The sequence below is a fragment of the Ylistrum balloti genome, unplaced genomic scaffold (assembly GCF_031769215.1).
Source record: "Ylistrum balloti isolate Yb309-2 unplaced genomic scaffold, AGI_CSIRO_Ybal_v1 Utg370332, whole genome shotgun sequence".
NCBI classification, from domain to species: Eukaryota; Metazoa; Mollusca; class Bivalvia; order Pectinida; family Pectinidae; genus Ylistrum; species Ylistrum balloti.
The window spans coordinates 1,004,980-1,149,158 of record NW_026782241.1 but is presented as its reverse complement, the minus strand read 5'-3'; the positions used below and the strand labels follow the sequence as shown (position 1 = coordinate 1,149,158).

The 144,179-nt window shown below is 33.9% G+C and overlaps 7 protein-coding genes and 1 pseudogene across 8 annotated transcripts; 5 read left to right on the top strand and 3 right to left on the bottom strand.

Annotated features, from left to right (window-relative positions):
- Positions 1-3,228: 3,228 nt before the first annotated feature.
- LOC132553489 (phosphoinositide 3-kinase regulatory subunit 4-like) lies at positions 3,229-34,116 on the bottom strand. 2 transcript variants are annotated; one of them, XM_060217736.1, is made up of 34 exons: positions 34,091-34,116; positions 33,275-33,412; positions 32,289-32,413; positions 29,591-29,646; positions 29,082-29,231; positions 27,991-28,092; positions 26,947-27,140; positions 26,162-26,288; positions 25,299-25,471; positions 24,473-24,593; positions 23,932-24,027; positions 23,414-23,508; positions 23,002-23,041; positions 22,402-22,484; positions 21,331-21,412; positions 19,418-19,565; positions 18,585-18,631; positions 18,089-18,190; positions 17,802-17,936; positions 17,150-17,287; positions 16,669-16,836; positions 16,198-16,254; positions 15,532-15,575; positions 15,013-15,165; positions 14,642-14,684; positions 13,760-14,003; positions 13,274-13,463; positions 12,565-12,695; positions 9,129-9,213; positions 8,434-8,525; positions 7,989-8,093; positions 6,957-7,240; positions 5,385-5,557; positions 3,229-5,215 (listed from the first exon to the last, which is right to left on the bottom strand). In XM_060217736.1, exons 2-34 carry the CDS (start codon positions 33,364-33,366, stop codon positions 5,014-5,016), a joined length of 4,077 nt encoding a protein of 1,358 aa, XP_060073719.1. In that variant the 5' UTR covers positions 33,367-33,412; positions 34,091-34,116; the 3' UTR covers positions 3,229-5,013. The 2 variants fall into 2 exon arrangements, with proteins under 2 accessions (XP_060073719.1, XP_060073720.1); XM_060217737.1 differs by lacking the exons at positions 33,275-33,412; positions 34,091-34,116 and adding an exon at positions 32,788-33,211.
- Positions 34,117-43,360: 9,244 nt separating this feature from the next.
- Positions 43,361-72,684, bottom strand: LOC132553488 (activated CDC42 kinase 1-like). The gene is made up of 13 exons (XM_060217735.1): positions 72,584-72,684; positions 62,112-62,241; positions 59,767-59,967; positions 51,687-51,839; positions 50,951-51,136; positions 50,265-50,356; positions 49,726-49,852; positions 49,241-49,387; positions 48,935-49,029; positions 48,196-48,290; positions 47,644-47,740; positions 46,616-46,704; positions 43,361-46,079 (listed from the first exon to the last, which is right to left on the bottom strand). Exons 1-13 carry the CDS (start codon positions 72,682-72,684, stop codon positions 44,011-44,013), a joined length of 3,582 nt encoding a protein of 1,193 aa, XP_060073718.1. The 3' UTR covers positions 43,361-44,010.
- A 15,280-nt stretch (positions 72,685-87,964) lies between these two features.
- LOC132553515 (uncharacterized) lies at positions 87,965-92,389 on the top strand. The gene is made up of 3 exons (XM_060217764.1): positions 87,965-88,017; positions 89,785-90,080; positions 91,722-92,389. Exons 1-3 carry the CDS (start codon positions 87,965-87,967, stop codon positions 92,387-92,389), a joined length of 1,017 nt encoding a protein of 338 aa, XP_060073747.1.
- Positions 92,390-98,171: 5,782 nt separating this feature from the next.
- On the bottom strand, positions 98,172-107,010 carry LOC132553556 (uncharacterized). Its single transcript, XM_060217812.1, has 3 exons — positions 106,985-107,010; positions 99,223-99,518; positions 98,172-98,827 (listed from the first exon to the last, which is right to left on the bottom strand). Exons 1-3 carry the CDS (start codon positions 107,008-107,010, stop codon positions 98,172-98,174), a joined length of 978 nt encoding a protein of 325 aa, XP_060073795.1.
- On the top strand, positions 102,433-103,924 carry LOC132553555 (uncharacterized). Its single transcript, XM_060217811.1, has 3 exons — positions 102,433-102,481; positions 102,653-103,009; positions 103,257-103,924. The coding sequence occupies exons 1-3, from the start codon at positions 102,433-102,435 to the stop codon at positions 103,922-103,924; spliced, it is 1,074 nt and encodes a 357-aa protein (XP_060073794.1).
- A 3,284-nt stretch (positions 107,011-110,294) lies between the features above and the next one.
- LOC132553514 (uncharacterized) lies at positions 110,295-112,337 on the top strand. The gene is made up of 3 exons (XM_060217763.1): positions 110,295-110,344; positions 111,127-111,422; positions 111,670-112,337. The coding sequence occupies exons 1-3, from the start codon at positions 110,295-110,297 to the stop codon at positions 112,335-112,337; spliced, it is 1,014 nt and encodes a 337-aa protein (XP_060073746.1).
- Positions 112,338-118,564: 6,227 nt separating this feature from the next.
- On the top strand, positions 118,565-120,607 carry LOC132553513 (uncharacterized). Its single transcript, XM_060217762.1, has 3 exons — positions 118,565-118,614; positions 119,397-119,692; positions 119,940-120,607. Exons 1-3 carry the CDS (start codon positions 118,565-118,567, stop codon positions 120,605-120,607), a joined length of 1,014 nt encoding a protein of 337 aa, XP_060073745.1.
- Positions 120,608-126,887: 6,280 nt separating this feature from the next.
- Positions 126,888-128,608, top strand: LOC132553512 (uncharacterized; annotated as a pseudogene).
- The last annotated feature ends 15,571 nt before the right edge of the window (positions 128,609-144,179 follow it).

Genomic DNA, 144,179 nt, shown 5'->3' with positions numbered 1-144,179 from the left:
AGAAATTATTAAATAAATGTTGTTATTTATTAAATAAATGTAATTTTTTCAATAAATGTTGCCATTTTCAAATGAATTCAAACATGGCATGCAGGTGGTTACAGCAAACCTTGAGGCTAAATTCTACCCGCAGTGTCTAAAGCCTGCGATCTTGGAAACCGTGCTTTATTATTAAAGATAAATTAAGTGATGGTAAAAATTAGAACATTTTGTGTTAGAGATATTAAAGAGACATACATATTCTAATTATAAATGCATTACACTCGTTGACGAAGAACTGTGTGATAAATTTATCAACAAGTGAGCGAGGAATGAATTCCTGTATATATCTATGGGAGAATCGGAATACACACTGTCCTTGTAAGATATGACACTGCTGGTAACATGATAAATTCCAGACTTCTGGGCTATCAGTAATGAATGTAAACGTTTGGCGGGATTCGCTAAATGCCAAAGTTATTGACCTCCATTCAGCAAATTACAGGTGGTATAAGATTTCTCGTTTCATTGGTCGATTGGAAATTTACTTTAACCTCTTCTCAACTTTATTTTCTTTCGTTTGATTTAAATTATATAAACGGATAAAGTGAAGAGAACAGTACTACATCTTATTCTTAGCTCAGTTAAAAATATACACAATAATACCATGAACTTGGGAAAACGTATTTCCAAAAGGATGTATTATTGTGTCAATAATCTTTACATGGCTGTTACTTTCTTGTGAGGCGTTTCTTGAAATTCTAAACAGTAAATTTTAGCTAGTGTGTTTTCTTCTTCTTTCTCTCTTATTGATGTAAAATTGTAGTTGGTGTGGGTATGGATTTAAATAATCAGCTAATAGCTTTCTGTTGATTCGGAGCGATACTTTAATACGAAGAAACTAAAATAATTTATCTTGCCGCCGATATAGAAGTCAAGAAAAAAAATTATAAAGAAAAAAAAAACTGGAGAGAAATTAAAACTATTAATTGTTTTGTTATTCAATATTACGCTCGATACAATGAAAAAAAATCACTATCTTCCCAACATTTCAACTATAAGAGACAGTGTAAAGATTGGAACGCCATGTTCTACATCCTTATATAGACAAAAGAAATATATGATTATAATGTTTTATCTGTTTTCTAGTACATGATGTATCATGTTAACCTCAACTTTAAAGTTATCGACACGAAGAGAAATATGTTCATGTTCAGTTTATGTATGTCTTGTTTTATTTGAAGGGAAGTTGGGCGACATTTCTCGTCTACCTCTGTATTTTTTTAATTAAACATATTTTATTGCAAAAATTATTACAACAGGATTAGGTACAAGTTATTACAACTTATGAAACACCCTTTCCCCAATATATAACAAAATATAGTTAGACAACGCAATAGCCATATGGCAACAAATACACTAACTGCATATTTTCGGAGAGAGAGAGAGAGAGAGAGAGAGAGAGAGAGAGAGAGAGAGAGAGAGAGAGAGAGAGAGAGAGAGAGAGAGAGAGAGAGAGAGAGAGAGAGAGAGAGAGAGAGAGAGAGAGAGAGAGAGAGAGAGAGAGAGAGAGAGAGAGAGAGAGAGAGAGAGAGAGAGAGAGAGAGAGAGGAGAATTGAGGGGGTAGTTTAGGCGGATGACGTCAAGTGAACCTATTACTAGATTTAATAAACATTCAAAAAATTTTTCGAGTTTGTTTCAAAAGAAAGATCATTATTACCATACAATATCAAATCTAAATCACAATGTATGGGTAAATTTAAATCATCTAAATGTTGAAAAAGAACATTTCTTTGTAAATTATAATGACAGCACAAAAGAAAAAATTATAAGAATTTTCACACAGATGTCCACAAGAACAACTGGGGGTATCCACAAGGTTTATCCTGAATAAATCATAATTTAAAGAACTGCATTGGTGTCTAAGTTTCGTTAGTGTGATATTTAATTTACGGTCACCTATCCCAAAATGAGAAGGTGGAGACATGTGATCGATAGGTTTTAGAGACTTTTTAAAAACACTTAATGAGGATGACGACATGATTGAGTTATCCAGATTATTCCAACAATGCATAGTAGACGGCAAGAAAGAAGAATTAGTTGTAGAAAGACGGAAAAAGGGAATTCTATAATCATTACTATTTCTACCTCTGTAAGTTCCTTTCTTGAGTTTCAATGCCATATGTCAATTTCAGTAAAGTTGTGGACAACAAAGTTTTCCAAAACATTTTCTTATATGCAGTTAGTTTTCAATAATCTTTCTTTGATTATTATCATTCTTTGTATATTTTTGTTTAAAGATGAATTAAAAAAATAAAAACACCAGTCAGCATTTCGAGATCCTAAAGACCAATTTGCATGTAAAGTACGTGCCTGTGTATGCATCTTGACTGCAAACACCATTTTTTCCTGCTTATGAAAATATCTAGATTTGCTAGGTATCCCAGAAACGCGACCCAAACAGTACCTAGCCTTTCTGAAGACTAAATACTAACTATATATTCTTATATATTTACTGGTATATCTAAAGGATACATAAATTACTCGATTGCGATGGACTGCCGAATCTAAGTAGACTCCAAATGATATTAAAGCAATGTTTTATTGCTGGCTAGTTTGTCGACCAAGCAAAACTTGTTGTGATACTCCGTAAGTGGAATTAATTGATTAATTAATTAACGGATTTCTAAGAACAACAATGATCTTAATTAATCTTAAAATTCGCTCCTGAAATGTCTATTTTATAATATCTGGTTTTCCGCAATACGTGATTTTTCCCCATTCTGTCATTATATATAAGTTATCTTTTCAAAGAAATGTGGTGGGTGGACGAATCACGTGGTTTAGAGTACAATGGAACATTCTTTTATATATGGTTGGGAACTACGTACACTGGAGTGTACTTTGTGGAGAGTCTAGAGTCAGGACAAACTGAACATAAAGGTTATAGAGTAAGTAGTTCTCCAGTGGTACCAAAAAGAAATTGTGACATTGATGATAATAGGACTAAAGAGGTATGATTTAAACCCTTGGGGTCAGCCAGTGTCGGTATATGCAGATCTTCAAAACTGTCATCCTATACTTATAATTTTTTACCAAATTATTTAAAATGAAAAAAAAATGTTCCTGTATAAACTATAGTGAACTTTGCCCCCTCCCAACGGAGAAATACGAGACCCTGGGGTCATGAAATTAATATTCAAAAGCAAAATTAAAAAAGAAGAGACACGTAATACTATTTCTGTAGTAATACTTTATTTAGTCATGCAATGCACTATCATTTTCATCATTCAGTTTCTGAATACCAACAAATATATCTTATAATTAAAATCACAATATCATTACTTCATCATACATTCAGGTTTTTTTTAGACAAGTTCATCACTCCAACACTTTCAAAGAAGCATTCTTCCTCACTAAATGTGTAGCACATTCTGATACTTTTGTCTGAAGCTTTGAATCACAATAAAGCACCTTAAGGACAATGCTATACACTACTCTCACACGAATTAACCATTACACTATCATTACGTGGCACATTGACATTGGAGCAACAACAATGGACCAATGATGACTACCTTGACAGAATCTGGGGAACACTACGAGTTATGCTGTACACCAGTCTGTTCCAGACACCTGGCCCAGCTCTTGTACACCAGTCTGTTCCAGCCACCCGGCCCAGCTCTGACAATGTACAGGATGGTCAAGGCAAAAGACTTGCCAGAGGTGGGTATTACCTTGGTAACAGATTTTTTCACTGCTTTGCAGGTGAGATAGGTAATCTCAGACCAATCAGAAAAATGATTACCTTAGCAAATACAAGCTTTCCTGATTGTTTGTAACTTAATAATCTTTTCCAATGGGTTCAGATCTATTTTACCAACATGGGGGTGAATGGTTATTTTTCTCTAACCCTGCCAGTCTTCTTAGGCATGTGATTTTGTTGTCCAAATACTTCCCATTGTAAATGTGATGTCATATTATGATAGATATGAAAGAGGAATCTCCCCGTCTCAACCTTATGAGATAAAGAAATCTCACCCGTAAAAACATGGACATACCTGTCCTGGATAAGAGGACAAGGCTACCTCTCTCAAGTATGTAGACTACTGATGTGTATTGGTGAGATAAGACATTAAACAGGTAAACCAAACAAACATCACATGACATTTTTAATGACTTTTATCACTGTTCAATGTCTTTAATGACATTTCCAATCCTTTTAATTGTTAAATGTAAATGTCAGATTTAAACAAGAGTGTGATCATGAAGAAATTTGCTTTGAAGATATAAGTATGATGTCGTAATGATCAATATAGCTTTGGTATTTCTAGTCTAACCCCTGTGAGATGGAATTCATGAAATCATGAATGTTCAAACAAAACTATTCAAAATAACATCATCATTCATGAAGGCAAATATTTGGTCTTTTTTAACTTATAACATGATATTAAGCATTTCTTTTTTTTTTAAGTTTTATGATCAAATTATCATGACATCTGTTCAAAAAACAAAAAAATAAAACTATGACTAATATTAGACAGTGAATGACATTCTTAATATTCAAATCCCGGCTTGAGACTTGGACCAGGTTTCTAAATCCCCACATGAGTTATACTCACAACTGTCATATCAACAGTTAAAAATCACACTCAGACACAAAAACGAACATGTGAATCATCAATGAGCACTTCATGTTAATCCATTTTCTCCTAACCACAAGGATAAGTACGTACTGAAAGGAGGTTCAAATTCTAATCATTGTATAACGCAGTGAACTTATTTTCTATTGCACAAAACCTTCAGGCCTTATCCACGAACAGAACAAACTTATAGCACTTTTGAAAAGCATCATTATCTGGTGAAATCATTTAATTTTTTTTGGGATCCAGCACTTGTTCAACATTTTAGACTTTGAGGAGTACAATTGTTATAATACAAGGCTTGTTCACCTTGATGACTTGTTAGTAACATAATGACGACCACTGATTATCCTCATTTCCGGATTTTGACATGTTACAGCCATTGTTTCTTTACTTCCACACTTTCACTACACCATCACGTGATGCTGTGATGACAAGACATTGTGATGTCTGACACAGATTTATGTCACTGATGATGTCATGATGGCCTTGAGAGGGAGCTTCCGGGCCACGCCGAGGAATGTCATCGTTGCTCACCTGCTTCTTGGTGTAGGTTTCCTGTATGACCTCAGTGCCGTCTATCAACCTTGACCTAGAATAACAAACGGAATAAAAAAAATATTACTGCACTGACTACTAAACACGTCACACCTGTTGGTCACTATGTCATATTTCAGTAGTGTAATCCTAATAAGGAAACATCACTACATCAACAACATTTCCTTATAAGGAAGCTAGCATAAAGCTAAGCATATATTTACCTGTAGCTGGCCCCAGTGTGCTGGCTATCATTTGCTGCTGATGCTAGTATGAATGAGTTGGCTGGGTATGTGATGTCCCAGAAGCGCGCTCTCATGTCTGAACCTCCAGTCAGCATGAATACATTGTTGTCTGTCACAGCCATGTGCATACCGTAGATAGAATGGCTACTAGTCTGTTGAAACAATTAAATTTCAAAATGTTAGGATGCACATTGAAAATAGAATGACTATTGGTCTGTTGAAACAATTAGATTTCAAATGTTAGGATATCACACAAGTTTAATAAGATATGTGATTATGAAACATGCCCAAATACTGTGTATTTTCAAATTTGAAGCTCGGTAGAACGAAAAATTTGTAATGAATTTTATAAATCACTTATCAAATAGAAACAAATTTAAGGTCCTTTTTCTAACATGATTGATTTTTCAAGCAAACATCATTGATAACTGACAGTTTTTCCATATTGAACAGAAAGGCACATCAGTTCCATATCTATGGTCAGAATGATTTTATACCTCCATTTGATTTTGTCATTCACTTTCTGACTTCAAAACCCATTGAAATGTAGCTTTTCTGAGTAATGTGGTAAAAAGTATGTTGTTTTCATTTCCAATGAGATTTTGTGAAACTTGTCTTGATTGTGAATTTTGAATTTATGTTTGACATGTCTTGCAAAAATAAAAATTTCTGAGACTTATTTCATGAATTCTCAAATGAAATATAAACTCAATTAAGATTCTCGATGATGTTACAGTAGTACCAATGTCTTGAGATTTCAAAACATTTATCCTTTGAGTCTGAAAGTTTTAGTAAATAACTACACATAGGGGACACATTTGGTGAGAGCATGCAAAGAAATGTTAAATATACACTGTCCTTTGCAAACTTACTTCTCTTTATGTGTGTCATGTGAATATACATGAAAGTATCTTAATTGGAAAGTAATGCATTTCTACAGTTTTGCTTGTTAATAGGTTTTATTGTACACATTGTCTATAAAAACAAGTTATGTTAATGACTGTTTCAACATGGGTATCATCCAAAGTTATAATTTTCCGACATTTATTGCGAAGAATTTGAACTCGCAATTGAAGTGAAAATAAATCCCACATAAATTATGCATAATTTATCGTCGTAGTTTTAGTTCTACAGGATTTAGTTGTGAAAACTCTGATCTTTTTCAGTCATGGTTTTTATTGTCAGGATGTACATATAAAGTTTCAGTTTAAAACTTATCTTCATAATGTTATGCATAATGTTACATGAAGGATAGAAAGATGTAAAAAGCTATGAGAGTTACTGCAGCTGTACATGGTTCTGTGAGTGCCCAGTTATATAGTTAAGTGTTCAGTTTTGAGAAAGGAATATAGATCCTATATATAGAGTCCTGAGTTATATATAGTTAAGTGTAAAATTCTAAGAAAGGTCCTATACAGAGTCCTGAATTATAAAACTAAGTGTTAAGTTCTGAGAATGTACATTGATCTATTATAGGTTTATTGTTGCTAAACTGGTTAAATTTTGGGAAAGGTACTTGTACACAAATCTGCTAAAAGTACACAGTTATACCTGGTTCTGAGAAAGAGGAGGGGCCGTACTGGCCCACAAAGCTTTCTGTCGGGCGCCGGTCTCAACATCCCACATAGACACCTCGTTGTTACCCTGAGTGGCTGATATGATCCAGGATTGTTCCTTTGGATGGACAATGAGTTTGCGGACGCGGGCCCCAGTAGGGTGAGTGATGGAAGTTATGGGAAGCTGAAACCTGAGATCCCAACAAACATGTGTACCGCTACTGGTCCCTACAGCCAACCAGCATTGAGAGTGGTGTACCGCAAACGATGAAATCAAACCTGCAATAAAACAGAATATTATCAATATTGCAAAATACTCCATCACAGACAGCAAAATATGTAGTGTTTATCATGCTGCAATAGGATATTCAAACAAAGTACTGATACATTATTATATAGAAATATTTCAATATCATCATATAGTTTGTTTGTTTGTTTGTTTCCTAGGTTTATCAACCTGTGAACAGTCAGGATCATTTTGAGATGGAGTCTTATTATACAGTTTAACTCTGGTAGAGTACTCCTTATTCAAAATTAAGTTATATTAAAACATTTCAAGATAACCTCAAAATCTAAATTAATCATAACGAGCAAATCCTTCTTGTACTTATGATGACATTAATGACATCTATTTTACATCACATCAGGAGGCACGTCTCCATATCTTACAGGCAGTTTTTAAAAGATCTGTTGTAAACTGAGCAAATGCATGGATGAACGTACTGAACCCAATATAAATTATCACCCTCCCCAAACTTTGTTGTAGGAGTAGGAAAATAAATTCACCAAAACCATATCAGAACCTGCATTTCATTCCTCAACAACATACCAAACTACAGTTCTATATCTGTATCTGTTAGAAGGACATGTGAAGGCAGAGGAAACAATGACAGAATGACGGCAAAGGGTAAAACAACAGCCCTAATCATGACTCTGCAGGGAGCATGAAATGTGTTTAACTTTTCCTGTCTTAGATCCAAAGCAACACTATTAAGAGTTCTTAACATACATTTGTAGTCTGACAAACCTGTTTTTGGATCATTCTTCAGTCGCCACACCTCCTCATTACAACGGAGGTCCAATCCTACCAGGTAGCCATTCACAGTGGCATAAGCTAACACAGACTGTGCACCTGGAAAATAAAGTACAATTTTAAAACAAACAGAAAACTTTCATATAAATAACTTTTCTTTAACTAGGATTGTTATTGATGAGCATCTTTAGGATTTTCTCTCCTTACAAAATTTTAAATAGCTACCTTATTCAAAGTTCATAATTATTAATCAGATCATATATCAAATATCAAATTAATGTGTAAAATGAAAGCAGACAGTTTTGCCTTTGGTTGGTTGTTGGTATCTTTTTCATCCACATGAGTCTTTCAAAGCATTGTTCTATTGGTGAACGAGATTTTGTACCCTTAATATCTTGCTCTATCTGTAATATACAGGAGGGTATAAAGTCAAACTGACCAGTATCAAAGTGAGTGATGTCCACCACTTGTCCGTAATCCTCCTTGCTGACCGGTATGTCACTGATCATATTTGCTTTTCCAGTCTCAATTCTACAATATATGTTATCCAACACATGAACATATAATACAGAATGTAGTACACACAGTACACAAGTATTATAATCCAAGGGACATGACTCTTCTATAAAAGTGGCTTTCAAAATTTCAAACAAAAAATGCACAATTTACTGAATTACGGGCTAGTAAGCCTTGATATTGACATCACTTTTGATCAATTTTTAATTACTGCAAGTGTCTCCTAGGAAGTAAAATTTAGCATCCGAGATGAATCCTAGAAGAACGAAACACGATAATTTTTGATCTAATTATCTAATATATCTTACCATTACGTAGATATCTTGCATCATAATTATTTGAACATGCATGAACCAGCCAAGGCTTTTTTCCACTAATTTGAAATGGGCCTTTTTTTGGCTTATTTTGAAAAAAAACTGGTAAATTGAGTAGGGAATTTTTAGCAGTAAATTGCAAATGTTGGTAATTTGGTTTAAATATGATACATTTTCAACTGGAAGTGAGGCAGATTATTGGTCCAAAAAGAATTAGATCTGACTGTTACTAAGTCAGTTATCAGACGTAGACTTGGTGTCTTTTTTTTTGTCGGATCAATATATATGATGAGGAATTTCTTACCTATAGATGTATATAGTCCCATTGTCCGAGGCAGATGCGAGTGACAAGGAGCCCTCACAGAACACCAAACTCTTAATGTGACCACCTAATACAACAAAAAAGGGAAATAACTTGAAAAGATTAATTAAATCTTATATCTTTTTCCTCCTACATCTTAATAATACCAAACATAGAAGGACAGCTTAATTCTATATACATAAACAATGTGAAGGCTGTATCTTACATTTCTAATACAGCTTTAGCAAAATAAGAGGAATATTGTATACCGGTATGCACATATTTTATCGGTAATCATATTTTACTGCTTTTTGCGCTGCAAAATCCTGCAGTTAAATATGATTGCATTAACTGGAGTTCCTGTACTTCCTATAAAGCAATAATTGTGGATGGGTTAAACTACCAATTCTTCATAACACTAAATAATGTTATTTTATGAAATACGCATCTACATTAGAATAATGTTAAAATTTAACGTTAGAACTTAATGTTAACTGATGTTGAAAATAATAATGTTATATTAACATTGAAATGATGTTAAAATAACGTTTTGCAACATTATAAAATATTGGTTGTGTAACTCATTATTGCACTAACCTGGAAAAAATGACATTCCATTAAAATTTTATTGCAATGAAATTAGTACATTTATGTTATATTTTTCATGGTATAGTGAAATCTGTATGTTTACTACCACTTTTATTGAAATAGAAAACACTGAGTGCGATTTTCTTTTGAATAACATTCCCAGCTACACTGTTGAGAGTATACAAGTTTATACTTTGTTAACAATATTTACCTTGTTTGTTGAGAGTATACAAGTTTATACTTTGTTTACAATATCTACCTTGTTTGTTGAGAGTATACAAGTTTATACTTTGTTTACAATATACTTTGTTTACCTTGTTTGTTGAGAGTATACAAGTTTATACTTTGTGTACAATATTGACCTTGTTTGTTGAGAGTATACAAGTTTATACTTTGTTTACAATATTTACTTTGTTTGTTGAGAGTATACAAGTTTATACTTTGTTTACAATATCTACCTTGTGTGTTGAGAGTATACAAGTTTATACTTTGTTTACAATATTGACCTTGTTTGTTGAGAGTATACAAGTTTATACTTTGTGTACAATATTTACCTTGTCTGTTGAGAGTATACAAGTTTACACTATGTGTACAATATTTACCTTGTTTGTTGAGAGTATACAAGTTTATACTTTGTTTACAATATCTTCTTGTTTGTTGAGAGTATACAAGTTTATACTTTGTGTACAATATCTTCTTGTTTGTTGAGAGTATACAAGTTTATACTTTGTTTACAATATCTACCTTGTTTGTTGAGAGTATACAAGTTTATACTTTGTTTACAATATCTACCTTGTTTGTTGAGAGTATACAAGTTTATACTTTGTTTACAATATCTACCTTGTTTGTTGAGAGTATACAAGTTTATACTTTGTGTACAATATTTACCTTGTTTGTTGAGAGTATACAAGTTTATACTTTGTTTACAATATCTTCTTGTTTGTTGAGAGTATACAATATCTACCTTGTTTGTTGATACTTTGTTTACAATATCTACTTGTTGTTGAGAGTATACAAGTTTATACTTTGTGTACAATATCTACCTTGTTTGTTGAGAGTATACAAGTTTATACTTTGTGTACAATATTTACCTTGTTTGTTGAGAGTATACAAGTTTATACTTTGTGTACAATATTTACCTTGTTTGTTGAGAGTATACAAGTTTATACTTTGTTTACAATATCTACCTTGTTTGTTGAGAGTATACAAGTTTATACTTTGTGTACAATATTTACCTTGTTTGTTGAGAGTATACAATTTACTTGTTTGTTTACAATATACTTTGTTTACAATATCTTGTTTGTTGAGAGTATACAAGTTTATACTTTGTGTACAATATCTTGTTTGTTGAGAGTATACAAGTTTATACTTTGTTTACAATATCTACCTTGTTTGTTGAGAGTATACAAGTTTATACTTTGTGTATCTTACCTTGTTTGTTGAGAGTATACAAGTTTATACTTTGTGTACTTTTGTTGAGAGTACAATATTTTGTGTTGTTTGTTGAGAGTATACAAGTTTATACTTTGTGTACAATATCTTCTTGTTTGTTGAGAGTATACAAGTTTATACTTTGTTTACAATATTGACCTTGTTTGTTGAGAGTATACAAGTTTATACTTTGTGTTGACAATATACTTTGTGTACCTTGTGTGTTGAGAGTATACAAGTTTATACTTTGTTTACAATATTTACCTTGTGTGTTGAGAGTATACAAGTTTATACTTTGTTTACAATATTGACCTTGTTTGTTGAGAGTATACAAGTTTATACTTTGTGTACAATATCTACCTTGTGTGTTGAGAGTATACAAGTTTATACTTTGTTTACAATATTTACCTTGTGTGTTGAGAGTATACAAGTTTATACTTTGTTTACAATATTTACTTGTTTGTTGAGAGTATACAAGTATACTTTGTTTATACTTTGTTTACTTATACTTGTGTACAATATTTACCTTGTTTGTTGAGAGTATACCTTGTTTGTTGAGAGTATACAAGTTTATACTTTGTTTACAATATTTACCTTGTGTGTTGAGAGTATACAAGTTTATACTTTGTGTACAATATTTACCTTGTTTGTTGAGAGTATACAAGTTTATACTTTGTGTACAATATCTTCTTGTTTGTTATAGTATACAAGTTTATACTTTGTGTACAATATTTACCTTGTTTGTTGAGAGTATACAAGTTTATACTTTGTGTACAATATCTTTGTTTGTTGAGAGTATACAAGTTTATACAGAGTATACAAGTTTATACTTTGTTTACAATATCTACCTTGTTTGTTGAGAGTATACAAGTTTATACTTTGTGTACAATATCTTCTTGTTTGTTGAGAGTATACAAGTTTATACTTTGTTTACAATATCTACCTTGTTTGTTGAGAGTATACAAGTTTATACTTTGTTTACAATATCTACCTTGTTTGTTGAGAGTATACAAGTTTATACTTTGTTTACAATATCTACCTTGTTTGTTGAGAGTATACAAGTTTATACTTTGTGTAGAGTTTACAATATTCTTACAAGTTTATACTTTGTTTACAATATTTACCTTGTTTGTTGAGAGTATATAAGTTTATACTTTGTTTACAATATTACCTTGTTTGTTGAGAGTTTATACTTTGTTTAAGTTTATACTTTGTTTACAATATCTACCTTGTGTGTTGAGAGTATACAAGTTTATACTTTGTTTACAATATTGACCTTGTTTGTTGAGAGTATACAAGTTTATACTTTGTTTACAATATCTACCTTGTTTGTTGAGAGTATACAAGTTTATACTTTGTTTACAATATCTACCTTGTTTGTTGAGAGTATACAAGTTTATACTTTGTTAACAATATTTACCTTGTTTGTTAAGCGTTTGTTTAGATCTGTTTGCCACACTTTTGCCCTCCAGTTTCTCACATTCCCAGATCTTAACGTTGCCATCATTTGATCCGGTCGCAAAATATAGGTGATCATGTGACACTTGGATTCTGGCAACATAAGACATGTTCAAATTAAAATGTTATATATGAAATGCCTCTTATATAATAGATAATGCTAAAATCTATCCTTAATCATCTGACTTTATGAAGTGGTTGAGGGTACACTTTTTATCATATATGAAGAAAAAGAGATCCAACGTCCAAGAGGTAAGGCTGGTAAGTCCGGTATCACTCCCTGAGGGAATACAGAGTCCGGTACCGACTTTTTATCATAGTAAGCAAGGAACAATATAATTCTCTAATCAGACATGAAAAGGTTAGGTTGGCGACTGACTAACCACAAGTGTTTTGACGACTCATATCAAAGATACCTCCAACATACTTCCCACATGCTGTATAAGATTGATTAATATAAGCTGTAACCAAATTGTAAAATGTTTTGAACTTCGGTAGCTCATTTTAGATTTAATGTCTAGAAGCTTAATTAGTGAATTCAAAGACATTTATATCTAGATCTTTGCCAAGCTTACAGACATGGCTAGAGAAAAAAACCCAGAGCTTTTTACAGCCTACACAAATCCAATGAATTCCTACCAAAACCGTATGAATACAAAGCTTATAGTGACCTGTTTATTGCTGCTCTGTGTTCATGCATATGAGCGACTAGAAGACCCTTGGGTTTCCAATTACTGGGTGGGGGTCGACTCTCCCAGGCGATGTTCTCCAGCAGGTCTTTTGTAAGTACATCTGCGGAGTACTGGTCCCGTCGCTTGTGGACCAAATTGCGTAGGTCCAATTTACATGGATGGTATCTTGCTGTAAAAGAGAAAAATGATCACATGTTTCATTTTGTTATCATTAGCAAGTTAAATGTCTTAGTTTGATATACTCTGTCTCCAGCATATTTTCTCAATCTGACAGAAATCGCATCAAAACAAATGGTTCAATTTAAAAATGACAAGCACCTTTTATCATTATTCAAATCTATTGCCCTTCAATTCATTTCTCTTCTCTTTCTAAATTGTGTTTTTTAATCAATTCAAACTTTAAGTTTAAAATTTGGCCAAACAAAAACTTTTATTTCGTGTTTGCCAAACAATTCTAGGACTTACTGTATGAGCTTTTCTCTGGGTTTTGTGACACATTCGATTTGGATGAGTCTGAGAGAATCACCTGTCCTGGTGACATCGTAACAAAACTGCCTGAAGAGGATGAAGACGATTGGCTGATACCACTTGCTGTGAGTACAGAACGCTTGTCTGGGGTCTCTGACTTCACTGATGATTTCAATTTAGGAGATGATCCTAGTGATGTTGCAGAATCATTTGATCCAAACATGCTTTTCCATTCAGCATTCTGAAAGTGTTTTTGAAGTTGAAATGAAAAGATAAAAAATCATTAGTTTGCTTGTTCAATTACCCATATGTAAAGGGTTTTTTTGGTAAAAGTTTTTGTGCAACATTCGGAAAAAATGCTTTTATTGATAATAAATAATCATAATTTTATGTCTACGAGTCTAACTTTATTTTTAAGGCAGGATTTTATTTTTTTTCCAAGAAGAACAAACATTTTATTGACAAATCCTGTCATCACAGTCCATGTAACACAGTTGTTATTAATTATATTCAAACATTCAAATAAGTATATGTATACATTCTCTTTGTTTTCCCAATCATTTTTTTCTCTCCCACACAGTTTAATTAAATCTTCTACCCTATGTTGTCACTTAATCTAATTATGCCAGGGTTATCTCCATTCATAACACAAATTATAACATGATGTCACTATTTAGAATTGTTTAAGTTTTATAAACAGGTTCTTTACTATGTATATCAATACAAACAGCCACTGAACCCAGTCAAATGCATCTTTCCTACTTAATAAGGTCCTTATTGTAAAATGTTTTTGTTAATATGATAAAGAATTATGGTTCGACCATGCTGCACACTTAAATTCGACATCCAAACAAACAAAAGGAATCAAAGGTAACTCACCATTGAGACAGATGGTTCCACTGGTGGAATTTTTTTCTTCCTTCTACAAAATTCCAAAAAGATCAATTTCAATTAAATGCATATAACCACATTTACGACATTTAATATTAAATTTAATACATGGTAATTTTTTAAACTGAAGTCTATAAACAATAAAAACAGCTTTTATGGACTACATCTTTTGATTCAATAATTATCAATTGTTTTATGCATTAATCCTTGAAATAAAAGTCTGGAAATAAATTGTCCATCAATTCAAAAACATGAATAGCATCATTGAACATAAACAAACACAGTCACACAGTTGGAGAAATAAAAGTCGAAATTCCAACAGAAAAGTGTGAAAAGTATCTATGATTATCTAAATATACCTTGGTGGTGTTGCAGGATTATCTCCCTTGTTTTCCTTAGGTTTCAGTAAATCGGCATGTCTGCGGGTGATACTCCGCCCCATACCCACTATAGATAACATTCCTGATTTGTAGGTGTCATTAGACTCGCTGGAGCTGTTGTTTTCTGATGATCTGATGGTGAAATAAGTAAGAAATATATAATGGGTACATGTTCCTTTTGTATTTTCTTTGATATATATGTTCAAATCATCAATCTTTTATATAGCTGGTGACTACGTCACTGAACAACATGCAAAAGGCCTGCCACATGCATTAGGGTAAACAGTCTTTCCCAAGGACTAAAACCTCACAGACCGATCTTTCTTAGCTTCCTGAGAAGCACCAACCATAAAAGGTAAAGAGCATCAAGCATGCACCGCAGCTCTTCACCTGAGGTTTTTCAGGTTACCAAATCAGTTATTGTATCCCATTTTCCTTTAGCACCGTACCACAATGTTAAAACTTTACACATTACTATGTGATTTCCTGTACACTTACCCAGCTCTGGCTCTGTGTAGCTTCAAGATGTACTCCTTCATAGCCTGAAAATGAACACATATCATTAAACAGAATCTTAATTAGGAACATGTTACAATATCCTAAATGATAAATTTAACTTTCTTTCCCTTTTTTCAAATAAATTAAATGTACATATCTTTGCTGTAATACTTAAGCACTTTTCCTGCTTACAATATATATCAATCAATTCCATGGTTATACATAAGTTATAATTTTCACATCTTTTTTTTTTTTTTTTTTTTTAAATCTTATTTTAATTTTTTTTTTACTTTTTACATTTAAATGATATTATTTTTGTAGAATACATCTGATATTTATTCATGGCACACTTTGGCGATGATTGCTTAGATCTATAAAGTAAATATACTACATATAAGTGGCAAAGAAAATATCTTATTTACTGTGACAAAATTCTAAATTTCAATATAGTGCATTTCAGATAGACTTCATGTGAGATTTTTAAAATCTTGCTTCTAATGAAAATAAATTGTAAGTAAAATACAGATGTGAGAGAAAAATGTTCACCAGTATTAACAACAATTATCTTTATATTATCATCAAATAAACTTCAGCTAGAGCAAAGTAAAGTTTCTAACTAGGAAGGAATATATTATTAAAAATTTCAGTAAGACAGAGAAAACTTACAAATATTTTGTCTTCGTGTGCTTCAGTCATACCAAATGATATCAGCTTCCTGAAAATCTACAACAAAAAACATAATGATGTGCACTTAAGTTCACAAACGATGCATTTATTCCTCAAGTCCAAGGTGACAAATGCTACCAATTTTGATGTGTGGAGAGGTATAATGTAGGCCCATTAAGGTAAAGTGTCTTGCTTAAAAAAAAAACCACAACAACACAGGATGCTCTGTGGTCTCTGGTTACCGTGAAATAGAAAGTCAGAGTAAGGACCACACCTCACACACCAGATTCTCACCTAAGGTTCCTTAGTACTATGCTCATTTGACCGAGCTATGACAGCCCCTTAAATTATTACTGAAGTAATTATCATGTGAATTTATTGCAGGATCAACATGATTTTCTTGAAAAGACAATACTGTTATTTCTACCAACCAACAAGACTGAAATTTTATCACAGTAAAGTGGGTCTCACCAGTGACATGGTTTCGTCGAGTTCAGGATAGGACAGCTTATGTCCGTGTCTCCTCATATACTGTCTCTTCTGAAGCATGTCAAACAGGCGGTCCAGAGTGTTGGACCTCATCACATAGTCAAACACAGGTCTGGGTACTGGATCGGACAAAGCATTCAATAGATACATCTGAAAGATGAATTAAAAGATCTCAGCACGCCTGTTGTCAAACTGGCACTGGGTCGAACAGGACATTCAACAGATGCATCTGAAAGACGTTCTGCTACTAGAGAACATTGTTCTAGTATAGTAAATTAAAGAAAGAATTTTCAAATTCAGCCTTCAGAAAAGCCTCAATGTTAAACTTATAAAGCTTCCAAAACTGTGAGATTTTTCTGTCTACATCACACAGAGTTAATACATTCCACTAAGAAACTGAGGTTCACAGATCATGATTCCAGTACACACTGTTACATTTTCCAACCACCCTTAACAAGCATACCTCCTTGTCGACTTGTAAAATAGGTTGATTAAGGAATGGCTGGAGACTGGGCAGTAGCTTACAGTGGTTGTCCGCAATGTTAAATGTCTTAGATAGAGCAGAGATAAAACCAACAGCTCCCTGGCGGATCCAGATACCCTAGAACACAAGAAGAACATGAGACGGGGAAATCTCATCTGCTACCTAGTTGTGGATTTTTTCTGTCTCATCCAATCTGTACCATTACACTATATCTTGCATCCTGTGATGTCATAATTAAAATGACATCATATTCAAATCTCTTTCTTTCTTCAAACAACAAAGGGAGGTGATCTATGAATTAAATGCCAAAGTAAATTTGTCATCATCTCTGTTATAACTAGACTAATTAATTTCTGAAACAATTTTAAATGACAGTAACTGCAATTTTTTTTTCATATAGATGCTCCTAAATTATACCAACAAAATATAAATCAATATTTATCCTGTTAGTGAAACTCTACCAAATGTATAACACAAGGTCTTCTGAATCTACAAATAACACAGTCTGTTACACAATATCTATCAATATGTTTTATCGGTTAAATACTATGAAGTCTTCAGGCTACATCTAGAACTTTCCAATATCAATTTTCTTTTAATTAGTCATACTTTGAACCAGATCAATACTCACAGGGTGAGCCAGGAAGGGCACTATCTCATGTAGAAACTCCTGTAGCATAGTCTTCTGTATCAGCCCCAGTTCTGTCAAAGACTTCAAGGCACCCAGAGTTTTATGTACCACAAACTCTTCTGGGTCACTCAGGCCCTTAAATAATTATTGATTAACATTAATTAACATAGATCTAAATGACTTCCCTAAAAGTGTATGATCAATCTTCCATTAATAGAGCAGAAAAACTTATATCTACAGCATTATAAACTCACTTGACAGATAAACATAACTTTGTTGCACTGTACCTGTTCCAGTAAAGGTTTGAGGATGGATGAACTCTGCCAGCCAACATAGGCTGCCACGCCCACTATGTTACCAAAGAAAGATCCACGAAGATGCCAGTCAGTCTACAATGATTAAAGAAGGTAAAGGTCAAGTGGTTACTATTAATTTTTGTATATATTTTCACTGGTTTTGTAAAATATACATGTAATTAATTCACAAATTCAAACTTCTATGGAATTATCAACAATTGATATTGACATCAATTTTAGTACAAGTACCTGTCCACAAAATCATTAGCCAAACAAATATTTTTTAAACGACAAAATTCAAGCCCCATTTAGATATAAGATTTTACAACATCAGCAAAATCTTCATTTTCTTCGACAAGAACATGAAATCAGCTGTATGATGTACACATAGTTTAATGTCATTATTTGGCTGTACCCTATCTAATTCTAAAATGTAGAAGGGTGGTTTTAAGTTGTGTATCTTTTGTAAAATCTTCCATGTACCTACCTTGTCATTGAGAAAAGTGATCATATGTGACAATAGGACATCATTAGCTGAAAGAAAAAAGAACAAAAATTAATTAAGTAGGCGAGGTAACACATCAATGTATTAATTGAAACAGGAGTTTCCCTGAGTTTTACTCCATATTGAAACAGACAGAGAAATGGTCTGATTTCAGTAAACTTTATAGAGGGTTAAGACCAAATTCAATAAAATATGATTATTGTACTCTTATGAATTAAGTTGAAAGATTTTAAATCATTATATCAAATTGTAACCTTAAAAATTACATGAGGTCTGAACATTGAATTATATCCCTTCATAACAGAAAATCACAAACCAAATACAGTTATTATATGACTAATGCTTACTCATCAAAATAATTTCAAGATTTCAAGGTTTGTACAGGGTTGATATATGAGACCATGAAAGTATACAAATCTCATTTTTCTCAGCATTGCATTAGTAATATGTTATTTACCTCAATTTTTCAATTACATTGAACAAAGTTTCTTTCCAGATTAAAATTCATTTGACCTTTGTAACCTTAAATGTGGCTGATTACCATTCATTTAAACAAATCTGATATCATTTTATACCAGTATTTCTGGTAAACCATTTTAACCAGTGTTCCTGGTTTTTACTTTGAACTTTTTTTTCAGAGATTTAAACATATTCAACTTCTGTGACCTTGAAAGGAGAACAAGGTCACTCATTAAAACAAATTGATAGCCCTAAGCCCAAGCTATGTGATACCCTGATACTATACTAAGGCATTAAGCAAAATTAAACTTCTCGCAGACGAAGTAAATAATTTTAATTAGTCCTTTTGGTATTACCTCTCTGTCTGCCAAAGAACACACAAAGTCTGGTGATTCCATTTTCCAAGAGAGCCTGCTTTACCACGTTGTCCGAGTCACTGAGTAACATAACGACTTTTTGTTGTATGGTCTCCTGTAGTGACAGCAGCTCCATGTCATAGCTGGCCTACAACAGTTATACAATGGTTATTCCAGCTATATCAGTTTGTAGACATTGTGAATGCTTACTGTGAACACAATCGGACATGTTTATAATGAATCCAATAGTGTACGGGGCCTTAAAATCATACTAATATAATAAAGGATTGGAGCCATATAAAAAATAGTTCTCCATCAAGTTTATCAGTGAAATAACACCTATTACATCATTTAGTTTTGTTATCAACACATTTATAATGTATCCTAGTAAAGCTGCCATTGGCTGAAGGTTTGCATTGTTTCTATTGTAATGTCAACAAAGAGAGAGATATAAGATTGAGGATACTGACAATATAAATTTTGCGTCACTGTATTCAAGTTTTGTTTTCTTGGGAAAAAAAAACAGAATATAAGTTAAATGTTAAAAAGAATATTACATTCCTTTCTATTACTTATGATGTTTATCTAATCACAAATATTTCATTTTTACCTCACCAGAGCCTCACACAATTTTTCATAAATCTTACATGAACAGAGACAATCTCTGAATATAGATGCTATCTTAATTGTTTTGACAGAAATTTCAATCTCAAAAAAAAATTGATCAGTCAGACTTTGGATGTGAAGTATTCTTCTAATGAAAAAAAATGAGTTTTCTTTAAAAGCTAATGGTGACCTTGACCTAACTTGAAACATTTCAGAATAATTTCATCTGAAGTAATCTTATGTCTCACTTCTGTACATTATAATCCCTTGATAACAAACATTATTAGAGAATTAACATCTGTTAAGGATTAGAGAAGATATGACAAGAATTATGTATCAGTGATACAAAAAGCCAGAGTAGACATGGATATCACTATATCTCCCAAATCTTCTCAATAACAAGGCCGGGGTATACAATTTTTCACTACAGGAACTGTGGTTACCTGACACAGGCCACCTTCACAATCTACATTCTCATGAATGGTGGTTACCTGACAGAGGCCACCTTCACAATCTACATTCTAATGAATGGTGGTTACCTGACAGAGGCCACCTTCACAATCTACATTCTAATGAATGGTGGTTACCTGACAGAGGCCACCTTCACAATCTACATTCTCATGAATGGTGGTTACCTGACACAGGCCACCTTCACAATCTACATTCTCATGAATGGTGGTTACCTGACAGAGGCCACCTTCACAATCTACATTCTCATGAATGGTGGTTACCTGACAGAGGCCACCTTCACAATCTACATTCTAATGAATGGTGGTTACCTGACAGAGGCCACCTTCACAATCTACATTCTCATGAATGGTGGTTACCTGACAGAGGCCACCTTCACAATCTACATTCTAATGAATGGTGGTTACCTGACAGAGGCCACCTTCACAATCTACATTCTCATGAATGGTGGTTACCTGACAGAGGCCACCTTCACAATCTACATTCTAATGAATGGTGGTTACCTAACAGAGGCCATCTTCAGAATCTACATTCTAATGAATGGTTGTTACCTGACACAGGCCACCTTCAGAATCTACATTCTCATGAATGGTGGTTACCTGACACAGGCCACCTTCACAATCTACATTCTCATGAATGGTGGTTACCTGACACAGGCCACCTTCACAATCTACATTCTAATGAACGGTGGTTACCTGACAGAGGCCACCTTCACAATCTACATTCTAATGAATGGTGGTTACCTGACACAGGCCACCTTCACAATCTACATTCTCATTAATGGTGGTTACCTGACACAGGCCACCTTCAGAATCTACATTCTAATGAATGGTGGTTACCTGACAGAGGCCACCTTCAGAATCTACATTCTCATTCTCAACACTTTCTTCGAGTTCCTGAAGCTGCATCATCTCCAGAACACTGAAACAGACAGATTAAATCCATATACAGATATACAGGCTCCAGAACACTTAAACAATTCAGACAGATTAAATCCATATACAGATATACAGGCTCCAGAACACTGAAACAGACAGATTAAATTTATATACAGATATACAGGCTCCAGAACACTGAAACAGACAGATTAAATTCATATACAGATATACAGGCTCCAGAACACTGAAACAGACGGATTAAATTCCTATACAGATATACAGGCAAAGTACAGACAAGTATTGTAGATTCTTGTAGAGTGACAAAATCCATTCCAAAGTACTAAACTTCAAACAATAAGCAACATTTGCATAACACTAATTAGTATATTTCTTAATTAAGAATGTGAACATGCCCTGGGGATCAGGGTAATACACTGATATAAACAAACTCTAGAACTGATAAATCGGGGACCTGCATAGCAAATCATCTTTGGGCTACGACTAAAGGATTATCTGGTAAGCCCAATAGATAAAAAGAGTATTTGAAGCATGAATATAGCAATATGTTCATGTTCAGCAGTTGTATATTGGGGACCTGAAGATAATCTCACAACTGATATTGATCATATGTTCCACAAAATCTATACAATAACATGCCATATATTTCACTTGTTGGCTTGGCCATTGAGCTATCTGGAGGAAGGTCAGTGCAAATTCTTTATGATACTGCATCCCCACTTAAGATCATTCCAGTCAAAGTAAAAATTCTACTTGGTAGTTTGGAATAAATTATTGAAAGAAACTTTTGATAATTGTACGAACTAGCAGATAAATATCATTAAAGGAGATCAGTCCACCAAACTTGGTAAGCTCAAAACTATCAAACATTTTAAAAGTCTATGAAATTACAGTAGACTATAAAATAATCACCCATGATCATGCTCCTTATAACCGACCTGTCTTGCTCGTTATTAACAACTGACCTATGTTATTGGTTCAGATCAGTTAGAAATCACTGTAGCTCATACATACCCTAAAGCAGTCTCCGCCAGCTGGGCAATGTTTTCTGCATATGTAGCTCTCACCATGGTGGCAGGGTCTTGAGTCAGATGTGTCTATAATGAAAATATTTTACAGTATATAAATGATATACAAATCATTTCCTGATATTTTCTGACTTGCAGATCTTCAAGCACAGATGGTCTACTAGAAATAATTTGAACTTGCAATACCAACAATAAAATATAACAGTGTTCAGATTTTCTGACCAAACAACATCATTTGAGACAAAAGGTACAATCTAAAATCAAACTTTGTTTATTTATTTTACAGCAATTGCAATATAAGTCATTCTTATTAACTTATACTATTCACTCTTGTCTCAAATTAACGCCTGTGAGAGGTTTTGCAGTAGGAGGAAACCACTATAGCCGAGGAAAATCCAAGTGGTTGAGCAGGTGACCCCAATATCATACGCCCCGGTGAACAGGGATTGTGTTACCACTTCATCATCCAACCACCCAGATACAATTTAGGGAAAATATATGAAAATTACCTTGTAGAAAATATACATGTTTATTGGTAAACATACAAAAAAGATGATAAAAGATCAATGATAGAGTAGAGACTTACCAAATTAGGGAAAATATATTCTGGAAAAACATTGGCATCACTACAACAGAAAAAAAACAAATAATGACATTTGTTTTACAATAATACTTTAATAATGATAGATATATCTTAACACTTTACTAGTGATAGATATATCTTAACACTAAGTAATCCACACCAGAAATATGTATCAGTTTTAATGCACAGATATCATTACTGTACACACACATCTGTTTGTTTGTCACAGGTTATTGAATATTATATTACAACTTTGAAGAATTTTCAATTCTGAAGTCAATAAAACAAAAATTTAGGATTAAGCTTGTTACTGACCAGGAACTGTGTTACACTTCTAATGGTCTCTACTTACCTTGAAGTGACAAGCTTGTTACTGACCAGGAAGTGTGTTACAGTTCTGATGGTCTCGACTTACCTTCGAGGGACAGATTTGATGCCAACTAGGCACTGTGTAATAGCACGGATGGTTTCTGCTCTAACTCTGGCTGAGCGGTCATTTGTGAAAAACAGCTGTTGACAAATATAGTATCAATAACTAAAATTGCAATTTTAAGAGAATTCAACTTGTATCATAACGATATCCATAAAAGGGGCATAACTCCTTGAAAATCATTAACATATTAGCAAATCAAAAGTGTCTATCATTTTTAATACATTTTGTTTTTTGAAAACATTTGTTCTGATAAATAAATTATTCAGTTAAGTAATGTAAGATAATACATTTTTAGGTGGCTCAAATTTCATGGTTTTACATAATTTAGAAATTTTCTTTGGCACTAGACTTCATGGAAAAATTTTACTCAGAAAAGCCACTAGTACTACATTTCATGTATCTTTTTGCCATTTTATAGACATATATATACATATTTAACAAAAATTGATTAAAAAAAAAAAAATGAAAATCAATGATTTAACAGTAATTAAATCACTGACCATATATGGAATGATCCTATCTAGTATGACATCTGGTGTAAGGAACTTGGAAAACTTCAGCAACAGTTCTAGAGCAATTAACTTGGAACTGCAAAACTGAAAAGTAAATATGTGACTTGAAGTAAATAAGCACATATCTTTATATATATCTAGGATCTTAAATGGGTTTTCATTTCATTTCAGATTACCTTTATGTGAAATAATTTGTAGAATTTTATGTTTTTGTTAGACCTTGCAAGCAAAAATTAAAATGTTGAGGCAAGTCTCATTAAATCTTACATTAAATAAAAAACAAATTGAGATACCTTTTACCATGGCTCGGGAAACAGTTTGATAATTGAGTGAAAATCATCGAGAATTCAAGCCTTAAATTAATATACAAACTTCAATTTTCAACAACCTAAGTTTGAGCTGCTAAGTCAATGCATTTAAAATATCATTATGAACAGGCATTGAGTTAAGTTGCAACTATAAAGGTTATTTTCATAGGGAGGACATTTGTTTAGTTTGTAATTAAAGGTCCTGTGATCAGTGTACATACATGTAATTTCCGAGCACTGGAGCCAAGGAGGCATATGATGAGAACAAGTCCTGTGTTTTGGTCCGGATCCTTCTCATCCAAACAAAGGCTCTTCAAAATTAGCTCATAATCTCGCTTCAATCTGACAAAAAACAAGTTATAACACAGTATAGTGTATTTCCTGGCACACACCAACTCTCCGAATCCTTTATCAAATTGAATGCAAAGGAGGACACGTTAGAATTTATTTGCTAGGTTTATTGTCCTGTCAACAGCCAGGGTTATTCTGGGGCAGGGTCTCATAAGGGAGGCCCATTACTTGTCACCCAGATCATTTGGGGTAAACCTTCTCTGTGATACAGAGAATAATTCCCACTGGAAGATTATGTATAGGACCTTTCATATGAAATTTTAAGAAATGAACCTTAGAATTTTTACTTTTGTGAACCTTGGCAAGCAAAACTTAAATTTTGATATGAGTTTCATAAAGTCTCATATGAAATGAAGAAAAAAAATATGATGCTTTTTCATCACATAGCTTTGGAAAATTTCATTTAACATTTACTTATTTTACAATCTATGTTTAAAGTAAAAATGTGGAGGACACAATGAAATGGAGGCAGCCATTTTCAATTCATCACATATTATCATCATCCATATAATGACATTGCAAGTGATCTCTGATTGGCACAGCCAATGAAAAATGCTTCAGAGTATATTACATAAGTGACATACAGATATAAAATATATATATATGGGTGAATTCACTTATAATATAACAGGTGGATGATGTGATAATAAAACACTATCTGAGTTATCATTCACGGTCTGAAGTGAGAACACAAACCTGTTAATACGATCGTCAGGTGGGAGTATAGGTGCTGTGGCAAATCTCTGTACATATAATTTAAGGAATGTATAGAAATATTCAGGAAATGCCTTGCCCCTCTGCTGGATCAGATACTCCTCTGCAGACATTCGATGTGCAGGGTTCTTTTTTATCATGTGTCGCACCAGGTCCTGAGAAAAAAAGGCATCACTAATGTGTGGAGATTACTTGGCACGAACATTCATAATTGTTTTTACTGTGGGTGACCTTGATATTTAACCTTTACTAATTATTTATGTACCACCAAAATATATTTAGGTGTAGACAATGGTGATATGATGATGTGGTGTGAATATGAACCAAATCTAATCAGGGGTCCATGAAGCACTTTCTCAGACACACACTCTCACACAGACAAATTGATTACTATATCCCCCCCTTGCTGAAGGAGGGGGTATAACATTTCATCTTTAATTTGCTGCAATAAAATTTTTTGATACATGCCAGTATTATAATGACGTACAAATGTATTCTCAATTGAAATGTCGTATAATATTTAATCATTGGAATGTTTATCTAAAATCTAAATTAACAGACAAGGTTTCTTATTTGAAATTTTAACCCTAATCTCCGAACTCCAACCCCCAAGATGCACTATTTCGCCTCAGAAAACATTTCTGGAGGAGGTGAATTCTAAATTTTGAAATCAAATACTGCTATACAAATTACTAGCTTTTAACTACACAGCATAAAATACTCAAAATAGCTAGTATTTTCGTGTATTGTTCTGAGTTGAAATATTCCGTAATGCAGTTACACACAAAAAGTCTTTATACTTTGTATATAAACCAAAAGTTATGACAATTAGATCCTGACATTACCCTGATACTTGTGTCTTCTATCTTCTCCAGGACTTTCCAAGGACTGTACTCGCCATGTCTATAGGACAATAGCTGTGACAGATCAAATGGGGCCGTACCTTCTGTGAACAGCTCTGTTATAACACATCTGTAACAACAATCATTGGTCAGTGAATAAGATTTTTTTTCCTACTCAAAAAGGCAAGGATAGCTGCCCCATACAATGATTTTTAAGGGTGAAAACTGAACAGACTGAACTTGGTGTCATTGATGAAGCAGAAGATGCTCACTCTTCTGTAACACATGGTCTTATTCTCCTTGCACTTTTACAGGAGACTATGAAAAGTGTGTAAAACTTTCCTTTGTGCACTTTTTGCCCTAGGTTTATTGAATTTGAGTTTGGATTTTGATTATATTGACATATTGCTTATTTTCCTGTTGTTCTTGTCCATCAACAGTATATTGCAATGTCATTCAGAAGGTGAAATATACCCTCTCTGTTATATCCTCGTATTCACCTGAAAACAACATTCATTTCATGTCATCACACCCAATGTCACAATGTTTACCTGTTATAAACCACACAGGTTCTCATAGACCAACTTGGTCTTGGCCATAATTGTTGGCCATCTAGGTCAACGCCTTGTCAGAACAAACTCCAATTTAGTATTTTTATAGTAAGAGCTCCTAACACTTCTACTGACCTGATAAAGCCTTCATTGTGACCAGCTGGCATTATAAGAAAAAATTTGGTTGTTAAGTTGATATTACATCACTTCATTGCTCCATGTCTGTTGTATACCTACCCTGCTGAAAATAAGTCCATGGCTGGGGTAAGCTCACCGGCCTTGACCTCACTAGTAGAGGTAAGGTCAAGGTTACCAGTTTGACCTCCACTCTCCAAATTCTTCAGACCACCCTCCACAAACCTTTCTGGAGCAATGTAACAGGTCCGTCTCCGAGATGTATCGAAGAAATATGAAAAGTCAGATGGATTATCCTGTAATAAAATTAATACAAATTTACTTTTGACAGCACTTTCTTCTCAAAAGAAATGTACTTTTTTTTCATACATATGAACTTTAATTTTCAATAGCCAGGCTAATATGGACACGACATTAACACTTACATGTTCAAAATATTTCATGGCACACAGTAGCATATAATAATAATATTTACTTTCTGTACTAAACATATTTAATAATATACATTTGCTCAAAAGATAAGCGTTATATATTTATGATAAATCTGCAGGAATGATACTGTTAATACCAGTGGGAAAATACTAGGAAAATTACATGTTACAAATCAAGCAACAATAATTTTATGATAAAATGAAATGCATTTTAAAAAGACATCATTAGGCCAAACAAAAAAAAATTTGTGTCTCCTATAACACATTTAGGGTAGGTAGGTAGATGAATTATTGTATTTTAATAGATAAAATTACATAGTTTATGTATATAAGAGAGAGATGTTGACTTCTATGCAAATTGCCTTGCTTACAATTAGTAGAAAATATTGGGGTTGGTAAACCTACCAGAAACAGGCAATATTTTTTGTTTGACCTAAGATGGGAAAACCCAGCCAACTCTTATAAAGATTTGCTGTACCTGTATATGTTCACAAACCTCAGGTAAGTAAGCTGGTAGAGCTACTGGAAATGGAAAATATTTTCTGTTTGGCCTTACAAAGGAAAAGTACCCAGTAAACTCTTTTAAAAGTTGGCTGTGTCTGTATGCTCACAAACCTCTACTTGAAACGGAAAACATTTTCTGTTTTGCCTTACAAAGAAAATAAAAACACAGCAAACTCTTTTAAAAGTTTGCTGTGCCTGTGTGATAACAAACCTCAGGTAAGTAAGTTGGTTTAAAACTGGCAAAGTCTGTAAGTAATAACCAGTTCCATCCCGTCACCATCACATTCTCCGCCTTTATGTCTCCATGACACACCTGTCAGATAATAAAAGTTACTGTAAACCTACATATTTTAGCAGTAATCTCATTTTTGAGCTTTTCATGCTGAAGTTATTGCACTAAACTATGATCGCACTGGTTACAGTTTATGTTCACATGTCCTTATTATAGCAATTATTGCCAATGCAAGAATTTTGACATTGATTTGTTCAAAATTGACATTGTTATAAAATTTGATTATTAAGTATGTTCAGTGTATTTAACATGACAAATGTTCATCATTAACAATTACCGTATTTGTTATATTAAATGCATAGGTCACTTACATAATTCAGAAAGAGGGGGACAGCAGTATTTTATAGATTTCATTTACTTTATAGACAGAAACTTGATGCAAAGCATAATAAATTAAGCCTCCATGAGACCAGGACAGATTGCTACTTATATATGATAATACACTTATTGATAGATCATTCATCATGTGAGAGAGATTGAAAATATTGACGATCATGCAAGTTGAAATTTTTTTTTTTTTTTTAAATGGGGGAGGAGGTTACTTTATTATTGGGGCTCAAGTTATAAACTATATAGATTTCTGGTGTTTATTCTCTGTTTAGCTTTATTAATAAAATTCATGTTTACACTTAGCTATTTTACTATTTCATCAGCTATAAATATATGAAATAATTTTTCCTTTTTTTTGTGTACTGGTGTGTAACCATCATTTTTAACAGATATATCAACATAACATGCTAACAGGCATCATTTAAAATATCTTTTAAGAAAAACAATACAGTTAGCAATGAAAAAACAAAATAAAATCCTGTTTGATATAAATCACTTTTATGGATGATACCTAGAGAACTAGAAGTCCTCCCAGTAAGTTAAGACTTTACTGAAACTTAGCAACAACTGGCCAATACATTTGAGTTACATATAAAATTTATTTGAGACAGCTAATCTTCACCTTTAGCTGGTAGTACCAAAAGCTGGAACTAGCCTGATCAGGGATCCCTTCATCTTACCTTTAGTTTGTGGCATTGGTTCAGGGCACATAACAACTGAAAGGCTAGCCATTTTTTCTCCACTGTGTTCAGGAATGGCCTGGTGCTGATACGGTCATACAGACTGTCTTTGATGTACTGACGAAACAACAGGGCTGCTTTGTCTGATTGCTGTAAATAATAGAAATCCATCTCATGTACAATCATATCAAACTAGAACTGTCACCCTGAGGAATTATTAAATTCTTTCAGTTTTAGTATCAATGACCTAACCATTTAATATATAGTATGGCAATGAAACATACTTCAAGATGGCTGCATGTCGACCATTTTCTTTATACAAAAAAGAATAGTTCAAGAACAGATTTTGGACCACAGGACTACAGAAAGACAGATAATGAATCAAACAGCCCACAATCTGATGATGATGATGGTGGTAGAAGCCATGACTTGGATTTTAAATCAATGTACTTTACTGAGCAGCAAAGGTCCATAAACATTAGTGTTATAATCCCTTGTTGTATACTGACCACATCTTTTTGGAATGGCAAGCAGTTTGATGTCCCATGGAGTCGAAGGCGAATATCTAAATAGATAACACATCAAAGAAATTAAGAAGTTTCGTAATTTATCAATTTATTTAATCATTAATTCAAGGATTAACTTTTTAATAATAAAAATATCATTCTTATAATTCAATCACAGATTGCATTATTTTTTCATATTTACAGTGGACTCTTTTCTATGATAATATCTTGGTATTGCCATTGGCCAATCAAAGGTGATGTTGACTAAAACTATTGGCCAATGAAAGGGCTTGTTTCATAAAGAATTAATTGCTATATACAACATCCAAGATAATGTGGCAAGGTAGAGAATTCTGAAATCTCTATACTAGTTCATATATACCAACACCTTTCAACATAATCTTTATTAATGAATTGCCATTGGCCAATCAAAGGTGATGTTACTAAAACTATTGGTCAATGAAAGGGCTTGTTTCATAAAGAATTAATTGCTATATACAACATCCAAGATAATGTGGCAAGGTAGAGAATTCTGAAATCTCTATACTAGTTCATATATACCAACACCTTTCAACATAATCTTTATTAATGAATTGCCATTGGCCAATCAAAGGTGATGTTACTAAAACTATTGGTCAATGAAAGGGCTTGTTTCATAAAGAATTAATTACTATATACAACATCCAAGATAATGTGGCAAGGTGTGTTTAAATCTCTATATAGTTCATATATACCAACACCTTTCAACATAATCTTTATTAATGAATTGCCATTGGCCAATCAAAGGTGATGTTACTAAAACTATTGGTCAATGAAAGGGCTTGTTTCATAAAGAATTAATTACTATATACAACATCCAAGATAATGTGGCAAGGTAGAGAATTCTGAAATCTCTATCCTAGTTCATATATACCAACACCTTTCAACATAATCTTTATTAATGAATTGCCATTGGCCAATCAAAGGTGATGTTACTAAAACTATTGGTCAATGAAAGGGCTTGTTTCATAAAGAATTAATTACTATATACAACATCCAAGATAATGTGGCAAGGTAGAGAATTCTGAAATCTCTATCCTAGTTCATATATACCAACACCTTTCAACATAATCTTTATTAATGAATTGGAAATATTGTCAACACTGAGCAGTTCCTGCTGAATCCTTTCATGGAAATCTTTGTTGCAGTTTTATTTATAATCGTCAAAACTTACAAAACTAAAAACTTCTGACTCTCCTTGTATAACATCTCATAAGAAATGTACATACCAATTAACATATCATTTGGTCTACAACAATGTGTCCTATACCACTAGATTATGTAACTTTTGTCAATTTATAATCACTTTCTAATTGAGTTGTGTTTATTGGTATATAAGACAATCACATTTTGCATTAATGAAAATGCTTTGATTTCTACGTCAGTCGTCAAAGTTTCATGTCTATTCTTATTCTCCAACTTGGTTCTGTGTTCTGTCAGTGGTAAAGACTTTTATACCTACCCTCTAACTTGGTTCTGTGTTCTGTCAGTGGTAATGACTTTTGTACCTACCCTCTAACTTGGTTCTGTGTTCTGTCTGTGGTAATGACTTTTGTACCTACCCTCTAACTTGGTTCTGTGTTCTGTCAGTGGTAATGACTTTTGTACCTACCCTCTAACTTGGTTCTGTGTTCTGTCAGTGACAATGACTTTTGTACCTACCCTCTAACTTGGTTCTGTGTTCTGTCAGTGACAATGACTTTTGTACCTACCCTCTAACTTGGTTCTGTGTTCTGTCAGTGGTAAAGACTTTTGTACCTACCCTCTAACTTGGTTCTGTGTTCTGTGAGTGGTAATGACTTTTGTACCTACCCTCTAACTTGGTTCTGTGTTCTGTCAGTGGTAATGACTTTTGTACCTACCCTCTAACTTGGTTCTGTGTTCTGTCAGTGGTAATGACTTTTGTACCTACCCTCTAACTTGGTTCTGTGTTCTGTCAGTGGTAATGACTTTTGTACCTACCCTCTAACTTGGTTCTGTGTTCTGTCAGTGGTAATGACTTTTGTACCTACCCTCTAACTTGGTTCTGTGTTCTGTCAGTGGTAATGACTTTTGTACCTACCCTCTAACTTGGTTCTGTGTTCTGTCAGTGGTAAAGACTTTTGTACCTACCCTCTAACTTGGTTCTGTGTTCTGTCAGTGGTAATGACTTTTGTACCTACCCTCTAACTTGGTTCTGTGTTCTGTCAGTGACAATGACTTTTGTACCTACCCTCTAACTTGGTTCTGTGTTCTGTCAGTGGTAATGACTTTTATACCTACCCTCTAACTTGGTTCTGTGTTCTGTCAGTGACAATGACTTTTGTACCTACCCTCTAACTTGGTTCTGTGTTCTGTCAGTGGTAATGACTTTTGTACCTACCCTCTAACTTGGTTCTGTGTTCTGTCAGTGGTAATGACTTTTGTACCTACCCTCTAACTTGGTTCTGTGTTCTGTCAGTGGTAAAGACTTTTATACCTACCCTCTAACTTGGTTCTGTGTTCTGTCAGTGGTAATGACTTTTGTACCTACCCTCTAACTTGGTTCTGTGTTCTGTCAGCGACAATGACTTTTATACCTACCCTCTAACTTGGTTCTGTGTTCTGTCAGTGACAACGACTTTTGTACCTACCCTTTAACTTGGTTCTGTGTTCTGTCAGTGGTAATGACTTTTGTACCTACCCTCTAACTTGGTTCTGTGTTCTGCCAATGGTAATGACGGATCATGTATGACGAACACTTTCACCACAGCTAAACCTTCCTTTGTATTAGTTCTGGCTACTTTAAAAAATCTGGTGCTCCCAAGACTGAAAAAAGTTGTTTATACGGTTACAAAACCAGCTTTTAGATCTGGACTAAAAAAGCGATTAAAATGTTTACAATTTTATTCATTTTAATGGTTTATCAAAATACATGAAATTTTGTAACCTTTGTCTCCGATAACAGTTTTCTTTTATAAAATTATCAAAAAACAAGATGACCTTTACAAACATGTAGAGGAGTCTTATTTTATTGCTGCTGATAAATAGAAGAAAGACTGGTTGATGAGCTTTTATCTAGACAAAAGTATACTACCAATCTTTACTATCAACTTCAAAATTCACAACCACTTTAATCTCTTGAAACCATATTCATTGATTCAGCAAAATACTTCAGTTTTACCATAAAACAGAAAGCAAACCAGCGTAAGGATGAGAATCCTTTGCCAAAATCTTGAAATAAATTCCTCTGTTGCACACAATCATACATAAAAACTTGTCAGACCAAAACGAAATTTCTGTTCATCTTTCTGGTACCCATACAAATCAAATTGATCAGCTTAAGTTAAACAATGTGGTACACAGTTTGTCTGCAACAGAAATAAAAAAAACTAATTTTGTTAGTTACTGAAATGATACAAATACCACAATGGCAATCTCTCAAAACACAGATTGTTTTCTGACAGGGTTTGTCCTATTGTTTACAAGTAGTATTATCATCAAGAATCCATCCCATTGAACAAATCTTCTTACTCTATCATAGCTAGCAGACAACAGATCTAGGTGGAACGAACATAATCTGCATGCATTCAGACACATAGTCAGTTAGGTCTAAGGACCCTTACAAACTTGTTTCACAATTGTTGTAAAATAAATAAAGCTTGTATATTTCCAGGAAGAACACTGCACCTTGTTTCAAATTCATATTCTGCTATATCATTGAGGTACTGTTCCACTGGCTGGATCTGAGATGGTGCTATTCCCGTCAGTTGGTTACCCATTGTTGAGATCTTGTGTCTACGTTCTCAGCCATTCATTTTGATATTTCTGAAAGGAAATAATTGAGACAATTGCTGTTACTTTTCCCACAGGAATCAGGCATTCTTTATGTGAGAGAGAGCTAATGTTACTCAACTAAAAGAGCAGGGATGTATATAAAAAATCTTAAAATTTCACATGTAGCACATCCAAGACATGACTCATGTGCTTTTGCAAGCAATTTATCAAATATTCAACATGTACTCTTGTATGTAAAATTTATGAAACGAGTGTAACAGTCAGGAAAATAAAAGCTTCTAGGTGTCTTTGCTAGGACTAAGCAATATTTCATATGAAATGTTTCGTCTGCAAGATAAATCGCCAGTTTGTCACTTAATAAAACACATCTACATTCCCATTACGTTATAAATATAAAGACACGCCATACGTACATACACAAACACTGAGAGCAGAAACAAAATATTACAGAGAAATTGATATTTCACTATTTCTACATCATCAGTCTCATCATATGGACTGTATTACAGGTGTCTGTGGACTGTTTATTTGTAGGAGGTGTCTGCTGAACTGGTCAACTACCCATCAGTCTAGTCTGTCTGTTTATACCAAGAGCTGTGTTAGCATTAAGACGAATCGGAAAGTACGTAAGTCAAAACGCCTGAATGAGAATACTTCAGTTTCAGTCAAAATTGAAAGAATTGGTGGAGATCTAGTCGCAATACTTACTAGGATAAGACTTCGCTGGTCTGTTTATAACCGGAAGTTCAGTATATTCGGAACTTGATGCAGATATGTTCCGAACGATTTTGCCGCGAAAAATACGAATTTCAACCTATCATGTGACCCAGTGCACTGAACATAGATAAGAAAGCGTCATAAAATATATGTTATGAACTTTGATTGGATAATTAGTCGAATTCCAAGACACGTTTTCTTTTATAGACCATAAACTGAACATCTAACATAAGGTATTAAAGGAAACCGAAAAACACATTTGAGAAGGATTTCGTTTTGTCTACGGACGGCGGAAAGGCTATACATGCATATGAAGAAAATGATCACTAGAACTCTTTGCAAGAAATAGCATACATATAATTTTCATAAAACTATAAATATAATCATAAAACACCATCCTGATTACTTTTCAGCTCTGCCTTCTTACTGGCCAGATGAGCTAAAAGGAGAGGGAAATTTTTTTCAGTTTAAGAAATATGCACCCTTCTAACCCGAAACGAAATCCTGGATCCATGCCTGCCTGCCCCTTAGTTATGTTAGGAAATATCCTTCTTTGCCTACTAGTTTATCAGGTTTCCAGATGATACCTTCAGAAAGGATTAATGGATTTGGTTGAAACTTCATACAATGTTAGTATAAGAGATAATACAGAGTGGGATGAGTTTGGGATCAAACGGTCAAAAAGGCCTCTTGCTTAAAATTGATTTTTTTTTTAAATTTTGGTTTCAAAATGATAACTTCAGAAATGGATTTAGTTGAAACTTCATAGAATGATTGCATATGTGGTAATACAGTGTGGAATTATTTTTGGGGTCGAAAGGTCAACTGCAAAGGTCACTGTAACTAAAAATATATTATGAAATAATGTAGTGACTGAGTTTGGGTTCAAAAAGTCAACTATGAAGGTAGCTGTTACTAAAAATAGACTTTTATCAACATGTTTTGGCTTCCTAGATGATAACTTATGATAGGGTCGAAACTTGATGCAATCTAATATAATCAGAAAATATAAAGGGTGGGATTGAGTTAGAGGTCAATAGTGAAGGCAGTGAAGGTCACTTACTAAAATAGACGTTTTTCACAATATTTAGGGCCCCGCATTTAAGATGCAAGAAGCAAATTTTTCAGAATAACACCAGTAGTCAACTGACCAAAGTTCAATGACTTGCTGTTGATAATCAATTAAAAAGAAATCTGTAAGACCAATTGCTGTTCTTTATCCTGACTTTCCTGTTTTTCTATACCGTAACTGTGGTATGTTTAGATTAGACTAATCTCCATATGAGACAATGACCAGAAAGCTTTTTTTATTCAGGAAGAAGAGATCACAATAAACCATGGTCCTGTTGTATTTGTGTCATTGTCCTCTGTTGTTCTGGACAGGTCTTCTGCATGATGTTCAGTTGAAATAGTAACCGGCTTCTACATGTGTAAGGAGGCCCCACAGCACTGTAGACTTGAGAGCTAATAGTCATCGTCTGAGTAACCGCTTGTTAATTACTCATGTTTGTTACGATTTTACTTGAACTTTTTCTCGTGTATTGTTATGATCTTATTACATTATACATATTTACTAGAGAAAGTTAAGACTTTATTACTTTAAAAAAAACATTATTGCCATTGCAGTGATGTATAACCTTTACTGTGATGATAGTTTTAGGTTTGGCAAATCAGAGCAGAAAAAAAATTATTCTTTAGTTATGACTGCAAATGTTCACCAAATTTATGGATAGATTGTCAATTTGCAAGTTTTATAAAATTTTTGTAGCAATTCTTTGTTAAGAGAGTGGCATAAAGTAATAGTCTATTAACATGGCCTATTGTTATGTGGTCAAGCAGAATTACAAACATCATCACTTTCTGACATCAAATAATACACCATTTTCCTATATGTTTTTGGTCACAGATTTTTTTAATGCTTGGACCAACATTTTGCAATTTTTCAATTATGTAATAAAAAGAAAATTTTGTAGTTTTTCCTGATGAATACCACTCACAGTATTGATGTTCTGCCATGCTTGTAGAATATATACGATCTTAAACAAAAAATCATGAAATGTCCTCTATTAATTTCATTGTTAGTAGAAAAATACATGTACTTCACATTGTTCTTCAACAATATATAAACTTAGTTCTTGTAAGAACTAGATGTATGGGAGGGAAAATAAACAGCAATCAAGGAGAAGAATGTAACTTTATAGTGTTTCATCAGCTTTGTTAAGAGATGTTTAAAAAGCTCCCTTGGAGTTTGGTCATTTGAATTAAAATTGTTAAAGTGCAATAATTATTTTGCGAAAACAAATATATATTGACCATAACCAAATCATAGCTTGACCCACATGTTATCATTGTACAACTACATACCAAAGTATAGTTCATCACCTGTATCCATACACATTGTATTAGATATCCATTTCCATCCAGATTGTGAAATTTGAATTCCTTTAAAAATTAAAATATTTTTAAAAGGAAATTGCCAAAATTTTGAGCAATGACAATTACCAGCTTATAAATGAAAACAAGAGATCCCACAGGTGACCATCATTGTTTGATCTTTATTTGTTCTTTTACAGTGAAATGTTTTCCCTTCTTTTCTCTTCTCTCATCTGTTTTCACTCTTTATTATACCAAATTTGAACATTTCTCTGAAGAAACGGTGACAATAATTTTAAAACTGCCACATCCAAAATGGTTGCCTCTCCGCCATTTTGTTTTTCTGATCAGTTCCAAAAGAAAACGGCCACAAGAAGGGACCAAGGGAAACCTATATATGAAATTTGAGAAAGATCCATCCTGCACTTCTCAACAAATAGTGATCACAAAAGTTGTTTTTGGATGGACCACAGTCGTCTGGTAGATTTGAATAGCCAACCTTCTCATGACAGGATGAACTAGATGTTAGAAATAACTAAAAAAAGAATGTTGTTTGTAGTAATTTTATTTCTTGACTGACTTGGGGATTCATAAAACAGTGTAGCTGTAACAAGAGAAAGATATAAATATATGGCAACAGGTATACAAAATATCAGCGACTTGACATGCTCTCATAGCTCAAAACATAAACACTGACTCATCTGAGTGTAATACAAAGGATAAGGCAGAAGGGGTGAAGCAACATAATCTGTACACAATGACAAGTTATCTCCCTTTTCCTATTTCACACTCAAGAGGAATAATGAACAATGATAACGTGTATGTCTATTAATTATGCTTAAACAGTAAACAATCTATAAAAAATGAAAGGACAACATCCAGTTGTCATAGCATGATAATAAAATTTTCAACATGTGACATTAAATTTGAGGAATAACTAATTTGACAACATCTTGTTATCATTCTGATCTGATAATGTTATAAATGAATGATATATATCAAGTAAGATATAAATGTACATCTGGTTTTCAATTATTAACACTTTGTGCCAAGGGCTAACACACTTCAATGGACAACACAGTAATGTTCATTGGTTCATATACTAAGCTATATGATACCTGTACATAGTAACTGCCAATAGATTAGAATTTCTTACTTCTCAATACTAATAGATGATAACTATAAGATATCCTCAAAAATCTATTATAACATTGATACAGAATTTTTTTTATAGCTTTAACATTAATTATACTGTCACCATGATCATTGTCTATGACCTCAAAGCATATAAATATTCTTTACATCAATATCAACACACAAAATCAGAAACAAAATAAATCAATCAACACTGGGCGAGTAAATCCCGACGCCGATAGAGAACTGATTGTGTTCAGTCCACTTCATGCATAGTTAACTAATTATATAATCACTTTGGAAAATGTAACAGAATACTATAATATATATTTTGATTTAGAAATTTGACTTTTTTTTGTACAGTGATCAAATTATTGTTATTTGTTATTGTTATTGTTATGGTCGAGTGGATTTTGAGTTTTAGAATCAAGCAAAATCCCGAGGCGTAAACATCTTGCACATAACACTGTACAGAATTATCATCTATTTTATGGTTTACAGTACTCAAATAATGTGCTATGTTTCTTCCTCTCCATGCGTTAGCTAATATATTTTTATCAAAATTGTTTTTGATCAGAGAATATGAATCAACAAATATTTTAAAACATAAAAATGAATTTGAATCATAGATGTGGTAGTGCAAGCGAACTGCAAAACTATTAAAAAATTTGATTTAATTTTTACTGTACTGTAAATGGACATGCCCTGGGTGGGCTGAATATACACAAAGCATGGGATTGGGTATAGGTAAATATTGTAGTCAAATGACATTGTGTGACATTTCTGTACAAGAAATTGTCAGCTTTACAGAATTATTAAACTTTATATAATGAAATTATAACCCATCAACCATTTTAATTGTATGATATAGACTTTGCAATGATTTTAACATTATCACAGAGCATTATTCCTTATATCTTTAATGTTTTAAGATTTCTAGATGTACGTCTTGGTTTTATGAGCTGTATTAACCAACATGATCAGCAAAACTTTTGCAAGTTAAACTACTTACATACAGAAAGTATCTCCAGACCTCACAACACACAGTATAGTTATTTCATGAATATTAAACTTAAGGAAATATAGTTGTGTGGCTTACAAGCACCTTGTTATAGGGTATGTAAGTATCAGTGTTTTGGAAGCACAAACTTTCCAGAATATTTGACCTATTGCAAAGGTGGAAACTTTATTAAGAATTACAGATCCATTTGGATAATTCTCATATCAATCTGTTTACTTTTGTTCATAAATTAGTTACAGGTTTTTCATCTTCCTATCACTAGGCACTGTCTCATCTACAAGTGTCCGTATTCCAGCGACATGTTCGGTTTACCACAGAACATGTGTTATCACATATATGACTTTCATCACAGGAAAGATATGCCAGGATCAACCTCCATATTCAGAACAATATAGAACATTTTAACAGATTTTGATAATCTATCGGACGGACAACTTATTGTAAACACTGGCCAATATATTTTATATAACAATAGCTGTCGAAACAATCAATAACCTTAAGGCATGTTAAGGATGTATCATACATTCTGCTTGTGTTTAAGTTACCTCCCTTTGATATTTTTTTAACACATTAGGTACTGTGTATAGATATGTATGTCATCAAAATTTGAAGTATCCAATTAAGAATTCATATGTGGAACTCTTTTTCATCAGAGGTGCATTAAATATCTTACATAAAAGCAACAACATTTTTTCTCTTTTTTTTTCCCCCCTAAAAAATATTTACAGAAAAGAGTTTAGTGACAACATGTATGAGTTTATCTCATCTCATTGTGATAACATTTCTAAACATACATTCTTTTTTTTTTTATATTAGTCATAAAATAATCGTCAAAACCAATACTGCTAAACTCTCAGAATTACGAAAGACTCATTTTTTTCCGAGTTCATTTGGCTGTATATAGGGTGATCATCACATTATTAACTACACACTCAATCAAAACCTATAATGATACGCCACTGATCATTATCAACGATCACTTCTAATCTGTTGCATTCATTGATTGATCGGAAAAGGCATCTATTTTTGATTTCATGATAAATCAGAGTGAATTTCCTTTCCACTTCAAATTGTTTTTCAATACAAAACTTGTTACGTTACGTCCATTTTATATCACATGATATGACCATAATTCCTTTTAATATCATGATGTACATGTATTGCCAAATGTCAAAACATATCAATTATACTTATTATAAGTATGCATAAAACAAGCTTAAATCTGTGAAAACATTTAATTGTGACACATAAGGGGCCATTACCATCCTTGAGGCAGTGTAAAACACACTTATAAGCTATTGAAGTATCTAAATGATAATGGTCGATATAAGTTATGATCTTCCACTTTAACTTAAATTAGGAAATTTTGATTGTGACTGATATGACATTTCAAACTGAGTTTCTTATTGGAGGTAATAATTAACTTAAGAATGAGAGTGAAACAAGAATGTCTGTCCAGCTTCAGTGTTAATACAGCTAGGTAACTGCAGGATTTAACGGAATTTTAAATGCATCACATAAAAAAATAACAATGAAAATTTCCTTAATTTTAACAAGCTAAGTACATAGTATCAAATGAATGGTTTAATATAAGATAATATGAGATAAAAAAAAATGGCATCCTAGAACCTGACATCAGAGTCTAAAATAAGTTTGGGTGGTCAGATAGCAGTCACAACAGACTCATTCTAATCTAGGCAACAAGAAGTTGAATTCCCGATCAGATACAAAAAGGTATGAGTTCATGACAGCAAGACTGGTTAAATCAAATTGTAAGTACAATTACTGGGAAATATAACAAATTTATGAAAAATTAAAGTGCAACAGACAGACTGACCAATGGGTGAATGCTACTTGCCACAGCTGGACATATCTATTTGTTCAAGGCTGTTGACATCAATAATGAAAAAGTACATCTTACAGATGACCATGAAGTTAATAAAACTGAATCATGAACAAGGTGTTAAGTGTAACACATGGTGAAGATGTTTAAAAAATTAAAATGCAACTTGAAATTTTGCAACAAAGTTAGAATTAAGGTCAAAACATATACCCTTTGAAAACATGTAATAAAAAATTTCACCAACAGGAACTGAAACAACAGAGTTAATTATAAAAATCATGTTTGCTGCTTGCTTGAGGCTTACACATCATGAAACTAACTGATATTAATTAAAAACTTTATTTGTATGGAGGTGCCAGGAATTTAATGTACCTTTATGAGCGGTTTGGAAACAACAAATTACATAGGATAATGGTACAATGATCTGCAATCTGATCATTTTCATTAGAAACAGGAATTATTGTGGATCAGATAGACTGGTAGATTATTTAGGGGTTAACATTGGTGTACAAAATTCCTTATCTAAATGGTGAGGTGTTTCACATTTAAGAAGAAAATGGTCAAACAGGTTATCTTTGTAGTTTTGAAGGTTTAATTAAAATTAAAAATAGATATAAGTGAAGGAAACAAATTTATACTTGGTACATTCTTTTATGATAAAAAATTCTTCTTTGCCAATATCAAAATTGTTCTGTGTAGACAACATAGCAAACAGTTATATATAATTTTAATATACACTTATATACTGGCTTTGGCATAATCATGTTAATTGGTACCAAATTCATATGCTTCAAATTGTGTTTTATGCTACCTGAATGTGACACAATAATATCATGCAAAATATACATATAGCATTTTGAAGTAAATCTTATTAATAGCATGAATGTTGTAACCTATTTAATGACAAATCTTCATAACAAAATCACATTTACTTTGATCAACAAATATAAAACACTTAAACGAAGCAATAAAAAAATTTAGAGTTTGATTTTGACAGACTAAAACAGAGGTGGGTTTATTTCCCAAGATATACTGTGCTTGATTTGAGTACTGTACATAAACAAACCAATATATGTCAACCAATTATATACTTGCAAAATGTATTTTGAAAAAATAAAACAAATTACAAAACCCTTTTACATTTGTATTTGAAAAAGCTAAATTGTCTATCTTGAATTTTTTTATAAAGATTGCCCGTCTAGATTTGGAAATAAGATATGGAGCAAATATAATTCTTATTCCTGGCTTTTTGTTTCCTTGATCCTGTCAGGATTGATAACAAAGTGGGAACAGAGCTGTATAATTATGAAATACTCCTAGATATTAATTTCTAGGGCACTTAACTCCTAGTAAATGCCCTATGGTAAAATCGTTCTGTCCGTGCCACGAGAAAGTCCTGATTCCTTGGTAGGATCTTGTAGCAAACATATACATAAATTTTACCAAGTCAAATAACTTAAAATAAACATAATAGTATTATTATCCATGCTTACAAAGCTCGGAGATAAATATCTATATAAATTAGCTAATGTCACCAAGGTTCACACAGACCTATCTAATTCAAATTAATGTACTCTTTCCAGGTCCATGTTTAGAAACTTTGCTGTGTGAATCAAATTATTTTAGTACTACGCAAAAAAATTAAACTAATCACAAAACATTAATGTTCCAGTTACAAACTTTTTATGTATTGAAGTTTTATAAAAACACTTTGAAACAGTCCAAATTTTATTGTTTTATGTGAAGAACTGTTTCAAAGAATTGAAGATATCTAAAAATGTCTTGTATGGAAATATAAAAGTAACAAAATTGAACCATCACAACTATTCCACCACTTATTGACTTTTCAACAAATAAGTCTCTAGCACTAACCTGGTCTCCAAGACATATTTTTCAAAATTTTCCAGCACTTACCTCCCTTTAATTTCAGCACTTTTCACTGCCTGTATGAACAATGGTGATGGCCATATAATTAAGAGTAAAAAATATAATTGATCATTACAAGGTTTATCTCTTACCAAGCCTATATTCAGTTTTCTTTGGAATATAACCATTTCTTGATTAATTTTGCTCTCCAATTAATTCTTGATTAACTTTTCTCTCAAAATACTTCTTGGTTAAATATTCTCTTTCATACATAATTTTCTGTTCATCTTATAGTGTTCAGTAAAATGTTTGTTAAACAAAGCACAAATAATGCATTTTTTCCTCTCGAACAATTATATTGAAAATCTATCATATTACAGTTGGACAAATTCCAACAGGTAATAATTAAGTGTTGTATTTGCCTTTAATAGCAAACAAAAACTTTAAATTCCTGCATTTTGCTGAAATACATCTGTTTAATCTTTTACAATAAAAGTTACATGATATATGAACAACATAAAACTATTGCCTCTTAATATTGATAGTTAGACTAAATTAATTCCACCCACATCCAGACCTCTCAATAATTAAAACAAATTATTGACTAGTTGATAAATAGACGTAACATTTCTTTCCCTTAAATCTGAATTTTTTTTAAGAAGTTGCAAAACAATTCTAGCTTTTGGGAGTTTTTTTTTTATAAATTTTGGTAAATAACAAACAAGAGTGAACCAAATAACACATATAACCATGAGTTTGTGTGACCTCTTTCTATCACAATAAAAAAGCTGGTCTGAGGATAAACTGACTTGTTCTGTACCAACATGTGTTTTGTTTATGGCATCAGTTGGGGCGAAATGATATGACCTATAGTGAAATAACACTAATATGCGAACCTGACAATTTCAGAAATATGTAGAAATATTGTAAGTCACTTCAAATCATAACACTAACTTTTATTGCCATAAAGATGACAAGGTATGTCACCTTTATGGCAATAGATCGATAGAAATCTCTACAAATATCAAATTACTATTTTAAAAAATGTGATCTATTTCTTGCATGTTTTATTTCCTTGAGTGTGTGAAGTGTCCTTACTGTCAAAGTTCACTATGACAGCCAATCAAAACACATAAACAGTTTACTTCATGTGAGGTGTAGACTTATAAAACAGTCGTTACGATTAATTCATACCCTAGGAACTGAACAACACCCTACCTGCTGTGGTAGAAATCTTGTTTCAAATATACTGAAAGTGCCCTGAAATTTATCAAAATAATGTTGCTATTCCCATACAATGTTGCTGAGAAATGTGAGTTCATTAAAAGAAAAAAAGCAATGAGAGTAAATAGCACTGACAATTGAAAGTGGTCTACAACGATCTGCCTATCACTACATTCAATACCTGACAATCCATAGATGTGTAATGTGTGTAAAATTAATGTATTAAAAAAGTTATGCATCGTTTTGATGAATTTGTCCTGCATCTCCAGTGAAAAATTAAAGAAAAAAATTCCAGTTGGATTGGAAACTGGTTAGGTTACTGGAACAATAAAGATAAACATGTTTTTCACAAGAAAAATGAAAACAACCAGGCAAATTAATGGTTTTATCTCCAACGAGGCATGACAAAAGTCAATTAAATCAAATGTAACAGAATGAACAATAATGATGTTACACAGTAGATTCCATAGATACGGCAGATTTCAGTTCATCAAGCATCACAGAACTAGCAAGTTCTAAATTCCAATTCAATGCTTTAAGTAAACTCTCACAATGTGTACGTGAGGTGACCCCAAGTCTGAAGAGTTGTTCCACCTTGAGGTATCTTATGGATTCTTCAATATCCCAGTGGCAGTGACAGAGCGCAGCATGACATTCGTCATCCGTCACTCCGAGTACACTGTTCATCACATGGAAAACTTTTTCTCTCGGTGAGGATGACATCATGCCTGGATCAACAGAGGTGTTGTAACTAGGACGTGGCATGGAGCGTGGCTGAGAACGTTTAGGACCAGGATAATTCCCAACCTTATTACTCTTTGGGGAAAATTTACGAGAATCCGTGTCTTGGTTGATTGCTTTCATTCCTGTCATCCCCGTCCAAGACAAATCATCACTTGCAGACGAATGACGTTTGGCACTGATCTGGACTTCTGTGAGATTTTGGTAGTCATGCCGGGACGTTGACCTGTTATATTGTAACGAATTGTCTACATGGCACCCGTCCACCATGAAAGGTTTGACTTCCGCAGTGTTTGGGGAATAACTGTCTTTCTTTTCATCCCGCGATGGGATAAGAAAATAATGAGTATGGCTCAACTGTTTCCCATCTTGCACCATAGGAAAGATTCTAGGTTTTGGTTTGTCTTTAGTTGTACAATAGTTCCCCCTCCCTGTGTCCAAACTACTCGACAAGTAATCCCTGGGGGGTAGGGGAGGGGGTGCATCCTCCCCCTCACTTTCTGGTTGTTTCTCAGTTACAGCCACTGGAGCCGAAGCCGCAAGACTGCCAGTCACAGGGTCATCATCAAAGTCTGAATCAAATGAATCCCAACTCATTGCATCTGAGAACGTGCTCTGGGGAGCATAGTGCTCCTGCTGTTTGATGTCAGAAATGTCAATTTCGGTTGGAACCTCGTCATACCTGGGTATAGAGCTATGCGAAACCATTCCAGCAAAACAGGGTTTTGGTTTGACTACACTGACGTTGTTTTGCTCCTCAACTGGAACATCATCGTACATAGGTGGCACACCAACACATCGCTTGTCTGATGACGCCACAGAAAAATTACTTATTGCATCTTTCAACCAATCAAAGGCTCGATCAGTTTTCTGTGAGTTTTTTCCTTTGTCTTTTTCACATACACCGATGTTTCCTTGGTCAAAATGACCAATTTGTTTAGATTCCATGGAAACATGTGATGATACTGAAGCATTATGGCAAGGTGACTTGGAAATGGTAATCTTACTCTCTGGAAATTCACTGTTGGATTGCACATTTGTCGAATCATGTTTATCTTCTGCTGAATCAGAATAACTCTTGTCAGCATATGCTGCACTTTGAGAGCTGTTTTTCACAGTACTTGGTTGCGTATCATATCCGGAGTTATCCCCCCTTGGTGGCGGCACAGGAGCCCCAGCTGAATGTGCCTCTTTTTTCACATTAGTCACTTTTTCCTCTGTAGAATGTGTCCGACTGTACACAATAGGATGCCTTGCTGGTCTTGTGGGATTATGTTTCAAGGAACCAGGCAGGCTATTAGTTCCTTTCACAGACGTGTTCACACTTTGAGTCCCCTTTACACCGCCGGACAAGTTCTGTACACCTGACGGAAATATCACTTTTAATGAATTATGCACCTCAAATGGATCTGATGATGTCGTGTTGTCATGTAGTAAAGGTTTCTGAAGCTCAACATTCCCATATTGTGTAGCCGAGTTGTTGAGAAGGGAATCAAACAAACATATTGTACTTGGTGCTGACTGTTTCATGGCGAATTGTGAATCAGTACTCTCTAACTCATCACTCAAATCAATCAGAGGTTTGTCGTCAGGCGTGGGAACACTTTTAGATACCCTAGGAAATGTGTTGCCATGTCCGGTAGGGGTAGAAGGATTACTGGCTGTGGCTGTTACTATTGCAGTGGCCTTGCCTACTGCCGTGGGTTTAAAAGCACTTCCGGATTCTTCGTTAACCAACTTATTATAGTTGAACATCTTGAACTGATTGGTAAATGGCCCTGTAAAAGTGAAAGTCACACATTTCAGGTATTCATTTTTGTTATTGGGCCTGTGCAATTTTCATATTATAATTTTTTTTTCTTTACACAGAAGATTTTTTAAGTCGCCAAGTAGTCAACATAAAATAAATGAAAGTTTGAAAAGAATGTTCGATGTGAACTCTTTAAGACCATTCAATCCCTAGTATTGTAACGGGTTGAGAGGATAAGATTTGATCTCTGGTATTCTGTCTTTTCGTAATTCAGAGTTATCTACTCTAGTGAGCAGACATTAACTGTTACGTCATAAGTTGGTATAAGAAAATTTGTCATTCTATCATGATGCCATCCTCACAAATAAATGACAAAAAAAAATCAATTCCCGCTTATCAAGGGCAGATAACTCTAAAGTACAGACTTAAACAATGTTTCACTGGTAGGGGACTAATTAATGAAAGAAGTGAATCGAAAAAAAACGTTTTGAGATATTCAGGTACCTTCATTTCAACATAATGAAAGAAATTATTATTTTCAGACATAACAAAAATTAACACTACTTTTACTGCGACTAGGAAGCTGCGTTGGACGAACATCATGAACAACTTCTTGGAGGTCAGGTGGCTCCATTGGGTTCCTCAGGTAAACTCTGTCATAGAAAAAAAACAAGGCTAATGCTAATCTATATAATAAATGACCAACATTAAACACTCGTTTATAGGCAAGATGTAAAAACAAAACATTAGGCTCCAACTTAAGTCATTTTTACACCCTGTTAAAGAAAATTACTATACCAGAGCACTATTACAAGATAAATCAATATAAAACACTATCTCTATATGATAAGAAGCCTAATAGTTCTGCCATGCATTGATTCAAGTACAAGCCACCTGTAATATCTTGAAATATTTTAAGAGTCCATTCCTTTTTTATTCAACCTTGATATGACAGACATGATTTATGTCAACAATCGGTCCCAGAGTGATTTTGATACAAGCATTGCTTGATCTTTATTTCCACTTTAAAAGATGAACCTTTCCCCTCCTTTTCTCTCTTTTCCTATCTTTTTGCTTTGAATTATATGAAATTTAAACATTTTTCTCAAGAAATACTGATAATGATTTTTTAACTGCCAAACCAAAGATGGTCTCTGTCAGCCATTATTGTATTTCTAATCACTCCAAATAGTAAAAAGGCACAATAGGGGCTACAGGGAACTGACAAATGAAATCTGAGAAAGATCTATCAGGTACATCTCAAGAAAAAGCAATAACAAATATTGTTTACAGAAGAACAAAAGACCACGGACATAGGGTGATTCGATCTAGCTGAAGGTAGGCTAAAAATCTAATGGACCTTAGAGTCAATCGGGAACCATGATCATAATTCAGTGGGCAATCAAACTTTAGCAAATTATCACAATGATAAATTGGCACATCCACAATATTAAGTATTACATAGCATATAGAAACTGCTATTGGCACAGTTATGTTATAGCACAACAATTACAGCTCGCAAAGTGCTAAAACAAGATCATTACTGAAACATAAATGTTTACAGAAATTCAGGGAAGCCTATTTATACATACTCATCAATCTTGCCTGGATCCCCCCAGTTCTTGCCGCCTGGATCACCATGACCAGTATGTATAAAACTGTTTTTCAGTGGCTTGCTGATATCATTGCCTGAAACATAACCTCTCTGCTGTCAGTAACAGAAATTAATAACTGATACATACAATAAGAAGAAGTTTCAAAATATCAAAACAGATGTGTCTACTCTGCATCCAACTGTAGTAAAAAATAAGTAGAATCTCCTTCAAGAAACTTCTGCTTGTTTGATAAAGATTAAAGTTGTTTTATTTACTATTAACTTTCACAGTGATGACATAAGTACTGACATGTGTTGTATGATGCCAAAAATTAATGATAAACACTATTGATATGTTTTAAAGACAAGAGCGATTTTTTTTGATGTGGTGATAAAATTCTTCAAGATCACTCTCCACATAAAATTCTTTCAGGTTTCAGTTTTGTTGTTATGGAATATTGACTGAGTTCATACAGAATCTGAAGTAAGAAGAAGACTTGATTTTATATTTGATAACAGTATGTAAAATGACAACTACGAGATGACTTACTAGCGAGACGTCTCTGAGGGTCCACACACTGACGTGGGAATGTACCAATTCTGGTTGTCCTCTTGTTCTGGCCCCTCCACCAGTAACAATCTGGTCTGTAAAGTAAACATCTTGTATTAAAACCGGAAAATATCTCTTAAGATTTAAATACCTCCACTACCATGCACAAGATCATTGTTTGATGAATTTGCATAAGTTGCGAAATGTAACCTTTGACCCTTTGACCTTGACTGATAACCTTAATAGTATTAGGTTTAGAACTTGATGTCATGATATTACCAGGGTGTATATGAACCAGATCAGCTGAGAGATTCCATAGATATAAAACTGATTTAGAATGAGATGGAAGTAGCACAATGGTAGTATACAGTATTGGACAGAAAAATATACATAACACCAACACAAATATGTCCTCCACTCTCATATAACATGGTGGGGGATAAAAGGAGTCTATTCTTAGATTACAAATTAGTATTTTCTGTTTTTTACTTGATTCATCGCACAAATTCTCTCACAATTAATATATCTACAGGATTTACTATAGAGATCTTGGTTTACTAAATACATTGTTAATTCAGAATGATAGATTAGACAACAGAACGTTTGAAAAGAAAGCATTTGTTACTTATGTAGTTCTGATTTTTTCTGTATCATCTCAAAATTGCAAGTGTTTCAAGGGAGATAATTCTAAAACTTACAGGAGGATGAGATGTTTTTAAAAAGTTATTGCTGTACATACCTGCCATCAATGACTGTTACATAATCGCCTTCCTCAATCTCAAGTTTACCGACCTCACAGAAAGCTTGAGTGACCTTCATATCAGGTGGTCTCACCTTTACAAAAAACACGGGATATATTACTTATTTATTTAAACAGTATGAAATGTTTTTGCAGTAAAAGAAAATACTATTTCACCTTTCTACAAAATATTATCGTACAGATAAATTCCCCATATAATGTATGACTTTAACCTGAAAATCGTTCCATCCAGATGAATTATCTTTTTCAATGAAGTGTTTTTAGAATCATGGTGTACTACTGTACCTCAGTCAGGAAATCCTTCAGAGCCACAAATGTGGGTCGTCTCTCTGCCTCGTATGACCAACACTGCAGAATGAGTTGGTAAATGTCAGTTGGGGAATGTGCAGGTTTTGGTAGTCTTTCATCTTCAACATCAATCTTGTGTAAAATCTGTAACAGCAGAAAAAATATTTCATTTATCATATATATATGAGCAAACAAAAAATGTATACAATTGTTTTAATTCCTATTCGATAGACTTTCAAAGATGCAATGAGTAAGAAATAATATTAAATGTTTTCACAATCAATTTCATAGAAGGTTTATAAAAAATAATCATTTGGGCTCAGTGAGAATAAAACTGAAATTTCACAAATAGGTTTCTTTTGAAGAACTTTGTTCCCTGTGGGAAATAGTTAAGTATTTTTTCATTCAAATGTCTCTATAATCATCTTTATGAAAGCAAAATTGTTTTAAAAATCTGACCATAAAAATTTCCTAATGCCCACCTGTGATCCATTGTAACCCATCCATGGCTCCTGTCCATATGTGAACATCTCCCACAGTGTCACCCCAAACATCCAGGTATCACTGGCATGTGAGAACTGGCGAGATTTCAAGCTCTCTGGCGCACACCTACAGGCGGAACAAGATGGAAATAGAATCAGGTAAGGGAGGTAACTACAGTTCATTTTCTTGTGAGAAAGAGGAGACTTGGGGAGGGAGGGGGTAACCTAATTTAAGCAATTATTAAACTTTATTCACTATATTTAAAAAGTATTAAAATTTTAGTCATTGCAGAATGTTCATGGATCATAACAAAATACTGCAATTAAGATATGTGTTCAGATTGTTTCTAGTTTCCCTGCTTTTCACTACTATGGATACTGTTGATGTTCATACCGTTACAGAAACCATCAAAATATCTTGTTTATAAAATCTTTCATTGATACAAAATAAGATTAGGCAACATTTAACAATTCTAAAATGCAAATTCTTTAAAAACAACTGTAACACTAGCAAAGACCAAAAATACAGTGTAATTTACCAGGCAAATGGTACTTTTTTCTGCTCTGACATGACATAGTGATCCTCTTGACTGGGGAGTGCTCTCATCAATCCGAAATCTCCAATCTTTATCTGAAAGGATGAGTAATCATATAGATAGAATAAGCTATACAATTTTTCATCAGACATCTTTGATATTTATGTCGAATGAAATGTTCCATCAAATTGTTGATATGGTAAAAAAATGGTAAAATATATATATGAATTCTAACTTTAAGTAGCTTTGCCTGTTTGCTGGGTTTATTACTTGCCAACAACCAGGGCCATGTTGAGACACCTTTTCCTATAGTAGCTGATGGCTATCTCACTAAGCAACACACAGGAGGCTTATTTCATGACACTCTCAGCATTTGGGGGAATAGTTCTTGCCAAGGGACACAACCATGACTGCACAGACCAGTTCATTACTAAGTATCCTAAGGAAAACCAATCATGTTTGGTACAAAGCATCAAACCACACACCTCAGATCTTCACCCAAGGATTTATATACCAACACTATACCAACTGACCAATCCTGACTACATACTTTTAATGCATAACATATACAATTGGGTTAACATACACATATATACATATACATACATATATATTTTTCTTTTTTCAAATCCACATTAGTAATCCTTCTGTAGCATACATACATACTTATGAATGGACATTCACCATACCTTGTCTTCTGATGCTAGTAGTACATTCCTGCAGGCAAGGTCACGGTGTATGAATCTCTTAGACTCCAAAAAACTCATGCCGGTGGCGATCTGAATGGCATACTCGCACAGAGTACTGATCAACAATTTCTCCTGTTCCTTGCGTAACTTGTCCAAAAGGGCGCCACCTGGTGCCAGCTCAGTCACCTAAGGAAAGATCATCAATATAGTGGTAGGTAAAACACATGTCCCAGTAGTAATGGAGACAAGATAGAATGTATTCTGATGTATTCTTAGTAGAAGAGACAAACAGCATGTTTGTATAACCGTTGATGTTTCAGCAGTTTAAGTAGTCTTAGTAGTTTTATGAAACACATTTTGTCCATTTTGTCAACAAATCTTTAAGACTGAAAGGAAGGAGAATAGAATGATATTATTGTTAATCTGAGAAATGTTTTAGATATCTTAATGATACTTTCAGGGATACAAGGAAATGTTACCAAGGCAACACAAATCCGAGTGGCAGAAAGAGAAGATAACTAGAAATAGATACATCTTTAATGCTTGAATGGTGTCTTTCACCAATGCAATAGGTGTTTGATTGTCACCTGTCTGACTACATAGGTTTAACCAGTTACCTCAATTCCCTCCCACAATAAAACCCCTTCCATACAGGCAAACAATAGTGTTTAATAACTTGTTTCTCATTGTTATCAAATAAATATAGATACAGTTTTAATACATGAACAGACGTTACCATCATAAGGGGACAGGAAAGACAAATTCCATAGAGTCGTATCAGGTTGGGATGGTCCAGCATATGCATGGCATTCACTTCCTTCACAAAATCTTCAAAGGCACCTGGCTGAGACAAAGCATCATTTCTGAGGATCTTAACGGCGACACTTTTCTGTAATGAAAAACAAATAGCTAACATAAGAAATAATATACAAATCTACTGCAATGAAAATGGAAAAGTATCAAGTATAATTGTGTGATATCACTCAAAGTATCTCAAGTTACATATGTATGAAGCCATGTGTTTCCAATTATATGAAACTTACAAGCAATTACATAATTCCTAATACTGAGTCTGACTGGCATGGTTAAATGAAGTAAACAGTTTCATAAATCTCAAATAATTCAACATAAAACTCTCTGATTTAAAATCGAAATTGGTGACTTTTTCTCTCAATATCATCAGTATTTGTGCCACTTATTTTGGTTCATCTTTCTTAGCAATGTAATGAATTCAATGTATTATAATTTTCTCGGATTGGAAAAGTTATGAATTGTTCCTTGATATCATATCTATGATGCATCAATACATGACACCAATCAAGTTGACATTACGATGCATTAAAGATGTCATCTTACAGATATGATGTCACAAATGAAGCAATTGAAACTTCAGCCAATCACAGCTAGGTGTAAAATAAACACATTACATGATGACACAGTGTATATGATGTGTGTTATTTTGTGTGTTATATGGTTGGTACTAATTGTGCTATATATCTGAGATCAGAATCAGTAACATTTTACTAAAACCTCTCCCAGTACATATAGACCATGTCTTAATGGAATCTATAACAGTAAATAAAACGACACTGTGGTTACTTCCCTTAGAATCGTGTGACAGATGTTTGGTGTTTTATTAACAACAACATAAAATATATCTACAAGTAATGACATGCTCCTATCACCACTTTGACCAATGGGGATCAACATTAAATCTAATCAGCTTCAGAAACATGTGAGTAATTTGGGTTTAAGTGTTTTACTTTTTATATTTTTTTTAACAAACTTAATTCAGAGAAACTATGAAACATATCATCGTCCTAAAACAACCACAATCACTCTACGTGAATACCTCACTTATATAACAGTGTATTTGATTTGATGACATTTACAAAATGTAATATCATGTCCTCTTGTGATAAGGTCAACCCATTGTGCACATCCCCTCCCCCTATTTGTAACCTGTCTTTAGAGTTGGTAGGAGTTATGGGTCTTGGACCATAAGTTCTGATTTCTTACAAAATGACAGACAAACAAACGATGGATAAGTCTTATAATAGAAAAGTCATCAAAATCAATCCGATTCTTAAAAACGATATTTTTAAAAAATCACAAATTAGAACTGTTTAAAGGAAATTTCTGCAAGAACCTGAACTTTGAATTGTACAAAACTCTTCAAGCAACTGGAAATTGTAAGCCTGAAAGTGTCACTTAAGACAATTTATGGCCCTTGCTTATGCTGGCTCGATATATATGTCAACTTTGATAAATAAATCTTCATATTTCACTCCAATCAGCAGCATAAATGCATAATGTATTGCATGAGATCTAGACCTAAACATGCCAAACCATTCAAGTGTGACAGATGGAAAGAGTGAATGCTGCACATGTAGACTATGTGGACTGTGTTGGTATATTGTAAAAAGAATATCTAGAAATAAAATTTGACACACACACACTATCTGAAGGAAGCAACATACAAATTATCTGGAATGTTTAAAAAAATGTACAAAAACATATAACTCTGTCAACCAAGTCATTTTTTTTAAGAAAAATTTTATCGTCTGACCGACATATTCCGAGACTCGTAAAAGACGAATGACTGTTAAGATTGGAAGTAAACATCTTATCTGTAGGAATCGTGCCTTCCCTTACAACAAGTGATTTCACTTAAGCATAACTGCAGGCTGTCAGTTATTGTATCAGCCTATCAATTTTGAAAACTCAAAAAAAAAGGTAATAGACATTTTGAAATGATCATAATCAACCGCGAAAAACAAAAAAGATATGGTTTATCGCTGAACTGTGGAATGTGTAATGGGGTATCAATGTCTACCGAGCACTTTATCTATATATACCATATATCAGCACCTTTTTTCATGTTATATTTTCACCAATATCTGTCTCTTAAAACTAGTTCCTGACTCTGGGGATAGTCGAAGCTATGGTCTTGTCCATGTGCACACACAGACAAACAAATTTTCAGATTATGTTTTTGAAAAAGATGAAAGAAATAATATTCCTTTGAAACAAATTAAGGTTCTTATTATCAGAAACAAATTTCTGATACTGAAAGAACAGTTCAACTGTTGTTGATTATACTTTTATGAAAGTTTATGAACTTTGTTTATAAACATGTTCTTTTTTTCTAACAGATTAAGAATTAGGTCAAAACATGGTGTTTCATCATCACATCAGAAATTAGGTCACTGTGTTTATCTGACAATAAGCCCATGTCTGGTAATAAGCTCATTCATATTTGTTGTTGTTTAGCAGAATAAGCGGCTAATGCTATTTTCAATAAAAAGCATACCCAATGATTCACAGTCATATCATTCACAGGGCTTGTCACAGTATAAATATGGTATTTATTCTAGTAAGCACCCCCGTACAGTTTTATTTTAGAGGTGTTTTCCTTCTATTGTTGTATGTGCTGTTGTTGATCCTAAACACAATCACAAAATGAACACCATTTCCTTTTTTGGAACAGTTTCTTCAGGTAGATAATGTCAATAGAACAGAAATTCTTGTGACTTTTCAATGACTACACGGTCATCTTCATCAGACAAATGACCAGTCTGGAGCATACTAGCACTGATGTATGTAGTATACAAGATGGTAGGGAATCGACCAACTTTTTTGGCTATACTATAATCCTATGTATACTCGGATCGAAAATAGTGTGACAAGGTGGTAAACAGATCATAGACAAAAAAATGCTCAAGATGGTACCAATGTACTGTAGTCAATTCTGCTATGCTTTGTTTAATGATGAAGGTGACCATGTAGTCATCAAAATGTCACACTCTATTCTTTTCCTGGTTGTGTTATAAGAACTTTTATTCTATGAACACAATTTCCATTTACAAAAGAGTTATAATGTAAGCTCATAAGTCAGAGTACCATATAATTTAAATTTTCAAAATCTGCATTCTCTATATACATGTATATAGTGCATGTAAACTTAACAGTACAAATAACGTTCATCAATATTTCACATGATGCCTGCGTAAGTGAAAGCACAGCCCCACTATAAACCTGCCATGCTTGGTGTGTCCTCAAAGTTTCAAATTACATTTATCTTCTCCAGCAAAAAAATGGAAATCAAACTTTTGAGTGATCCTACATCAACACGTCAGCTGTTTAGGAGTGCCAGATCATTAGATTATAGTGATGCCTACCCCAACCTGATGTCAGAACACACTCGATGTCAAACTCTATCACGTGTAAACTAGATACTGCACTAAAACCCATCGACCCAATGACCCACTCTGTACCTATAATTTATTTATCATTGGATCAGAATCATTGATAAACTACATCACTTTTCTTATCAAAGTGTGTACTTTAATTCATATTTCATTGCCTAGTGAACACTCTGTGGTAGTGTATATACAGAAATTGAAACAACAACAAACTACATCTCTGATTAGCTATAAAAAAACTGGGTTGCTTCAACTTTCATAGCAGAATACAAACAGCTTCCTGCTCATTGATTGGTTAACAAGATATTTTGATCTATAAACTACATCCTGTCAAGATAGTGGAGCAACAATACCCCTCGCGTGCTTACATACGGGCCAACAAGAGTGATTAACATAAGTTGAAATAACTTGTTTCCCAATTGTTGTAAAATAAATAAAGTTTACCCAACAATCCCACCCAATAAATCCTTCTTGTAATACATTATCTAACAATCAACTCAATGCTAAATGTACTGTTTAAATTTAGGAAAAATGAAAACGAAACAGTCCAGAATATTTCATCATAATTACCTGTCATTTTATTCCAATACAGAGTCATGAGTTAATATTATAATGAGTCAAAACTGACAAAAAAGATTCCAATTAAATTGATGGAAACTATCACGCTAATAAGTAGGCCAAAAGGTCAAGGTCATAAATGTGGTATCAAATAGATAGACCAAAAACAATATGTCCACCAATCTTTGAACTTTGAGGCATAAAAATAAAATAATCGTTTTCATATATAAATTCTGGTTAATAATCTATGTTTCATTGCATGTCCTTATACATATAGTATTATCAATCAATGTCTTTTCATTAATGCTTCAATTATTTTTCTTTTGATGTTTTTGATTATTTCCTGGGCTGGGCTTGTATCTTCACGCTTATGGGTGATCTACTGCAGTCTACGTATAATCACTTCATTCATAAACAACATGGCCATTATAACAGTCTCCAGCTTTTTAAACATCAAAAACCTTTTAATTTGAAGAAAAAAGTACAAAAAATATACGTTTATCAGCACATGAATACAAATTAACAGATTATAAAACTATACAATTTTTTTCTGCCAATTTGAAAGATATATTTGCATGGTGTTTAAAGGAACTTCAAATTAGCACAGGAAATGATGATAAGATTGCCTTAACTATGTTATACCAGGCCCAGGTGCATCGTGTAGGAAAGTGAGGAAATCTGAAGACCGAAACATTAACATCCCCTGGCTGATACTGGGTGTATACAATGTAGCTATATATTGTGCATAACATATCAGTTTGTTCGTAAACATCATATTTAAGATATTACATCCTGACCATGCCCTGTTTTTATGGATTTTAAACATCCTTTATTTTTGGGTTGTATGCATTTTATCACTAATTTTGAAGTGGAATTTCTAATTTCTCAACTTTATTTCTGGCTTTTGAAATCAGTAGAATTCCTAAGCTGCAATAGGTTTTTTTTTATTCAAACAACTTCATATTTTCACTGGAAATGATAATATTAACACAAAGAAGATATCGAACAGCAGTTTTGCCGAAAATGTTTTACAACACGATAATGTTCACACTTAAATTATATGATAAACATTTCTTCATCAAATAAAATCTGTATGATACTACGTCGTTACATACAGTATTACTTTGTTATTACCGTCAATAAGGTAACTTGTTGACTGTCCTAAAAATAACTTCCCATTTTTACCTGGAAATAAGCCCATGTCTGGTAATAAGCTAGCTCCCCTAATCTGTGATAGAGATAAATTTCAGGGCCCTGATGGGCTTATTATAGGGGAAAATGATAACAAGAGGTCCCAGAGGGATCTCAGTATCCCCAATGGTTTGGTATCTATTTCTTCTTCAAAACTTGGAACCTTTCCTTTCTCTTCTATTCTTTCTCCATTCCCTTGCTTAATAATATGCAATTTGAAAATTCTCATAAGAAATGGAAATAATTATCTTCAATCTTCAAATCCAAGATGACAACCTGTCGGTCATTTTGTTTTGTTTTTCTGATTTCTCTGAAAATAAACAAGTGAACTAAGGGGAACCTACGTATAAAATCTGAAAAACATCCATCCAGTTTTCCTCACAAAGTAACAAAAAAAAAAAACCTTTCATAACCAAAATTGAAAATAGCACAACTACAGATCAATGAAAACCTTCAAATGGAATTGGATAATGATCCCTCCAGTTTATCTCAAGAAATAACGATATTAAGGATTGTCAGACAACAGATAGATGGACCCTCTGATTAATAGACTCAACATGATTTGGTGACCATGGACCCTGCCATTAAGGGGTGGGGAGGGATTTTTAAATTTATAAACACTGACCAGAGGCGTTTGTCAACCATATTACCTATACATAATAAGTACAGCAATTTTTTTAACAAAATGTTTGAAACACACTAAAATTTAGACAAAACTTTTCAGTAAATATTACTAGCATCCCTAACTTTTAAGCATTGCTGGATCATAAAATCTTAAATTTATTTTGTAAATGATGGATTTCTTGAGGTGAGATGTCCACTATGAGATTTAGCTATACCCCAAGTTCTGTTTAACTTGATCCCATAACAGATCTTTGAATGCAAAACTTAGAATGGAAATTCAAAGCAGGTACCACCACCATACAAAGAACACTACAGTCTCTTTTCAGTGCCTTTTCTTTAAAGACGTTTTGACAAAAATATTACAGGCCAAAAAGAAAATAATTGGCATATTTCTGCAAAAGATCTACTCAGCACTGCCATGTGGAATAAACTAGTTTATTGCCAAAAAACCCATTCATGATTACAAAATCAATAGTCCACTCCTTACATCCCCCCTCCCCCCGAAAGTATTATGGAAGAAACAACTCAATCATTTAAGTTGGGTTCAATATGGTTTTAGGGATCAGGTAGTAAAATGTAAATGCACAATATAACAACACAGTTGGGCACTGAGCTATAGACATGATTTCTCTACTGTCAGAATAACTCTTACATAACATTGATAGAGATCAATACATTTGGCTTCCATGAGGACAAACTGAATCAATATGATCAAAAAATTACTTCAAACAGCAAGGTTTGCTTGCCGCTGTTGTTGGATTACAAGAGATGGTGGTGATGTCTATACGCCTTTATTTATACAACAGTATAGTATAAACAAAATGAACAGGGGCTCAGATACCAGGTAACCTCCAACTTATACACAAGCTTTTTATTTGTAGATTCATTGAAGGTGACCTTTGACCTTTTAACCCTAATCAATGACCACCAAGATGTAACCACTTGTAGCCCTTGGTGTTGTGATGCTATGTGTAAATATAGAGAAATGTTAGTGTTTTGAAATATAAGCTGTATTTTGCAGAAAGTGACGAAAGACAGCAGTGGCAGGCCTCTGGTGAGCCACTCATGTTTTTCTGTCCCGTAAATAAAGTTGTTCATTACAACATATAAAAATGGTTTTTCAAGAGATATCATATCTTTAAATGTAATTTTAAAGTAAATTCAGAAAGTGATTATGTCCAATTACTGCACATGCTAAAATACAGCTGTTTTCCAATACTGCCAAAAACAGCAAAAATATATGTGGCAGGTGTATTCCGACAATGACAGCACCAGTTGAATGATAAATAACTGTTCAGGGGTTTGTGTGCACAAGCTTTTTATTTCTAAAGTGATCAAGGATGAAGCGGGTGTAGTAGTTTTTTGCTACCTCACTGAACATCATATGGGAGGTCTGCATCTCATCAACAATAAAATAAGGATAAAGTGTCTTACTGAAGGACACAACCATGTCAGCACAGATTCTCCATATCTTAGCTTCGTGAGAAACACAAACAGCCACGGGTAGGGAGCATTGAAATACACACCTTAGACGTTCACCTGAGGCATCTATGTGATATAACCAGGTGGTAGGGCAGTCATCACAACGTCAGATGTAAGATATTTTGCATGGGTATGATAGATTTGCTTTTTGGGGTGTTTATCAGGGATCACCAAAATTTGATATCAAAACACAAGTAAATGTTATTTGCAAAATGTAAAGTGTTATACAGTATTGCAATAAGCCCATGGTCGGTAGGTAAACGCATTACTTCTTACTCAAAGTCAGGGGGTGGGCTTAATACTGGACAACAAAAATGTTGGTTATTCTGTAGAAGTTGAGAGTACTGCTAATCTTAACACTGGTTAGTGACTCAATTTTCCCTAGCCTTGTGGTAGGGTGTCGTCTTGATTTAGAGCTTGCTTTGATACTGCATGCCATCTGGTGAGAATATCTATCTAGCCAAATGGTAAATTGTTTTCAGGTCACTAGTTTGAGTCCTAGTGAGGGCAGAGGACATCTTTCAGTAATCCATCCTAATGCAATATTATTTAATAGCCAATTAGTGGGCTTATTATTAAACATGGGTTTACTTCTGCCAAATTGCACTACAACTAATGATAAAGATATTTTACGATAATTTTTCATGATGAACTCTTTTGAAAGGAGGTATGCACGTTATGAAGAAGTAATATTTATCCTTAATCAGATATACATATATGTTAATGACATGATAGAAAATGAAAACAATAGTTCACCTTATTTCCTGATGGTGTTGTCCATGAGCCTCTTCTAACCACACCAAATGATCCGTTACCAAGCTTGACCGTCAGCTCTAGTGACCGTTCACTGATGAGACATGTGAGGGTGTGGTCGCCTGTATACTTGACCGGAGAACCTGATGCTTTCTTACTGTTGCTTCCATTGGACTTTTCAGAAGGTTTGGTGCTTGGCAGAATCTATAACAGAAATTTGAACACATAATCTTTTTTTCAAATGCATGTACAATTCTTAGATATATTAAACCTACCAACGTATTTGTTATCATTCCATGCACAGCTAATGTCATTTTGAGGCAGGTTTCTTTGTAGTTGTAGGTGGCAACCTCACTGAACAACATACAAGAGGCCCATTTTATGCCATGAAGAAAAATTAGGGTAAAGTAACTTGCCAAAGGACAAAGTCAAGTTAACTACAAATAAGTAAATTTCTCAGTTTCTTGAGAACAACCACCATGGTCACGGAGCTGCGAACCACGAACCTCCGCTGAGGCCCCATCAACAAAAACATGGTTATATTTAGCTAATATTTAGTAACAACAGGAACAAAATCCAGTGAAAGATTTCTAATGAGAAAGACTTTTTCAGACTTATTGTCATACCAAAGGAATATCGATGTGAAACCCACAATGGATAGATATCAATTTCAAATCTTAAAAGTCAGTGCTAACAGAATGTGTATACATATTTAAGGAACTTGACAGAACATCATCATGGAAAAGCAGGAAATCACTGATAAACATCCAATCTAGGTTTTCACAAAAAAATCATGACACTCAAATTTTTTTAATAAAGTTCTGTCCAGAAGAAATGTAAATGAACATTCAGAAGAGCTCTCAGTAAATAAGGCTGATGACAAGCTTTCAAGTGAACATGCATGATCACCTTATTTTTATCTTTGTGATGAAAGTGGTTTCGGACTTTGATATCATGACATGGATCAATTTACAAAAAGACAAAATTACAATTAGTTGCTCAGAGCACTAGAGTTTAATTGTGGCTGGGATTCGCAAAGGGGATCTTAACGAGGAAGGAATAAAATCCGAATACTGGTGGAATATCCACCAGTCGGGCAGATTCTATACCTTTTTATGTTCGTTCTAGGAATTAAACATACACACATGCCTCGAGAAAAGGCGAGTGCATTACCTCTGCACCATCCGAACACCTCGTAATTGCTCATAATTCTGGTTGACTCTTATTTTTTAACAATCACATCGTTAAACGATGATATTTGTGTGTATCAGTTGTACTTAGGTGGTCAGATATCACAGTTGTTATGGATGTCCAACTTGTCTGTCAACCAGAACAATCAGTCACCTGGTCACGATTGTTTAGAAATAAAGTGTATAGTATATCCCAGTGGCGAATCCCAGCCACCCCAACAAAAGCAATTACTACAAGTTGTAGTGACTTCTGTCACAATTACTTTAAGTTGGAGTGACTTCTGTCACAATTACTACTTCACAATTATTACAAGTTGTAGTGACTTCTTTCGCAATTATTACAAGTTGGAGTGACTTCTTTCGCAATTATTACAAATTGTAGTGACTTCTTTCACAATTACTACAAGTTGGAGTGACTTGTTGCACAATTACAACAAGCTGTAGTGACTTCTGTCACAATTACTACAAGTTGGAGTGACTTCTTTCGCAATTATTACAAGTTGGAGTGACTTCTGTCACAATTATTACAAATTGTAGTGACTTCTGTCACAATTACTACAAGTTGGAGTGACTTGTTGCACAATTACAACAAGTTGGAGTGACTTCTGTCACAATTATTACAAATTGTAGTGACTTCTGTCACAATTACTACAAGTTGGAGTGACTTGTTGCACAATTGATGTAAAATATACAAAGCTTTAAAATCTAAATTAGGAGCAATTATGTATCTTTAACGTCTGTCTTTTGTTAATATAAATATTTAAAACTGAATCGAATAACATACCAAAATGAATCTCTCCCTCCCCTAAATATAACTTTAGATAATATAAGCTATGTTGTTTTGTTTAAATATTGATGCCTTTGTAAAATATCAAATGAAAATTTAGGAAATTCTCAAACTCTCAAAACTCACTTAAGTATGATATTTTTACCCTAAAAATGTCACTCGTCACCAGAATGGAGACAAAAATATGACTTTTATGATAAATGAAAAGTTACCACAAAGTCAACGACACGGGAGAAGTAACACCAAAGTCTCATCTCTGTGATTTTTCAAAGAAAAGAAAAATAGTCCGCCAAAAATAAACGTTGCTGACAGGACACAAGAATAATCATGGTAATATCAGATATGATATTCTTCACATGCATGTCACTTACCTTTTCTAAGATGCGCGACTTCCTTGATGTCCTTTTGCGTTTCACCGTGTCCAGGAGGCGACGGATGGCTGGCTTGCCCATGCCAATCTTTTCCAAATCTTCTCCTTTGACATAGTCAAAATGAGCCAACCTAGAAGGTAAAGTATTCCACTGACGTTCAAATAACTTCATTGTCACAACCAGTCAATATTGTCAAATAATTTCAAGTCATCGACCACACTTAATGGTCAAAGAATTCCTGTGCGAAAATTCCAATGCCATGACAAATTTAAATTTGTAAATGTCAGCAAGATCTCCAACGACACTGATCAGATCAGAACATCAATGGCAATAAACTTTCATATGACTCCACCAGAAACTCTGCAACAATCCCCCAAGTTAGCATCCATCCACGAAAGTCAAACATTCATCACCAGTAGCAATATAAAGTCTATCCCCACCAGTAAAACCTGCCACTGCTGAATCAACTGAATGAAAACACAGTCCATCACAAACTCCACCCACGATCTTCACCAACAGCTCCACCCTCTGCGGTTAAGTTTGACATGTTTCTAATCAGCGAGTCCACCCACTAATCATCATAGCCATACCAACACAACAGTTAATAAATCTATACAATTCCCACGCTACATCCAAACATATTGCTCTGTGAATGCAGCAAGCAGAACACTTACAAACCATTTAAAGTCCAAAACACTTTTTATACTGCAAATGTTTTGAAAAGTCTGTAAACTTTTTTCATTCATTATTTCAACAGTTTTACAACCAGAAAATAAATTAAATTTTGTGCAATTAAAAGACTGCTATTACAGATGTTGGTGTACAATTACAATTTATGAACCAAATGTCACAAACCTACCCTAAAGTTATGCTAACTGGGTTGATTTTCCAGACTAATGCTCATTGGTGTATGGGGATTGTAATAACTGCCTTATACCTCAACATTTTACCATAAGAAAGACATAAGTGAATTACAGATGATACAATGTACTATTGACATGTATGTTATTTTAAATCTATCAAAATACAAAAAGGAAAATTGATGTTTTAAAAAAAATATTGACACGAACATTTTTTTTAATCCATCAAAATACAAAAAATTGTCATTTTAACACTTCTAGCATAACCTAGACAAACTTTGAAAACTTTCCCTGAATCCTAGAGTTAATTTTCGAAATTTCAAGTATTTCCACTTCAAATCAAATATTTCGCATGTAGATACTTCAATATAGATGCCTATAATATCATAAACTTTGATAAAACATACAAGTTTTCAACTAATATGAAAACCTGTAGTCTTTTTATAACGTGAATTAAATCTGTTTGGGAATCTGTTGGTGAATCTTGAACAGGAAGTGAGGGATACTTAATGTGTCTGGACCTCCTGCTTGTGATGACCTATGTAAGCGTGTGGAACACTGATTAATACTTGGTTTGAGGTTTACATTTCAGTCATTCAGACTAGCATGTCCATTAAGCTTCCCCTAAAACCCACAGTTAGCTGCAGCTGCACAATCTTACAATCATAAATGTTAAAGTTTGTTTACACTTTAAATCATCAAATTCTGCCACCAACCTGCCTAAATTCTCCCCAGCTACATATACACACAAATTGATATATATATAATACTCAGAAATGTTAGTAAGTTTTTTTTCAGAAAGTATAAACATTTGTTTATGTGTTAAATCATCAAATTCTCCAGACAACCTTCACAGATTTCTGATCCTTGTATTTGATATTTAGGGAGAGAGGCATGACAAAAACTTTGCCACTTTAACCATAAAACTGGTGAATTTGTTTACATTAAGTAACATCTGAAGGCTGTGAAAATCTGACAGTTTGTGTATTAGAAATAGTATATGTAAATTGTTGATCATTGCATGAAAAATATTCCTGCCCTTAATTGTCAGAAAAAAATCTTTTCTACTCTTCAGGAAATTCTAATATTTAAACTGAAATGTTGGTTGTTGAGTTATATTGCCCATGGATAGCCAATGATACTTTGAGATAGGTCTCCTTGTACTAGCCAGTGGCTAACCTCACTGAACAACATACCGGAGGCCCATCAAAAGCCATCCAGATCAATTATGATATGGTGTCTTGCACTGGGACACAAACCACAACAGACCAGTCTATTTTTCAGCTCACTGAGAAACATTAAGTGAACCACCAAGTAAGAGAACATCAAACTAAGCAACTCAGGATTTTCATCTGAGGTTATATAGGCCAACACTCTGACCGGGTCACAGCCTAATTATACTGAATGGTTAATCTTACCTTTCATAAGATCATTTACCAGATATCAATTAAAGATAACTAGTTAATTGCAAACAAATATATATATATATATACCAAATATCAATTAAAGATAACTAGTTAATTGCAAACAAATATATATATATATATATATGCAAACAAATATATATATATATATAATTACAAAAGTTTCCAGCATCTTGTTTTGTTGCTTTTGTTTGAAAGCATATTTTGCTGTTAGGGTCAAACTGTCAAGCAGAGAACCTGTCTGTTGAGACTTTCATTAACACTAATCAGAAACTGACACTTACAAAAAAAATGTTCTGTGTTTTTTGTTTTTTTAATTTAAACTTTCAGGTATACCCAAAGATCTCCCATGGCTGTATAAGGTATAAATGTCTTCCTTGCCAAGTACTTACATTAAATCAGGACAAGACACTATGTAATCTGATGTTAATGAAAAATTGTTTATAAAAACATGTAGAAACATTTCATTTTGGAGCTCTGTAATCAGTAAATTATCTCTATAAAGTCTGACTTTCCTCCACAACCAATAACAGGCACAACTTTACATGACCCTGGCTGTTAAAAGGACGTAAAGAAACAATAAGCCAAACCAAACCTGGCACATCCTTACATGACCCTGGCTGTTAAAAGGACGTAAAGAAACATTAAACTACACCTTTAAATTGAATAGTTTTACCCCCTTGGTACATTACTGAATTCCATCAGACAATGTATTTCATTTACACAACTTTGTTTGTGAGCTAAATATTTTCATATTGATATTCTTTTAGTGAAAAGAATGTATACCTTATTTTTCTAAGAAGCATTAGATAATTCATTAATCAGTGTGTCAAGTCAAATGATTAATCCAACTGACCGAGACTAGAGCCAACTCCGCGATTTTTTAAGAACAGGTGTATAATGTTCCCGATACCCATCACTTGGATACATACGCCGGGATGCAGGGCGATTGAAGAATCAGGAGCAATCAAAGACAAATATCAATCGCAACAAGCTCAGGGTGAGGTGTTTGTAAATGTATTGTCGCAACAAGCTCAGGGTGAGGTGTTTGTAAATGTATTGTCCCAACAAGCTCAGGGTAAGGTGTTTGTAAATGTATTGTCGCAACAAGCTCAGGGTGAGGTGTTTGTAAATCTATTGTCGCAACAAGTTCAGGGTAAGGTGTTTGTAAATGTATTGCCGCAACAAGCTCAGGGTAAGGTGTTTGTAAATCTATTGTCCCAACAAGCTCAGGGTAAGGTGTTTGTAAATGTATTGTCGCAACAAGCTCAGGGTGAGGTGTTTGTAAATGTATTGTCGCAACAAGTTCAGGGTAAGGTGTTTGTAAATGTATTGTCGCAACAAGCTCAGGGTAAGGTGTTTGTAAATCTATTGTCCAAACAAGCTCAGGGTGAGGTGTTTGTAAATGTATTGTCGCAACAAGCTCAGGGTGAGGTGTTTGTAAATGTATTGTCGCAACAAGTTTAGGGTGAGGTGTTTGTAAATCTATTGTCCAAACAAGCTCAGGGTGAGGTGTTTGTAAATCTATTGTCGCAACAAGTTCAGGGTGAGGTGTTTGTAAATGTATTGTCGCAACAAGCTCAGGGTGAGGTGTTTGTAAATGTATTGTCGCAACAAGCTCAGGGTGAGGTGTTTGTAAATGTATTGTCGCAACAAGTTCAGGGTGAGGTGTTTGTAAATGTATTGTCGCAACAAGCTCAGGGTGAGGTGTTTGTAAATGTATTGTCGCAACAAGCTCAGGGTGAGGTGTTTGTAAATGTATTGTCGCAACAAGCTCAGGGTGAGGTGTTTGTAAATCTATTGTCGCAACAAGTTCAGGGTGAGGTGTTTGTAAATGCATTGTCGCAACAAGCTCAGGGTAAGGTGTTTGTAAATCTATTGTCGCAACAAGCTCAGGGTAAGGTGTTTGTAAATCTATTGTCGCAACAAGCTCAGGGTGAGGTGTTTGTAAATGTATTGTCGCAACAAGCTCAGGGTGAGGTGTTTGTAAATCTATTGTCGCAACAAGTTCAGGGTGAGGTGTTTGTAAATGCATTGTCGCAACAAGCTCAGGGTAAGGTGTTTGTAAATCTATTGTCGCAACAAGCTCAGGGTAAGGTGTTTGTAAATCTATTGTCGCAACAAGCTCAGGGTAAGGTGTTTGTAAATCTATTGTCGCAACAAGCTCAGGGTAAGGTGTTTGTAAATGTATTGTCCCAACAAGCTCAGGGTAAGGTGTTTGTAAATCTATTGGTTTGACAAACCAATAAATTTACAAACACCTTACCCTGAGCTTGTTGCGATTGATATTTGTCTTTGAAGTCAAATAATTATTTCAAATGGTAAACTGTTTAAATCTGTGATGTTCCAACCAACCTATTAGTAATTTTTATATGATTCTTCAAGTCTTATGTTATAAACATATATTCCAAATACATAACTTCTCGTTAAAATGAACTACTCTTAGACCTGTTTTTATGAAAAATAAGCTAAACGTATGATAATGGACACAATTTCAGTAAGTGAAAAATATAGGTCACTGTGACCTACTTATAGTATTTGAAATGCAAATACAACTAAAAGTGCAGCAGAATATGAATTTTGATCCTTAATGACTATCTGACATCAAGAACTAGTTTTAAATGAATGGACTTTATAAAACGTCATGTTGAGACAGGACAAACATGAGTAACAAAATGGCGAGCACACAATAACCCAGTATCTCAACAAAACTTACAAAACAAATAATTATTATTGGCTCCAGGCATATAAACAAATTAAGACAATGCAGTGTATGTGTATATCTAATTCTTAAGTATTAGCGAATCTGTACAATGTTGGAATCTGACATATCACATTTTATTTCTAGCTTTGTTTGTTGTTATTTCAAATCCTATCTTTTCAAAACAGGAAATCGCAAATATTTGTAGACTTAAGTTTGACGTTATACAGCCTGTTTTATCAGAATTTTTCGATACCCAGGAATTCGGTTAGATTGTATGTTTATAAAATGAGATTTATACAGAACTCACTATGACAGGCACTTTTAAGTAGAAACCATCTGCGACCAGGAGTTAGTATTATATATACACCCAGATACATTATTTTGCAGCCATTAAATCTAAATGTATGTAACTTGGCTTCTTAGAGAGTGATGCATTAGTTGAAAAATACACTTTTCTTTGGCTGCTAACAGAGATCAAGTGCCAATATTGACCATTTCTTTTACAATTCAAATGTAAAATAAAAAACTGTTTGAGATATGATGGCAATTTCTTGGGCATCATTTTTTAATTTTTAAGTTCTTTGTCCTTATAGGATGGTATCAACATATATACTACACCAGCTGTCACATATTTAATACTGATATACAAAATCTTACTGGCATACTCATGCCTGATATAATGCATACATTTAGTTTTGATAAAATCAGTCAAACAGTTTTGAGGTTGTGCCTAAGAAGCCTGTTTCCTTCGCATTCAAGGCAACTTTTACATGGGGATAAATAGGAGTTTTAATTGTCATTACCTATAGGGCACAACAAAACTCCTCTGGAAAAATATGTAACATTTCGTTGAGATTAACAAACATCACACAACCATTATTATACTTAATATTCAGTCTACGAGAAAGTCTGGTTTCATATACATGATGTACCTCATTAATGATATCTAAGTATATAGTTACAGTCTTTAAAGGATTTGTGTCCCAGAAGTCAGCAACTATACCATTCAGGTTCTTTTCATTATTTGCTTTGACATCACCAGAACACTAACGAACCTGACAGTGACTAGTAATAGGAAGGGTCATGGAGACAGAAACCTGTTACCAACCTACAAACCACCCAACCTACCAACCTACCAACCACCCAACCTACCAACCTACCAACCACCCAACCTACCAACCACCCAATCTCCAAACCATAAACTCCCTGGATGTCCCCAGAACACTGACATTTGTCAGTGAGACAATGCCTAGTATAGGAAGAGTCAAGGAGATGGAAACCTGCAACCAACCTACCAACCACCCAACCTACCAACCTACCAACCACCAAACCTACCAACCATAAACTCCCTGGATGTCCTCAGAACACTGACATTTGTCAGTGAGACAATGCCTAGTAAAGGAAGAGTCATGGAGACAGAAATCTGTATCAAACCTACCAACCACCAAACCTACCAACCAACCAACCACACAACCTACCAACAACACAACCTACCAACCATAAACTCCCTGGATGTCCCCAGAACACATACATTTGTCAGTGAGACAATGCCTAGTATAGGAAGAGTCAAGGAGATGGAAACCTGCAACCAACCTACCAACCACCCAACCTACCAACCTACCAACCACCAAACCTACCAACCACCCAACCTACCAACCATAAACTCCCTGGATGTCCTCAGAACACTGACATTTGTCAGTGAGACAATGCCTAGTAAAGGAAGAGTCATGGAGACAGAAATCTGTATCAAACCTACCAACCACCAAACCTACCAACCTACCAACCTACCAACCACCCAACCTGCCAATTATAAACTCCCTGGATGTCCCCAGAACACTGACATTTGTCAGTGAGACAACGCCTAGCAATAGGAAGAGTCATGGAAATCATTCAATGCCATTTTATCGACAGGATTGATTCATGAACAGATTGCTATCAGAACAAACAAAACAAAAAAATGCAAGCTAGTTATTAATTCAAGACATTTTGTGAATAATCCATTCCACTCCAACAACAGATCCCAGAGGATCTAGGTGCCCATCATTGTTTGATCTTTATTTGCTCTTTGAAAGTTGGATCTTTTCCTTTTTTCTGTTCTCTTCTCTGTTTTTTCTTAATGATAACAAATTTTGAAAATTCCTTAGCAGAAATAGTAATGATAATCTTTACCTGCAAAATCTAAATGGCGGCCTTAAAGCCATTCTTTTAATTCTGATCAGACCCAAAATCAAACAGGCACAAGTAGAGACCAAAGGGAACATACATATAAAATTTGAGAGAGATCCATTCAATACTTTACTAAGCAAAATCCAAGATGGCTGCCTGTCGCCCATTTTGTTTTTCTGATCAGTTTCAAACTAAAACAAGCACAACTAGGGACCAAGAGGAACCTATACATAAAATTTAAGAAAGATCTATGCTGTAGTCATCAAGAAAAAGTAATAACAATCTTTCAAATCCAAAATCCAAGATGGCCGCCTTACAGTTAACTGTTTTTTCTGATCAAACTCAAAATCAATTGGGCACAACAAGGAAACAAGGGGAACCTATATATAAAATTTCAAAAACATCCATTGTGTACATCTCAAGAAATAGCGAAAACAAACTTTCAAAGTCAAAATCCAAGATGTCCACCTCTCTGCCATTTTGTTTTTCTGATCAAAATCAAACAAGCACAACTAGAGACCAAGGGGAACCCACATATGAAATCTGAGAGCGATCCATGAAGTTCTTCTCAAGAAAAAGCAATAACAAACTTCATTGAAAAAATGTAAGATGGCCCCTTGTCAGCCATTTTGATATCTCTGACCAGTCCCAAAATCACACAGATACAACTAGGGACCAAGGGGAACCTACATATGAAATCTGAGAAAAATCCACCCAGTACTTCTCAAGAAAAAGCAATAACAAAAGCTGTTTACTATTAACAGTTGACTACACCTTATCTGGGTATAAACCGATGATTGCTGAGGTCAGTAACATCGGTAAACATTGGGGATTTTGTGCGGAAGTTCTTAATTACACCCCTCATACCTTTAGTTAACAATTTGTTATTTGAGTTATCCAGACCTTGAACAAAGTTGAGGATAAAGTAATTTTTTTAATCAGATATTTGTGCAAATTTTGGGTAAAAAACTGCTTATACATTCAGTAATTAAATCCAAGCCAAACAGATGATTAAAATTATTTGGTAAGAAAATACTGGAGACATATTATTAAAAAGAGACACAGACCCAATCCAATGATTCACACACCTGTTGGTTTATCATTTTTATGATTCTAAGGAAACATAAAACAACACTACAAAATATCATTTAACTAACTGCTGCTGAAAATGCACCATTTTGTGCAATAGTTATTAAACTCAAGACTGCAACTTGAGTTGAGAAAAAAAATTCTAATCTGTTGGCAGTCTGTATGTACAGGTGCATCGCGGTGGAAACATCAATATCGTGTGAACAGGCTGATAGTACGAGTTTTTGTGTGGGTAACTTCCGCCAACACTGAGGTATATAGGTATAGTTGTAGGTCTGTGGCGGAAGATCTCTGATAATACTTTGCTTGTCTTCATATCATCATGCAAGGTAATATTGATAGAGAAAAAGAAGACAGAAATACCAAGGATTGCCAAACTGATTTGGTAGAGGATATCAGACGAGGAGGGCACACTGCTCACATCTGTGCCAGAGGGGTATTGTGAATAGTTTTATCTACAGACAGCCGGATACCTGATCTACAAGCATGTACTGCCAGCCTCTGAACCCATTCATAAAAATCTGAACTCTTATATATTCAAATTGCTTCCTAGAGTCGACATATTTCATTAATTTACCACATAAATTTTCAACAAAGTCATATATCACTTCTTTACTATATACCCAAATCCTCCAAGAGGAAAAAAGATCTGGTAAAAATTGAAAATATTTTGGATAAATCCTCAATTAGTCCCTTGCTTTCATTCCACCTGCAGAAAACTCACATGGCTGGATCACATACATGTAGATATGCCCACATTATGGTCATTGGGGAATCAAACCCTAGTGGCATTTATTAGAATATAAATGACATGTAAGTGCATTATTATCAGATGGCACATCTAAAATCACATTTCATTAGGAACAAATTAATTATAAGATCCGGATTGTTGGTTAGTCAAGTGGTAATTCACTTCACATTTAACTAGACGTTCAGGTTTTTATTTCCGGAACTAGATGTGAAAAAGTACAAGGTCACCTGCTAGATCTTGTGAGCTTTCCCTCAGTTTGTCTCTGGTTTCCTTCCACCCAGACAACAAAAGTTGTAAAAAAAATAATACAAATTTTATATAACAAAATATATTACAGAATGTCAAACCAGCTTTACGTGGCGGGTTCTGTCAATGAAGCAGAAGATGCCTACCCTTCCAGAACACCTGGTCTTATTCTCCTTGTACTTTTTCAGAAGTCTCTTTGTAAATCATTCTTTTGTTCATACTTTTCAATAAAGTTTCAGCAAATTTTGTGCTTAGAGTAAGATTCTGCTAACGTATCTGTTTTGCTTTGTTGTTTCAGTAAAACCAACATGTAAATATATTTTCCATTACGAAGAAAATGTGAAGAAAAGTAATGCATGAATCATCTAAACATGACTGATCATCTCTGGAGTCATTGATTACATATTATACCAATATGTAGTCTTTTTATATCTCCTTAAGTACATAAGTCATGATACAGGCTATATTTAAACACTACTTCAGGCAATATTAATACATCAACCCTGAGATCAATGAGCCCGTACATGCCTCACAGTAATTAGGCAAATGTAACTTTCATGCAAGTTCTATAAAAAAATCCTCATGTACTTTACAAGTATCTACATGATATCTGGTAGTGATACGGAACATGTCCTTGTTAAGACCATTTACTTATCTATAAACATTAAATCACCTGTTCATGCAAATCACCTTTTACAGTAAATGCCCTGTACAAACAACCTCTCTTTAAAGACCACCTCAAGCTCTCTATAGCAGTAGATTATCTATTTGTACAAACTACCATAGTAAACATATAGACAACCTCTCTTTAAAGACCATCTCAAGCTCTCTATAACAGTAGATTATCTATTGTACAAACCACCATTGTATATAGACAACCTCTCTTTAAAGACCATCTCAAGCTCTCTATAACAGTAGATTATCTATTGTACAAACCACCATTGTATATAGACAACCTCTCTTTAAAGACCATCTCAAGCTCTCTATAACAGTAGATTATCTATTGTACAAACCACCATTGTAAACATAGAAAACCTCTCTTTAAAGACCATCTCAAGCTCTCTATAGCTGGAGATTATCTTTTTGCATAAACTACCATTGTAAACACATAGACAACCTTTCTTTAAAGACCATCTCTATAACAGTATCTAGATTACTTGTACACTTTTATGTACTAACATCTCTATACTGACCACCTGTTAATACATATGATATTGATGTGGTTGACCTACCTGGTCACTTGGAGGTTATCCCTTAATTTGGTGTAAAACTGTTCGAGCTGGACCTCGGTCAGTAAGTCGTACAGCCATTCCTGACCGTCTTCCTCACTCATCCTGTCTGACTGGACATTGGCAGCAACACTGAAAAGAATTTTTATAAAGTTAAAACAATGATGACTTCATCAATTAACATCGCCATTTTGTTGTTGTTTTATTTTGAAAAGTTCAAACTTTCCCCATTTTGATGTGGAAAAGATATTCAGAAAAAAAAAACATAATTTCATGTAAGGATTAACTTTCCATTTTGTTTAGGCCATCAAGGATTACAACAATTTAATTCAGGTAAACTGATTCATTGGCAAAACACCAATGATTAAAATGAACAACAAAATTTCAAAGATTTCACACATCTTTATAAATCATTTGCTAAATACAAAATTCCAACAATGATACCAATGAGTTTCCAAACCAGAAAACCTCAAAAGCTTGACAAAGATATACACCAAGACCATATTTCAAATGGACTTGATTTTCCAGAGGTATAACATGATGTGTGAAATTCAAGCCCAGTTTGTGATACAAAGACTTTGTATATTACAATTTACAAAAAATTATATTTGGGTCTGATAAACATATATATCACAAGAGTAAATACATTGGTTGGTTTGATATGAAATCTCCATCATGATCATCAGCTATGATAAACAAATATTGGGTCAGACTCTGGCCAATCACAATGTTAAATCTGAAAGGGGCCCTTCGAAATTGGTATATTCAAGGATATCAAATTTTATAATAATGAAAGCACACATTTCATTTGTTATCCTCTCAACATGGTTGCATCTAATTAAATAATGTCTCTCCTGTGTGTGAGCTTCATGTGTTTGGTGTGTGATCATGAAGACACCTTTATAGTGCTATCTCACTGAAGTATATTGCCACAGACCTACAGTTGGACATTCATATAGCCACATCATATATTGATGACTGGTGAACCAACGGTCCAACTTTCAAAATATGCTAAGCATCAAGAGGTTGTAGCAAATTATTAGGGAGACATTAGGCAGCAGGTACAATCCTTATACAGGGCAGAATAAATATCACAGATTTACTTATATAATTTAGATTACATAGAGTCAAAATACTACTTATATTCACGCATATCGACGTTTAAATACATTATATGAAGTACCTGCTGTTAAGGTGATCAGTGCATATTGTAGAAACACAACTAAATAAACAGAAAACTATAGTTTAACTTGTGCAATATGGCCAAGCCTTGGACTCACCATTACGCCCCTAAATTGTAGTAAATTCTTATAGATAGATAAAGCTGCACGGGGACCAACCATGATAAACCTCCTTAAGAGGACATTTCAAGGTCATAGTGTTGAAAAGCCTGATAATTTCACTTAATGATAAATCGTCTCGTAAATTAGGTGATATATTTAAATGACTGCATGCACCATATGATATATATTTACATTAGTGGGTTATAATTATATAAACAGCCTGCACCGACTTGCAATCTTGAGCTCGTCCATTTCTATATGCATGCATCAGAAGTTAAACCATTAAATAACTTAAATAATTTTAACACAAAGTAATAAATATAATTCTTTAACGGTAAATTTCCATTTTAGCGGTAAATCTCATATTACCACTTTTTGTACTGAAAGTATTACACTGTAATTTAATAGCACTAACCTGTATATGCTACTTATCTAATAATTACTGTGGATATGTAGATTTTTTCATTTGGCTACATTTTGTCAAAATTTGAAGTACTTTCTTTAATCAGAACAATCAATTGATATATTCGATGATTGAAACCTGAAATATTGATATTTGTCACTTATTTATGTTAAGCCTTTATAAAATGTGTACCAGCGACATGAACAATGAACAAAACATATTAATCTTTAATTTGTTACAGGTGTGATTGAATTAATCCATAGATTATTTCATAGATAAATATACCGAAGATTTATATCAATATTCACAGGTAAGTTTGTACCAAGTTTCAAAGTTGTACACAAGTAAGACAATTGATATAGATGAAACATTACATATCTGTGAATTACTGATTATCTACGATAATTGATATCGATGAAACATTATATATCTGTGAATTACTGATTATCTACGATAATTGATATAGATAAAACATTATATATTTGTGAATTACTAATTATCTAAGGTAAGACTTCATTTTGCATCCCCTCATCTAAAAAAGCCAAATGTGTCCTAACTAATAATTAACAGATATTTTACCTACCAGGTATATATATGTTTATTCTGTATATGTGTTAGTCTTGTATGGTGTGCCTTTAAAACTGAACCCTTTTCAGGCACTATAAAAAAAATATAAACTTTATTTATTTTACATCAATTGCGAAACAAGTTATTTCAACTTGTACTTATCACTCTTGTTGGCCGGGATGTCAGCGTGCGATGGGTCTTATTGTGGGAGGAAACTTGAGTACCCAGGGAAAACCCACGTTGTCGGGCAGGTGACCCCTACCTTTTCACGTCCGTTCCAGGAGTCGAACCCCGGTGAAAGGTAAGTGAGTTACCACTGCGCCACCCAACCATCCAAACAGATGATTCATACACATGGATATATTATTCTAATAAATATGATACTGGAGTGCAAATGGAAGGCTTTCTGTAATGTTATGTAAGTACATCTAATTCTATGTGGTGATTGTGAAATAATAACTGAAGTGAACATAGTATCTCACGCAACAGCATAACTTTACTGTAAACAAGGTTTTGAGCATGCACAGACTATTTCCACAGCCTGCTTTTAGTGAACACAATTAAGAATCCAATGTAATTAGTCTGATCTTTCCAGTAACTAAAATCAGTCCTTTGTAACTTGTTCTTTCTTACTCATCACAATGACATTGTGGTTACAACAAAAACACAAACAAGTAAGCAATTTTGTTTCAAACAAAATTGTATTGAGATATGTATTTTTGGACATTTTAAATTGTGCTTTCATGTCCAATTTTACATCTTTGCATAAATGACCATTTTTCAAAAATCTTTTAGAGCACAATATAGAGAGTTGTAGCCAAATCACAAGAGGAACTTGTATATATATGTAGAGTCATAATAGTGTAAAATGCATGGGTATTGATACATTGGGTTCTGTGTTACATCTTAAAATTATTTGAAAGCAAAAAAATGATGAAAGAAATATGTGTTATTTTCCTTAAATATGGAGTTTCCCTCTTGGTACTTCAACAATCTTGATCCAGTTCATATCTTATCTTTTTTACATTCAATAAAGAAAATATTATTTGACACCAAGCATTTGAGATATAACAGGAATTCCTGAACGACGAATACTGCATCATATAGGAGATCACCTATCAAACTGATATCTTAATGACATGAAATAGCAATCTTCCATTACCTGATAGAGTTAGTATGGGTTGTTTGTCCCTCCTTCCCTTTTCCACTTTCTACATTCCGACAATCTTTTATCACTACACAAGACTTACTACGCGGAATTGATCTAACATAATGTTTTTCACATTTTCGATTCTCTTCTGTGTTCATTTCATCTACATTGAGTCTTTTCCGGTTATCCACTTGGTCCAAACTACACTTTTGGTTTAATTTGTCAACAGACTTTGATGACGACATCCTGAAAGTGGGTTTACAATTAATAAATCTTTGTTCATGATTACAATGATCTTTTTCTGATGAGCTGGCTTGAAACTTGAGTTTATATTTCCGCAACTTGTTGAATTTGTCTTCAAGACCACTTAATTTAATGGGTTTTCCCATGATCTAGCAGTATAAGTACAGAACAGAAGTTACTGAAAGGTCCACACGAATGTCACACATTTGTACATGTCCAACACAGCAAACTTCAACACAGCCTAAACAAATCCTGCTAGAGAATAAACCAGATTCACACACTTTTACTACAATATATTAAAACAGAATCATTAAACATGGTTCTAAGCAACACCAACATGTAATCACGTTGAAAGGGTCCTTGAAAAAAACAGGCATCCTTTCAATAAAAAAAAACCGAAATGGAAAACAACTTTCATATTGATTATCAGCATATCCTTCACAGATCAATTCAATTTGTGCCAGAGCACTGTGTAGATGTAGCCTGATGGCTGGAAACGTATTTGATGAATGTAGCTTGCTTTTACTAACATTTTCTGCATTTCCCCGATTACACAGGAGATCTACAAGTTCCCCAACTACATCTCTATATATCCAGGACTATTATAAATACAGACAGTTTTCCATTGACCAAATGTCACAACTCAGAGACTCCCATATAGACCTGCTATGTTGTAGTGAGGGGGAGACTCAGAGTGTGTAACATAAGTGGTATGGTGCTGTGTAATCAACACAGGAGATGAAAATCCTTCTTATGTGATTATTTTAAAGATATTATTTTATGATATACATGTATAAAAAAAATCAAATCAAATTATATTTTAAAAATGAAATTGTTATCAGTAAATGTATCATTTATCAACAGCAAAAAGCTTTTTTAAGTACCCACCAAAATCAATAATGCACTATCTAAAACTAAAGAATACACCAGGGCCCAACAATTCATAGTGTACAAAAAGTCTTGGTAACTTATATAGGTGAAACTATGCAGGTGGTTCTGAACCTTTGTTGGAATAGAGAAAGTCTGGGTAGCTATATAGGAGGGTCTGAACCTCAGTAGGAATAGAGAAAGTCAGGGTAACTATATAGGAGGGTCTGAGCCTCAGTAGGAATAAAGAAAGTCAGGGTAGCTATATAGGAGGTTCTGAATCTCTATAGGAATAGAGAAAGTCTGGGTAGCTATATAGGAGGTTCTGAACCTCAGTAGGAATAGAGAAGTTCTGGGTAACTATATAGGAGGTTCTGAACCTTTGTTGGAATAGAGAAAGTCTGGGTAGCTATATAGGAGGTTCTGAACCTCAGTAGGAATAGAGAAAGTCAGGGTAGCTATATAGGAGGTTCTGAACCTCAGTAGGAATAGAGAAGTTCTGGGTAACTATATAGGAGGTTCTGAACCTCTGTAGGAATAGAGAAAGTCAGGGTAGCTATATAGGAGGGTCTGAACCTCAGTAGGAATAGAGAAAGTCAGGGTAACTATATAGGAGGTTCTGAACCTCAGTAGGAATAGAGAAAGTCAGGGTAGCTATATAGGAGGTTCTGAACCTCAGTAGGAATAGAGAAGTTCTGGGTAACTATATAGGAGGTTCTGAACCTCTGTAGGAATAGAGAAAGTCAGGGTAGCTATATAGGAGGGTCTGAACCTCAGTAGGAATAGAGAAAGTCAGGGTAGCTATATAGGAGGTTCTGAACCTCAGTAGGAATAGAGAAAGTCAGGGTAGCTATATAGGAGGGTCTGAACCTCAGTAGGAATAGAGAAAGTCAGGGTAGCTATATAGGAGGTTCTGAGCCTCAGTAGGAATAGAGAAAGTCAGGGTAGCTATATAGGAGGGTCTGAACCTCAGTAGGAATAGAGAAAGTCTGGGTAACTATATAGGAGGTTCTGAACCTCTGTAGGAATAGAGAAGTTCTGGGTAACTATATAGGAGGTTCTGAACCTCTGTAGGAATAGAGAAAGACAGGGTAACTATATAGGAGGGTCTGAACCTCTGTAGGAATAGAGAAGTTCTGGGTAACTATATAGGAGGTTCTGAACCTCTGTAGGAATAGAGAAAGTCAGGGTAGCTATATAGGAGGGTCTGAACCTCAGTAGGAATAGAGAAAGTCAGGGTAGCTATATAGGAGGGTCTGAGCCTCAGTAGGAATAGAGAAAGTCTGGGTAACTATATAGGAGGTTCTGACCATCTGTAGGAATAGCGAACAACCTTTGTAGGAATAGAGAACATGAACATTTATCACCAAAATCAAGTGTCCACAAAAAAGATATTTTTGAAAACCCACAAAAGAGACTCATGAAAAGATCTTATTTTACTACATTAAAGTATAATTTCCCAACATTTTGTCTCCAATCCAATTTGTCATGGTAAGTATAGGAGTCTGGCAAATAGCCATTTTGTAGATATTCCCTAAAGAACCATAGTTACAGTGCCGAACAATGAATACAAGACAATGCCTACACTATGGTATTGGTATAATTTTACTGATGATTCAATGTGGTTATATCACTTAAGTGGCTCACAAGGAAAGGGCTGAGTCTGCATGATTGTTCGTAGATAGACAAAGTATTGCTTAGCAGCAATTTTACTGTACAGGCTTCGATCAAGCACAACAATTCTCTTTCAGATGTTGTACCAATCAGAGCATGTTCATTTATAATATCTATTGTGTAAAACTCTTAAATGGATCCATCAGATTTGTCAGCCGAAGGAATTTAAAAAGTTGGATTGGAAGGATGGTTATAAGACTATATGGGCAAATTAAAAAGCTATACAATTGAGGAAGAATAAGACAATGTTTAGATACTGCATGACTGCTGAAGATCCCAACCATGCATAGAAGTATTACTGCAGTGACATTTGACATTTTATAATTTAACTGTGACAAATAACCACTTCAATATGATAGGATGTCAACTCAGTATTAATGTTTTGACTATGAAGTAAACATGAACCAAATTTGTTATGACATTCTTGAGGTATAACAGCAGATGCAGTCTGAAGGACATGCTCATTAGGGCAAAGATCTAAATTCATTATATAAACACAGATCTGGACAAGAGTACAAAGGTGTCATTTTAGACAGTTTTTTTGTATTTTATAGCATTACATGGTATGTGCTATTTATGTTGGAGTCTGAATCATGCTCGCAAGAATTTTTTATTTTGTGATACCATCTGTTTTCTGAATGAAATTAACTTAAAAAAAATTACAGTATACACCCACACTTAGACACTAAATAAAATTTACACGAAAGTTATTTACCCTGGGCTGGAATTAATTCAAGTAATCTGTATCAACAAAACTCGCGATAAGTAAGATGTTATGCAAGGCTGATGAAACACATTTGGGGGAAAAAACAAGAAAAAATGGCAAAAAACATGAAAGCATTTTGCTACCACCAGCTGGCTTATTCAAAATTCTGAAATTTGCAAACTTGGAAAACGAAAACTAAAGAAATGGCATTAAATGTCTGACTGACTATATCTATCTATAACCCATTCACCATCAACATGTATCAGCATCTCAGCTTATAAATAGATTTTTTTAAACCCATCATTCAAATTTGTACCTCTATAAATGAAAGTGGCTAGAGTAGATGTTGTATGAATGTAACCCAGACTCATATCATGTGCTAATCCACTAAACCATGTGTTCAGTGAGAAAATGAAGGGTCCTCAAATATGATCAGACAAACTGACTTTAACCCAAAGTATCTTTATAAAGAAGCTGAGAATTTCAGCTCTAAACACTTCACATTTTTCATCAGTTCTCTACTGACATGTGGAGTTTCAGACTATTAATAAACTTGTTGATTCCTTCTCTAATAAATGTTAAAAAGTGGGGTTTTTTTTACCTCACCAAAAGTTACCTCAACTTCTGTCTCCACCACTAGTCCATTCTGACATTAAGTTTTTACATTGATCTAAATCCGGAGTACCAGACACTTAAACAGGATCAGGATCAAGAATGCTATTTCTTTCTTATATAAACATTAGAAAATGTAACTTTGCCCAGTCGTAACTGAGGAAACCAGCCAGCAAGAAACATAAGTATACCACATATGTTAATTAACCTTTGGAGCTTGTTAACATTGAGAATTGACACTCTTAAGTATGATGTCTTATTAACACTACTGAGTGATACCTTGCATACCTCGTGGTATCCCATTTCCAGCGATTAAACTACCCTAAGGACCCTACTTATAGAATGGACCAGTGTTGGCGGTTTCCCCTCTTTTAGTACTTTCTTAGGTACAACATTATAACATAGATCACTATAATATATTGATGATGTAATACTACACATCAATTTTGTCACTTTATAGAAAATTAAAATGCATCAAAACTATATACATTGAATATTTACATGGGTGCCCATTGTGATATCATTAATGTGGGCACAGAAATTATAATGATTCAGTGTCAAAATGGCTTTTCCAACTGACAGCTTGTAGTGTCCATAATGAATCATTTATCTTCATTTAAATGGACCCCGTCTTCAGAATACCACAACAAATATATATAAATAGAATGGAAAATTAAGTCAAGTCATTTATTGGTATGTATATATAAAAATGTGTATAAACAACGGGATTTTGCAGGCAAACATACAATATTTAGCTGACAATGACCTATATGGTGTTTGCCTGCAGAGCTCTGTCATTTATAACACAACAGTTCAATGCTTATATAACTGCCTATCAACACCAGAAGGGTCCTTGGGTTCTATATCAACATAAAATTGTAAACAAGCAAATGAAAAGATAAAAGGCAAAAGCATATCCAGATTGGATTAAAAACTATTCCTTTGTAATGATAATCAACAAATATCTTGAGACAGCTTAAATATACAACTTCAAAAACTGTCTGAATCCAATTCAACTCCTAACAATGCATGTATATTGCTTGGTATAACATTTTTGAATTACATTTTCATGAAATGTAAATGAATGAAATAAACTTTATAAGAACAAATACAAAAACTTTTCAAATTACTATACATAATAAGACATATGAATGAACAGGGTAACAGTAATTACCTACATGATACAAACTTACATATATATATGACCTGGTAATATACGAATCCTCCATGTACATGAAAAGTAATCAAATCCAAATAATTTCCTCAGAAGTCTTCCTTTGTTTTTAAATACACTGTATCCAGGTTAGCCAGCATGCAAATTGTCAAGGGTATGTATATTGTCTATACAGGAAATATTAAGTTTAAGATAACATCTTCACTTTTAAGTATATGAAAATCAAACTGAATTATAAATATCATCTTCTGTGATCTATTTTTCTAAGTACAGTTGACAGTATAATCTTGTTGTGTATCAGTATCAGACAACTTAGTCCAGCAGACAAAATATTACTATGAACACCAGATGTTATCTATATCAGTAAAACCACTCACCATGTATCCTTCAGCCAAGAGGCCTGATGTGACCACACATGTGATGTTTGGTCAGATAACAGTATTAATTATCTGTATATAATGACCACATGTCAGTCTTAAACAGGAAGTCCATCAATAACACTTGGCTCTATGTACATGTATAAATCCATAAGGAGGTGTAAAAAAATATATATAATGTATGTACAGTCAAACATGCTAAAAAAACCTTGTGTATTCTAAGTAAATCATAGTAAAACCACTACCTGTAATGTGTAGGTAGAGCAGGTGAGTCTATGATAGAATATATTGGTGACAGCTGACTGTAGTGAAGAAGGAGAGAGTTAGTTAGCATTACTAGACTCAACTTGTGTGCATTTTCCCAAGTCAAACAGTGGAGTGTCCAAAGTGACCAAATTGGTGATAATTTGAATCCCAACATTGCAAGGGTTTTTTTCATATTCATAATGATCAATTACTTCAACAGAAATATATGAAATGGCTATCAATCTGGAGAAAGACTATATACTTCATACACACATTTTTTTGTTGACAACTGACTATCCGATGTGTATATACCGACAGATATATGTACATACTGTTTTAAAATCAATGATGAAATATGAGTAAGAAATCTATAACCAGGTATATCAATTAAAATACAACTATTAATAGAATTAAGATGAATAATGCAATAATGTAACATTAGACAACATTAAATCATCCTGAACAAGATAAAACACAGAGAAGGCATCTTAAGCGTGTTCATGTTGAGAAGTATTTATACGTTCATGACTATAATGGTATCATAGTATCATTAATATCATGTATGAATTCCATCAAATCATTAGTTTGTGATTCAAAATATAAATAAAACTGTGACAGATTCAGAGTCAGTCATATCTTATAGTCTTCAGTATCACAAATGTACAATGATCAGCTGACGATATTCATTCTTACATGGCTTATCCCCCTTTAACCAAAATTGTCATAAATAAGCAAACTAAACAGGACCAACAGCCTTCAAAATCTTGTGTCACCATAAAATTATTATGATAATTTTTTAAATCACTGTCCTTATAAACCTTGAATATAATCATTCATATAAGTTTAAACAAAACAGGTACAGCAAGGATATTTATATACAGTTTACACACTAGGTATATTTACTACATGTATCTATTGCATACATTCTAAAAATTCTTTTTTACAAGAAACTATGTGAATATTGTGGATTACAATCATAAAAGTAATATCTTTTTCTGACAAATATCTGATGATGAAATACTTAACTTTTACTCTGGCATTTGCCTGCAACAGGTCTTGAACTTTGATAAATACTTGTATGTGTATATGAAGTACTCATGATCAAGAGTACAATTAAAGAATCATTTGTTAAAAGAATTCAAATAAAGATTTACAGATTTCTTATCTCAGAAGCAGGATGAACCAACTGACTTAAAAATTCCTACATCACAACTGCTTGTGGCAGTGTGTGTCTCATGTGGTACAAACAGTTATCAACACTGGATTCAAAACATACTCCATTTGGTTAATTCTGTGGTGTAATTATAGTCACATAGCTTAAGGCATCATCAATTAAATTGTTTTATCTGATATAAAATTTTTGATGATCATATGGATGATGTACGCTACCAATGTTAGTTCTGGCTTGTTCAACAAGTTGTATATATTTTGTTGCTGAATTTTACAATATTACACTGTAATTGAAGATATATATTTACGTATTGGAGAAGATTTAGAGCGATGCAACTAGTGGTACTAGCTGTTTTTCCTCAAGGTTAAGCTGATAATCATTTATATGTTTAGGATTTTCCTTTCAGACAAATATAAGTATCGAATTGTTAAGTGATATAATGTCCAATCTAAAATCTATAGGTTTTGGAGCTCCTGTATGAACAGGATACCTTCCATTACCCCTTAATATTACAATATAGTACAATAGAACATAAAAGAAAATATGAAAATGAAAGATTATTATAATCCCCACCTGAATATATCCAGCAGCTTCAACATAATGAGATCATGCAATAAAAATACGAGAACCTGGTCAATATAACACTGGACTATTATTAGCCTACCAATTTGAAAATCTGAAATATTGCCAGTCACCCAGCTGTCAGTGCACCAGGTCTTCCAGTAATCGGAATGAATCCCCGGTCTTATTTTATGTATTTACACGTTGTCCATCGTCCGCTGAAATCAAGGTCATGGTCAGGAGAGGAAACAAAATATCGGCCCATAGATGACTAACAACACGAATTCTTAAAAATATTCAAGCTTAAGATAGTGGTCATATGTATGACTAAGTCTGGGTTTGTTGTCATTTATTTTTGTACGGAAACTGGGTCAATAATGACAGAAGTTGGCCAATACACACATCAAAATTGCCTTACCTGTGGTGTGTTGAAACTGCGAAGATGAGAAATATTCACTACATGCCTATGAATTAGGGGATTATGTCGCTCTTCAGATGCACCATCCTTGATCTGCAGAGATTTTTTGAAAATATGTCGAATTCTTTTCCGCACTTTTCATAACCGGAAGTTGTAGGTGTAAGATAAGTAAACAAAAGAGTCGTGAACTGATTCCGGATGTGCCTGCGAGTGGTCGCACCTTAGCCTTGATAAAACAACGTGTTGCTATGTTTTTCACGTTATTTCCATCTCAATTCCGTAAGAAGTGAGAAAAAAATGTTTGTTTAACTAGAGATTAGATAATGAATTTTTGTTTCGTCGGGTGTTAAAACAACAAAATGCATTATCTTATACGTTATATACTTCAGTAAATATGTATATAATGATATATAAAACAAAAAATTTCTCAACATTAAATATCATCTGGTGACGAGATGCTTCAAATTTGTTGTATCTAAGTTACAAAAATATGCAGTTCTACGGTATTTTAACTTCATTTAGATATACGTCCTTTTTCAATCACGAAACTACTTATATGATAACACTGTAATATGCACACATGTTTGTAGGAACGTTTTCACCTGTAGGATTTACTGGTTATTGTCAAACTATTGCAGTGGTAACTGGGAAAATAACAAACACAAATCAAACAAAGAGATAAATACACGCACATGTAAATAAATTAATGACAATTAATAAAAAAAATAATGTAAAAAAAAAAAAACAGCAAAACAGTTGTAATTCCTACTTACTCGGTCCTGGGATTGCACACAAGCCCTTCCGACAATTCAGTGCTATCGCTCCCGTCTTCGTCTTCATTGGGACCGTGGATAGGCTCCTCGTTTGAATCAACATTGTCGGAGGATTCTTGTGAGTCAACATCTGCATCCACGTTTTCTTTCGACGTAGTGACTTTAAAATTTTCATAACACATGTCGACATGTTCTTTCTTTTCTTTTTTGGGATCTATGACTTTTTTAGCACCATATTCCCTACAGGCTGTGTTTACGACCTTGGAGACATTCGCAATCATGATATCTATCTCTCAATCTAGCAAACTGTGACTTTCGTAACGGCAAGACGGAGTCACAACATTAAGAATAAATTAACCTGTGGGATAGAGGAACGGCTGTTTAAATTACATACGTTGTGGTTTTCATTCATAAACCCTTTCTGTTTAAAAGGCCAAATCAAATTAATCCCAAATCCATTCATTCGTAAAATAGAATACACTAAATACTAGTAATCACATTTTCATTCATAAATTAAGCAGAATGGAACATTGTTAGTTTGTTTTAGATAAAAGTACCCAGTTTATCAAAAATATAAATAGATTAACTTTTCAATGAATTGATAAAAAAATTAGATGTGTTATTATGTTTGAACGTTTTGTTTTTGAGATAGTTTTGTAGAGGATAAAGTATAGACTGGAACAGCCTCAATATTCACAAAAATGTAATGTAAGTTGACTGTGCTTTGCACGTTAAAATCACGTTTCACCACAAAACCCTTTGACCATATACAAGAACGTATTTCTGCTCTTTAAGGATATATACTACATAGATATAACTGGACAGGTGTAAAACATAAGTTTGTGCTTCAATGTTTTTATCATTTGCATTTATAATATCTTTATCAGGTTGTACACAATGGATTTTGTTTCTGTTTCATTTTTTCCCTGTTTAATCAGTTTTCTAATTACTGTTGTAGAGTGACTTATGATCGCACATTATTTCAGAGTATTGTAGACACGGGAGAGCTAGCATGGACTTTGTGAATATAAACAATTGTGTTGCGACTTTCAATTCCTTTGCAATAGCAATAGTCATATGAAAATGAGTATTTAGGGCAACTTTGCCGGAGAAAAGACAGGAAAATCGTTCACAATTAAAGGAACACAATTCTTAAATAAATGTTGCAATTTGGATAGAGGTCAATATTGACTTCATGATTGTTTTGTATAGGAGGGGTACACATTAGTCGCCTCCCAGTATTAGAAAACGGTCTCAGTGCGTCATAATCTCTGATACTCTCTATACAGAATGCGTTGTAGAGATCACTCCCGAGTCTGCAAGAGTCCATACCAGTTGCTTCTTACGACATGCAGTATGTAGCATATCTACTACCATCCCCCTCCCCTTTCCCCCCTCCCCCTCCCCCACCCCACATCCAACGATACATTAACAACACTTGTTAGGGAAATTATGCCACGATGACGACATATCATTTCTTAACTGTATATTTCAGATAGAAAATAAAATATGTATGTTAAAGTAAATAATTTGTTATTGAAACAAATTAGTCAAACAATTCAGAATACTGAAATGAACCTCTCTACCCGTGAGTGAAACGGTAACAATAAAGTCGGTTAGTTACTACAGAGAAAGAAACTTGATAACACTTACAGAAAATTATCGTGAATGAGCCAATATTGTCATACAGTGTGTAACTTCAGAATTTAATGCCCATAATAGGAAACGATTGAAAAATGAAATGTTGTTTACACACATAAAGATTGCTGTTAATCGTAAACCCATTAATATGTAGGTGTAAATCTCCTAATCCATATTTCCGGCTTAGCCATTGGCTATTCGGTAGGTAAAATACATGGTTGTCTCGTTTTATTTATTCAATTATTTATTTTTATTTATTTATCAAATAAATTGTAGCGTCATCACGGTGCAGGCTACGCGGACAGGGATTGTTTTGGAGTGTTGACGAAGCAGTTTTCTCTTTAATGTCGTAGATATATATAAACACATTTTAATATAAATTTAAAATAATGTTCTCAGTTGCATTGTAAAATTATTTCACATTAACTTTTACATTTTGTGAGAAATAACAAAATTATTCTCAGCAAAACATGTGTTTTGGCTTTGATGGAGGTAGAGATCACACAACAGAAATCTGATGCCAAGAACCCGCTACATCATCCTTAGCATGTTAATTATCATATAAAAGCCACGTAATGATATAAATAAATGCTATTTTAAGATCATTCTATAGAATTACACTTCCCCCGGATACTCCGGTTTCCTCCCACACATTAAACACACCAATCCGGGACAATAACAGGGATTACATCAAGTCGGAAAAGTTTCGATATTCATGTTAACTAGATAAACTTTGTATTATATAGATATATTACAGCCTGTCATTGGCAGGTATTGTCCTATTACTCAGATTTTATGTCCGATAGACGGCCATAGTACCGATGACCCTGATTTCATGGGATTGTCAAAAATGTCATTTGTATTTACATGTATAATGATTGATAAAATATGTTAAAGTCTGACCTGTGCCAAATCTTTCTTGTGTGAAACAGCTATGCTAATAGCCTTATATATATATATGTTTTATTACAAATGTTAAAAGTTAAATATAAAATCTTTTATAATTACTAAACATTGAAAATCGCAATCTCGAATCCCCCAATAACTCGATTTCCTGGTCACGACGACTTCGAGTTAGCGAAGTTTTACTTTGTATTGTACTGTTTGATATTGAGTACTTGTGTGTTAATGTTTGATAACGTGCTAGTAATCTCGATATCTATCAATAATATGATATTCTATTAAATGTGAAGAATAGATATGAAGAAAATGACAAATAAAATTTAAAGAACTGAAACTTAGTCCAGGTGTGAACGGAGTTCAGCATATATTACACATAGTTAGGAAAAGTTTGATAAACGACTCGATACTTCTAAATATAGATCAGGTGTTCCGTAGTGTTCAGGAAGCTGATTGCACTAGCTGATAAACACGAAATTACAGTTGGTTGTGAAATAGCCGTATCACATTATAGACAATGACTGTGACTAAAGATAGATAACAAATCTGTATATATACAATGTACTAGGTAAATGTCGGTAGCTTGTAACTGTTTAACGCTGACAGACGTAAACAAACATGGCGACCCCTATATCTGCCGGGAACAATACTACTAGCCAAGATTTCGACAGGTATGGTAATGAAACGACAAATAGGAATTTCTGAACTATTTAACAGGGTTTTTTCCCCACCTTTTCGGTATTTGTACATTTTTATATCTTTGTTAGCTCTTCTGGTCCAAATGACCATTGAGGTTATGTCATGGCGCGGCGTCCGTCGCCCGTCGTCCGCCGTCCTGCCGTCAACTTTTTAATAAAAATCGCTACTAATCATGAACGACTGAACGGAATTTGACCAAATGTGGCCAGAGTCATCCTTGGGGAAAGAGGAACCAAGTTAGTATAACTTTTGGTTCTTGGCCCAGGAGGCCTGATAGGCACTTCCCAAAGGGTGAAATTTAGCAAGTTCTTTAAATTTCTAAAGAAATTGCGGAATTTTGCCCAAATTTGGTCTAGAGGACTCTTAGGTGAAGGGAAACCAAATTTGTATTAACATTGATTCTCAGCCCCAGAAAGACATTCTCACAAGGATGACCACATTCACAAGATGCATTCTCAACAAGATTTACTCTGAAGAGATTAATTAAACTGCAATGGTGTCTATCTCTTGGCAATAATTATGTTTAAACTAAACTAAACTTCCGTTTGACCACAGGGCCGGCATCAAATAGGGAAAATATTTCAGAAATCACGAATAGAGAAAATTAACGGGACAAAATTCTTATTTTCTTTGAAATTTGGATGAAAGAGAACCAATGTAAATATAAAAAGTGCGTATCGACCTTCTGGGGCGGGGCTGAACAGTGGAAAAAGAGGACATTCTCTAGAATTTCAGAAGTTATGGGGGAAATCCTTTTGCCGTAAAATGATATTGTCCAAGTTTGAGCTGAAGCAATTTTGATGAATGATGAATCTGACTTCTGTTTGATCACAAATAGAGAAATATTTCAGAAATAATTTGTCATATTGGAAACTCATTGTTCAATGACTAAATAGCTACATTAGCCAGGTGAGCGATACAGGCCCATTGGACATTTTATTGTAGCATAGCCCAAAAGTTTTCGTACATTTTATTATCTTACATCAAACTGCACATAATAAATTATTGTTTTGTCCTTATGTCTGTGAATGGTTGACTGCCAACTGTATCAAATGATTGCTGCTTTACGACCATAACGAAGGTCGTGTTCACACTTGTTTCCAGGATGTAATATTTTATGTTTTCCTTCCCGTTGTTAAGTACACGATATTTTCCACTTGGTTGGATTTTCCTTCCCGTTGTTAAGTACACGATGTTTTCCACTTGGTTGAATTTTCCTTCTCGTTGTTAAGTACACGATGTCAAGTACACGATATTTTCCACTTGGTTGGATTTTCCTTCCCGTTGTTAAGTACACGATATTTTCCACTTGGTTGGATTTTCATTCCCGTTGTTAAGTACACGATATTTTCCACTTGGTTGGATTTTCCTTCCCGTTGTTAAGTACACGATATTTTCCACTCTGTTGAATTTTCCTTCCCGTTGTTAAGTACACGATATTTTCCACTCTGTTGAATTTTCCTTCCCGTTGTTAAGTACACGATATTTTCCACTCTTTTGAATTTTCCTTTTCGTTGTTAAGTCCATTTGGTTCTTTCTGTGACATACTTTTGAATTTTTGTTTTACACCTGATGTCTTTAAACAGTTCGAATGTGGAAACGTCTACTTTTCAAAATGAGTGATTTAGAAGAAAAGCGTAACTTTTACTTGAATTATTATCATTTGATAGGCGTTACAATAGCTTTGATATTTCAACAGGAAGTGACGTAACAAATATAATCTCAATTTGTAATTTTAGAGACACTGTCGTGAAAGCACTCAAGGAAAATGGATATGCAGTTGTGAAGAATGTTCTTACCCACGAGCAGTGTGAAGAATATATCCAACAGTACAAATCCTGGATGAAAAAGTTCGATCGCGCTGGAACGGAATGTTCTCATAAACATTCAATCATACAGTCATATAGAACAGGCCACTTTGCTACGACATGGGCGGTTCGACTTCATGTGAAACCGGTCTTTGCTAAAATATGGAAAACTGAGAAACTGCTGTCAAGTGCAGATGCAGTAGCTATCTCGAAACCCCCAGAAGAAGGTATATAACGTTATGTTATCTGTCAAAATAGCTTCCATACTTCTTTTTGACACTCGGTTACCTTATTGAATACCTTAAAGCCCCAATATACGTAACATTCACCAAATTTAGTGTAGAATCACACATAATTATTGAGATATTCTCTAAGATGTAGTTAAAATTAAGTTATTCAAAACAATAGTTACCATGACTTTGTGCATAAAGTATTGATATATGAGCAGTTGAAACTCGCTATTTGTAAACACACCCCGATTTAAAACACGCCGCCATCGAAATTACGATTGTTGCCGAACCACGTCGGAAAGTTCATGACCTGATATCGCGAGAGTTGAGGTTTATACTTATAAAAGAAGCACATGTAGATATGTCTACGGTAAGTTTTTGTTTACAAACATTGTTTGCGAGGTCTTGTCGTAGACTTGAGGTATTCCTGTGATAAACATTCAGTTTTTGGGAAATTATTAGAAGGAATAATTAGTTTAGAAACGATACGACACACAATTATAACGTAAGAATTCAGAACTGGCCTGATGTATGATTGGAAAAAAAGGAAGCGATTGGTGAACGTCTGTACTGTGTATGCCATGTTTACACACGCGGAATAAGCGCATGCGCAATGTCATCGCTACGAGCGGTAATGTATGAATTATTGTGGGTCCCACATTGTTTATTTTCCGATTTGTTCAATTTTTATTTAAATTGAAAACAGTCGTTTTTATTTTCTTTAATTAAAGGAAAGTATTTGTTTTGTTACATACATTACGGGGAAAATAAGGTAAAGTTTGTTTTTTATAGTGATTTTTACGTATATTGGGGCTTTAATTATACCAGAGACCACAGAGATTTGGGACGAATTCTCGACCGACAGCCAATATACGTGTATTATAGTGACTATAAAGCTGTTATTCACGTGTTTGTTTGTCGTACAATCTTCGAGATTGCAGGTGGAAAACACGGCCGGTAACCTTTTAGTCCCCAAGGTTTGCTGTGACCAGGCTCCAGCGGTTTTAAGCTTGGTTAGAGTTAAGCAGTGGTCGTCACTGAAAAAGCACGGGCCTTTCATAGCAAAGTTCATACTCAAACAATATCACTGACCTATGTAACAAATCTACATCTGTGACTTGATAAAAAATCTCAGTTTTGTTTAATTCATATTTGAACATTTTCACTAATCACATTTATCAATTTAAGCAACTAGTACCTGCACACCACGTTTATACATGCGTATAGTGGCACAGTTCAGAAATACACATGTATTGGACGTTCTTTAGAAATTATAAGATATATGGTAATTACAAGTTTTATTGAATTATGGGGCTAGTGTACTTTCCCATCTCGAGTTTGACATTTCTTTCGATCAATATTGATTACCTACAGTGGTCCCGTAAGCACTGCCGAGTCCTAGAAGAACGAAACAGCTGTATAATGCAATTTAACTCATTATTTGGTTCTACTTTATCTAATTCTAAAAAGATGTTCTGTATTTATGAGTTTTTTGCACTCGTTAATCAGTAATGTTATGGAGATAAAAAAAAAAAAACCTTTGTATATTCCATTGTTTTGTACGTGTTACGTGGCGGGCCATGCTTCATTGTAAGAAATTATTCTTTCACATTTTAATTGATTTGTATACTGTTTCAGGAAGTGATGATTATGCCGATCCGAACCGTGAATGGTTACACTTAGACCAGGCTGCCCATAGAGAAGGTCTTCACGCCTTCCAGGGAGGTATTAACTTAGAGGAAAGCACCGACACAGATCATTGCTTCCGGGTCATGGCGGGGTCACACGTATACCATAAGAAATTCTTTCAAACATTTCCAAATGCAGCTGAGAAGTCAAGACGGATAGAACATTATAAACTTAATGACGTTGAGAAAAACTGGTATGAACAAAGAGGATGTAAACGTACCAAAGTTCCGGTTCCAAAAGGTGGAATGGTATTGTGGGATTCGCGAACTGTTCACGACAATATCAAGCCAGAATACGGCAGAATAAACAAAGACAGGTGGCGTTTTGTAGTCTTTGTTTCTATGACCCCTGCAATTTGGGCATTTCCGGAAGACTTAGCAAAGAAGAGGGATGCTTACGAAAATTTAATGATGACATCTCATTGGTCATCGCAAGGTGTAAGAACCTTTAAGGAGTATAACCCAAAAAAGGATGATCCTAAATTTACTATCTTGACCCAACCTGATATCGCGAAAACTAGAGAAGCCAAACTTCTATTCGGAGTAGAAGATTACGATTTTGAGGACGAAAAGCCAAATGGTCCAAAGCCACCTACTTGGCAAGACTATCACGCATAAGAATTTGACTATTTATTACATTTACATTCCAGATATGTTATTGCACAGATACGACTAATAACTCGAATTTGTATAAGTTATAAGGGGTATCTATTGTGAGTTTTGTTCACTTTAAATCCTGAGTAATTCAGTCGTGTTCGTGTAAAGAACATCTTTATGAGCAATCACGTGAGCAATGCTAAATTTACAATAGTGACATAATAGTGATTTTTAGCACACCAATATTTGGATAGACTGATATGATATCGATATAAAAAGTTGGTATCAAATTTTTAATCTTAGGGCACAACTACCGTGAAGATTTGGGTCATATTCACGCCATAGCATCATATCTCTAAGGTTTTCACCTGGTAAGATCTTGGTTGCTATCAAAGGGCGCCATTGACCACTTTACAAATAAAACGTTTGTGTAAAATATTGAGGATGTGGATATATCTGTCGGATCCCCAGTTCACTTTGTCTTTGGTATATACATTTATAGAATGTTTCGATTACACTTATTTTATGGACATTGAAATAAAAATTCTGATCAAAGTTTCAAAGTGTTTATTAGATATATTGTAAGCACAACTTTGTTGACATAGATAAAAATCAAAGTACTGAAAGATGTTTACAAATAATCGCTAAGCTATATCACTTTCCCCATACTCTTACACTTTGGAATGCAAAAGTTACTAAAGTAAGAGAACCAGAGGCTATTTTTCTTAATTTTCAGCGATTTTATATATTCTTTAATTCTTATTTCAAAATTGACGACAATAATGTGAACAAATCAAAATAGTAAAAAAAAAAACAAAAAAAAAAAACACACACACAACCATACATTTATCGCCAACAAGCCAAATGATAAATAGCTCTATGATGAAGTTGACTAAATAAAACCTTTGCAATACCCAAGATGTTGCAATTACTATCCTATCAATATGAGGATTTAGACAAATCGAAAGGACTTTATACCTACTTCTTTATTTTAAATGTATTGCAAAGTAGTACTTCTTACTTATTATAATTATATCTGTAGTTGAGGAAAGTAGATAAGGTGTACACAGCATTCCAGATAGATTAAAGTGCAAGTAATTACATTAAATGTATTTACATGCCTATCTCCCTTGAAGTGTCATGGTTAGACTTTTCTTCCAGTAATTATATTTATAAAGACATAGTTCTATGAGATTAAACTAGACTTCCATATATATACAAAATTTACAATATTTTCGCTATAGCTACTACTATTTCTGATCTCCAATGCATTAGATAATGTTACCATGACACGCAAAATGAATGAATATGTTAAGGAACTATTTCGTTCTAGTTAATTGAAAATTATAAACATGAATATTTTGGGGTTTGTTTTATACGCGCTTTTTTTGAAGGAATATTTTGATTTCAAGGAACTTTGAAACACATTAACAAACCTTGAGAAATCAGCACAATCAACCTTCATCAAATAAAACTAAAAGACAACAAAGTCAACATCATGATCAGTAGAGTATTTAAAAAATATTATTCATAAATCAAATGTACCGTGCCTACGAAGCGCAAACTTTTTAGCTTCAAAAACTTGAAAAACTTGAAAAAGTGTCATATCGGCGGGTGTGCGCGTGAGATGAACAGTCCAATTTTGTGACGTCTAATGAGGTAAAGTGATGTTATATATTAAGACGATCTCGCCACAACGACAAGGATTAAAGCAAAATTGATGTTCTGTTTGTAAGTTTTGTTTGTTTATAAGTACTGTTAGTTGATAATTCAAACCAACCCCCCAGACTAGATTTTTATCATGGCGCCAACTCGCACGTACAGTGTTCTGTACGCTTACGTCATGTCGAGAAGGATTCATAAGCCCTGCCATACAATAAATACACTGTAAATCAAGTCATGCAGTTACAATAAACTTTGAAGATACAAGAAACCATTTTTTTTTTCTTACTTAAGGTAAATATGGTTGTTTTCTAGGGATATTCACAGCAGGCGATAAGAATCACGTCAGCTCGATCGGCTTCTTCAGCAGCAGAGGTCGGGGATGTCCGTGAGCAAATTCCGTAAGATATGTTGTTTAAAATTTATCAATAGTTCAACCACACTGTGCATCTTTATTTTAAATATATAGTAATCGTATTGTTATTTTAAAAAATAAACTAATTGTGGATACTTTTAAAATTGCGATTTGAAAGATCGCGGCATTATTTACGCAGAAAATTGCCGCTAGAGGGCTTTAACTCTTTTCGATATTTCAGCCAATGAGAAGGCCAGGATCGGTAAATTTTGTCTGAAAGGCCGTAGCAATAGGCTATTCGTACTGAATACCTTTAGCCTAAAAACGACATCGGCAAGACAAAATCGATGTACATATCAATAATTTCACATCATCAAAACGAAGATTGAATAAAGATAATTATAGATTTAAGGTCTTTGGGAACTGACCGAAGCCAACGTCTTACTTCCAAGCATGATGAGTGTCTGTCACAATGGAAATATATGTTATATCCAACTTCAGTAATAATTTCAGAATGAAACCCGGGATAAGGGGCAAGGAAACCACGAAGATTACTTACAAACATAAAAAAAACTTCAAGAACATCTGTTACAGAAATGGTAATATTGTGAACAATTAATTGAATATCGAGTTTATATGAGTATGCTGAGTGAAGCAGTCTAGATTTGTAACTATGATATTGATATTGAAATCAATCCGCTTATACGATATGAATTTCAGCTGTTTACTAAGTGTGGCGGACTTATTTTTGTTTTCATACGATGTTTACTTTATCGAAGAGATTATCAAACAATGTCACAAAGACATTGCAAAGTCGGTTAATATCACGTTCAGATATATTGATTACATATTGTCTCTAAATAACAAGAAATTTATTGACCACGTCCATCGTATATACCCAACAGAACAGGAAATCAAAGACACGACACACTCTTCTACATCAACCACTTTTTTTTCCTACAGCGAAACCAACATGGACAATTTTGCATCAAGTTGTCTGCTAATTTTCAAATTTCCCTAATGTGAATTTTCCATTGCGGAATAGCAACAAACCTTCATCCCCAACCTATGGTGTTTACATGTTGATTAAAATAATGCTCTACCATTACTCTAATTTGAGAACGTAACATTACTTATTTGGATTAACCAGGATTAACATGGCCTTATTCTCCTTGTATTTTTTAAGGAGTCTCCGTGTAAATCTTCCTTTAGTCCGTATCTTGCCCTTGTTGAATCCTAGTTTGGATTATGATTATTTTGACATTTTGGTATTATATTGTTTTTTTATCCTCGTTAGTATGCCTGGTGGTTTTGTTGTTGTTCATTTTGTTCTGATTTTAGAACACGATGCTACTCAATTCGATTGATCACGATTTGCTTGACGGATGTCGTAGAGGACACTTATCCTTCCGGAACTCCTGGTCTTACATTCGTTGTATTTTCATTTGAGTCTCCGCGGAAACGTTTATTTTGATTATATTTTACCCTAGTTTCATCAATTTTCTGATTTTATTAGATCCTGTTGGTATTTTCTCATTTGTTTTTGTCGACGAATATCGGGACTAGCAGCGTTTGCAGCTAATATTCTTGGTTTCCTGTTAAGGGGCGAAGCTACTCTATACATTTCCTAGTACTTATTGACAATATCTGGTTCACATGAAAGATAATTCTTGAATCAATTATATATAATAAGGTAAAACAAGAAATCAACGAAGAGCGGAATAATGCTTTATACTTTCAATATTCCTATGATCGTTCAGAAAATATTCTCTCACCAAATGCAGAGAAAAATCCTCTTATTCAGACTAGATTCCTCAGATTGCGAGGTTATTCTAAATGTAAATTTGTATACTATTGTATATGTTGATAATTTCATATGTGTTGCTACTTAATACCAAGTAGTATTTTTGGCACAAAATTAGCAATAAGAGAACAAGGAGGGGGAGGGGGCGGGGACGAATATTAGGGACACGTTTATATCAGAAGGCTTATTCATCTTGGTAATTTCATGAACATCGTTCATTTAACAAATTATGTGACATGTCGGTTTCATTTAAGATGTGGAGATTTCTTTAAGAATGAAACTGGTATTCTATACTTAAAATTCTAAGGTAAGTTTTCATTCCATACGTGATTTCATGAACAAGTCTTATGAGTTTTTATTTTTCCAAGTCTCGCCTAGCAAAGATTAAAACTTCGAGACGACTCCCATATGAAATGAAAACTAAAATAAGAAGCTTTTAATCACATCACTCAGAAAAGTTACATTTTGGTATATATCAAAATAAAAATGCGGAGGACAAAATCAAACACAGGCATCCATTTTATTGCGAAATTTACAATTCATGACGTAACGTATTTGTCCATATTGTGACATCGCAATCGATTTCTGCTTAACACAGCCAATTAGAAATGTTCCTGTGTATTTTGCACTAATTTTGATTTAAACATATTTTATTGCACATAAGTAACAATAGGATTGGGCACATTATATTTACAAGGTATGATATAATAACAAATAATTATAAACAAGTTTATAGAGAAAGGCGTGGGTGGGGGGGTATAACACGAACTCTGTATGTTTAGAATATTTTGTATAGATGTAAACCATGCATCTGGTCCTTCTCCATGACAGCGAAACAGGTGATACACTGTCCACATGCCTAAACTCACAACTTCCTGTGCTTTGTATACTTCCTCCTTCACACTCGTTGCTTTCCGGAATCTCCGTTTTCCACTTTTTCGCGTACACAGAGAAGTAGCAGGTACATGGTACACACATACTTTTCCATTATAATAATTATATTAATTTTAGACGTTATATCGCATTTCTTTCATAAAGATATCAGCGATACCATTCACAAATAGTAATAGTATATAATAGCGGGCTACAGAAGAGTAAGGAAGAGCGGAACAGAGAAATCCAAAGCTATGATTGCTAGAATCTGTTTGTTTTGTGAAAATATTGCTAAGTATGCAAAAACATACTTTGGTTTCATGTTCAGAAAGAGATGTCACCGAACAGGAGTAAATTTAAGTTTAAGGGTATGTATTCATTAAGTTGACGAAACAACTTTATTCGTTGATCAACATAATCATCACACAATGTTCAAGAGCACTAGCATTATCTCTTACCTTGGTTTGCAAAATGTTACTTTTCCATCACCAAATAGAAAATAATTTGTAACCTGTGACCGATTTTGGCTAGAACATAGTTTTTAAATGATGGAAGTGTTTAGCTATGCCTAGCACCGATAGGTAATTGATTCCATAGTTTAATAGTAGAAGCATTACACAATTGGAGCCTTTTGTTAGGTAGGATAAAATATTCAGCGTTTCTGAGGTTTATCTACAAGTGGAGGGTGTAGACGCCGCTTTTGTATTGTCAAGCTAACAATGTGCATTATTTGTTATTTTTAAGAATGGCTGTTTTAATGTACAAATAGCAAAGTGTTTACTATCACAGGAAAAAAGTATATTTTCTTCAAATGAGAATGGTTGTAAATGTTATAAAAATAATCTTTTAATAAACAATAAGAAATACATACACTTTTACTTTTCGTACTTTTCGTCCATGAACCGGGAGAGCGAATTTGTTACACTGTGATCTTTAAAATACCCCTCAATTGGCAAATTGTACTTGAGTCGAGTATGTAAATAATGGAACAAGGATGAATACAACCTGGGGCGAACACATCCGGGTACTTGGTATCTGTCACATTTTTGACATTTTCGTTGGTATGAGTTTAATTTAATATATACAACAATACCATAACACGTGCTCGTTTAAACCCACCTCGGTTCCTTCGGACCATTTGGTTTACCATCCTTAAAGTCATATTTCTCTCTTCCAAACAAAAGTTTGGCTGCAGTTGTCTTTGCAATGTCAGGCTGTTCGTGGACAGTAAGTTCGTGTTCTCCAGGTTTCGGATTGTACTCTTTAAAATTCTTTACACCTTGGGATGACCAATGCGATGTCGTCAAGAGGTTATCGTAAGCTTTGTTCTTTTCTGCGATGTCTTCCGGTTTTGCCCAGATCGCAGGTGTCATTGAAACAAATACGACGAAGCGCCACCTATCTTTGTTTGGTTGATCAAACACCGGTTTTACATTGTCATGTACCGTTCGCGAATCCCACAATACAATTCCGCCTTTCGGAACTGGGACTTTGACTCGCTGACAGCCTTTCCTACGATACCAATCTTTCTGGGCTTTATTAAGTCTGTAAAACTCGGATTCCTTCGTTTTTACTTCAGCCTTTGGAAATGCTCTATAAAATTCTGAATGATATAAATGCGACTTTGCCATAACCCGGAAGCAATGATCCGTTTCTGTACTTTCCTCTAGATTAACCCCTCCCTGGAAAGCGTGAAGACCTAACCTGCATCCAGCCTGATCTAGGTGAAACCAATCGGTATCAGGGGCTGCAAACAACTTGCTTCCTAAAATATACAAGATTTCAAACATTAGACAATTTTCCATAATCGTATTGCGTGACACTGTTAATTTACCTGCATGCAGTAATCGTTCTGTTTAAAACTTTCACTTTCACAAATGTTAGACTCTAACAAGAAGGGCGATAACTCGCACATGCTTGTTGAATAAGAGAAGTTTATATGTATTGAGAGATTGTACTTCAAACCAGCAAAATAAATAAATAAATAAATAAATAAGCAACAATGTAAAAGTTCGCTGCTTGAAATACGTTATCCTCAGCTTCAATGTATGATAAATTTTAATTTTGCGTTCAGTAATATTGGCAACATTATCAAAGGGAGGCAAATGTAACATTTTATTGATAAACCACAATGATCTATTTCATTTTATTTTAACGTACCTGCTTCTGGTGGCTTGGAGATGGCTATTGCATCTGCACTAGAAAGTAATTTTTCAGTTTTCCAAAGCTGTTCAAAGACAGGTTTTGTTTTCAGGCGTACCTCCCATGTTGTAGAAAAGTGACCTGTCCTGTATGACTGGATGACAGAATTTCTATGAAAACATTCTCGCCCAGTATCCTCGAATTTCTGTAGCCAGGTTTTGTATTGCGCAATGTACTTGTCGCACTCCTCATGAGTAAGGACATTTGGAACCACAGTGTATCCATTTTCTTTCAGATCTTTTAGTGTTGACTCGCTAAAAATATGATATAAAGTATATATAAAATAGTGTAAAAAACATTAATTTTCGTTGAAGATTCACTTTCATTGATATTTGTGGAACTTTTCATTCTCGAATTCATATGTTCCCAAATTGTTAAAATAAGTGAATTTATTGAGCTAAATTTAACCACGAAATTTAGCGTCCACGAAAAAGTTTGGGTTTTTTCTTTTTTGTTTTTATTTTCTTTTTTTTCCCATTTTTTAACATTTTTTTTTAACTACGAAAATTGGTCCACACGGAAATATATGATATTAAGGTGGTACATGGCCAATGTCCTATATACATCTTATATATCAACACACTGGACATGTATGTATTTATTTTCAGTTCACAATAAAGAAACTTCGACACGTTGTGGCATTCGTGACCTCTGTTGACCCCTAGCGATGATAATAATGTATGTTCTTATTCTACCAATGAAACGAGAGTTACCATTGACTATAGATTTACCAGTTCTTGTCGAGTTCTTTGAATATTTATTTGGACTAAACATATTTCATGTGATGGGTCGACAGACATAACAATGATTTATCAAATATATTTCGAAACAATGATATGCGTACCCCAAGTGTTACAATTGAACTTTCAGGTAGATCTGCACCTTTCGTGACGTGTGTGAGTATTTGATAAACAAAAATAATCTCTATGACATATAGTTTTTGAAGTGCAAATATATCACATCAACACGTTAGGGTAGGTTAAAATACATTTATAAATTGTTCAGACCCTTTATGTTCCAAGTGATTAATGTCGCAATTTCACATGAGTATTACATAAATGGACACGAAGCCACCGCGCATACTTCATATCACTCAAGGAAGTAAAATGTTTCCCAACGACTTCCTGGCTGATGACACAAAACATTCCTGTTGTCTTCATCAGGTTTCATTTCTCGAAACAAGTTGCATTTTATGAACATATTACATAAAAACAATAAAATATAACACCAATATTAATTAGTATTTTCCGGCAAATTAGCAATTTATACTGTTTCAATAAAGTTCATAATTGAGATTCGTCACCATATTATTTATCTATCAAAACATGTACTTAAATTATTAACCCTTCTGCTCACTAATATTCTGTTTTGATTTAGTATATTGTGACAATCTAACGTTCAGTTACTTTCACAATAGCTGAAAAATAAATTCAAATTTGCTTACCCATCCAAACTAGATGTGCTGGTGACAGGTTCTGATGAGGTAGCCATATCGTACAACTTAAACTGAGAGTTTTAACTAGGTAGAATATACGTTGTATTTATATTCATATTTAGTGTTATCTATTAATAGATATGACAACGGCAAGTGTGGTATTTCGCCATCAAGCACAATATAACGTCATGTGTTTCAAAGTGCTGTTAGTATGTATTAAACTCAAGCTCATTAACGGCACAAAACTGGAACTGCTCAATACAGAAATCAATGGTGCAAAATCCTCGTAAAGAATATTCTCAAATAACATATTTAACACGTGTACACTCTCGGAGGTTACATAACTATACAAGGTGTTCGATTTAATCTGGCTTATTATGTATCTAAAGGCCATTCACTGTGGTACTTTAAACTGAGCCATGGTGTTTTGTGAGGTATATAAATTAACTTGACATATAAATGAAATATTCATTTTTTGATGTGTTTGTGTATGTATGTGTTAAACCACATTTACATATCTACACGTTTGAATTATAATTCAGATAATACGTGAAATGTATTGGAATTGTGTGTGGTATACTATACTGAAGTTAATAAGTTTCATTCACAAACAATCGACAAAAAACTATTTTAAATATCAAATCAAAAGTGACATTGGGTTTTTGTTAAAAACAGTTTATTTACAGCAATATGCATGAAAGAATTTTACAAGGGGACATATCTATTGAATTTGCTTACCTGGCTATGATTAAATAGGTCAATGTGTATATTTACGATTTCTAAATATAGATCAATACCCCGGATAATGTTTGCATGATTTTAATCCGTTACAGTACGTCACCAAAATATTACGCGATAATTTCAAGGATAATACTAAGTGTGTAAAGGGAAACATATTTCTTTTACTCATGAATTACATTTTACAATACTGTCAGTTATAATCTGACAGTAGTACGCATTTTGTCTTTTGATTCCAAAAATAGCACATGTGACACTTACTTTTTATATCGCGACATTGCAATGTGTTGTGAAACGTGGTGACGTCACAGGTAACCACAGGTGATAAACAAACAGGAAGTGCTGACTACCCAATATTTGTACAATAGGTCGTGTAATTTGACAGACTCATGTCTTAATATAGTCAAATATTTATCAATATAACACTGGATAGGAATCCGGTTTACCACAAGTGTTTCAGGCACGCTACTTACAAGACGATATGGCTGCTGCTTGCGACACACCTACCCTGACGGGTGACAGCCTTGAAGGGTAACTTTCGCAGTAGTGTTGTTACGGCAGTTATTTTGTAAAGATTGATATTAGAGTGAAAGTATAGTTTCTGCATATTGTTACAACGTTTTCAGCATTTTTAAATATTTAGTTGTTTAACTTGCTTGAATTAACCTCTTGTGGAATAAAAACGGATATTGTGTAAATTACTGAATAAAATAGAAACTATCCGAATGCGTGGTTTTGTATACGTTTAAACTAACACAGATCAATATCACAATCGAGGAATATATCATACTGTGTCGTAAAGTAAATGTACAGGTGTTCCGAAGTTCTCCGATATAAGTATAATGTGTATATAATAATGTCAAATGATTTGTTTTCGGACAAAGTATCCGCATTGATGTATGAAATAGAAATAAAACCAAGTACAAAATTTCAAAATAAAAAAAAAACCAACAAACAGGACAAATTACAACAAAACCTATTTTAAATCCATAACTATGTCCACAGACGAAGATCATCTATGGTGGACAATTATCAATGTCCAAAGTAAACAAACATCAGCTGGATCAGTCATACCTCAATAATAAAACATTTTATTATGGTGAAATAAAATATCAGCAAGTTGATTTAATCATAAACTATGTTGTGGCCATGTTTCAGTAATATAATTTTTGAATAATTTAAAATTATCTGCATGACAACATGTGAGTGTTTTAGATATTCACGAGGTGAAATTCCTGGATTGTATAAAGACTACTCAAATCGTTGTTGCTTTCAGGGATGAAATACTGAAACAGCTGAACGAGAAAGGATACGCTGTCGTCCCGAATGTCCTCACACACGATGAGTGTGACAGATATATGGCAGAGTTCAAAAGCTGGCATAAAAAATTTGACGATTTAGGAGTGGAATGTTCGAGTAGAAATTCTGTCATTCAATCCTACAGAACAGGCCACTTCTCAACTTCCTGGGAGGTCCGTCTCAAGTCCAAACCAATCTTTGCAAAAGTTTGGAAAACTGATAAATTGTTGTCAAGCGCAGATGCGATAGCTATATCGAAACCACCAGAACAAGGTGAGATCTTCATAAATACGTTGATGAATCAGCATTCATACCTTTTTAAAATGAAGTTTTTGTATTGGTGTGTTTAACTTTGCATTCATTTCTAATAATACTCTCCAATCAGTAATAAATTGATTGCAGAAATGTAGCTTTAATTTTACAAATATCTCATCGACTTTTGTATTTTTCCATTCACTATTTAATAGCAATAATTATGTCACAAATATCACACCAATATCTTCTACATTCTATGTAACAGGAAGTGAGGAATACGCAGATCCGGATAAAGAATGGTTACACTTAGACCAAGCTGTATATAGGCAGGGTCTCCACGCCTATCAGGCTGGAGTGTATCTAGAGGAAACAACAGACACTGATCATTGCTTACGAGTCATGGCGCATTCCCATCTGTACCACGCAGACTTCTTCAATACATTTCCACCAGCTGCGACAAGGTCACGGCGATGCGAGTTCCTAAAACTGAGCAAGGCGCAGAAGGCATGGTATGATGCCAGAGGATGTAAACGAACAAAGGTACCAGTTCCTAAAGGAGGAATGGTATTGTGGGATTCGCGAACAGTTCACGACAATATGAAGCCAGTTTATGGCAGACCAAATAAAGATAGATGGCGCTTTGTTGTATTCGTTTCCATGACACCCGCGATATGGGCATCCCCTGAGGCTATTGAGAAGAAGAATATTGCATATGATAAAATGTTGACCACCGCCCATTGGGCTTCAATGGGTGTTCGGAATTTCAAACCGTTCACTCCAAAAGGGGTAGAAAAAGATCTTACTATTCACGCACAACCCGACATCGCACAAACACGAGAAGCGAAATTATTGTTCGGGAAAGCAGAATATGATTTCGAGGATGGAAAACCGAACGGACCTAAGGCACCAGTTCTGGGTAACATGTCTCGGTAAATATGCAGTAAAATATCTTCAGTCATGTTTACGCTTGAATCTATTGACAAACGAGAGACAATTCTCTATGTTCCTTGTGTATTTCACGTAGCATATGCATGGAACAAAAGGTATGATCATTTATGGTTTTTATAGTTATAGTGAAGCAGAAGGCGCTTACTTTTACTGAACACCTGGTCTTATTCTCCACGTATTTTGTCAGGAATCTCCATGTTGTTCTCTTTTATGTTCATATATTGTCATAGTTTTATTGAATTTAAGATTAGATTGTGGGCATGCTGACGTATTGATATTTATTTTTGTTTTTTTGATGCGTCATGTATACTTATATTTAACCTTAAACATGCGTTTTATAATGAAAATACTGTGGTATGTAGAACAACATTTAATATAATTTGTTTATGTGTCTGATGTCAAATTTGATGTAAATAAAAACAAATATTTTTAAAAATTATATTGTGTTTTTGCGTTTTTAGTCTTTTGTCGGTTTGAACATATAATAAATAACTAGTACATTTGTTGTCAGGTCCTCATGTTCTTGACATTCCTTGATATTTGTTACATTAGCATTATTTGTGAAAAACAACCCATAGATGTAACATGTTTTTGTGACGGATTTTACAACCCCACTAGAGGGACCCATAGATGTAACATATTTTTTGGAGGATTTTACAACCCCACTAGAGGGACCCATAGATGTAACATATTTTGTGACGGATTTTACAACCCCACTAGAGGGACCCATAGATGTAACATATTTTTTGGAGGATTTTCAATCCCACATATTTGTTTTGTGAGATGTAACATATTTTTTGGAGGATTTTACAACCCCACTATGGGGACCCTTAGATGTGACATTTTTTTTGGAGGATTTTACAACCCCACTGAGGGACCCATAGATGTAACATATTTTTTGGAGGATTTTCAATACCACAAGAGGGGCCCATTGATGTGAGATGTTTTGTGGAGGATTTTACAACCCCACTAGAGGGACCCATAGATATGACATGTTTTTGTGACGGATTTTACAACCCCACTAGAGGGACCCATAGATGTAACATATTTTGTGACGGATTTTACAACCCCACTAGAGGGACCCATATATGTGAGATGTTTTGTGGAGGATTTTACCCATATTGTAATGATAGATAACATGTTTTTGTTTTTGATGTGACATGTTTTATTTGTTTTGTTTGTATTAATAATTTTTATATGTTTATGATTATTAAATGTCACCTTTGGTATCCATTTTCAGTATATACATGAATTGTGTTATTTATTTAAACATAATATGAACATAACAGGAACATAAAAGGCGTCTATTCGTTAACTTAATCCATGCTTGAAATAACTTAGATATATTAACTTATAATGACAGTGGATTTAATTTTCAAATTGTAAAAAAAAAAAAAAATCAAAATTGTGTACGTTTGTTATTCAGTGCATACTATTTACTGATGTGTGGAGGAAGGGGTAAGCTTCCGTATTTTGTTTCTATTATGAAACAAGAGTTTTATATCTAAGGTAGTTTGATCGAATTGCTAGGCATACGCAATGCTAAGCGTCTAAATTTGAAAGCTATGAGGCCATTGTTAAAAATTCAAAATGATCGAAAGAAATGTCAAAATCTAGATGGGGAGTGTCCTAGATCCATAATTAAGTAAATTTCGTAAATCCAATACATTACACAATTTAAGAACAGCGTTAGGTACATATGTGTGTATATTCTGAACTGGGCCACAATAAATTTAAATGTGACATGCAAGTTAAGTCAAACCTCCGGGACTAATAGGCTACCAGCAGCGTCTACCACCTGCGATCTTGAAGATTGCACAAAAGACACGCAAGTGGAATAGTGCCTTTTAAACAACGATAACGAGTTCGTCATAACGTTACAATTAAATTTTGGTAATTCTATTTTCTCAGAATCATTGGATAACGCATTGTTTGTCAAACACCTGTTCTTCAAGTTAGCCGCCTGGTTCGTACAAATACGAATTGTTTCACATAATCGTGTAAATTTTACTCTAATTGCAGATCATTTCAATAGCTGGTAAAGTATTATGTAGTTTTGTATGTTCTGTACACTGCCAATTGTCCAAAACTGTTGAGACCCTTTAACCCTCCAATCTGTCAAAATATGATTATTATGAGCGTGACCTTTATTTATGTCGGGTTTTTTTTGTAATTTCAATTCAAGAATTTACAAAAGACAAAAGAGTGAAAAGTACTTTTCGATGTATATTGAGAATAAGATCTAATTTATATATAATATGTATAGATGTATGTTAATAATCATTTGTATTATGTTATTGATTCTATATCTGTTACATGAGGATTTCAAATAACCTTACGGGTGCAAGTGGTTGTCACATTTTACAAAGGGGAAGGAACTGTAAATATTTAATGAAGGAGGAGGCTGTCTATACCCGGGGAATTATGTAATTATTGGAACTAATCCTGTCTATGTATCTTAATCATCTAATGCCACTATCAATGTATAAATTGTGTTATATACATATATGTATATATATATATATATATATATATAAGAAGGAACATTAAGTCAAGTATAAATACAACACAAAACATTTTAATCTTACACATTGAATGACAAGTTCGGTATCCATTGTGCCAAGTACAACCACTATCCAATTATTCAATTCAATTCTATTCAATTCATTATATTGATTGTAGGCCTTATGGCCTATAAGTACATGTATATAATACAATCGAAAGATAAATATGGGTCTTGAACAGCAAAACAAAAACACAAAGTGGAGAACGAGATAAAGCATTACAGATCTTGTCTTCATTGCTTCAACAATAAATTTACAAAAAAGACTTAACTCTTTGATATCATTAACACATAGTAATTGTATAAACTTAAGCATTGAGGTTTTTTCAGTAATATTTCTTTACAAAACGACTTCGTATCGTAAGTCAGTGTATACATTGCAAATTAACACAAAATGATACTAATCTTTGTACAGTATCTCCTATTCCGCTCTACATTTTTATAGCCGCCAGATTGAACTGCCAAACAATGTGCAGACATGCGCACTTTTGTTAGATAAATTCTTCATTTCACAGGTATTTTCTTGGTTAAATCAAACTGAATAGAAAAAATGTTCAACAATACCATTATATAGGAAACATTTCGAATTTTCTAACAAACCTCTCAAGTGTTGCTGAGCTTGATCAAAGATCCTTTGACGCACGCGCAGGATAAAATTAAATAACATTTTAAAAGTGATTGGTTAAGCTAAATATCACCCAAACCCAAAGTATATAGAACATCTTTAGATAGAGTACGCTGAAGAAACATGTGTTAATATTGTTCATTAATAAAAAAAAAAAACATAGGCGGTATTCAGAATATAATTGTTCGTACCTAACAATTCAAACGGGTATTTAATGATTCTGTACTTTCTTGTATATTCCAATGGAAAACGACCAAGTTCCACGTATAACATTTCGTTGTTTGAAGATGTTTTAACTTTAAGTAACTTTCAGTAAGTTAAGTACTTGCCAAAAATTATAAAGTACGTTTTCTATATTCAATCCTCTGGTTTCCCCGTCAATTCACAGGAGTATCAAACAAACATGATATGGCTTTGTGAATAAGACTCATACTTGAACACAGAAAACAGGCAAACATTGCACACAAAGATAGAAATAATGGTCAACACAGTCCAGATTTTTACCATTATAAGATCATGTTTCATTAGTATCGACAGTTAATTTCCATTGTTCACAATAAATAGCAAGATTATCCAGCGACTCCTGCAAGCTTTCCCGAAAACAGCATTAGGCCATCAACATATAGCATAAGGGAGATCAAAAATCATAATGTTGATTACATGTTGTTAACATACATGGGGAAAATTATATCAAGTTTCACCTTGCATTAAACTGATAACATTATCAAAGAAATTAGATAAACAACTTTTATGTTTTACACATGATCTTACATATTCATATGTTGATTTGATGATATGTACAAGTTTGATCTGACTCTTCACTTAGATAGTTTACACTTTAAATTTACTCCGTCAACAAAGTCAAACACAATTTAAAATTAGACAACATAACAAAATAGATGCTTAATTTATCTTAGAGATTTAATTATAATTGAATGTAGAGTGAAAATTGCACCAACAGTACTGAGTCCAGGACGAAAACCAAACTTAGCATCTGTAGTAACGTTATAGCATTCAGACCATTTAGCTAACCTAGCATTTAAAATAGACATGAATAGCTTTCCAAGACAGCATATTAAACTGATACTTCGAATTAAATGTCAAGTGTATCACCTTTTTTCTGAAAATCAGAATATCATAGCCTCCGACTAGTCCGATAAGAAACAACTGGAATATGAAATTCCATTAAATAATCTGCATACAGATTGGAAACAAAAGAATCTTTACCAACTGAACAACACTCAATAATTAATCAATACCGTGAGATTTGCAGTGATTCAAATTACAAATAGGTCTTTCAGTTTCATTAACTGCAATCTGGGGATCTTATAAAACATTTATGCTCATTTGGGCCCATAATGATTTTGATGACGAAAATTTTATGAAGAACAGTTTGGAACTTAAAGTACAGCCGAAAAACTCTAAATGTGTTTAACAGTTTTAAAACTGGAGTGGTCAATTCCTTAACATCTCGTACATTATGTACGTCAGTGCGAAACGTCACACTCTTCTATTGTCTATAGTAAATCTTCTATTGGTTGTGTGATAAGAACTACTATTCTATTGACATTAATGACCTGAAAAAAATGTTTCGAAATAAGCTTGAGGGTGGTATTTTCAAGTTTATTCCAATATATTACTTTGAAATTTCCTATATGTTTTAATGCTTCTGCAGTATTATAAAACTTTTTTAACGATTAAGTACCTGTGATTAGTTGTTTAAGTTTTACAACTGTTGAACACATTTAGAACATGTTTATGAAGTATGATAAACATTTTTAATCAGGATCTAACCAAGGCTTGTCCTTACTCACGTGTGTACCTCTGTTCTTTCGAATACGCGTCTTTGCACTCGCAGTAATGTTATGAATGGACTCATAGTTCTGTTCAACGCATCCGTAAATATACCTATAGATTGTTGTGTTACTTCGCTGGACAGTGTTACAGAAGCATAAATGTTCTCAATATAATTCGCGAGAATATCTAAAAAATTGTCCATTCAGTTAATCATTTGAGTGATAACGCCTTATCCATTAGGACTACACTATGTATAACTACTAACATAATCACTACCTGTATCTTTACCGATAGATATACGTACACCTGTTGTTTTACAAAAAAAAACCAATTAATCTATTTCCGGATTCATTTTCAATTTCTTGGTTTAAACGGACGCCAAATTCCTCGAGAGTCTTTTCAAAACTAACATGGATATTGACATCGTTTACAAAGTCACACATAAAAACAGTACGACAATTAGAATAGCTGATTAACATAGTTTCTCCCTCAGCGGAATAACGATTGACGACAACCATTCCATTACATTGAGTAGTAGTTGTAGGTCTTCTAGGTATAGTATAAGAATGAAAACATTCTATATATCAACACAAAGATAGATAAACTGTTTATTAAAGAATTTTCAGAAAAAAGTTTCCTTGAATACCAGTAAATGAATGCTAACTTCATTGTAATAATATGCAAGAACCAAATATGTGGAGACGAAGTTTACTTAAAGTTTAGATGAGAAATAAAAGATTTGATTATTTAATTTTGACAAAGACATTAGATAAGATCCCCATCATTACGCCATCCAGCCAACTGTCATGTCTTCTCCATAGATGGACCTGTTCATTCCCAGGTTAACATGCTAATGATAGTTAAATTAGATCCTAAGTTATTGATGTGATATAAAAAGAAATTATATAAAGAGGAATTTTAAAATATTTTTTCAGTTAACACGATTTTAAAGATTTACCTGTATTACCCTAACTTGCTTCTGGTTGAATGGGTTCACATGTACACCTGTACATTACTGCTGGACACTATATACGCACTACCTGCCGGGATTTTAAATATAGATATACTTTCGTGAATTCTTTACTGAATTTATTTTCCAACAGTGTGTGATCAAAGATCATATTGTCTTGGGTTGCATATGTCCTTATCTAAAGCACAGAATCTGTTTAACATAATTGTTCATATTTCCTGTCCTGAAATAATAGATATAGCTTTAAATTACCAGGCATTGCGATGTATTGTGAAATCATGACGTTAAAGGTAATATATGACTGCCTCAAGTCTAAATATAGTCAAATCTTTATCAATATAACACTGGATAGGAATCCGGTCTACCACAAGTGTTTCAGGCACGCTACTTACAAGACGATATGGCCACTGCCTGCGACACATCTACTCTGACGGGTGACAGCCTTGAAGGGTAACTTTCGCAGTAGTGTTGTTACGACAATTATTTTGTATAGATTGAAAATACAATAAAGTGTAGTTTTTACATGTTATTTCTACGTTTTCAGCGTTATTATATATTTAATAGTTTAACTTGTTTGAACTCACCTGGTGTAGAATAAAAACGGATATTGTGTATATTACTTAATAAATTAGAAACTATCCGAATGCGTGGATTTGGCTAACACAGATCAATATCATAATCAAGGAAGATATCACTTTGTGTCGTGAAGTAAATGTACAGGTGTTCCGAAGTTCTCCGATATAATTATAATGAGTATATAATAATGTCAAATAATTTGTTTTCGAACAAAGTATCCGCATTGATGTATGAAACAGAAATAAAATCAAGCACAAAATTTCTAAATAAAAAAATGTCAACAAACAGGACAAATTACAACAAAACCTGTTTTAAATCCATAACAATGTCCACAGTCGAAGACCATCTATGGTAGACAATTATCAATGTACAAAGTAAACAAACATCAGCTGGATCAGTCATACCTCAATAATAAAACATTTTATTATGGTGAAATAAAATATCAGCAAATTGTTTTAATCACAAACTGTGTTGTGGCCATGTTTCATTAATATCATTTTTGAATAATTTGAAATTATCTGCATGACAACATGTGAGTGTTTTAGATATTCACGAGGTGAAATTTTTATGAGGTTGATTTAATTGGTTCAGTGTGTCAACTGATGATTTACTTATCTGGATTGTATAAAGACTACTCAAATCGTTGTCATTTTCAGGGATGAAATACTGAAACAGCTGAACGAGAAAGCATACGCTGTCGTCCCGAATGTCCTCACACTCGATGAGTGTGACAGATATATGGCAGAGTTCAAAAGCTGGCATAAAAAATTTGACGATTTAGGAGTGGAATGTTCGAGTAGAAATTCTGTCATTCAATCCTACAGAACAGGCCACTTCTCAACTTCCTGGGAGGTCCGTCTCAAGTCCAAACCAATCTTTGCAAAAGTTTGGAAAACTGATAAATTGTTGTCAAGCGCAGATGCGATAGCTATATCGAAACCACCAGAACAAGGTGAGATCTTCATAAATACGTTGATGAATCAGCATTCATACCTTTTTAAAATGAAGTTTTTGTATTGGTGTGTTAAACTTTGCATTCATTTCTAATAATACTCTCCAATCAGTAATAAATTGATTGCAGAAATGTAGCTTTAATTTTACAAATATCTCATCAACTTTTGTATTTTTCCATTCACTATTTAATAGCAATAATTATGTCACAAATATCGCACCAATATTTTGTACATTCTATGTAACAGGAAGTGAGGAATACGCAGATCCGGATAAAGAATGGTTACACTTAGACCAAGCTGTATATAGGCAGGGTCTCCATGCCTATCAGGCTGGAGTGTATCTAGAGGAAACAACAGACACTGATCATTGCTTACGAGTCATGGCGCATTCCCATCTGTACCACGCAGACTTCTTCAATACATTTCCACCAGCTGCGACAAGGTCACGGCGATGCGAGTTCCTAAAACTGAGCAAGGCGCAGAAGGCATGGTATGATGCCAGAGGATGTAAACGAACAAAGGTACCAGTTCCTAAAGGAGGAATGGTATTGTGGGATTCGCGAACAGTTCACGACAATATGAAGCCAGTTTATGGCAGACCAAATAAAGATAGATGGCGCTTTGTTGTATTCGTTTCCATGACACCCGCGATATGGGCATCCCCTGAGGCTATTGAGAAGAAGAATATTGCATATGATAAAATGTTGACCACCGCCCATTGGGCTTCAATGGGTGTTCGGAATTTCAAACCGTTCACCCCAAAAGGGGTAGAAAAGGATCTTACTATTCACGCACAACCCGACATCGCACAAACACGAGAAGCAAAATTATTGTTCGGGAAAGCAGAATATGATTTCGAGGATGGAAAACCGAACGGACCCAAGGCACCAGTTCTGGGTAACATGTCTCGGTAAATATGCAGTAAAATGTCTTCAATCATGTTTACGCTTGAATCTATTGACAAACGAGAGACAATTCTCTATGTTCCTTGTGTATTTCACGTAGCATATGCATGGAACAAAAGGTATGATCATTTATGGTTTTTATAGTTATAGTGAAGCAGAAGGCGCTTACTTTTGCTGCACACCTGGTCTTATTCTCCACGTATTTTGTCAGGAATCTCCATGTTGTTCTCTTTTATGTTCATATATTGTCATAGTTTTATTGAATTTAAGATTAGATTGTGGGCATGCTGACGTATTGATATTTATTTTTGTTTTTTTGATGCGTCATGTATACTTATATTTAACCTTAAACATGCGTTTTATAATGAAAATACTGTGGTATGTAGAACAACATTTAATATAATTTGTTTATGTGTCTGATGTCAAATTTGATGTAAATAAAAACAAATATTTTTAAAAATTATATTGTGTTTTTCGTCTTTTGTCGGTTTGAACATATAATAAATAACTAGTACATTTGTTGTCAGGTCCTCATGTTCTTGACATTCCTTGATATTTGTTACATTAGCATTATTTGTGAAAAACAACCCATAGATGTAACATGTTTTTGTGACGGATTTTACAACCCCACTAGAGGGACCCATAGATGTAACATATTTTTTGGAGGATTTTACAACCCCACTAGAGGGACCCATAGATGTAACATATTTTTTGGAGGATTTTACAACCCCACTATGGGGACCCATAGATGTAACATATTTTTTGGAGGATTTTCAATCCCACTAGAGGGACCCATAGATGTGAGATGTTTTGTGGAGGATTTTACAACCCCACTAGAGGGACCCATAGATATGACATGTTTTTGTGACGGATTTTACAACCCCACTAGAGGGACCCATAGATGTAACATATTTTGTGACGGATTTTACAACCCCACTAGAGGGACCCATAGATGTGAGATGTTTTGTGGAGGATTTTACAACCCCACTAGAGGGACCCATAGATGTAACATGTTTTGTGGAGGATTTTCAACCCCACTAGAGGGAACCATAGATATGACATGTTTTTGTGACGGATTTTACAACCCCACTAGTGGGACCCATATTGCTAATGATAGATAACGGTTTTTGATGTGACATGTTTTGTTTGTATTAATAATTTTTATATGTTTATGATTATTAAATGTCACCTTTGGTATCCATTTTCAGTATATACATGAATTGTGTTATTTATTTAAACATAATATGAACATAACAGGAACATAAAAGGCGTCTATTCGTTAACTTAATCCATGCTTGAAATAACTTAGATATATTAACTTATAATGACAGTGGATTTAATTTTCAAATTGTAAAAAAAAAATCAAAATTGTGTACGTTTGTTATTCAGTGCATACTATTTACTGATGTGTGGAGGAAGGGGTAAGCTTCCGTATTTTGTTTCTATTATGAAACAAGAGCTTTATATCTAAGGTAGTTTGATCGAATTGCTAGGCATACGCAATGCTAAGCGTCTAAATTTGAAAGCTATGAGGCCATTGTTAAAAATTCAAAACGATCGAAAGAAATGTCAAAATCTAGATGGGGAGTGTCCTAGATCCATAATTAAGTAAATTTCGTAAATCCAATACATTACACAATTTAAGAACAGCGTTAGGTACATATGTGTGTATATTCTGAACTGGGCCACAATAAATTTAAATGTGACATGCAAGTTAAGTCAAACCTCCGGGACTAATAGGCTACCAGCAGCGTCTACCACCTGCGATCTTGAAGATTGCACAAAAGACACGCAAGTGGAATAGTGCCTTTTAAACAACGATAACGAGTTCGTCATAACGTTACAATTAAATTTTGGTAATTCTATTTTCTCAGAATCATTGGATAACGCATTGTTTGTCAAACACCTGTTCTTCAAGTTAGCCGCCTGGTTCGTACAAATACGAATTGTTTCACATAATCGTGTAAATTTTACTCTAATTGCAGATCATTTCAATAGCTGGTAAAGTATTATGTAGTTTTGTATGTTCTGTACACTGCCAATTGTACAAAACTGTTGAGACCCTTTAACCCTCCAATCTGTCAAAATATGATTATTATGAGCGTGACCTTTATTTATGTCGGGTTTTTTTTGTAATTTCAATTCAAGAATTTACAAAAGACAAAAGAGTGAAAAGTACTTTTCGATGTATATTGAGAATAAGATCTAATTTATATATAATATGTATAGCTGTATGTTAATAATCATTTGTATTATGTATTTGATTCTTTATCTGTTTCATGAGGATTTCGAATAACCTTATGGGTGCTAGTCGTTGTCACATTTTACAAAGGGGAAGGAACTGTAAATATTTAATGAAGGAGGAGGCTGTCTATACCCGGGGAATTATGTAATTATTGGAACTAATCCTGTCTATGTATCTTAATCATCTAATGCCACTATCAATGTATGAATTGTGTTATATACATATATGTATATATATATATATATATATATAAGAAGGAACATTAAGTCAAGTATAAATACAACACAAAAGATTTTAATCTTACACATTGAATGACAAGTTCGGTATCCATTGTGCCAAGTACAACCACTATCCAATTATTCAATTCAATTCTATTCAATTCATTATATTGATTGTAGGCCTTATGGCCTATAAGTACATGTATATAATACAATCGAAAGATAAATATGGGTCTTGAACAGCAAAACAAAAACACAAAGTGGAGAACGAGATAAAGCATTACAGATCTTGTCTTCATTGCTTCAACAATAAATTTACAAAAAAGACTTAACTCTTTGATATCATTAACACATAGTAATTGTATAAACTTAAGCATTGAGGTTTTTTCAGTAATATTTCTTTACAAAACGACTTCGTATCGTAAGTCAGTGTATACATTGCAAATTAACACAAAATGATACTAATCTTTGTACAGTATCTCCTATTCCGCTCTACATTTTTATAGCCGCCAGATTGAACTGCCAAACAATGTGCAGACATGCGCACTTTTGTTAGATAAATTCTTCATTTCACAGGTATTTTCTTGGTTAAATCAAACTGAATAGAAAAAATGTTCAACAATACCATTATATAGGAAACATTTCGAATTTTCTAACAAACCTCTCAAGTGTTGCTGAGCTTGATCAAAGATCCTTTGACGCACGCGCAGGATAAAATTAAATAACATTTTAAAAGTGATTGGTTAAGCTAAATATCACCCAAACCCAAAGTATATAGAACATCTTTAGATAGAGTACGCTGAAGAAACATGTGTTAATATTGTTCATAAATAAAAAAAAAACATAGGCGGTATTCAGAATATAATTGTTCGTACCTAACAATTCAAACGGGTATTTAATGATTCTGTACTTTCTTGTATATTCCAATGGAAAACGACCAAGTTCCACGTATAACATTTCGTTGTTTGAAGATGTTTTAACTTTAAGTAACTTTCAGTAAGTTAAGTACTTGCCAAAAATTATAAAGTACGTTTTCTATATTCAATCCTCTGGTTTCCCCGTCAATTCACAGGAGTATCAAACAAACATGATATGGCTTTGTGAATAAGACTCATACTTGAACACTTAGAAAACAGGCAAACATTGCACACAAAGATAGAAATAATGGTCAACACAGTCCAGATTTTTACCATTATAAGATCATGTTTCATTAGTACCGACAGTTAATTTCCATTGTTCACAATAAATAGCAAGATTATCCAGCGACTCCTGCAAGCTTTCCCGAAAACAGCATTAGGCCATCAACATATAGCATAAGGAAGATCAAAAATCATAATGTTGATTACTTGTTGTTAACATACATGGGAAAAATTATATCAAGTTTCACTTTGCATTAAACTGATAACATTATCAAAGAAATTAGATAAACAACTTTTATGTTTTACACATGATCTTACATATTCATATGTTGATTTGATGATATGTACAAGTTTGATCTGACTCCTCACTTAGATAGTTTACACTTTAAATTTACTCCGTCAACAAAGTCAAACACATTTTAAAATTAGACAACATAACAATATAAATACTTAATTTCTCTCAGAGATTTAATTATAATTGAATGTAGAGTGAAAATTGCACCAACAGTACTGTGTCCAGGACGAAAACCAAACTTAGCATCTGTAGTAACGTTATAGCATTCAGACCATTTAGCTAACCTAGCATTTAAAACAGACATGAATAGCTTTCCAAGACAGCTTAATAAACTGATACTTCGAATTAAATGTCAAGTGTATCACCTTTTTTCTGAATATCAGAATATCATAGCCTCCGACTAGTCCGATAAGAAACAACTGGAATATGAAATTCCATTAAATAATCTGCATACAGATTGGAAACAAAAGAATCTTTACCAACTGAACAACACTCAATAATTAATCAATACCGTGAGATTTGCAGTGATTCAAATTACAAATAGGTCTTTCAGTTTCATCAACTGCGATCTGGGGATCTTATAAAACATTTATGCTCATTTGGGCCCTTAATGATTTTGATGACGAAAATTTTATGAAGAACAGCTTGGAACTTAAAGTACAGCCGAAAAACTCTAAATGTGTTTAACAGTTTTAAAACTGGAGTGGTCAATTCCTTAACATCTCGTACATTATGTACGTCAGTGCGAAACGTCACACTCTTCTATTGTCTATAGTAAATCTTCTATTGGTTGTGTAATAAGAACTACTATTCTATTGACATTAATGACCTGAAAAAAATGTTTCGAAATAAGCTTGAGGGTGGTATTTTCAAGTTTATTCCAATATATTACTTTGAAATTTCCTATATGTTTTAATGCTTCTGCAGTATTATAAAACTTTTTAACGATTAAGTACCTGTGATTTATTTAGAACATGTTTATAATGTATGATAAACATTTTTAATCAGGATCTAACCAAGGCTTGTCCTTACTCACGTGTGTACCTCTGTTCTTTCGAATACGCGTCTTTGCACTCGCAGTAATGTTATGAATGGACTCATAGTTCTGTTCAACGCATCCGTAAATATACCTATAGATTGTTGTGTTACTTCGCTGGACAGTGTTACAGACGCATAAATGTTCTCAATATAATTCGCGAGAATATCTAAAAAATTGTCCATTCAGTTAATCATTTGAGTGATAACGCCTTATCCATTAGGACTACACTATGTATAACTACTAACATAATCACTACCTGTATCTTTACCGATAGATATACGTACACCTGTTGTTTTACAAAAAAAAAAACCAATTAATCTATTTCCGGATTCATTTTCAATTTCTTGGTTTAAACGGACGCCAAATTCCTCGTCTTTCAAAACTCACATGGATATTGACATCGTTTACAAAGTCACACATAAAAACAGTACGGCAATTAGAATAGCTGATTAACATAGTTTCTCCCTCAGCGGAATAACGATTGAAGACAACCACTACATTGAGTAGTAGTTGTAGGTCTTCTAGGTATAGTATAAGAATGAAAACATTCTATATATCAACACAAAGATAGATAAACTGTTTATTAAAGAATTTTCAGAAAAAAGTTTCCTTGAATAACAGTAAATGAATGCTAACTTCATTGTAATAATATGCAAGAACCAAATATGTGGAGACGAAGTTTACTTAAAGTTTAGATGAAAAATAAAAGATTTGATTATTTAATTTTGACAAAAACATTAGATAAGATCCCCATCATTATACCATCCAGTCGACTGTCATGTCTTCTCCATAGATGGACCTATTCATTCCCAAGTTAACATGCTAATGATAGTTAAATTAGATCCTAAGTTATTGATGTGATATAAAAAGAAATTATATAAAGAGGAATTTTAAAATATTTTTTCAGTTAACACGATTTTAAAGATTTACCTATATTACCCTAACTTGCTTCTGGTTGAATGGGTTCACATGTACACCTGTACATTACTGCTGGACACTATATACGAACTACCTGCCGGGATTTTAAATATAGATATACTTTCGTGAATTCTTTACTGAATTTATTTTCCAACAGTGTGTGATCAAAGATCATATTGTCTTGGGTTGCATATGTCCTTATCTAAAGCACAGAATCTGTTTAACATAATTAATAATAGATATAGCTTTAAATTACCAGGCATTGCGATGTATTGTGAAATCATGACGTTAAAGGTAAATATAGTCAAATCTTTATCAATATAACACTGGATAGGAATCCGGTCTACCACAAGTGTTTCAGGCACGCTACTTACAAGACGATATGGCCACTGCCTGCGACACATCTACTCTGACGGGTGACAGCCTTGAAGGGTAACTTTCGCAGTAGTGTTGTTACGACAATTATTTTGTATAGATTGAAAATACAATAAAGTGTAGTTTTTACATGTTATTTCTACGTTTTCAGCGTTATTATATATTTAATAGTTTAACTTGTTTGAACTCACCTGGTGTAGAATAAAAACGGATATTGTGTATATTACTTAATAAATTAGAAACTATCCGAATGCGTGGATTTGGCTAACACAGATCAATATCATAATCAAGGAAGATATCACTTTGTGTCGTGAAGTAAATGTACAGGTGTTCCGAAGTTCTCCGATATAATTATAATGAGTATATAATAATGTCAAATAATTTGTTTTCGGACAAAGTATCCGCATTGATGTATGAAACAGAAATAAAATCAAGCACAAAATTTCTAAATAAAAAAATGTCAACAAACAGGACAAATTACAACAAAACCTGTTTTAAATCCATAACTATATCCACAGTCGAAGATCATCTATGGTGGACAATTATCAATGTCCAAAGTAAACAAACATCAGCTGGATCAGTCATACCTCAATAATAAAACATTTTATTATGGTGAAATAAAATATCAGCAAATTGTTTTAATCACAAACTGTGTTGTGGCCATGTTTCATTAATATCATTTTTGAATAATTTGAAATTATCTGCATGACAACATGTGAGTGTTTTAGATATTCACGAGGTGAAATTTTTATGAGGTTGATTTAATTGGTTCAGTGTGTCAACTGATGATTTACTTATCTGGATTGTATAAAGACTACTCAAATCGTTGTCATTTTCAGGGATGAAATACTGAAACAGCTGAACGAGAAAGCATACGCTGTCGTCCCGAATGTCCTCACACTCGATGAGTGTGACAGATATATGGCAGAGTTCAAAAGCTGGCATAAAAAATTTGACGATTTAGGAGTGGAATGTTCGAGTAGAAATTCTGTCATTCAATCCTACAGAACAGGCCACTTCTCAACTTCCTGGGAGGTCCGTCTCAAGTCCAAACCAATCTTTGCAAAAGTTTGGAAAACTGATAAATTGTTGTCAAGCGCAGATGCGATAGCTATATCGAAACCACCAGAACAAGGTGAGATCTTCATAAATACGTTGATGAATCAGCATTCATACCTTTTTAAAATGAAGTTTTTGTATTGGTGTGTTAAACTTTGCATTCATTTCTAATAATACTCTCCAATTAGTAATAAATTGATTGTAGAAATGTAGCTTTAATTTTACAAATATCTCATCAACTTTTGTATTTCTCCTTTCACTATTTAATAGCAATAATTATGTCACAAATATCGCACCAATATTTTGTACATTCTATGTAACAGGAAGTGAGGAATACGCAGATCCGGATAAAGAATGGTTACACTTAGACCAAGCTGTATATAGGCAGGGTCTCCACGCCTATCAGGCTGGAGTGTATCTAGAGGAAACAACAGACACTGATCATTGCTTACGAGTCATGGCGCATTCCCATCTGTACCACGCAGACTTCTTCAATACATTTCCACCAGCTGCGACAAGGTCACGGCGATGCGAGTTCCTAAAACTGAGCAAGGCGCAGAAGGCATGGTATGATGCCAGAGGATGTAAACGAACAAAGGTACCAGTTCCTAAAGGAGGAATGGTATTGTGGGATTCGCGAACAGTTCACGACAATATGAAGCCAGTTTATGGCAGACCAAATAAAGATAGATGGCGCTTTGTTGTATTCGTTTCCATGACACCCGCGATATGGGCATCCCCTGAGGCTATTGAGAAGAAGAATATTGCATATGATAAAATGTTGACCACCGCCCATTGGGCTTCAATGGGTGTTCGGAATTTCAAACCGTTCACTCCAAAAGGGGTAGAAAAAGATCTTACTATTCACGCACAACCCGACATCGCACAAACACGAGAAGCGAAATTATTGTTCGGGAAAGCAGAATATGATTTCGAGGATGGAAAACCGAACGGACCCAAGGCACCAGTTCTGGGTAACATGTCTCGGTAAATATGCAGTAAAATGTCTTCAGTCATGTTTACGCTTGAATCTATTGACAAACAAGAGACAATTCTCTATGTTCCTTGTGTATTTCACGTAGCATATGCATGGAACAAAAGGTATGATAATTTATGGTTTTTATAGTTATAGTGAAGCAGAAGGCGCTTACTTTTGCTGAACACCTGGTCTTATTCTCCACGTATTTTGTCAGGAATCTCCATGTGGTTCTCTTTTATGTTCATATATTGTCATAGTTTTATTGAATTTAAGATTGGATTGTGGGCATGCTGACGTATTGATATTTATTTTTGTTTTTTTTTGATGCGTCATGTATACTTATATTTAACCTTAAACATGCGTTTTATAATGAAAATACTGTGGTATGTAGAACAACATTTAATAAAATTTGTTTATGTGTCTGATGTCAAATTTGATGTAAATAAAAACAAATATTTTTAAAAATTATATTGCGTTTTTAGTCTTTTGTCGGTTTGAACATATAATAAATAACTAGTACATTTGTTGTCAGTTCCTCATGTTCTTGACATTCCTTGATATTTGTTACATTAGCATTATTTGTGAAAAACAACCCATAGATGTAACATGTTTTTGTGACGGATTTTACAACCCCACTAGAGGGACCCATAGATGTAACATATTTTTTGGAGGATTTTCAACCCCACTAGAGGGAACCATAGATATGACATGTTTTTTGTGACGGATTTTACAACCCCACTATGGGACCCATAGATGTAACATGTTTTTGTGACGGATTTTACAACCCCACTAGAGGGACCCATAGATGTGAGATGTTTTGTGGAGGATTTTACAACCCCACTAGAGGGACCCATAGATGTAACATGTTTTTTGTGACGGATTTTACAACCCCACTATGGGGACCCATAGATGTAACATGTTTTTGTGACGGATTTTACAACCCCACTAGAGGGACCCATAGATGTAACATATTTTGTGGAGGATTTTACAACCCCACTAGAGGGACCCATAGATGTAACATATGTTTTGGAGGATTTTCAACCCCACTAGAGGGACCCATAGATGTAACATATTTTGTGACGGATTTTACAACCCCACTATGGGGACCCATAGATGTAACATGTTTTGAGGAGGATTTTACAACCCCACTAGAGGGACCCATATTGCTAATGATAGATAACGGTTTTTGATGTGACATGTTTTATTTGTATTAATAATTTTTATATGTTTATGATTATTAAATGTCACCTTTGGTATCCATTTTCAGTATATACATGAATTGTGTTATTTATCTAAACACAATATGAACATAACAGGAACATAAAAGGCGTCTATTCGTTAACTTAATCCATGCTTGAAATAACTTAGATATATTAACTTATAATGACAGTGGATTTAATTTTCAAATTGTAAAAAAAAAAATCAAAATTGTGTGCGTTTGTTATTCAGTGCATACTATTTACTGATGTGTGGAGGAAGGGGTAAGCTTCCGTATTTTGTTTCTATTATGAAACAAGAGTTTTATATCTAAGGTAGTTTGATCGAATTGCTAGGCATACGCAATGCTAAGCGTCTAAATTTGAAAGCTATGAGGCCATTGTTAAAAATTCAAAATGATCGAAAGAAATGTCAAAATCTAAATGGGGAGTGTCCTAGATCCATAATTAAGTAAATTTCGTAAATCCAATACATTACACAATTTAAGAACAGCGTTAGGTACATATGTGTGTATATTCTGAACTGGGCCACAATAAATTTAAATGTGACATGCAAGTTAAGTCAAACCTCCGGGACTAATAGGCTACCAGCAGCGTCTACCACCTGCGATCTTGAAGATTGCACAAAAGACACATAACGTTACAATTAAATTTTGGTAATTATATTTTCTCGGAATCATTGGATAAAGCATTGTTTGTCAAACACCTGTTCTTCAAGTTAGCCGCCTGGTTCGTACAAATACGAATTATTTCACATAATCGTGTAAATTTTACTCTAATTGCAGATCATTTCAATAGCTGGTAAAGTATTATGTAGTTTTGTATGTTCTGTACACTGCCAATTGTCCAAAACTGTTAAGACCCTTTAACCCTCCAATCTGTCAAAATATGATTATTATGAGCGTGACCTTTATTTATGTCGGGTTTTTTTTGTAATTTCAATTCAAGAATTTACAAAAGACAAAAGAGTGAAAAGTACTTTTCGATGTATATTGAGAATAAGATCTAATTTATATATAATATGTATAGATGTATGTTAATAATAATTTGTATTATGTTATTGATTCTATATCTGTTACATGAGGATTTCAAATAACCTTATGGGTGCAAGTGGTTGTCACATTTTACAAAGGGGAAGGAACTGTAAATATTTAATGAAGGAGGAGGCTGTCTATACCCGGGGAATTATGTAATTATTGGAACTAATCCTGTCTATGTATCTTAATCATCTAATGCCACTATCAATGTATGAATTGTGTTATATACATATATGTATATATATATATATATATATATAAGAAGGAACATTAAGTCAAGTATAAATACAACACAAAAGATTTTAATCTTACACATTGAATGACAAGTTCGGTATCCATTGTGCCAAGTACAACCACTATCCAATTATTCAATTCAATTCTATTCAATTCATTATATTGATTGTAGGCCTTATGGCCTATAAGTACATGTATATAATACAATCGAAAGATAAATATGGGTCTTGAACAGCAAAACAAAAACACAAAGTGGAGAACGAGATAAAGCATTACAGATCTTGTCTTCATTGCTTCAACAATAAATTTACAAAAAAGACTTAACTCTTTGATATCATTAACACATAGTAATTGTATAAACTTAAGCATTGAGGTTTTTTCAGTAATATTTCTTTACAAAACGACTTCGTATCGTAAGTCAGTGTATACATTGCAAATTAACACAAAATGATACTAATCTTTGTACAGTATCTCCTATTCCGCTCTACATTTTTATAGCCGCCAGATTGAACTGCCAAACAATGTACAGACATGCGCACTTTTGTTAGATAAATTCTTCATTTCACAGGTATTTTCTTGGTTAAATCAAACTGAATAGAAAAAATGTTCAACAATACCATTATATAAGAAACATTTCGAATTTTCTAACAAACCTCTCAAGTGTTGCTGAGCTTGATCAAAGATCCTTTGACGCACGCGCAGGATAAAATTAAATAACATTTTAAAAGTGATTGGTTAAGCTAAATATCACCCAAACCCAAAGTATATAGAACATCTTTAGATAGAGTACGCTGAAGAAACATGTGTTAATATTGTTCATTAATAAAAAAAAACATAGGCGGTATTCAGAATATAATTGTTCGTACCTAACAATTCAAACGGGTATTTAATGATTCTGTACTTTCTTGTATATTCCAATGGAAAACGACCAAGTTCCAAGTATAACATTTCGTTGTTTGAAGATGTTTTAACTTTAAGTAACTTTCAGTAAGTTAAGTACTTGCCAAAAATTATAAAGTACGTTTTCTACATTCAATCCTCTGGTTTCCCCGTCAATTCACAGGAGTATCAAACAAACATAATATGGCTTTGTGAATATATAATTTAAAAATAATTAATTATAAGATCATGTTTCATTAGTATCGACAGTTAATTTCCATTGTTCACAATAAATTGCAAGATTATCCAGCGACTCCTGCAAGCTTTCCCGAAAACAGCATTAGGCCATCAACATATAGCATAAGGAAGATCAAAAATCATAATGTTGATTACATGTTGTTAACATACATGGGGAAAATTATATCAAGTTTCACCTTGCATTAAACTGATAACATTATCAAAGAAATTAGATAAACAACTTTTATGTTTTACACATGATCTTACATATTCATATGTTGATTTGATGATATGTACAAGTTTGATCTGACTCTTCACTTAGATAGTTTACACTTTAAATTTACTCCGTCAACAAAGTCAAACACAATTTAAAATTAGACAACATAACAATATAAATGCTTAATTTATCTTAGAGATTTAATTATAATTGAATGTAGAGTGAAAATTGCACCAACAGTACTGAGTCCAGGACGAAAACCAAACTTAGCATCTGTAGTAACGTTATAGCATTCAGACCATTTAGCTAACCTAGCATTTAAAATAGACATGAATAGCTTTCCAAGACTGCTTAATAAACTGATACTTCGAATTAAATGTCAAGTGTATCACCTTTTTTCTGAATATCAGAATATCATAGCCTCCGACTAGTCCGATAAGAAACAACTGGAATATGAAATTCCATTAAATAATCTGCATACAGATTGGAAACAAAAGAATCTTTACCAACTGAACAACACTCAATAATTAATCAATACCGTGAGATTTGCAGTGATTCAAATTACAAATAGGTCTTTCAGTTTCATCAACTGCGATCTGGGGATCTTATAACACATTTATGCTCATTTGGGCCCTTAATGATTTTGATGACGAAAATTTTATGAAGAACAGCTTGGAACTTAAAGTACAGCCGAAAAACTCTAAATGTGTTTAACAGTTTTAAAACTGGAGTGGTCAATTCCTTACCATCTCGTACATTATGTACGTCAGTGTGAAACGTTACACTCTTCTATTGTCTATAGTAACTCTTCTATTGGTTGTGTGATAACAACTACTATTCTATTGACATTAATGACCTGAAAAAAATGTTTCGAAATAAGCTTGAGGGTGGTATTTTCAAGTTTATTCCAATATATTACTTTGAAATTTCCTATATGTTTTAATGCTTCTACAGTATTATAAAACTTTTTTAACGATTAAGTACCTGTGATTAGTTTAAGTTTTACAACTGTTGAACACATTTAGAACATGTTTATGAAGTATGATAAACATTTTTAATCAGGATCTAACCAAGGCTTGTCCTTACTCACGTGTGTACCTCTGTTCTTTCGAATACGCGTCTTTGCACTCGCAGTAATGTTATGAATGGACTCATTGTTCGGGTCAACGCATCCGTAAATATACCTATAGATTGTTGTGTTACTTCGCTGGACAGTGTTACAGAAGCATAAATGTTCTCAATATAATTCGCGAGAATATCTAAAAAATTGTCCATTCAGTTAATCATTTGAGTGATAACGCCTTATCCATTGTGACTACACTATGTATAACTACTAACATAATCACTATCTGTATCTTTACCGATAGATATACGTACACCTGTTGTTTTACAAAAAAACCCAGTTAATCTATTTCCGGATTCATTTTCAATTTCTTGGTTTAAACGGACGCCAATTCCTCGTCGGGGATGTAATTTGTTAAAATCAGAGAGTCGTCTTTCAAAACTAACATGGATATTGACATCGTTTACAAAGTCACACATAAAAACAGTACGGCAATTAGAATAGCTGATTAACAAAGTTTCTCCCTCAGCGGAATAACGATTGAAGACAACCACTACATTGAGTAGTAGTTGTAGGTCTTCTAGGTATAGTATAAGAATGAAAACATTCTATATATCAACACAAAGATAGATAAACTGTTTATTAAAGAATTTTCAGAAAAAAGTTTCCTTGAATACCAGTAAATGAATGCTAACTTCATTGTAATAATATGCAAGAACCAAATATGTGGAGACGAAGTTTACTTAAAGTTTAGATGAAAAATAAAAGATTTGATTATTTAATTTTGACAAAAACATTAGATAAGATCCCCATCATTATACCATCCAGTCAACTGTCATGTCTTCTCCATAGATGGACCTATTCATTCCCAAGTTAACATGCTGATGATAGTTAAATTAGATCCTAAGTTGTTGATGTGATATAAAAAGAAATTATTTAAAGAGGAATTTTAAAATATTTTTTCAGTTAACACGATTTTAAAGATTTACCTGTATTACCCTAACTTGCCTCTGGTTGAATGGGTTCACATGTACACCTGTACATTACTGCTGGACACTATGTACGCACTACCTGCCGGGATTTTAAATATAGATATACTTTCTTGAATTCTTTACTGAATTTATTTTCCAACAGTGTGTGATCAAAGATCATATTGTCTTGGGTTGCATATGTCCTTATCTAAAGCACAGAATCTGTTTAACATAATTGTTCATATTTCCTGTCCTGAAATAATAGATATAGCTTTAAATTACCAGGCATTGCGATGTATTGTGAAATCATGACGTTAAAGGTAATATTTGTTATTTGACTGCCTCAAGTCTAAATATAGTCAAATTTTTATCAATATAACACTGGATAGGAATCCTGTCTACCACAAGTGTTTTAGACACGCTACTTACAAGACGATATGGCCACTGCCTGCGACACATCTACTTTGACGGGTGACAGCCTTGAAGGGTAACTTTCGCAGTAGTTATTTTGTTGTTAAAATACAATAAAGACAATTATTTTGTATTATTATATATTTAATAGTTTAACTTGTTTGAAAATACAATAATTAGTGTAGTTTTTAATCATTTGTGTCGTGATTGTCTACGTTTTCAGATTTGTTTTCGACAATTATCAATTTCTAAATAAAAAAATGTCACAAAGTAAACAAACATCAGCTGGATCAGTCATACCTCAATAATAAAACATTTTATTATGGTGAAATAAAATATCAGCAAATTGTTTTAATCACAAACTGTGTTGTGGCCATGTTTCATTAATATCATTTTTGAATAATTTGAAATTATCTGCATGACAACATGTGAGTGTTTTAGATATTCACGAGGTGAAATTTTGATGAGGTTGATTTAATTGGTTCAGTGTGTCAACTGATGATTTACTTACCTGGATTGTATAAAGACTACTCAAATCGTTGTCATTTTCAGGGATGAAATACTGAAACAGCTGAACGAGAAAGGATACGCTGTCGTCCCGAATGTCCTCACACACGATGAGTGTGACAGATATATGGCAGAGTTCAAAAGCTGGCATAAAAAAATTTGACGATTTAGGAGTGGAATGTTCGAGTAGAAATTCTGTCATTCAATCCTACAGAACAGGCCACTTCTCAACTTCCTGGGAGGTCCGTCTCAAGTCCAAACCAATATTTGCAAAAGTTTGGAAAACTGATAAATTGTTGTCAAGCGCAGATGCGATAGCTATATCGAAACCACCAGAACAAGGTGACATCTTCATAAATACGTTGATGAATCAGCATTCATACCTTTTTAAAATGAAGTTTTTGTATTGGTGTGTTTAACTTTGCATTCATTTCTAATAATACTCTCCAATCAGTAATAAATTGATTGCAGAAATGTAGCTTTAATTTTACAAATATCTCATCGACTTTTGTATTTTTCCTTTCACTATTTAATAGCAATAATTATGTCACAAATATCACACCAATATCTTCTACATTCTATGTAACAGGAAGTGAGGAATACGCAGATCCAGATAACGAATGATTACACTTAGACCAAGTATAGGCAGGGTCTCCATGCTTATCAGGCTGGAGTGTATCTAGAGGAAACAACAGACACTGATCATTGCTTACGAGTCATGGCGCATTCCCATCTGTATCACGCAGACTTCTTCAATACATTTCCACCAGCTGCGACAAGGTCACGGCGATGCGAGTTCCTAAAACTGAGCAAGGCGCAGAAGGCATGGTATGATGCCAGAGGATGTAAACGATCAAAGGTACCAGTTCCTAAAGGCGGAATGGTATTGTGGGATTCGCGAACAGTTCACGACAACATAAAGCCGGTTTATGGCAGACCAAATAAAGATAGATGGCGCTTTGTTGTATTCGTTTCCATGACACCCGCGATATAGGCATCCCCTGAGGCTATTGAGAAGAAGAATATAGCATATGATAAAATGTTCACCACCGCCCATTGGGCTTCAATGGGTGTTCGGAATTTCAAACCGTTCACTCCAAAAGGGGTAGAAAAAGATCTTACTATTCACACACAACCCGACATCGCAAAAACACGAGAAGTGAAATTATTGTTCGGGAAAGCAGAATACGATTTCGAGGATGGAAAACCGAAGGGACCTAAGGCACCACTTTGGTTGTGAATTCTTGGTAAATTGCCGGAAAAACTGTCTCTTGTTAACGTTTGTATTCAATGACAAAAGAAGGAATGACGGATATTTTCGATATTTTGTAATTTTCAAAATGTTTGTAAACGTGTTTCGTGTATACTTTGAGAAATAAAGTACTTTTGAAAATTATGTTGTTTTTATTATTGTTAACATACATTCATTGTTTGTTAAGGCTGTTTTCAATTCCTCGTGAACGGAGTTTACCGTCTTGAATGAAGAAGACTTTATCGAGATCAGATCGCGGTTTCGGGGGCAAATGTCAAAATGTAACAGTGGAATGTATCTAAGAAGGGCCAATATTATAAAGATAAAATATCTCATTGCTTAAGACAAGAAAGCTGAAACGAGGAATTCCAAACTATATTAAGGAAAATACTTGATCGAATACTCTCCAGTTCGTTATTATTTTCAATTGTTCGTAAATATCCATAGAGAGAAACGTATACTTAAGAAGAAAATATGATGATATTGAGACCGGTAAACAGCAACAATACGTAGGTTGATGTTAGTCGCCTTGCTTGCACTTGTTTAGAATGCTGCCGTCATGACACGTGTGATATCACAACTGCAGGTAAAATTACTTGTTTTCTGGTGAAAGATAATGAACACAACAATCAGTATTTTAAGTTAGTATTTAATATTTTATTTTGTTTTAATAATTAACATTCATTTACTAATATAAAACAGTACAGCTTGCCCCATTATTTTCACCATCATACAGGGATGATCTCCCTTACCAGTTTGTGCGATAACAAGGTAATCTAGTAAAAATGGACGATGTACTGTATTCGACCAGGTCGAAACTTTTAAGGAAACACGATATGTCAACATCTGCAGTGAAACATAGCGATGTGTTGTACATCGTGCCTTGGAGATATTTCAGAATTGATTTCTAACGAAAGTTCTGAAGTTCTACCCATATAGCAGCTTCCGTCATTTTACTCGGCATCTTCACCAAATGTGAGTCATTCACCTCAAGAAGCTCATGAATGTGGCATGAATATAACATCAACTGGCAGACATCTTTGCACACACATAGACAGCTACAGGAAATATCAAGGACAACTTCATCGGGACGATTTCGCTGCCTCCACTTCCAGGAGTTGAGGTATCAGCGGTAGTGTTACCACCTGTGGCACCAGTTGAACCTGTGACACTAGTTGAACCTGTGGCAACAGTCGCAGTATTTCCTGTGGTTGAAGCAGCGGTTGATGATGCTGAACAGCCGGTGTCTGCAAAAAAGACATTAGTTACATTATCAATGATTAGATGTAAGGTTAAAGATTCATTTCTGTGCAGACGATCATAAATTTTCACACGTCACTCATTGTAAAATCAAGGGAAAAACAATTATGAATATTTAAATTTACGACGAACTCGACTAACTGATGTAGTTTTAGAGATAGGGGGTAATTACAGATGTTGTGAAGGCATCAACATCATTCGCTGTGGCTCTACCTATCTACACCACCTGACTTACTGATGCAGTTTTAGAGATAGGAGGTAATTACAGATGTTGTGAAGGCATCAACATCATTCGCTGTGGCTCTACCTATCTACACCACCTGACTTACTGATGCAGTTTTAGAGATAGGAGGTAATTACACATCAACATCTGACTATATTCACCACCTGACTTACTGATGCAGTTTTAGAGATAGGAGGTAATTACAGATGTTGTGAAGTCATCAACATCATTTGCAGTGGCTCTACTTATCCAAGTTCTGAAGTCATAAAATCATCCTATTCAAACAGGACCCTTGTTTGAAGTTTTTACAACAAAATATATCGTCTCTGCGGATAAAGGTTGAAATTGGTATCGAAAATACTATTTCTACACTCACTTTGCATGTAAATCGTCAACCTTCCTGTTAATTAGCACACCTTCATAAAACTAGTTTTCGGTAGTGCTCACTCGTGAAAAGGTTTTCAGGTTACAAAAATAACAGGTGTGTGATCTGTCGTGAATTCTCTGTTATTTGAGTATACTGTGTCTAATTATAAATTTGTAATAACAGGTGTAATTAACTTGTGCCTTTGTGGAATCTTTGAGATTATAGGTGGTAGACATTGCTGGTGGACTTCAATGTCAAAGGACTGCCTTAATCTGCACGTTTTAATTCATACACATGTACTAGACTTTTTTTTTGGAAATTATCAAATATATGAAAATTACAAAATATATTAAATATTAGTCTAGCACATCTCTCATTTCATTTGATCAATTTTGATTTTCCTCAGCCTCCTTTTTGGGTTCAAAACAAAGGCCCTTAACATCACTGACGAAGGAAGAAATAGCTGTATGATTCAGTTTAATTCATTATATGTTTCTGCGGTATCTCACTTTATTTTGTTTTTTTTATTAGTGTGTCTTTTGTACCATCGTCCAGTCGATTTGGCACATTATCATACGCTTATATGTCATTTTCAGGTTAAAATTGTATGTTACAGCTCTAATTGGTATTAAATATGAAGGCATTGATTCTAAAACTTGTAATTTAATACAAAACTTAATACAACTTCTCTCCATCCTTATTTGAACATTATATCTAAAGTGTTTTGCAACCAATGACGTTCAACATTAGTAATCATTATACCACTATTTTCCATTGTTTTTAAAACAAAGTCAGACAATTAAAATAGATTATCTTTTTAATATGGTTAATATGAAATTGTTGTTGGCATTATTGTATTTTTAATTTAATAGTGTACTGTGAAAAGCATTTTACTTTATCTGTGAAGGCGCAGCTTGAAATTTATTAAGTATAATTTATAGTTAAAATATTACTTGCTATAAAAATGCTATCGTTTGGGTAAATTAGTCTCTTCACTTGACACATCCACTTAGCCCAGATGTGCAACTGAACCTAAATGACCAGACCAAACTGACATAGGCTTGTAAAACAGTAAATCTAACACACAAAACTATTGTGTGCAAACAATACATCGATTTTCTGCCACGTTGCTTTTTTACTGTTCATTTTAACTTTATTGCTTGGTGTGGTTTCCATCGTGATACATCGCTGGGAAATATCCACACCTGTGAACAAAAGCTTTGGCATGTGATTGAAATGCTAGTAAACTATCTAAACTATAAGGAATATCAAAAGTTCGGGTTTTTAGATATAGTAATAAAAAACATATACACAGCCTTATCATTTGAATATTTGTCACAAAAATACTATCTAATAATATATTGTGGTAAAGAAAGGCTTGTTGAGTTAGCAAAGAAGTGGACCACAATTAAATTATCAATGAATTTAATATGAGATGTGTTTTGGCATGGCTTGGTTTGGGTTTTTACTTCTTCATCGGGAACATTTTTCAATTTTCGATTACATAAAGATGCACTTGTTGCATGCAAGTAAGCCACACAAATTGCACGATTTTAACAAAATTAAAGAAAATTTAAGTGAATACATACAATTTAAACGTGAAGCAATATATTCGGTAAATTTTATATATTATGTTTATGACACCGCATTTTACCAAATCTTTTATTTAACATTGGTTGAAAAATGTGTACGAATATATGAATATACATGAAACTGAAATGAAACCTTACAAAATAGCATTGGACAGTCGAAAAGAATTTTGTCTGATACTATAATAAGTATACTTACCATGAAAGACAATAGCCATAATAATCACGGAAAGACAATACACACGCAACTGCATCTGTAAACAAAGAAACAAAATGAAAAAGAGATACTATTGACACCACGAGGAAGTATTGTAGACTGTAGAACCATCGTTGTAAGAACAGGAAGTCAGACTAAGATAATTGTAAAGTTTGATCAAGCAATTTGCTTTAAAAATTCTAACTGAAAAGCGCTATTTCCTTATTTATTTTTGTACTATCCTTCTTAGATGAATATTTTGGCCTATTAGGCACTTTTCTTTTACACAAAAGTATTAAGTATTCAACAAAGCTATCAAAATCGAATCAATTTTACAGGGTAGATGTATTTTATAATAATATAATTGATAATATATTGACCAATATGATGTTTTATAGAAATATTTGTTTTAATGTGTTTCAAAATTTACACCTTCATGTAAACTCTCTAAATATTACGAAATACAAATACCCAATTTTGACGTCAACGATACTATACAAGTTATATCATAGATACATAATTCAAATTATACAAACATACTAAGAAAACCACACGAATATGCCTACCTTGTATATGGTTATGCGTCTAGTTTCCTCGAATTTCACCGTGCGCACTGCACTCATAATCTACCTTTATATACAGAGAATGGTGGGTTAATAATTCAATACATCACGTGACTAGATGTCAAGTATGGCGTTATCATCGCTTATACTTCCTGTTTCAATTTTCAAATATTTTTGATAAAATGAACAACAGGTAAATGAGGCAATTAATTTGTAAGGAAGAAACGAATTTCCATATGATTTAAGTAGAAAAAAATTGGTTTGTAACACGGCAATGTCCTTATCATGACTCATAAAATGAGAGGACAATTTGAGAAAAGGAAACGAACATCATTAGAAAACACTCAGTGAATAAGATATAAGTATATAATATATAAATTTTCAGAAAGAAAACATGTAACCGACCTTAAAGTTGTCAAATCCGCAGTTTAAAAGAACGAAACGAAAATTGGAGATATCAGAAGTCAGAGATATGATTGTATTAATACTACTTCGTCCGTACACAAGGACTGAATTTCATTCTATACGAGGAAGGAGACGGTATAGTGTTAAATGTATGGATTTCTTGATTGGAATTAGCTGCAGAATGAAGACATATTTTTATCTTATGTAAAACTTACTTTATAAGCTAGACATACACCTATTTCACTCCTCCTTTTCTGTCAAGGGGATTTAATTAACCGACAAAAATTTGTAGCCCTGTTTTCTGTTAGGTTATCAGAAGCTGATTTCCTTCTTCGTGTTTGGACACTCACAGGGAAGTAAATAGCGCGCATAGTAAATGTTTATCTAATTTGATATGAGGAATTTTATTTCATCAAGTAACTAGATCAGTAATATTGTTTAGGTAGTGGCGGATTTTAAAACAAAATAAATCACCTTAATGGAATGTTGAATACATAATACGACCGACTTACTTCCTAACAGATAGTCATCACAGTGGTTGCTTTCTGTGAGATATTATATTGAAACAAAACATGTGATGCCGAGAAAACATTATGACTTTAATAACAATCAATAACAGGATACGTTATTGTCTTGTCTAAGTGATGATAGTATATATCAGAATGAAGCGATGGGAGACATTATCATGGGGGTCACGTGTTGTGATGTGATACTGTATGATGGGTGTCACATGTAGTGATGGGAGACATTATCATGGGGGTCACGTGTTGTGATGTGATACTGTATGATGCGTGTTACATGAAGTGACAGGAGACATTATCATGGGGATCACGTGTGGTGAGTGATATGGTATGATGGATGTCACATGAATGACGGGAGACAATATGATATGGTGTTTTGACAAAACATCTTAATGACTGTTTAATTCATTACTTGACTCTTCTATACCTGGCTCTAAATTTGAATGGAGAGGTGTTACTGTGATCCTTCCTTTTAAGAGTGAAATGGACTTCGTTACAGATAGGTTCTATTTATTTATTGGCAAATTTTCATCCCCATCATCATCATACTTTTTATTTCTATTACTACACTGTTGACTGACACCTTCAGTGTTATATGTCCTGTTGCCTCTCTGTCTCTCTCTCTCTCTCTGTCTGTCTCTCTCTCTCTGTCTCTCTCTCTCTGTTCAATAAAACATCATTATCTATACATATACGACAGAATGCAAAAGCCATATAGTAAACAATAGTCAACATCAAATATTGTTCTGATAAACAGGGTTTATCTAAGGTATAATTTTTCATAACCTGTCTGTCTGTCATTTTTTTCTACTTTTTAGCCATTTCATCATCAATTGAGATCGGGTGATTTCGTCTTTGTGTTTTTCCAAAATAGTTTTATGTAAACATTAGTTACAAAATAGTTATCAATTACACCATTTCATTCACAGATATAACCGTTCATTCTACATTTTAATCACAATTTATTACGTTTTCCATTCTTTCTTTTAGTTATTTGAAATTGTGTTAACGTATTTCTTTGTAGAAACACTTGTAAATTCTCTTTGTGATAACTTGTATATATCGCCACATAATCTAGTATGAAAGATATTTTGCCACAATTTTTTTATACAAAACTTGAAATAAGTTCTGTTTGATTTTGTCAAATTAACTAAGGAGAATAAAATCACTATTTGAATTTGAAAAATGATAAAACTATAATTATGGATAATTAGTGATATTCATTATATAATTCTATATATTAATGTTGTCTTGAACCGTCCACATATGTGAACTCTCTGATCTTAATGTTACCAAATTATATTCATCTGACGGACTTACAACTATATAATATTGTTAAATGTATACACTATTGATATGAATATTTTGAATTTTGCGAAGAAGTTTTATTTGAAATAAGATGACAGACATAACGTTCTTTTAATAACCCGAATCTCAACTGGTTAACACTTTTATCTATGAAAACCAAATTGCATCAGCAATTCTTACGCTCGCCACTTCCGATTTAAAAGAAACACTTTTAAAATACACGTAAACTATTTTAGCAATTTTCATCTAGGTGTAGTCAAACATGAACATGCAACAACAAAATTAGCGGTCTTTCTAGGGCGGGAGATCTATGATATGTCATATGTTGGTGACATTTCCAACTTGCCAGGACAAGAAACAAAAACGTTTTAATATCCTAAAAGCAATATAGATGTTTTTTTTCACTTGATCATGCAGGCGGTATTACCTAGCCAATCCTATAAGATAATAAGTCATTTGACAGTCAAGGAGAAAACAAAATCATTATAAATTACAACTACATCCATAAAATAAATAAACTGTATGTGAACCAGTGTGTTACTGTTTACCCGTCACCATAAACCACAGTAAAACCAAATATAAAAATCTTAAATTCTCACATGTGATTCATCGTTGAAAGTGTGTTTTCATGAGTGTAAATAACTTCAACCTTCATTGTGTACTTGTGTACTCAATATAAAAAATACGACATTAAACTTTGGCCGTTTAACAAAACTTTATTTATTCTTCTTAGAAGATCTTTTCATCAATTTTGAATCCTATCGCATCCTTACTATTCATATATATATATAATAACTGGATTCTGATATCCACTTGTTTAATATTGTACAAATTATAAATATGAATAATACCTTGCTTTAATACACACTTAGAAAGATCTATAGTAATCAGTTAAATCAATCAATTAAACAAAATACTGAAATATCAACAAGATCTTTATTCATACTCATAAGACAAAATAATAACGGGAAAATTTACATGGAAACACCTAAAAAGTAGAAGGAAAATAAGACCAGGCCCAGGTTGCTCAACGATTAGTTAGAGTCAAGCAGCGGTTGCGAGAAAACATTAAATTGTTGCAACTGAAAAGAACAAGAGCGTTCAAGGCCATGGTAACACACAATTTCAATAAATTTACAGCTTTGAATTGATAAAACATGTTCTCAAATTTACTTCATTAGCCACTGCTTATCGCTAATCGATCTTTCAACAAAAGGGAACCAGTGTTCGGGAAGCGTAAGTGTCTTCTGTTTCATCGACGACGTCCGCCATTTAAGACATGGTCACGTTGCAAAATGAGGCCAACGTGAAAAACAACGGAACCACCAGACGCTAACGAGCACCAAACTTATCCAAATTTATATCACATAAGGAAATGAAATAATTGTCAATGAAATCACTATGACGACTGTAAAACTTCTCCATGATGTTCGGCAACCTACATCTCTCAAAAACCTGATGATGGAAACAATCCTTTGACTACTGATTCACTGAGTAAACACCACAGGTCAGGGATGCAGGAATGTCGCTACCGGGAAATTTGGAAAGGTAAATTGAAATCACATTCATCATATAGCTTTGTGGAAAAGTGTAGCTGTGGATTTCTTTTATTTTTTCCTTATCATTATTATTTTTGTTTTTGTGATTATCATTTTCCCCTTGATTTCCAATTCTGGTGTGTAGGTATGACGGACATTGTCAATAAATCTCCAAACACTAGACTTTATCAATACAACTGAATGTGAAAATGAAGACTTTTGTCTTTGTGACCAATTTCAGTTCATTAAAACTTAATCATACAACATCTTCCTTTAAGGGGTCTCTCGTGATATTAAGGAATTGATATTTTTAAACCTAGTATGGGACTGAGCAAAATTCAGTGCTGAGAGCTGTACCCTGTATTGTTTCATCGTCTGTTACACAAAAGGTTAGAACATTATTTTTTTTCGCCAACAATTAAATCTGGTATTTGACAATACCACATTTTAAATCATACATACACCAGGTGTGGTAAGGAATATTCATACGTTTTATCGCCATCATAATTCACTTACAAGTGAGTGTCTGGAATATTTACCCTAACCCCTAAACTGTTACAAATATTTGTTTGTATTACCTGTTGTTATGGGATAAAATTACTTTTAAGTATACTTCATAGTGATCACTTTAATGTGTCCCTGACAGATTTATACCTACATGGCGATTGGTGATTTCATCTGGTGCTCATGATCAATATGCATCATCAGATATTTAAAGAAACACACTTGTTATACAAAACCTCAACAAAACAAAGGTACTAAATTGTGTCACGAATATTTTTTCATCCTTTATAAATGAATAAATCAATAAATTCGGATACAACTGATGCCATGATTAATTGCAAAACTTGATATTATGCGACGATGAGGTCCATTTTAAATGTTACAAACAGTAGTAACGGGTATACCCAGTGTTCGCGAGGTGAGCAGCGTTGCAGGTTGGCACCTGTAAATTGGCGGTTTTTTCACAGGAGAAATGTTGTTTTGACATTCTTACACCTGCACGTTATTGTACTGGTGTGCTCTGGCGTGTTCTCCTGCTGGAATGTGGAGCCAACGCCATGCGGCATCTTTAGAGTTGTAGAACCTCTAGACTTAGAATTTCATACCGATGTCAAATGCCGCTTAAATAACCAAAATAATTCGGGTAGATGTCCCCATCCCTATTCCCACCCGTAAATCGGGTCCGTTCTGCGACGCAACAAGTGAGAAAAAGCTCCCCTCATTGCTTCCACTCTCTGCGTCACAATGTTGTAGACAAAATTGGGACTCTTCTGAAAACACAACACTGTTCTATTGCTCCAGCAACGGTGAACTCGGGTCAAGTTCCTGAGATTGCTTTCGCTGCAAGATGAGCCGCCGCTCTTTAATCATCAGACACACTACAATGAAGACTTTTAGTTATGATTCAATCGCGCAAGTGTAGTAATATTATATGAAGGTTATCCTGCCCTGTGACAGCAAAGTTTGGTGAATTATTTGGAATCTACGGAACAGATGTCACTTCCATTTTTTAAATAACATGCAAACGAAGACACAAGTTATTTGTAGTAAGCTTCAAATAATGTTGATTACCCCTTCAATTTTGAAAGTGTTGTCATTTTCTTACCTTCATTTATATATATTTAGACAGGAACTATGCAAACACCTTTTTTGTTGAATATAAATACAGTTGATATGAAACCAATCCGGATGAAAGATACATATTCTTGGTGCCTTAACGGTCGCCTTTCTATTTATCATCATGTATACCCCATCTGATAACATTGTTTAAATATGCCCACCTCCGCGTACTAGAACATTAAAAAATTGAATGTTAACAGACTTTTTCAACGAATGACGGTATTTCGAGTATAGTCATCTTGATGTCCTTAAATCCGATAACAAAGTTTTATCAAGTTCAACCTGATAATAACTGATGATATATTTTTGAAAACTGACTCATTCTATATGAAGATTTTACATCACCTTATAGAGTAATGTTTGTATACTATAATCCTTAAATTTTCGTGGGATTCATTTTCGCTTATTTCGTGATGACTCTGAATTCGTATGCCGAGTAACTCTTTATGTTAGTACAAGTAGATTGATTGTTTAACAATGTCTAATTATCAAAAGATGATAGCGAAATTTATTTCCATTTCGTTTTTTCTGAAAAACCACGAAAATTCAGTCCTTAGAAAATATCTGTTTTACAGTATTATTGAAGAAGTAGGCTGCATCGACAGCTTCCAGTTTACATTAACCTCAGTATCGTTATTTACATCTGTGTTTTTCTATAGAAATCACTTATAGGAATGTTTTTTGGTGTATGACGTACCATTCTACTTTAAGATGAAAAAGTCGACACCAAAGTTTGGCATGAACATTGATATATTGAAATTGTTTTATATAAATCAACACAAAGGAGGGAAAGTGTTGATACACTTTTAAACTGTGACAAATACACAAGTCAAGCTTTCCATCATTTTATTCATGTACTAAAAGTAATATACGTGTCTCCCAAAAACACAAGGTCTATTCCAGGAAAGTAAAATGAAAGAAACTTTCATAACGGTTATCTCCCTTACTTCATCTAAACAAAAATCATGTATACTATTATTGTATACAAGAGCAGGTGCGTGTTTAGACAGCAGGAAAGACATGCTGTATTTTCATCAAACATTTGTAGCATTACGCTGTTATCGTATAAATAGTCAGAAATCTTATTGGAATTGTCAACTGTTCCAGACATCGTTCTAGACACTGTTCGATAGTTATTACCTTGCAATCGGCTCATTGGTTCATCCTCATAATTGTAAAATCTATCTGTTGGTCCATCACCACTCTCAATCGTCTCGTGTACATTTATACCACGTCTATCAGATGCTCCTTTGTCACTCGCATGTAATCCGTTCATGGTTGCCTTCCCACCAATATCCTGTCTATATGAAGCCCGAATTTCGTACGAATCTACTCCAATAATAGTCGCTTGTTCGTTGATACCAGGTCCATCTAACATATGATAGTCATGTGAATATATCCCCTCCATGGTTGAGTGCTCATCGACATTAGGATATGGTCTCTCTGCGGTTGCCTGTACAATTATATCACGTCCATAGGATGTCCAGATTTCAGGTAAATCGGCTACATCAACTGTGGCATGCATATTGATACCAAGTCTATCTGATATGTCATAAAAGTGCGAATGAACTCCATCTACAATCACGTGTGAATGAACACCAATTTCGAGTGATCGTACACTTTCGTGCAATTCGTCGTCATACATGGTGGCTTGTCTATAAGAACCTAATCGTTCTGATGCCCAAATTTCGCGTGAAGCGACTCCCCTTGTGGTCAAATGAAGTAAATCAGTTGAGGTTTGACGCTGATCCATGCTCAATCCAGCTGATGTCCCATCATCATATGGAGCATAGTAATAATAAGAGGCATTGTAATACAGGTCAAAGTCATAAGCATCATATGTATCCATCACTGTTGTTTCAACTTCTGTTTGAAATTCTTCCACAGAGAAAGCAAGTGTTTTCGATGGATGAATATTAGATTGATAAAAAGATGAGAAGTCGTATGCTAAAAAATCAGATTTCATCACAGTTTTCTTGAATTTTGCTGTGAGTAAGTCCAAAACATGGAAAGTTGAGGTTGTTAGCGTATGAGGGGATGTGATAATGACAGATTCATAAAGGTTACTATGTGGCAACGGTGAAGTCTCTGATGTATGAACACCGTTTGGCCATACATCAGTTTCAGTTGTTAATCCATCTCTATGTCCTGTATTACTTTCAGGTTCAATTTCAATTGTTCCTTCTACAAAAGTCTCAGATGCCATCGCAAATCCAACTCCTGTTGATACTATGGGTTCCATTTTTTCGTGGGTTTTCCAATCTCTTGTTTTAATATCAGTTTCTAGTTCCATTGTTCCCGAAACCAAAATTTCAGACGTTTTTGATGTTTCCAATGCTGTTGTGATTAAAAAATCAATATCGAGGGTTTCTGATAACGTATTTTGTGGGTGATTTACACTATCCGCATTAATCTCAGTAGCAATCCTGTCCCCTGACACTGTGTTCATTTTCAGGATTGTGGCCGACACAACTTTTGTCAAGCCAACATTGTCTTTCTGGCCACGGCGATGATGATTTGCATAGCACACGTGTAGAAGCTGAAGAGCTGCAACATATAAGGAACAGAACATTATGTTTTAGCATTTATCATTTGTTTGTAGTAAAATGTAGGTGCCAGTTCCGCGCATTTCGCTTGCAGTAAATACTGCAAAATAATATGTTTTCGTGGGGCTCAAATTCGTCGCTTTTCAAACATATTCATTTTCGTGTGCTCTTGATTTCGTGATTGCTTCTTGTTCTCGAAATCCGCCAGTGTTACAATCCAATTAAACTTTTATCCGATTAATCATTTCATAGGTGTAAAATATCCACGAATTCATCGAATATAAATTCCCACGAAAATAAATTATTTCACAGTAAGGTTAAAAATTATGAATATTTAAAAAAAAAAAGGAATACTTAAATATCATAACGTCCAATATGTTTCAAGTGGAGACAATGCTCACACGAAATCGCTTTTATTGAAATGTATTATAAAAAGAAATGTTTGCACACAAAATATTGTGATGACGAAAAGGAAATATTTTTATGTCCAAAGCAGAGTGAAAGTCAAACATTGTTTTCAAAAGAAAAATGCGAGCAAATAACGAATAAATAATGGCGATGTAATTCCAAAATTACAACAGGAAGTTGAAAATAAAGTGTATATATTGAGGGAAATAATGAAAGAATATAATTATAAAATGAGAATAACGTGATCAGGAAAGACAGAATATCCAAACACGGGGTCAATAGATGTGGAAAAAAATTGTCACAGGGCTTTCAAAAGACATTAGTTTAAATTATAAATGAAGTACATGTATTAAATAGGAGTATGCAAATATTCGTCGATATGATAAATCAACTCGCCCAGAAAACAAGATTTTTTACTTCCGGGCTAGAGTTTTTAATCGGCGCCAATTTTAAAAAGGAACGAAAGATTGGGGCGGGGAATGGAGCGAGAGGCGGTGAGTGTAGCAATCCTAATCCTATACCAGTTGCCTAAGTGGTGGCGTTAAATATACCGACTGTTAGGTGTGTCTGACCGAACCCGTCTGAGGTAGCATGGTATCTCTTGTTCATGCCAAATGAGTATCAGGTTTGAAGATGGTTGATCTAGTGTTGTTCTTTAATGTGGATTTGCTAGTCACCCAACTCCTGAAGTGGTCACCGGATATCACCTGCATAGCATGCCACACCTATTGCTTGGCATGTTCAAAGGTCCTGTTACAGTAAGGTCTGGGCATTTCTGTTTGATGGAACACCGGTGATTGGTGACACTAAGTGGCGTTTTAGTCTCCCCAACATACTGCAAATGAGACTTGGCAAACGTAATAAAGTATATTACTTTGACCAATACGCAGAATACAGGCTGGAGGATGTGGTAGATACCTTACCTTTGAATGAGCTAGTACTGTGTGTATACGTACACCTCTTTTTTCATGTTTTGAAACAGCCAGTGAAAGTAATATAGGAAGTTGTTGGTAGCTTATCGCCTACCACATCTTTGATGGTTTTCGGTCTGAGATAAACTTGGTGGTTCCGGGAAAATGTTCTAAAGTTAACTGGATGATAATACGATTTGCCAGGAATGCATGCCCGGATACAAGCCCTGTCTAGTTCTATATCGATTTCGCAGATAATCAGAACTGCCTTATATCCCGGACTGTAGTTCTTAGCAACGGCATCTAAAGACAGAAACAATACGTCTGATTCTCAACGCTTAAGATTATGGAATGTTCCTCGTAGTATTGGATGGAGTATGGGTGACAACTATATGGGCGAAGGTACTGGTGAGTGTCCGTAGATCTACTGTATAAATCCTGGCTTATTTCTTATTTGGTGAGTGTGGATATAAGCCATCTACAAAATCTATAGCAACGTTTTATATTACATCTGATATAGAAAAAAAACAACAATTGCAGCCTAGATCGTTAATCTTGTTCGGATGATGAATTGCTTTTTATGACTCTCCTAAACTAACACATGGAATGATATTGGACCTCTTGGGATTCAAAGTGATAACCGCTCTATAGGAAAAACCGATTAAACAAATGTAGTGGAGCTCCACCAGACATTAGGACTATTTGTATGTATCTGAATGCAAAAATATGTCAAATCACTCAGCAGTATATACCTAACTCCAACAGATTTTTGATATCTCTCTCTCTACTTCTCTCTCACTCTCTCCCTAAATAAAATGTTAAATGTCTCTCCCCACTCCGGCTCACTAGCGGTGAGAATTCAGGATTCCAGGAGAAAGTGGGATAAGGCACGGAATGTGATGAACACTAGTTCAATAGTGTTGTTCAAATAGCTTGTCATACTGACACTACTTACCAATGGCAATGTGTGCTCTGGTGATCCATCGAAAGGAAGGTAAGAACATCATCTGAAAGATTGTACAAATGACATTGAATAACACCTTTTAATATTTTTAAGTTAAATAGAGTAGAGCCAGACGATGAGTTGAACTGCATCCCATATCTGTTTCGTGCTTCTTGTGATTGATCAGTGGTCATCATGAAAATAGTTGCATATTCTTTGGTGTCGGGTGATAATGAAACAACACATGCCAAACAATATAATTTTTAATTAAACCTACACATGTTCCTTTCTAAGTATAGTTTACAAATTCCAATGCAGCAAATCTAAAGTACAGCTCTGATTGGTAAAAACTGAAACGTCATATTGCTTTAATTATAGTTAAATAAGATTTCCTTCATTTATCAACGACGAAAGGTTTTAACAAATTCATTTTTGATCTTTTATTAAGTGGCAAAACTGTCAACGCAAAATATACAAATTATACTATTCACAGAACTAAACTCGAATGATTTAAAGTGCATCCGACTTTGTCTGTATAGGGTCCCTTTTCATTGAAGTATATGGTGCACACGTGTCCAGTGATCCGTGGCCATATGTATGTAAACCTGTAAGCTTGACTGTCTGTAAAATGAATTACCAAATATCGTGTGTGTTCATGATTTATCAAAATTTCAGTTAACATAAAATGCCTTTTTTATGCTACAGGCTCGTTGAACTGTTGAAACTTTGCCGTTGATTTGTATGACCGTATCACAGTAATGGACTGTCAACACTATTTCTACCATGCCACATGATAGTGAGACATCAAGACGGCTCAAAGAGGAGGACTTTATCGTTGCCATGGAGATTGACAAATTCAATCGATCAGAAATCTACAAGACGAAAACGATGATATCACATATTCCAGCATGACGGATATAAATAATTTTTTTGAAAATTTTATTAACTATCAAAGTAGATAAATATAAGAAAAACTGTTTCGTCTTTTTTATGTGATTTTTGTTCTAAAAATGTTACATAAATCTTTTGAATTCACATATTTTCTTTTTCTTCTTTTTGTTTTCTTCGTCGTCTTCTTCTTTTTTCCTCTGCTTCTTCTTCGTCTCTTCTTCTTTTTTCTTCTTCTTGTTCTTCTCTTTTTCCCTTCTTCTTTTTTTC

Excerpts from the sequence above, each read along its gene's own strand:
- LOC132553515 (XM_060217764.1), top strand. The coding sequence starts at position 87,965 with ATGGCGACCCCTATATCTGCCGGGAACAATACTACTAGCCAAGATTTC. Across the intron at positions 88,018-89,784 it reads ACTAGCCAAGATTTCGACAG|AGACACTGTCGTGAAAGCAC; the intron begins GTATGGTAATGA and ends TTGTAATTTTAG. Across the intron at positions 90,081-91,721 it reads CTCGAAACCCCCAGAAGAAG|GAAGTGATGATTATGCCGAT; the intron begins GTATATAACGTT and ends ATACTGTTTCAG.
- LOC132553489 (XM_060217736.1), bottom strand. The coding sequence starts at position 33,366 with ATGGGTAACCAACTGACGGGAATAGCACCATCTCAGATCCAGCCAGTG. Across the intron at positions 24,028-24,472 it reads CCAGTGCTCGGAAATTACAT|TTTTGCAGTTCCAAGTTAAT; the intron begins GTATGTACACTG and ends TTTACTTTTCAG. Across the intron at positions 14,685-15,012 it reads AATCCTGCAACACCACCAAG|AAGGAAGAAAAAAATTCCAC; the intron begins GTATATTTAGAT and ends GGAATTTTGTAG.
- LOC132553513 (XM_060217762.1), top strand. The coding sequence starts at position 118,565 with ATGGCCACTGCCTGCGACACATCTACTCTGACGGGTGACAGCCTTGAA. Across the intron at positions 118,615-119,396 it reads ACGGGTGACAGCCTTGAAGG|GGATGAAATACTGAAACAGC; the intron begins GTAACTTTCGCA and ends TGTCATTTTCAG. Across the intron at positions 119,693-119,939 it reads ATCGAAACCACCAGAACAAG|GAAGTGAGGAATACGCAGAT; the intron begins GTGAGATCTTCA and ends TCTATGTAACAG.
- LOC132553556 (XM_060217812.1), bottom strand. The coding sequence starts at position 107,010 with ATGAAGAATTTATCTAACAAAAGTGC. Across the intron at positions 99,519-106,984 it reads AATTTATCTAACAAAAGTGC|CGAGTCAACACTAAAAGATC; the intron begins GCATGTCTGCAC and ends TCATATTTTTAG. Across the intron at positions 98,828-99,222 it reads CTCCAAGCCACCAGAAGCAG|GAAGCAAGTTGTTTGCAGCC; the intron begins GTACGTTAAAAT and ends TGTATATTTTAG.
- LOC132553514 (XM_060217763.1), top strand. The coding sequence starts at position 110,295 with ATGGCCACTGCCTGCGACACATCTACTCTGACGGGTGACAGCCTTGAA. Across the intron at positions 110,345-111,126 it reads ACGGGTGACAGCCTTGAAGG|GGATGAAATACTGAAACAGC; the intron begins GTAACTTTCGCA and ends TGTCATTTTCAG. Across the intron at positions 111,423-111,669 it reads ATCGAAACCACCAGAACAAG|GAAGTGAGGAATACGCAGAT; the intron begins GTGAGATCTTCA and ends TCTATGTAACAG.
- LOC132553488 (XM_060217735.1), bottom strand. The coding sequence starts at position 72,684 with ATGAGTGAGGAAGACGGTCAGGAATGGCTGTACGACTTACTGACCGAG. Across the intron at positions 51,840-59,766 it reads CAACACCATCAGGAAATAAG|AAAAGTGTCGCCGTTAAGAT; the intron begins GTGAACTATTGT and ends TTTTCATTACAG. Across the intron at positions 49,853-50,264 it reads AAAAAAGTACCATTTGCCTG|GTGTGCGCCAGAGAGCTTGA; the intron begins GTAAATTACACT and ends TTCCGCCTGTAG.
- LOC132553555 (XM_060217811.1), top strand. The coding sequence starts at position 102,433 with ATGTCCACAGACGAAGATCATCTATGGTGGACAATTATCAATGTCCAA. Across the intron at positions 102,482-102,652 it reads GACAATTATCAATGTCCAAA|ATATTCACGAGGTGAAATTC; the intron begins GTAAACAAACAT and ends TGAGTGTTTTAG. Across the intron at positions 103,010-103,256 it reads ATCGAAACCACCAGAACAAG|GAAGTGAGGAATACGCAGAT; the intron begins GTGAGATCTTCA and ends TCTATGTAACAG.